This window comes from Numenius arquata, chromosome W, assembly GCF_964106895.1.
Source record: "Numenius arquata chromosome W, bNumArq3.hap1.1, whole genome shotgun sequence".
In the NCBI taxonomy this organism is placed as follows: Eukaryota; Metazoa; Chordata; class Aves; order Charadriiformes; family Scolopacidae; genus Numenius; species Numenius arquata.
Genome location: NC_133615.1, coordinates 34,723,499 through 34,867,677, shown reverse-complemented (window position 1 = coordinate 34,867,677; position 144,179 = coordinate 34,723,499). Strand labels below are relative to the sequence as shown.

Sequence of the window (144,179 nt, the reverse complement as noted above, 5' to 3'; positions counted from 1 at the left end):
GAAGATCAGCTTGAGGATTTGGGAATGCCCCCCCCTCCATTGCCAGATCCGCTTTCTCCACCCCAGTCGCCATTCCCTGAGACAGAGGGTGGCGGTAGCGGTGAGGAAGAAGGGGAAGCGGCAACTGCCTTTACTCCAGTTACTGCAAGAACCAGGAGTAAAACTCAGAGAGCTCCACAACTCCTAGCCCCGTTACGGGAAGTAATGGGATCTAGTGGACCAGCTAGAGTGAAAATTCCGTTTTCCACCACTGATTTAAATGACTGGAAGGAGTTAGCTAGAGGGTATCGAGATGATCCCTCTAAGGTGGCAAAACGATTTGAATTGATAGTTAGAAATCAAGAATTAATGCCTGTAAGCAAGGATTTTGTAAATGTAATAGGAGCCACTGGCCAGCAGAGAAAGGCGTTCTTTTCGGAACCCCTTAGATTTAAATTAGGAAAACAGATCGGAATACATCGATTTTTATACTTGCCACATTCCCCCAAATCACTGTTAGGGCGAGATTTATTAGAGCAATTAGGAGCAGTGATAGTTTTTAATCAAGGAGCCATGGAATTAAAAGTGAAAGAAGATCAGTTGATTGAAATTTTGAACCTAGCCCTAATGCACTCTGAAAAGCCCACTGTGTCATCACCCGAACTTGAAGAAATCATTAATCAGGTATATCCAGGGGTTTGGGCTACAGGGACTCCAGGAAGGGCGAAACACGCTACCCCCATAGTAATACAACTTAAGGAGGGAGCAAGCCCAATACGTCAAAAACAATACCCCCTGAGATTAGAAGATCGCAGAGGGATAGAAGGTCCAATTAAGAACTTTTTACAACATGGACTACTAGTGGAATGTGAATCAGAATATAACACCCCCATACTGCCGGTAAAGAAACCAAATGGAACTTATCGGGTAGTTCAGGACCTAAGAGAAATAAACAAAATTGTTAAAGATTTACACCCTGTAGTTGCCAATCCCTATACATTACTTACCAAATTGAAAAACAGTCAGGTATGGTTTACAGTATTAGACCTAAAAGATGCATTCTTTTGTCTGCCTTTGGCTAAAGAAAGTCAGAAGTTGTTTGCTTTTGAATGGGAAAGCCCTGCCACTGGTAGGAAAACCCAGCTTACTTGGACAGTGTTACCCCAAGGTTTCAAAAACAGTCCAACAATTTTCGGAAATCAATTAGCACGTGAGCTTGAGGGATGGAAGCCTCCTTCCAAAAATGGAACCCTTTTACAATACGTGGATGACCTGTTAATAGCAACTGAAACCAAACCTGAGTGTATCCAATGGACTGTGAGCTTGTTAAACTTTCTTGGACTAAATGGATATCGAGTCTCTCAACAGAAAGTTCAAATGGTACAACAGCAAGTGACCTACCTGGGATATGAATTATCTGGAGGACAACGGGAGTTGGGAACTGAACGAAAAGAAGCCATCTGTAAAACCCCACTTCCTCAGACGGTAAAAGAACTCAGAACCTTCTTGGGAATGACAGGTTGGTGTCGATTATGGATTTATAACTACGGAATAATAGTGAAACCTTTATATGAACTTTTGAGAAATAATCCCATTAGATTGATATGGTCCAAAGAAGCTCAGAACGCATTTGAAATACTCAAAAAGGAACTCATGAGAGCCCCGGCCTTGGGCTTGCCTGATGTAACCAAACCTTTTTGGCTCTTTTCTCATGAGAAACAAGGAATAGCTCTAGGAGTTTTAGCTCAGCGGCTGGGACCATACAAAAGAGCTGTAGCTTATTTCTCTAAACAATTAGATGAAGTAAGTAAAGGATGGCCAGGATGTTTACGAGCGGTAGCGGCCGTAATACTAAATATTGAGGAAGCCCGGAAATTTACCTTGGGCCAGAAGATGACAGTGTTGGTTTCGCATACTGTATCCGCTGTATTAGAACAAAAAGGGAATCACTGGCTTTCCCCATCCAGGTTTCTGAAATACCAGGACTAACATTGTGAACCCAGCTTCTTTCCTTAGTGGAGCAACAACCGAACCACTAACACATGACTGTTTGGAAACAATAGAGGCTGTGTATTCTAGCAGACCAGATCTGAAAGAAGAACCCCTGCAGGATGCACAGGACTCCTGGTTTACGGATGGAAGTAGCTTTGTCCGACAAGGTATCCGTAAGGCTGGATATGCAGTGACCACAACAAATAAGGTAATTGAATCCCAACCATTGCCTACCGGGACATCAGCTCAAAAGGCTGAGATTATTGCCTTGACTAGGGCTTTGGAACTGGCGAAAGGGAAAAGGATAAATATATGGACAGACTCCAAATATGCCTTTGGAGTTGTTCATGCTCATGGAGCAGTCTGGAAGGAACGAGGATTGCTAACCGCACAAGGAAAACAAATCAAACATGCAGAAGAAATACTTCGTCTACTGGAGGCAGTACGGTTACCAGCTAGCGTCGCCATCATGCATTGTCGAGGACATCTGAGGGGTAACACTGACCAAGAAAGAGGTAACAGATTGGCTGATTATGAGGCTAAACAGGCAGCAGAAAGAATACAGAAAGAACAAATTCTAGCCTTAATTCCAGACAATAGAAATCAAGACCTGGATGACCACGAGGGCATTAAATATTCTAGATTAGATGAGGAGTTCATACGAGAATTAGGAGGACAAGTTCCTTCCCGGGGATGGGCTCATTTGAGTGATGGTAGAATGATTATACCTGCCAAACTAGTGTGGGGACTTGTTAAAGAAGAACATGATAAGACACATTGGGGAGCAGATTCGTTATATAAATTTTTAGGCCAAAGATGGATAGGGAAGAATTTATATACCACTGTTCGACAGGTGACTCAGCAGTGTGAAACATGTTTGAGAAATAACCCCAACCCAGGTAATCGAGTACAGTTAGGAACTATTGGGAAAGGAAACATACCAGGAGACCATTGGCAAATCGATTTTTCCGAACTCCCAAGAAAAGGGGGGTATAAGTACTTATTGGTGCTTACAGACACCTTTTCTGGATGGCCAGAGGCTTTTCCCTGTAGAACAAACCAGGCAAGAGAAGTGACTAAAGTGTTATTGAACGAGATAATACCTCGATTTGGGGTACCTATAGTCATCTCATCAGATAGAGGTACTCACTTTTGTGCACAAATAGTGCAGCAAGTTAGCAAACTATTGGGAATTGATTGGCAGTTACACACCCCATATAGGCCGCAGGCCAGTGGGCAAGTAGAAAAAATGAATCACATGATAAAACAGCAGATAGCCAAAATATGTCAAGAAGAGAATTTGTATTGGTATCAAGCATTACCCATAGCTCTGCTTAGACTACGTGTAAAGCCAAGAGCTAAAGAAAACCTAAGCCCTTTTGAAATATTATATGGGAGACCATACCAGACAAAATATAAAGGAGAAGATTTAAACCAGTTGGGTAATTCTTATTTACAAAAATATGTTATTTCTTTGGGAAAACAATTAGAGAAAATCAATAAGAGTGTCCTAGGAACTAGAGTTAAGGGATTGGATCACGCTATCCATCCCTTTAGTCCTGGAAATTGGGTTTATATCAAAAATTTTTCAGGCAATCCACTGGAAGAGAGGTGGACCAGACCATTTCAAGTGTTACTGACCACCTTCACTGCAATCAAGGTGAAGGAGCAGCCGTCCTGGATTCACTACTCTCGAGTGAAAAAAGCTCCAGACAAGCAGTGGACTTCTGAACCTTTAGGACCTTTAAAACTAAGATTACAAAAGACGGCTCCGAGGCATAAGGAAGATCCCCCACTTGAGCAGAAATGGACCTCCGAATGTACCGGATCAGCAAAACTGCGATTCCGGAGATCATTATTGTGATCTTCTACATCACAGCTGGATGGACAGAGAACTGCACCACCCATCAAGACCTAGATGATGTCCCCGACCCCGAAGACTGGACCAGGAATGGACATTTGGGCAATGCAGGTCTGAATATCACATATAAAAAGACTAAGGTATACACAGTTTTAAAAATTGATGGCCAGATTAAAAGAGACTGGGGAGATTCACAACAGATACCATCCTTTGAAATAAGAGAAAACAGCTTGATTGATAAAGCATGTAAATTTGATATGACACAAGTGTACTTAACCACTGTAATAACGGTTGGCATTTATGTATATAATTTAGAAGAGCCACAACAATGCATATTTTCAGCAGTATGTACACTCCACCAAGATTACTGTCGAGCAGAGGTCCAACCTAAAGTTAGTTCAATGATTAGGTGCATAGGAGTTATACATGATGCAAGGGAAATTATAAGATCATACTGACAAGCGGCCTTGATTTTAGTCCCAAAGGATATAACCGCCACACATGGTATGGATACTCTCTCTCCCCAACTTATCCCCTTTCCAGAAGTGAAACGTTCAAATACTATTCTCAATTATAATGCACCAGTAATATATAAAAATTATGTAATATATAGGGAAAATATAGCATGCAAAAAGGAGATAAAAACTTTCACTCAAACATTTACCTTTAGGAGTAGGGTTACTTGTAATGCATCTGAAAAGGCTGAAAACATCACTATAAATATAAAATACAATAGCACTGAAAAAGGGAAATTTACCATATGGGAAGTACCAACAACTGCTTTGAAGGCTACATGTCAGCAACCTCAATGTAGCCTTACTATAGTAAATAAAGGAGAAGCAGTTTATAAGATATGCGCACTATGGAGTCTAGAAAGCCGTGCAGCAACATTCCTATTCCCCTTTGTGCTCTATGTGCCTCGGAGAAATATAATTACTCCAAGTCCAACCACCATCCCTCTGTTTGAACCAGCTAAATGTGCTGTGAAATACCATAACCTTTCGTTCGCAGGCCCTTATGTAGTGAGACAATCCAATGAGCAGAAATTATTTCTGGACCCCACATATTCTTTAAAGAAGGTACGGGTAAAGGTACAAGCTGATATATCTCAGATGAAATCAGAATGCTTACCTTTTATTTCGCAAAGTCTTAAAGGATGGAAGGCATGGTTACATTCCAGAGCTCACCACTCAAGGAAACAGAGAGATTTAACAGGATGGTTTGGATCTGGACTAGGAGTTTTAAACTCGATTGATCAGGAAGTAATAATTAATAAACTGAGCACAGTCACCTCTGATTTAGGAAGGCTAGAAGTACCACTAAGGTCATCTTTAATCACTCTGGCTGAAACTCAGCAATTAACTGTTGATTTCGTTTCCCTATTATCTAACCATACTACTGAGGATTTCCAAGCAGTAGCAACTTTTGTAAAAGGACTACAAGGAAATGTCTCTATTGCCATTCAGTGTATACAAACACAACTTTGGATACAATCTGTGGTTTCTGATATAATCAGAGAAGGGATGTCAGGAAACCTACCACAGGAAATTAGAGAAATTATCGCTAAGAACGATACTACCACCCCATTCGAATTAAAACATCGGGCTTGGTGGCAATTAGTTAATTTCACCTATGATGACACAAAAGAACGAATTGAAGCCTACGTGCTGACAATTCAAAAGGCAAAGGTATGGGATATTTTCCCTATTTTAGCACTAGGGGCAATCCATCAAGATGTAGGAGTCAGACCAATAAACTATAATGTTTGGGCAAAATATAATGATGATATAAGAAAATGGCAGACCATTAGTACCGAAGCCTGCATCCCAAAGGAACAACTAGGATATGTTTGTGAGAATGCAGTAATTGAAAACGAAGATTTGTGCTTAGACACAGAGGACAGTACATGCACGTTTGAGATGCTTCCCTCAGAACATGCTCAATCACAGGTGTATTATGTAGGAAAAGGATGTGTCTGTATAAGGACTAGTTGTGTTAATGTCAGCATTGATACTTGTGAAGAAGAAACAAATGGAACTAACTTTTGTGTTTGTAATTTTACCAAGATACAAGGTTGTGATTTTAATTATTCTGCTCCAATAACCACTTCTCAGTTGATCTCTGACAGTTTCATGCTATACAATGATATACCTAAATTACAGATTGGAATGGACATTAATGTCCTGAAGAAAATGCTTTCCCACCCAGACATTAAAATGTTGCTAAAGAAGGTGAAGGAAGCTTCGAAACGAACATTATGGCAAGTCCAGCATGATACTGTAGAAATAAAGAACATCATCACAGCCATTGAGAAAACTGGTGAACATCATTGGTGGGACATTTTTCTAAATACCTCACTAAAATCTCCAACCGCTGCACAGGTTTTCAATTTCCTAGTGCATCCTGTACTAGTGCTGATTTTTGCAGCCCTACTGCTGACTATTCTCAACATTTGGCTGTGGTGGAAAGTACGAACTGTTGCTCAACAAGTACATGTATTATGGACTGTAAACAAAATTATGCAAAAGAATTTGCAATAGCATAAAGAAAAGGGGGGATTGAATTAAAGAATAAGGCTAGGTATGGCTTGAAGGTTTGCTTACCTAAGTATGAGTTAGCAAATATAACTTGGCTGACCACAAATAGGGGCCTACACCCCTGCAGAGCTACGATAAGTAACAAGACAGGAAGGTACCTATGTAGATAGCAATTGTGAGGCCAGCACAATGTTATCTTATCTCTGACAAATGGGGGGCTCCAAGAGGGAGGTAGCATATGGTAATGAGTTACTGGAAACTAATGAATATGTTAAAACTCCTTGCATGAATATGTATGTATGGTGTGCATATATGTTGTTAAACTGACTCTGTCGGGCACGCACATTTGGAGGAGCTATCCCCTGTGCGTCCAGCGCTGCAATAAAGGATACCTGCTTAATAGTCATCCCGACTATTGAGTCCTGATTTCGTCTTTCACGGCATCAGGACTGTGTGGATTCGATGGCCTGGCACATCAGAACCACAAAAGTATAGGGCCCTGGTGGACACTGGTGCACAGTGCACCGTAATGCCATCAAATCACATAGGGGAAGAATCTGTCACTATTGCTGGAGTGACAGGAGGATCTCAAGACCTGACTGTACTGGAGGCCGAAGTGAGCCTAACTGGGAATAAATGGGAAAAGTTCCCCATTGTGACTGGCCCGGACGCACCATGCATTCTTGGCATAGATTACCTCAGGAAAGGGTATTTTAAGGACCCGCGAGGCTACCGGTGGGCATTTGGTGTAGCGGCGGTGGAGACGGAGAATGTTGTGCAACTGTCTACATTGCCTGGCCTGTCAGAGGACCCTTCTATTGTAGGGCTGCTGAGAGTCGAGGAACAAAATGTGCCCATTGCTACTACAACTGTGCGTAGGCGACAATATCGCACTAACCGGGATTCTTTGCTCCCTATTCAGCAATTGATTCGTCAGTTGGAAAGCCAAGGGGTGATCAGTAAGACTCACTCACCCTTTAATAGTCCCATATGGCCAGTGCAAAAGCCTAATGGGGAATGGAGATTGACAGTAGACTATCGTGGCTTGAATGAAGTCACACCACCATTGAGTGCTGCTGTCCCAGATATGTTAGAACTTCACTATGAACTGGAGTCAAAAGAGGCTAAATGGTATGCTACAACTGACATTGCTAATGCTTTTTTTCTCTATTCCTTTAGCAGCAGAGTGCAGGCCACAGTTTGCTTTCACCTGGAGGGGCGTCCAGTATTCCTGGAATCGATTGCCCCAGGGGTGGAAACACAGTCCTACTATTTGCCATGGACTGATCCAGACTGCACTGGAGAAGGGTGGAGCTCCAGAACACCTGCAATACATTGACGACATCATTGTATGGGGTGATACAGCAGAAGAAGTTTTTGAGAAGGGAGAGAAGGTAATGCGAATCCTCCTGGAAGCCGGTTTTGCCATCAAACGAGGTAAGGTTAAGGGACCTGCACAGGAGATTCAGTTTTTAGGAATTAAGTGGCAAGATGGGCGTCGCCAAATCCCAATGGATGTGATTAACAAAATAACAGCTATGTCACCACCTACTAACAAAAAGGAAACACAAACCTTCTTAGGCATTGTGGGTTTCTGGAGAATGCATATTCCTGGTTACAGTCAGATTGTGAGCCCTCTCTATGAAGTGACTAGAAAGAAGAATGATTTTAAATGGGGCCCTGAGCAGCAGTCAGCCTTTGAGCAGATTAAACGGGAGATTGTTCATGCAGTAGCCCTTGGGCCAGTCCGAACCGGACAAGATGTAAAAAATGTGCTGTACACCGCATCAGGGGAGAATGGCCCTACCTGGAGTCTCTGGCAAAGAGCACCTGGAGAGACTCGAGGCCGACCCCTAGGGTTTTGGAGTCAAACATATAGAGGATCAGAGGCTCGCTATACTACCACTGAGAAAGAGATATTAGAAGCATATGAAGGGGTTCGAGCTGCTTCGGAGGTAATTGGTACTGAAGCACAGCTTCTCCTGGCACCTCAGTTGCCAGTGTTGAACTGGATGTTTAAAGGGAAAACTCCTTCCACACATCACGCAACTGATGCAACGTGGAGTAAGTGGGTAGCACTAATTACTCAGCGAGCTCGAATAGGGAACCCCAATCGTCCAGGAATTCTGGAGGTAATCATGGATTGGCCACAAGGCACAGATTTTGGAGGATTCCCAGAGGAGAGAGTGGTGCGGGCTGAGGAGGCACCACCATATAATCAGTTATTGGAGAACAAGAGGCGATACGCGCTGTTCACTGATGGATCTTGTCGTATTGTAGGAAACCAGCGAAGGTGGAAAGCTGCTGTGTGGAGTCGTACTCAAAGAGTCGTGGAAGCAACTGAGGGAGTGGGTGAGTTGAGTCAGTTTGCAGAAGTGAAAGCCATCCAGTTGGCTTTAGATATTGCTGAGAGAGAAAAGTGGCCAGTACTTTATCTTTATACTGACTCATGGATGGCGGCACATGCATTATGGGGGTGGTTAAAGCAGTGGAAGAAGAGCAACTGGCAGCGCAGAGGTAAACCCATCTGGGCTGCTGACTTGTGGCAACATATTGCTGTCCGATTAGAAAAGCTGTCTGTGAAGGTACGACATGTAGATGCCCATATACCCAAGAGTCGGGCCACTGAGGAACAACAAAACAATAATCAGGTGGATCAGGCTGCTAAGATTAAAGTGTCCCAAGTAGACTTGGACTGGCAATGTAAAAGTGAATTGTTTTTAGCTCGGTGGGCCCATGACATTTCAGGTCATCAAGGAAGAGATGCAACATATAGATGGGCTCGTGACCGAGGGGTGGATTTGACTATGGACACTATTGCACAGGTCATCCATCAATGTGAAACATGCTGAAATTAAGCAAGCCAAACGATCAAAGCCTTTGTGGTATGGAGAATGGTGGCTGAAATATAAATTTGGGGAGGTTTGGCAAATTGACTATATCTCCCTTCCACGATCTCGCCAGTTACTATGGTGGAAGCAACCACCGGCTGGCTGGAAACATATGCAGTGTCTCATGCCACTGCTCGTAACACTATTTTAGGCCTTGAAAGACAAGTCCTGTGGCGACATGGTACTCCAGAGAGGATTGAGTCAGACAATGGGACTCATTTCCGAAATAATCTCATAGATGCCTGGACTAAAGAGCGTGGTATCGAGTGGATATATCACATCCCCTACCACGCACCAGCTGCTGGGAAAGTAGAACGATGCAATGGACTACTGAAGAATACACTGAAAGTGATGAGTGCTGGAACATTTAAAAAGTGGGATGAACATTTAGCAAAAGCCACCTGGTTAGTCAACACCAGGGGAACTGTCAGCCGAGCTGGTCCTGCCCACTCAGAGCTTTTACCTACTGTAGAAGGGGATAAGGTCCCTGTGGTGCATGTAAAGAATATGTTGGGGAAAACAGTCTGGGTTACCCCGGCCTCAGGTAAAGGCAAACCCACCCATGGGGTTGCTTTTGCTGAAGGACCAGGGCATACTTGGTGGGTGATGCAGGAGAATGGAGAGGTTCGATGTGTATCTTTAGGAGATCTGATTTTGGGTGAGAATCCTTAATTTAAATGATACGGTGTCAATTGTTGCCTAATACTAACAGTGTTCAATAAGTGTTTTTCAGGTTAACTTAATGGTAACGGACCCAGAGTCAGTTCTGTCGAATGGTGTCCAGCAACAGGGAACATGCTGGCTGTGAGCACAACATCTTATATGGATGCGCCCAACTCTAACCATTTGTGATCCTGTATTGAGGCCTGGTCCTGATCCGACAACTGAGTGAATGCCACATCACTTGTTCCTACCCTAAAAGACTATTATGATAGATGGAACTCACAGTTTTGGACTAAAGAAATTCAATGGACCTTTTAGAGGAATAGCTCATAACTTTAGAGGATTATATATGTCTCTCTATATATATGTATATTAGAAGATAAATATAATAGTACACTGAAATGTGACATATATATGGTATGAAATAAGGGGTGGAATGTCCTGGGTTGAGAGACTTTTCTTCTAATGCTGGGGAAAATTGCACTTTTAGAAGACTCTAGTGTCTGGATTTGTGAAAATATTTACTTTATAGCCAGCCAGGCTCCATGGGATTCAAGGTTAGTGTTTTCGAGCCTTGCCAGGTGCAGGGACAAGGAGGAGCAAGGCCTGGGCATTTGACCCAGGCTGGCCAACAGGAGTATTTCATACCATGAACGTCACATCCAATATAAATTAGAGAAGTTTGCTGCGTAGCGGGCTCTCTCTCCCTGATGGCGGCGGTCCAGACAACTCCTTGCCCCGGTGCCGGAACCCTGAGGCCTTCCCTTCCTCCTGAAGCCATTGCGCTCACAGTGTCCGATACTTGCTATCCACTGCTGGGAGTGCACAGCTTCCTGCTGATATAGATGGCTGAGTATAATTCCTGTATATCTTATATCAGTATCGGGATTAATACTGGTTCTTTAGTATTATTGTTAATTATTTAGTCTTAGTCTATTAAATCTATTTATACTTCAACCCTTGTGTTTCTTTGTGTTCCCTGATTCCACCCTTTCCAGGTGAGGAGGGGTCATCGGGTGATAGAATAATTGTCTAACAACAATAGATTGTTATGGGTTCTCTCAAACCATAACAGTGGGGTATGTGTTGGTAGGTGGTGCCTTGGCCACAGTGATCATGAAACAGTTGAGTTTAAAATTTTCAGTGTAATGAGAAAAAAGGACCGCAGAGTTGCTACCCTGGACTTCAGGAGAGCAAACGTTAAGCTATTTAGGTATCTACTTAGCAGAGTCCCCTGGGAATTTTCTTCTGAGGGCTTAGGAGTTCATGAATGCTGATCAGTCTTTAAGAACCACCTTTTAGAAGCACAGGAGCAGGCAATTCCACTGTGTCGTCAAGTCAAGCAAGTGTGGCAGAAGACCAGCTTGGCTGAACAGGGGACTCCTTGTGGAGCTCAATACAAAAAATAAATTGTACAATCTCTGCAAGAGAGGTCAGGCTTTACAGGAAGATTACAGAGCCATGGTTCATATATGCAGGGAGTAGACACGAAAGGCCAAAGCTCAATTAGAGTTGAAACTGGTCAGTGTTTTGTCAGATAACAAGAAAGGATTTTTTAAGTATGTTAATAGCAAGAGGAGGTCTAAAGAAAACATTGGACCGATACTTATTGAAGATGGTCATCTGACTATTAGGGAAGAAGAAAAAGCAGAGGCATTCAATGCGATTTTTGCATCAGTCTTCAATAATACTGATAGACCTTGAGCTGCCCAGTACCCTGAGTCAAGAAGTGCGTGAGGGAAGACCCAGGGAACTACAGACCTATTAGACTAAACTTAGTTCCTGTAAAAATTGTGGAGGAGATCATACTGGGTGCTATTGATAGACATTTAAAGAATAATGCAATCATCAGGCACAGTCAACATGGGTTCACAAAGGGAAAGTCCTGTCTAACTAATTTGATATCCTTCTATGATAAGGTCACACACCTAGTGGATGAAGGGAAGGCAGTGGATGTAGTTTTTCTGGATTTTAGTAAGGCTTTTGATACTGTCCCTCACAACATCCTTCTGGACAAGTTGTCCAACTGTGGGTTGAGCAGGTTCACAGTGCGCTGGGTGAAGAAGGGTGGGGAGTCTTTATCAGGGGACTGTAGTGATAGGATGAGGGATAACGGTTTTAAACTGAAAGAGGGGAGATTTAGATTAGATATTAGGAGAAAAAAAATTCTTTCCTGTGAGGGTGGTGAGACACTGGAACATGTTGCCCAGAGAAGCTGTGGCTGCCCCATCCCTGGAGGTGTTCAAGGCCATGCTGGATGGGGCTTTGAGCAACCTGGTCTAGTGGGAGGTGTCCCTGCCCATGGCAGGGGGGGTTGGAACTTGATGATTTCAGGCAAGGGAAGCAGGATACCTGCATGTTTGAGCAGGGAGCTTCTGAAAAAGCTCAAGTGGAAGAAGGAAGTTTACAGTGCGTGGAAGAAGGGACTGACCACTTGGGAAGATTACAAGAATGCCATTAGATTATGCAGGGACGAAAAAATGAAAGCCAAGGCCTCCTTGGAATTAAAATTGGCAAGGGATGTCAAAGTCAACAAGAAAGGTTTTCTCAGGTATGTTGGAGGCAAAAGGAAAACTAGAGAAAATGTGGGCTTGCTGTTGAATGAGACAGGTGCCATGGTGACAGAGTATGCAGAGAAGGCGGAGTTGTTGAATGCTTTCTTTGCTTCAGTCTTTTCTGCTCAGGCCAGCCCTCAGGAGTCTCACTCTTTGGAAGAAACAGAGAAAGTCTGGATGAAAGAAGACTTCCCCTTGGTTGAGGAAGATCAAGTTAGAGATCAGTTAAGTAAACTGGATATCTGCAAGTCAGGATGCACCCACAAGTGCTGAGGGAGCTGGCAGAAGTCATTGCTGGGCTGCTCTCCATCATCTTTGAAAGGTCCTGGAGAACAGGCGAGGTGCCCAAGGACTGGAGGAAAGCCAATGTCACTCCAGTCTTCAAAAGGGGCAAGAAGGGGAAGGACCAGGGAAAATACAGGCCAGTCAGCCTCACCTCCATTCCTAAAAGGTGATGGAACGGCTTGTTCTGCGCATCATCTCAAAGCATATGGAGGAAAAGAAAGCTGTCAGAAGTAGTCAACACAGATTCACCAAGGGGAAATCATGTCTGACTAACCTGATAGCCTTCTATGATGACTACATGAGGGGAGTGTGGTGGATGTTTGTCTACCTTGACTTCAGCAAGGCTTTTGACACAGTCTCCCACAGCATACTCATAGGTAAGCTTAGGAAGTAAGGGTTAGATGAATGGATAGTGAGGTGGATTGAAAACTGGCTGAAAGACAGAGCTCAGAGGATTGAGATTAGTGGCACACAATCTAGTTGGAGGGCTGTAACAAGTGGTATTCCCTGGGGGTCAGTACTGGGTCCAGTCCTCTTCAATATATTCATCAATGACCTGGATGAAGAGATGGAATGTACCCTCAGCAAGTTTGCTGATGACACAAAACTGGGAGGGGTGGCTGACACACCAGAAGGCTGTGCTGCCATACAGCAAGACCTGAACAGGCTGGAGAGTTGGGCAGAGAGAAACCTGATGAAATTCAACAAGGGCAAGTGTAGGGTGCTGCACCTGGGGAGGAATAACCCCCTGCACCAGTACAGGTTGGGGGCTGACCTGCTGGAGAGCAGCTCTGAGGAAAAAGACCTGGGAGTCCTGGTGGACAGCAGGATGACCATGAGCCAACAATGTGCCCTTGTGGCCAAGAAGGCCAATGGCATCCTGGGGTGCATCAGGAAGACTGTGGCCAGCAGGTCGAGGGAGGTTATCCTCCCCCTCTACTCTGCCCTGGTGAGGCCCCATCTGGAGTACTGTGTCCAGTTCTGGGCTCCCCAGTTCAAGAAGGACAGGCAACTGCTGGAGAAGGTACAGCAGAGGGCTACAAAGATGATTAGGGGCCTGGAGCATCTCTCTGATGAGGAAAGGCTGAGGGACTTGGGTCTTTAGTCTGGAGAAGACTGAGGGGGGCATCTGATCAACAAATACTTAAAGCATTGGTGTCAAGAGGATGGGGCCAGTCTTTTTTCAGTGGTACCCAGTGACAGGACAAGAGGTAACAGGCACAAATTTGAACATAGGAAGTTCCATCTAAACATGAGGAGGAACTTCTTTCCTTTGAGTGTGGCAGAGCACTGGAATAGGCTGCCCAGAGAGGTGGTAGAGTCTCTGTCTCTGGAGACATTCAAAACCCACCTGGACATGTTCCTGTGCAACCTGCTCTAGGTGGACCTGCTTTGGCAGGGGGGATGGCCTAGATGATCTCCAGAGGTTCCTTCCAACCCCATAGCATTCTGTGATTCTGTGATCTTTAAGGTCCCTTCCAACTTTAACCATTCTATGATTCTATGATAAGAACAGGCTGAAGGGCAGAGCTCAAAGGGTTATAGTGAATGGGGCTACATCTGGCTTGTGACTGGTCACCAGTGGTGTTCCTCAGGCTTCAATTCTAGGGCCAGTTCTGTCCAATATATTTATCAATGATCTCAATGCAGGATTTGAATACACTATCAGCAAGTTTGCTGATGATACCAAACTGGGAGGTGCTTTTGACTCTCTTGAGGGACAAGAGGCCTTGTAGAGGGATCTAGATAGATTAGAGCATTGGGCTATAATTAATGGGATGAAATTTAACAAGTCCAAATGCTGTATTCTGCATCTAGAATGGAGTATAGACTGGGAGAGGAGTGGCTGGAGAGCACCCCTGCAGAAAGGGATCTGGGAGTTCTGGTTGACAGCAGGCTCAATATGAGACAGCAGTGTGCCCTGGAAGCCAGTAGGGCAAACCACATCCAGGGGTGCATCAAAAACAGCATATCCAGCCATTCAAAATCGGTGATTATCCCACTGTATTCAGCTTTGTTGCAGCCGCACCTTGAGTGCTGTGTGCAGTTCTGGGCCCCACAATTTCAGAAGGATGTTAAGGTCCTTGAATGTGCCCAGAGGAGGGCAACAAAGCTGGGGAAAGGGCTGGAAGGCATGTCCTATGAGGAGCAGCTAAGGACTTTAGGCTTGTCTAGTTTGGAGAAAAGGAGGGTGAGGCATGACCTCAGCACTTTCTACGGCTTTCTGAGGAGGGGAAGTGGAGAGAGAGGTGCTGATATCTTCTTCCTGGTATCCAGTGACAGGATGCATGGGAATGGTTCAAAGTTGTGCCAGGGGAGGTTTAGACTGGACATTAGGAAGCAATTATTTACCAAGAGGGTGGTCAAACACTGGAACAGGCTTCCTAGAGAGGTGGTTGATGTCCCATACCTGTCAGCGTTTCAGAGGCTTTTGGACAATGCCCTTAATAACATGCTTTAGCTTTTTGTCAGCCCTGAATTTGTCAGGCAGTTGGACTAGATGAACATTGTAGGTCCCTTGCAACTGAAATAGTCTAGTCTAGTCTATCTAATATATATCTAATTAGAGGGAAAGGGGGAAATTCCAGGAAAACTATTCATGAAATAATCTAGGAATGTTAGCTTCCTAACTTGATTTAAATCCATCAGGGAAATTTTTTTTGGTCACTATATCTTGAAAGTTTTTTACTCTGGAATCATCATAATCTTCTAGGAAAATAAATAGTTGCAAACTGGTGTAAACCTATCTATATATGTATCACTAAAAAACTGCACTCCACTAAGAAAACTGCAACAAAAAAAATTTAAAAAACCCACCCAAAACAAACACACACACAAACAATCAAGTGATGGTGCTGAGTACTAACTTCAAATAAAGTGCTATGGGAAAGTCATGATTCAAAGAAATAAAAGATTGAAGTAAGATTGAGTTATTAAACTTTTGCAGTTCAAGTGATTTATAGCTTTCCTCTGTGCTAGGATTTTCTTTTTCTGATTTATTGGACTGTAGATTCTCTAAAACTTAGGCTCTTCTCAAACAAGAAAGCAGATAGTTTGCTTGTTTGTATTTGTTCTTCATAGTGAAGAAGTGCTTAAGATTGAAACTTCTTAAAAATGTAAATGCCTTATCTTAATGTTGCTCTGTGAGAATATGTTTACCTAAAAAGGGAATTAAGCTAGACACATGTACTTCTTATGTGCAAGTTCAGTCTGTTAATGCTTATTCTTGTGATTGGGTCTGCCCTAGGTTTTTGTGTTGTTAGAGATGCTACAGGGAACATTAATAACACCATTATCACCATGCTGACAAATTGTACTACTGCAGCTTGCAAATTAAACTATGATTTTTCATCCTGTCAGACAGGGAGTGAGTATGGGCTTATGAACAATTTCCAGGTATGAAATTTTCTCTTAAATTAGTTTAATGGGGTTTGTGATTTTGTTGAAATGCATATTAACAACAATTAAAAAAATGTTTAAAAATGTCTATTTCCATAAATACAAGGTTAATCTGGAATAGTTCAGTGTTATACTTGAGCTAGTATGTAGAACAGCAAGGTAACTGTTTAAAAACAAAACAAAACACAAAAACATTTATATACAGATGGTATAAATATTTACTCTTCTGAGTAAGCTGCTTAGGTTAGTGGTGGTATTGCCTTTTGCTCTGTTTAGATAATTGAATGTCATCATTCACTGACATGGATAGATGTACTCAATTAGTGAGGTGTAATAATTGTAGGAGGTATATGTCAGTAACTTTTTTTTTTAACTTGAAAATTTCTTAGGAAATGTATTTTTTTTAAAATGTTGTTACATGTTGATCACAGTATCATCTTTAATGGTAAGGATTTTGTGAGATTTTATTTTTTGCTATACCTAAAAAAGATTGAAGAGTAGTAAGAAATATTTTATCACTCCTGTATACTTTGTGCTGCATTCAGTTCTTACAGCAAGGAATTGATTTGTATTTAGTGCTTAGGCAGATGTCGTTTTGAATGCATTATGGAAAGCTTAGATGATGCTAAGAACTGTGGGTGAGAGGCTTAGAATTGCACTCAGTGGGATGGTAGAAGGCTTGCATAGGAAGACCATCTTCAGTTCTTGAGTTCCTATTGGAAATGAAGTGTAGGTCCTTGCAGGTTTCAGACATTCCTCTGTTTGATGTCACAATGGCTGTGAGCTGGTAAAAGAGTAACTTCAACAAATTGTTTGGGCTCTGTAGCCTGAGCTTGTATCTAATTCTAGTTCCGACTGTTGCAACACTGGATAAAATAAATGCAGAGTTTGGTCACATAACCATTTTGACATATATAAAATGTTTTTTTATGAAACTGTCTGATTTTGGATGACAGTCAGAAGTAGTACGAAACTAAATTCCAGAAACAGTGTAAAAGTTCTACTAAAACACTACTCTTGTGAAGTAGGCTATAAAACATTGGAAAACAGTTGGGGAATGTGTGTGTTGGAATATAGTATTATCCATATTCATTATATTAAAAAAACCAAACCAACAACCAACTACAAAAAAACGCACCCTAAGATAAGAAATAAGCTACTGTTTGTTTTCATGCATGTTTTCCTTTACAATAGCTAGACTAAATAACTGACACTCTTGCTGGATATCAGCCCTTCATATTCTCTGTGCTCTTGCAAGGATGTAAAATTTCTCTGTTAGAGCAATCTGCTTAAGTAGGCTTCTAGGTTTTGTGGCTATGAGTTCTGGATTATGGTGTAAACGTTGAGTGGCTTCTTTTAACACCATGGCATACTTGTTCTACTGAACGGTTTGTGTGTGTGGGTGCCTCTGCAAAGGAGTATGGGGCTGTGTGTGTCCGCTCCCTCCTGGGCATGCCTCCCACCTTTTTCTTGGCCCCTCCCCCTGTTTTGCTGAGCATGCCCCATCTCAGTCTCCCTCTCTTTTCCTGGATGTACCTCTCATCGGCCCATAATCTTGTTTCCTAGGGTCTGGGCCTTGCCCTCCAATCCTGGGTCTTGACTGGATCCGCCTCCCTCTGGGCTTCAACCCCCCCCCAACTGGAACCTCACCCTCCCTTCTCCCCGGGCCCTGCCCTCTTCTTGCCCTTTTGGCTCCTGGACCCTTGCCTCACAACTCCCCCTCCTTGGGCCTTGTCCTCCTCTTGCCCTCACCATGTCCCTGGTGCCACAGGCCCTGCCCTCAGCTCATCCTCCTCTCCTTGTGCCTTGCCTTTGCCTTCCTCTTGCCCCTGGCTCCTCAGGCCTCTCCCTGCCCTCCTCAACTTAGACCTTGCCTGTCCTCAGGCCACACCCATCTTTCCTTGCCCACTGGCCTGGCTTGCCTGTCTCATCTCACTTTGGCCTTGCCTGTCTCACTTTGGCCTTGGGCCTTCCCCTGGGCCTCACCTCAGGCCTTGCCTTGCCTTGCCTGTCTTGCCTTCCTGCCACCTTGCCTGTCTCTCTTTGGGCCTGGCTTTGGCCATGGGACTTGCCTCACCCATCTTTCTTTGGCCTCACCCATCTCGCCCTCCTGGCCTTGGGCCTTGCCTCACCTGCCGCCTTGCAAGTTTCCCCTTTGGCCTCGGCCATATCTCTTTGGCCTCAGGCCTTGCCTCGTATCTCCTTGGGCCTTGCTGTCTAGCTTTGGCATCCAGGCCTTGACTTGGGCCTCCCTATGCCTGCCTCGCTCCTCTCCTCATGCCTGGCCTCGTCCTCCTCTGCCTGGGCCTCGCCTTGTCCTTCTCTTCTCTGGCCTTTGCCTCACCTTGGACCTGGTCTCTCCATCGCCTCGCCCTCACCATGCCCTTGCCTTGCCCTGCCCTTTCATCACTCTCACATTGCTGCTCTCACCTCGCCACCCTCGGGCTGAGGCTCACCCTCGCCTCACCACCATCACTCCAATGCATGCACTCACCTCACCCTCACCCTCGATGCCCTCAGGCAAAGGCTCGCTCTCGCCTCATTCCTCGCTTCGCCCTCCCCTCACCACCTTCTGGCTAAGACTCGCCCTCACCTTGCCGCCCTTTGGGCCGAGACTCACCCTCACCTCGGCCAAGACTCAATCTCACCTCACCACCCTTGTGCCAAAGCTCGCCTGCACCTTGACGTTGCCTCGCCCTCCCCTCACTGTCTCCTGGCAGAGGCTCACCTGTGTCGTGCCATTCTCAGGCTGAGGCTTGCCCACGCCTAGCCCTCGCCTCACACTCACATCGATGCCCTTGGGCAGAGGCTCGCCACTGCCTTGCCCTCACCTCGCCATCCTCGGGCAGACATTTGCCCTCACGTGGCCCTTGCTTTGCCTTTGCCTCGCCCTTGTATCAACTATGCCTGGCCACCCTCAGGCCAAGGCTTGCCCTTGCCTCACTGCCCTCGCCTCGCTGCCCTCAGGCCGAGGCTCACCCTCATCACCACTCTCAGGCCAAGGCTCGCCCTCACCTAGCCAGTGCCTCGCCTTTGCCTCACCCTTGCCTTCCCTCGCCTCACTACCCTCAGGCTCCCTGTGCCTCGCCCTCGTCTCACCTTCCCCTCACCGTCCTCCATCCAAGGCTCACCCTCACCTCGCCCTTGCCTCACCTCACCCTCACCTTATCCTCAGCCCTTTGGGCCTGACATCACCTCGCACTCTCCCTCCTTTCTGTGGCCCTTGCCGTGCCCCTAGCTTAGCTCATATGCCCTCACTTCACTCTATTCTTGCCCCCAGCTCCTTGGGCCATGCCTTGCTCTTTCTTTGCCCCTGTCTTTCCCCACCCCTGTGTCCTTGGCTCTCGCCTCACCTTTGCCCTTGCCTTACCCTCACCTTTTCCCCAGTTCCTTCATCATCGCCTCACAGTCTTTGGGCCCTGCCTCACCCCTGGCTTCTTTGGCTTCTCTTTCCTCGGCTCCTTGAGCCTCACCAGCATGCCCTAAGCTCCTTGGGCCTCACCTCACCCCCAGCACACCTTAAGATCCTCGGGTCTCAGCTCACCCTGCCCTGGCTCCTTGGCTCTGGCACCTTGGCTGTCACCTTGCTCTCCTCTCCTTGGGCTTCTCCTTAGCCCTCCCCTAGCCCTCAGCTCATAGGCCCTTTCCTTCACTCTTGCCTTTCCCCAGTTTCCTTTGCTTTCATTTCACCCCTCCTCTGGCTCCTTGCCTTTCTTTCACCTCACCCTCTCCCTGGCTCCTTGGCCCTCACCCCACACTCTTTGGGCCTCTCCCCCAGTGCCTTGCCCTGCTCACAGGTTCTTGGGCCTTGTTTCTACCACACCTCATCCTCCTTTCCTGGGCCCTGCCCTCCTTACCTCCTCTTCCCCGCCTTGGACTCCTTTTCTGGGTTTTGCCTCTGTCTCACCCTCTTTTCATGTGCCTTGCCCTCCTCCTTTCCTGGGCCTTGCCCCTCATTTCCTGGGCCTCTTTTCTTGGGTATGCCCCTTCTCTGCCTCCCCTTATTTTCTTGGGTACGTTCCTTGCGGTGGGTTGACCCTGGCTGGACACCAGGTGCCTACCAAAGCCGCTCTATCACTCCCCTGCCTCAATTGGACAGGGGAGAGAAAATATAACGAAAGGCTCGTGAGTTGAGAAAAGGACAGGAAGAGATCATTCAGCAATTATTGTCACAGGCAAAACAGACTCTACTTGGGGAAATTAAATTATTTCCAATCAAAATCAGAGTTGGATAATGCGAAATAAAACCAGATCTTAAAAATACCTTTCCCCCACCCCTCCCTTCTTCCAGGGCTCAACTTTACTCCTTATTTTCTCTACCTCTTCCCCCTGAGCGGTGCAGGGGGATGAGGAATGGGGGGTTAGAATCAGTTCATCACACGTTGTCTCTGCTTCTCCTTCCTCCTCAGGGGGAGGATTCCCCTGCTCCAGCATGCGGTCCCTCCCAACGTGAGTCCTTCCTACAGGCTACATTTCTTCATGAACTGCTCCAGCATGGGTCCTTTCCATAGGGTGCATTCCTTCAGGAAGGGACTGCTCCAGTGTGGGTCCCCCACAGGGTCACAAGTCCTGCCAGCAAACCTGCTCCAGTGTGGGCTCCTCTCTCCATGGGTCCACAGGTACTGCCAGGAGCCTGCTCCAGTGTGGGCTCCTCTCTCCATGGGTCCACAGGTACTGCCAGGAGCCTGCTCCAATGTGGGCTTTCCATAGGGTCACAGCCTCCTTCAGGCCCATCCACCTGCTCTGGCATGGGGTCCTTCAAGATATGGTGGAGCAGGTGGATATCTGATCCACCGTTAACCTCCATAGACTGCAGGGGGACAGCCTGCCTCACCATGGTCTTCACCACGGGCTGCATGGGAATCTCTGCTCCAGCACCTGGAGTACCTCCTCCCCCTCCTTCACTGACCATGGTGCCTGCAGAGTTGTTTCTCTCATACTCTCACTCCTCTCTTCGACTGCAGTTGCTGTTGCACAGCAACTTTTTTCCCTTTCTTAAATATGTTATCAGAGAGGCGCTACCACTGTTGCTGATTGCTGATTGGCTTGGCCTTGGCCAGCGGCAGGTCCGTCTTGGAGCCGGTTGGCATTGGCTTTCTTAGACATGGAGGAAGCTTCTAGCAGTTTCTCACAGAAGCCACCCCTCTAGCCCCCCCCCACTACCAAAACCTTGCCATGCAAATCCAAAACACCCCTTCTCTGCCTTGCCTTTTCTTCCTGGGCCTCTGTCTCCTCTGCTCCCCCTCTTTTCTAGGGTCTCCCCCTCCTCTGCCTCACCTTCTTTGCCTGGGCCCCTTCTCTATCTTGGGCCTTTTTCGTCTTGTCCTGTGCCTCATCCTCCTCTGCCTCAGTTTCCTCCTCTTCACCTTTTTCCTTTTTGTGGGGGCCGCATCTTTGTTGCCTGGGCCTTGCCCTCCTCATCTTCACCCTCTTTGCCTCAGTCTCCTCCTCTGCCTTGCCCTCTTTACCCGCGCCCGCCCCCCCCCCCACTTCCCCCCACCTCATCCCTCCTCTACCTCACCCTCTTTTCCTGGGCTTCGCCCTCATCTGTCTTGCTCTCTTTTCCTGGATGTGCCTCTTCTCTTCCTCATCCTCATTTCTTGGGTGCTTCTCTCTTTTTTTCCTAGGCCTCATCCTCATTTTCTGAGCATGCCCCTCCTCTGTCCTCTTTTCATGTGCATGTTCCTCTTCTGCCTCACCTTGCCCTCTTATCTAGGGCATGACTCTTCTCTTCCTCATTCTCATTTCCTGTGTGTGCCCCTTCCTTTACCTCACCCTCTTTTTCTAGGCTTTCCACTCCTCTGCCTCCTTCTCTTATTTTTTTGGGCTTCCTCCTCTTTTCCTCTGTCTTCTTTCCTCCCTTCCCCTCTGTTCCTGGACCTCCCCCTCCTCTGTGTCTCTCTCTGTTCTTGGGTGTGTCCCTCCCTGTTCTTCTGCCTCCTTCTCTTCTACCTCTGTCCCTGTTCCTGGGCATTCTGATCCTCTGCCTCTATCCCTGTTCCTTTGCCTCCCTGTTCCCTTGCCTCCCTGTTCCCTTCCCTTTCTGTGTTCTTGAGTTTGTTCTTGGGTGTGCCTTTCTCTGGGTGTCTCTTTGTGTGTGTCCCTCTCTCTGGGTGTCTGTGTGTAGGTGTTCTTATGTCTGTGTGTGGGTGTCCTTCTCTCTATGCGTGTGTGTGTGTGTGTGGTTGTCCCCTGTCCGTGTGTGTGTGCGCGCGCTTGTCCCTCCCTTTGGGTGTCCACGTGGGTGGGTGTCCCTCTCTCTGGGTGTTTGTATGGGTGTCCATTCATCTGTCTGTCTCCCTCTCTCTGGGTGTCTCTCTCTGGTGTTTCTCTTGCTGTCTGTGTGGGTTAGTGGCCCCTCTCTCTGGGTACCTCTCTCTCAGTGTCTCTGTTGTCCCAAAACTCATAGTATCATTTACCCGGTGTGCAAGCCAGTAACACACAGATTTGAGGTATTAGCTATTTATTAGCAGTTCTGCACAGAAAAGGGTGCTAGGAGGTATCTCCACAAAGCTAGCACACCCAGCATTGAAACAATCATTCATTATAAATTAGCATAATTAACATATTCATTGTTTATCAGCTTTTTACTGGTGCTCACAATTCCTTATCTTGAAGCTGATTGGTGTAAAATGTCCTTGTCTTCACTTAAAGGTACAGTGTCTCTTAATTTTACTGTGCAGGCTCAGTGGGTGAGGGTCTTCAAGTGGAGACAGGTATTCAAACTTCTAGAGGAGTGATTTTCATATTATAATTAGTCAAGCTCACCTTAAGGACAAATTTCATGCGGTATAGCCAAGTTTCTTGGGCAATCAGCCCACTGAAGTTTCTGCTATCTGGTTTTAGGTCCGGTTGTTCCTTCTATCCCATTGTCTTGTCAAGAATCATTTACCCAAATGATTTACAGAGTTACAATCATAGAGGTTTTGATATCAGGTCCACACCTCTCTCTCTGGGTGCCCCCTCTGTGTGTGGGTATGTCATGTCACTCTCTGCAAATGTCTCTCTGGGTGTGTTTGTATGTGTCACTGGCTCTCTAGCTGTTAGTGTCTTTGTGTGTGTGTTGGTCTCTCTCTCTGGGAGTCTATCTGTGAGGACTGTCCATCTCTCTATAATTGTGTCTCCATGTGTTTTTCTGGGTGTTCCTCTGAGTGTCTGTCAGTGTCTGTCTCTGTGGGTGTCCATGTGGGAAAAGGTGTCACTCATCGCCCCCACTCCCCAGGCTATCATGTGTCTGTCATCCCCCCCAGGTATCTGTGTGGGGGTGGGGGGTGTCCATGTGGGGGTGTTGTCATCCCTCATTGTGTCCTTCCCCTTGCCTCCCTGGAGTCTTCGTGGGGATAGAGGGGGTGTTCATTCCCCTGTCATTCCCAACCCCCACCTGGAAGGTGTCTGCATGGGGGTGGGGGTTTTATCGTCCCATCCCCCACCCCTCCTGGGATGGTGTCTGGCTGGGGGTCTTCCCCCCCACCCCCACCAGAGGGTGTTCATCTGTAGATGGGGGTGTTTCACCCACCCCAGGTGTCTGTGTGGGTGTGTATCTCTCTGGGTGGTTTTGTACGTGTATGTCATGGTTTAACTCCAGCCAGAACTAAGCACCACAGCCATTTTCTCACTCCTGGTGGGATAGGGGAGAGAATCGAAAGAGTAAAGTGAGAAAACTCATGGGTTGAGATAAAGACAGTTTAATAGGTAAAGGAAAAACTGTGGGCACAAGCAAAGCAAAACAAGGAATTCATTCACTACTTCCCATTGGTAGGCAGGTGTTCAGCCATCTCTAGGAAAGCAGGGCTCTATCATGCATAACAGTTACTTGGAGGTGCTCCAGGAAGCAGAGCAGAGATTCCCATGCAGCCCGTGGTGAAGACCATGGTGAGGCAGGCTGTCTCTCGTGAAGAGAGGAGCCCACGCTGGAGCAGGTATGCTGGCAGGACTTGTGACCCCGTGGGGGACAGGCTGGAGCAGTCTGTTCCTGAAGGACTGCACCCTGTGGAAAGTACACGTGGGAAGTACTCACGTTGGAGAAGTTCATGGAGGACTGTCTGCCGTGGGAGGGACCCCATGCTGGAGCAGGGGAACAGTGTGAGGAGGAAGGAGCAGACAAAGTGCGATGAACTGACTGCAACCCTCATTCCCAGTTCCCCTGCACTGCTCAGGGGGAAGAGGTAGAGAAGATGGGATTGAAGTTGAGCCCAAGAAGAAGGGAGGGGTGGGGGGAAGTGTGGGTTCAGTTAAAGTTCACTCACACAGCTAAGATTTACGCGCATCTGGAGCAACAGTGTGTGCCAGTAGCGACCTTGAGAGCAGGGGAGGATGAGAAACATAAGTTACACATCCTGAAGCTCATCCTGACAAAAACAGAACACAGTCTGGGAACCGAAACTTGTCCTGGTAGCAGAGTACCTGTTATTGTGATCAGCTCAGTAGAAGGTAGAAAATATTTTTGTAAGTCCATGATTGGGCATTACGAGGGGAGTGGGTTTGTGTCTTAGTGTATATAAGTTTCTCGGTGTAGCAATAAAGGTGGTCGGATTTGGATTCGCTTACTGCATGACCTACGAGTCCGTGATTTCTTCATACGCCACAAATGGCACCCGAACAAGGTTAAAGATTCAGCACGACGGTGATCAAGGACCGGTGGCGTACCCCCATGATACAGACGGAAAACGTTGATCACCAAGGAGCTCCTATATACTCATCGCTGCACGATATAAGGTTAGCACAGCGAGGGGCCGGGGAAGGTATTATTATAATGGGGCAGTCTGCGACAAAAGCGCAGCAGATACATAAAGCACTTTTAATGAAAATCGTTAAGGAACAAGGGTTAAAGTTACAGCCTCTTAAGCTTGTACAGCTTTTAGTACGGAATCGGGATCATTGTCCGTGGTATCCCCCCAACGGGTCTTATGATCCTTCTGACTGGCAGAAAGTGGGAGAATGCTTGCAAGCGCGACTAATTATTGATCATGATGTTAATCCTGATAATATCGTAACGTGGCGTGTCATATATACGGCATTAAGAACATTCCTCCCTACCGATAAAGTGTTTGCTAACTCAGATTTTCCGCCTCCGTCGGCTGATTTATTAACTTTAGAGGATACATCTCCGGCTGGTTCAGATCCTAACGCTGAGCCTGTCTGTGATTCAGCTCAGCAGCTGCAATTGCCGGTAGCTGCTACTGTAGAAGCAGCTGACGACTTAGACTCACAGATACCTGAGGATCCCTTCGATCCAGGTCCTATTGACTCTGATCAAGAGCCTGATTTGTACCCGTCTTTAACTCCCATTAAAGCTATGGTGGCTTCTGCACCAACCACGGAACAGATCTTACAAAATACTAAACGAATGACTGTTAGTCGTGCCTCCGTTACGCGTCCGCCGCCTTATGCTCCTTCTCTAGATGTGCCTCCTAATGATTCTCACAATAAGGCAAGAAGGGAGTTCGTGGAAGAGTGTAGAAAAAGGGCTTTGCAAGAGGGTGATATTGAAATGCTTCAAGCTATGCCAGTCATCTATAGACCCCAGCAGCTTCCTCGCTATGAGACATTGACATATGAAGTTATCAAAGAATTACGAAAATCCGTTAAGGAAAATGGTTTACAATCCTCCTTTACTATTAGTTTGCTGGAAGCAATATCGGAGTCGTATGTTATGGTTCCTGCAGATTGGAAAATGGTGTTAAAGTTGATGTTAACGGCAGGGCAATATTCCATCTGGTTAACAGAATATCGTGAGTTGGTTGCTGCCCAAGCATTAGAAAATTTGACAGCTGGGCATCCTATTGGGAATGATCACTTGATGGGAGAAGGGCAATACGCGACTTCAGCAGCGCAAGTTCAAATGAATAGATTAGCTTTCCAACAAGCATCTACGCTCGCCTTACGGGCTTTAAAGCAAGTTCCCGATGGTAAACGTACAGAACTGTCATTTGCGAGTATCCGACAGGGAGCACAAGAACCTTACATAGAATTCATAGACCGCTTGCAAACAGCTGTTTCTCGACAGATTGAACTTCCAGCAGCTGCTGAACTTTTATTAATGCAATTAGCAGTGGAAAATGCTAACACTGAATGCCGCAGGGCTTTAGACCCTATACGTGGCAAGGCCACCACTTTGAATGAACTTATTAAAGCATGTCAGCGTATAGGAACAGAATATCACAAAACTGAGATGTTAGCGACAGCATTGGCTCAACAACTAACCGTGGCTCGTGCTGCTATTAAATGTTTTTCGTGTGGGCAGGACGGACACATGAGAAAGGATTGCCCAAAACGAAGGGGAGAACGGGATAAGACTCCGAATGAATTATGTCCTTGGTGCCAGAAAGGATATCATTGGAGCAATCAATGTCACTCTAAATATGATAAAAATGGTAATCCCTTACCCTCTCCGCTGTTGGGAAACACCAGGAGAGGCACACGGTCCGGTGCCCCATGCAATCCCAAGAGGGCCCAAGGCAGATGCTGCAATTAGCACCACAGCAGGGGAACGAACAAGCAATGCAGGCATCATCCCCCGCCATGCCACCCCCGGAAGTGCCGGGTTGGACGTGGCAACCGTTGCCACAACAAACGTAAATGATACTTCTGTGCACCTGATATTAACAGGACTGCAAGGGCCACTGCCTTTTAACGGACGTGCTTTGTTACTGGGCCGGTCTTCTACTACAAAGATGGGTTTGTTTGTTTTACCTGGGATTATTGATAGTGACTATCGGGGAGAAATTAAAATCATGGTATGGACTCCGAATCCTCCCTGTACCATACCAGCAGGTGAACGCATTGCTCAATTAATACCTCTGCCTATTTTATCTCCTTTAACAGACAACACTGCTGCATCGGCACTGATCCGTGGAGCTGGAGGTTTCGGGAGTACAGGATCCCCACAGATTTATTGGACTCAGCAGATCACGACTCAACAACCCTTTCTTACTTGTCGACTTAATGGTAAAGATTTTTCAGGGTTGGTAGATACTGGAGCAGATATTTCTATCATCCGTAAGTCTGACTGGCCGTCTGAATGGCCTGTTGTGGACACAGCTGCTTTAATTACTGGAGTCGGAGGAACTCAGTTTCCTCAACAATCGCTACAATTCCTGCTGGTTGAAGGACCGGATGGGAAAATAGCTAAATTGAAACCATACATTCTCCCAGTACCCTGTACATTATGGGGCCGTGACTTGATTTCACAATGGGGTTTGCTTTTAACGACACATTTTTGACTGGGGTCGCCGATGTCCAGCCGCGGCTCAAACTTACGTGGTTAACCAATTCCCCTGTTTGGGTTGATCAGTGGCCCCTCAGAGGTGAGCGGTTGGAGCGAGCGCGAGAGCTGGTTGCAGAACAATTGCAGTTAGGACATATTGTCCCTTCTACAAGCCCATGGAATACTCCAATTTTTGTAATACCTAAGAAATCGGACAAATGGCGATTATTGCAAGATTTATGGGCAGTTAATGCTGTTATAGCTCCAATGGGTGCACTGCAATCGGGACTGCCGAATCCTGCAATGATACCGCAATCTTGGAATCTTCTTGTCATTGATTTAGAATCATAGAATCATAGAATCATCTGGGCCGGAAGGGACCTTCAAAGGTCATCTAGTCCTACCCCCCCGCAGTCAGCGGGGACACCCCCAACTAGACCAGGTTGCCCAGGGCCTCGTTGAGCCTTACCTTGAATGTCTCCAGGGAAGGGGCCTCAACCACCTCCCTTGGCAACCTATTCCAGTGCTCCACCACCCTCATGGTAAAGAACTTATTCCTAATGTCTAATCTAAATCTGCTTTTTTCCAGTTTAAAGCCATTACCCCTTGTTCTGTCATTGCCGGCCTTTGTAAACAGACTGTCTCCAGCCTTCCTGTAGGCCCCCTTCAGGTACTGGAAGGTTGCTATTAGGTCTCCCCGGAGCCTCCTCTTCCCCAGGCTGAACCACCCCAGCTCCCTCAGCCTGTCCTCGTAGCAGAGGTGCTCCAACCTCCTGATCATTTTTGTGGCCCTCCTCTGGACCCTCTCTATCAGGTCCATGTCCTTCTTATATTGAGGGCTCCAGACCTGCACACAGTACTCCAGGTGAAGTCTCACCAGAGCAGTGTAAAGTGGCAGAATCACTTCTCTGGATCTGCTGGCAACACATCTCTTGATGCAGCCCAGGATGCGATTGGCCTTCTGGGCTGCAAGTGCACACTGCCTGCTCATGTCCAGCTTTTCATCCATCAGCACCCCCAAGTCCCTTTCCTCAGGGCTTCTTTCTTTAAGGATTTAAAGGATTGTTTCTTTACAATTTTTCTGCATCCTGATGATTGTCCACATTTTGCCTTTTCTGTACCTTCTATTAACAATGAAGGGCCTATGGAGAGATATCATTGGGTAGTGCTTCCTCAGGGCATGAAAAATAGTCCAACTATTTGTCAATTTGTTGTTTATTCTGCTTTGAAACCAGTGAAAACACAATTTCCTACCCTGTTGTTTTATCATTACATGGATGATATTTTAATCGCTGCGCCTGATGAGTTTCAGTTACAATCTGTGTTGCTGAGGTGAAATTGGCCATGGAACGCTACGGACTTTGGATTGCACCTGAGAAGGTACAGTCTATACCACCTTGGAAATATCTGGGTTGGCAAATCTTAGATAAAACCATTATTCCACAGCCCATACGAATTGTCAATACAGTAACTACATTGAATGAGTTACAAAAATTATTGGGAACCATTAATTGGCTACGACCTTTATTGGGGATTTCTACAGAATTATTTTCTCCCCTGTTTGACCTTTTGAAAGGTGATTCTGATTTGTCATCCCCAAGATCGATTACCAGGGAAGCTTCACAAGCATTGCAGATTGTGGCAGAAAGGGTTAATACAGCCTTTGCATCCAGGTATGATTTAAATTTACCTGTTCGTCTATTTTTAATCCCTAATTCTTTCCAGCCATACGCACTTATTGGCCAATGGGATGAAAAGGAACAACAGCTATTTGTACTATAGAATGGATTTTCCTTCCTCATTCATTTTCAAAAACTCTAACTACTTTGCTTGAGATGTTTGTGACATTATTTTTACAGGTCGACTGCGATGCCAGCAACTTCGAGGAACTGATCTGGATTTCATTCATATGTATATCACGAAGGAAGATTTTACGGTAATGCTTTGTGAGAGTTTATCTCTACAGGCAGCCTTTGCGGACTACCTTGGCAAAATACTTTATACTCTGCCGAAGCACCGTCTGCTTAACTCCCTAAAAGATGTTCCTCTACAGCCTCTTCTTTTGCAGCAATCTTTGCCAACCCCTAATGCCCGAACAGCATTCATTGATGGCTCTGGAAGAACGGGCAAGGCTGCTGTTGTCTGGCAAGAGGCCACACGTGAGTGGCAACACTGTTGTTTTTCAGTCAGGTTCTACTCAATTGGTTGAGCTTGCAGCTGCCATCCATGCATTCAGTTTATTTGCTGATGAACCCCTTAATGTTGTCACTGACTCTGCCGATGTCTTTGGTATTATACGAAGATTAGAAAAATCCTTTTTAAAGGAAGTTGCAAATCAGGACTTGTTTGATCTCCTCTCCAGGTTGTATATACTGATTTCATGGAGAGCTCATTCTTATTTTGTGTCTCATTTACATTCTCACACTACGTTGCCTGGGCCTATGGTTAAAGGTAATGCTGTTGCCGATTCTTTTACTATGACTGTTGTGGTACCTAAGAGACTTCAACAGGCTCAACTCTCCCATGAATTTTATCATCAGAACGCCAAGGCACTCTCCAAGGATTTCCAGCTCACACTGCAGCAGGCACGAGAAATTGTCTCTGCCTGTCCAGATTGCCAGTGTCTCCTGCCGCTTCCTACACAGACTGGATCCAATCCTTGTGGATTGCAGCCCAGTGAACTATGACAAACTGATGTTACTCATATTTCTGCCTTTGGAGTTTTTCGCTTTGTACATGTTACTGTTGACACCTTTTCTGGGTTTATTGTTGCTTCTGCACACAAGGGCGAAAAGGCTAAAGATGTCTGTCGCCATTGGCTTCGTGCAATTGCTGTTTTAGGTATTCCACAGAAAATTAAGACTGATAACGGCCAGGCTATGTCGCCAGACAGACAAAAACCTTTTTAGCTGAGTGGGGTATCCTGCACCTTACAGGTATTCCCCATTCTCCGACTGGTCAAGCAATTATAGAGCGTTCTCATCTTACTCTGAAAAATATGCTTCATAAACAAAAAAGGGGGAATCCCCTGGGTATCACACCTCAGGAACAATTAGATAAAGCCACTGATGTTCTAAAGTTTTTGAATCTTACGCATGCTGACAATTTGACTGCTAATCGACGGTGATATGGTTTGCCGGATCAGACAAATATGAAGCCTACTGTATTTTATAAAGACTTACAATCAGGACAGTGGATGGGTCCAGTACCCTTGTTGTCATGGGGACGTGGTTATGGTTGTGTTTCTTTATCCACAGGAGCATACTGGTTACCTGCAAAAAACATCAAGCCTGCCAATACTATACAGAAAGACGCAGAATCTGTTGAAGACATTTCTCACGGCGAAGATAAAGAGGAAGATTCTAATCTTCCTCAGGTTTAATCATGTCACATGTGTCTCGCATTATCATATGTATGTTATGTAGCTCAGTAACTAGAGCTTATGTGTATTGGGCGCATGTTTTAGACCTGCCTGTGTTTAGGCCTCTCACATGGTGGGATCTAGTGTCACCTTTAAGTAATAATGACACGAGATGGATGAGAGGAGTTTGATTACCACCATATTGTGACGATCTTAACAGTTCCTTTGAGACTAGCCAGATAGATAATAGTGACTTACATGTGTGTCACATGGGCCAATGTTACTAGGCCCGAGAATCAATCTCCTTATATAAATTTTACTACTCAGTTACATCTTATTGGATTAAAACTAAATGGCAAAACTAATTACACTATGGTCACTCTGCCAAGTCCAAGCAATACTGACGAGCAAGGTATTATCCCATATTCATCCTATTTTCCAGCATGCAATCTGCAAAAATTGCAAGATCTACAACAATTGGCTCGGAGACCGTGTCTGAGGTTGTATCCTCAAAGACAAAATTTGTCATTTGGGTTTGTTATTGACTGGGGTCCGCATGACACCTTTTGGAATCAAAAATACAATTGTTTAGCATTATCTTTTAGTGAGGATAATGTGAGCCTTATTTGGCATGATGGGAATCGGCAGGACCTTTGATTCTAAGGACAATCATTCTAGCATTAAAACAGATCTATGGAGATTAGTTTTGCCAGGTTTAACATGAACTGTATATTCAGAAAAAGATTACATTAATCAACCTGATGGGTTTTGCATTGTGCTAATATAACTGTGTGTACTACTCACCCATATGTATTCGCATTAGCTTGTAATCTTAATGTAACCTTTAATGATAGTTTGTATTCATTAGAAGCACAATCCTTTTCCTTAAGAATTGTATTACACATGTTGATTTAGCATTAGGAAATTATATGACTATTGTTCTTTTAGAAGATGACCAGAAGTATGGATACCTGTTAATTTTACACATGAATGGGAAGAGCAAGATGGTATAGGTTATTTAGTTAGATTTCTTAAGGATGAAGTTGAAAATACCAAAAAGAGGGTTAAGTGCTTTCTTGAGTGATTAACTTTTGCTATAGTACATGATTACAGGCCTTTGAAGATGCTTTGCTGTTTTTGTTTAATTTTCTTTCTTTTTAGGTTCCTAGATTCAGTTGTTAATTAGACCCGTGGTGTTCAGTGCCAGGTTGTGATGACCCTCGCTTTGATTTCCATTCTAACTAATAAAGGAGGGGGAGATGTGGGTTCAGTTAAAGTTCACTCACACAGCTAAGATTTACGCGCATCTGGAGCAACAGTGTGTGCCAGTAGCGACCTTGAGAGCAGGGGAGGATGAGAAACATAAGTTACACATCCTGAAGCTCATCCTGACAAAAACAGAACACAGTCTGGGAACCGAAACTTGTCCTGGTAGCAGAGTACCTGTTATTGTGATCAGCTCAGTAGAAGGTAGAAAATATTTTTGTAAGTAAGTCCATGATTGGGCATTACGAGGGGAGTGGGTTTATGTCTTAGTGTATATAGGTTTCTCGGTGTAGCAATAAAGGTGGTCGGATTTGGATTCGCTTACTGCATGACCTACGAGTCCGTGATTTCTTCATACGTCACAGGGAAGGTGTTTTAAGATTTGGTTTTATTTCTCATTATCCTACTCTGATCTTGTTTGGCAATAAATTAAATTTATTTCATAGAATCATAGAATGGTTTGGGTTGGAAAGGACCTTAAAGATCATTGTCGTTGTTTAGGCTGGACTGGCCACTAAACGAAAGATAGATGCTCTCTTTTAACCTCTCTCCCTTCCCAGAAGAGAAGGGAAAGAGAATAAGAGAAACAGAGACTTATGGGTTGAAAAGAGAATAAAGAACTTTAATGAAACTAAAACTATTAACAGTAAAAAGAAAAGATAATATTAATAAGAAAATAATGAAATCTATACAATATATACAAAACCAATATCGAGCTCCCGTGATCACATCACCAGCAGGCACAGGGAAGTCCCAGACTGGACTTGGTGACAGACAGGAACTGGATTCTGGATATGGATTCAGGAATGGACAGAATGGGATCAAAGGCAGACAAACAGACAGAGTCCTCCTTGGACACCAGCCACTGAAGAAAAGAGTCTGCCCCTTTGATCCCTCAGCTTTTATACTGAGCATGGGGCAGATGGGATGGAATACCCTGTTGGTCACTTTTGGGTCACCTGTCCTTGTCTGCTCCTCCCCACAGGTGCAACCCCTTTACACTCTTCCGCTTCTGACCCTCCAACAGGGCACATAACTAAGTTAGCTGACCTTGGCTGTTATAGCAATAAGTCTAAGCAAGAGCCTCTCTGCATACCATTCCTTGGTATTAACTAAACATCAGGCCTTATCTGCTATAAGCAGACACTGTCTGAAAAATATGCCGTTAATTTAAGAGACTGCAGTTAGTTAGAAGAGACTTAGCTGAAAGGTAAGATTCCTGAAAAGAAAATTGGTTCTGTTCTGTCTCAGTCCAGGACAATCATCTAGATCCAAACCCTCTGCTATGGGCACGGACACCTCCCACTAGACCAGGTTGCTCAAAGCCCCGTCCAACTTGGCCTTGAACACCTCCAGGGATGGGACATTCACAGTCTTTCTAGGCAACCTGGGCCAGTGTCTTACTACCCTGACAGTAAAAAATTTCTTCCTAATGTCTACTGTAAATCTACCCTCTTTCAGGTTAAAAATGTCACCCCTCGTCCTATCACTACACTCCCTGATAAAGAGTTCCTCCCCATCTTTCCTGTAGGTACCCTTTAAGTACTGGAAGGCTGCTATAAGGTCTCCCCGGAGCCTTCTCTTCTCCAGGCTGAACAACCCCAACTCTCTCAGCCTGTCCTCATAGGAGAGGGGCTCCATCCCTCTGATCATCTTCGTGGCCCTCTGCTGGACTCGTTCCAACAGGTCCATGTCCTTCCTGTGTTGAGGACTCCAAAACTGGACACAGTACTCCAGGTGGGGTCTCATGAGAGCAGAGTAGAGGGGCAGAATCACCTCCCTCGACCTGCTGGCCACTCTTCTTTTGGTGCAGCCCAGGATGCAGTTTGCCTTCTGGGCTGTGAGCATACATTGCCAGCTCATGTTGAGCTTCTCATCAACCAACACCCCCAAGTCCTTCTCAGGGCTGCTCTCTAGCCATTCTCCGCCCAGCCTGTATTTGTGCCTGGGATTGCCATGACCTACGTGCAGGACCTTGTACTTGGCCTTGTTGAACTTCATGAAGTTTGCACGGGCCCACCTCTCAAGCCTGTCCAGGTCCCTCTGGATGGCATCCCTTCCCTCCAGCATGTCAACCACTCCACACAGCTTGGTGTTTTCAGCAAACTTGCTGAGAGCGCATTCAGTCCCACTGTCCATGTTGCTGACAAAGATGTTAAACAGTGCCGGTCCCAATACTGACCCCTGAGGAACGCCACTCATCACTGGTCGCCACTTGGACATCATCATTTACTGCAACTCTTTGAGTTAAGTCATCCAGTCAATTCCTTATCCACCGAGTGATCCATCCATCAAATCCAGGTCTCTTCAATTTAGAGAGAAGGATGTTGTACAGGACAGTGTCAAGTGCTTTTACAGTGTCAAATTTCCTCAAGTCGACTCTGTTTTGCCTGTGACGGTAATTTGTGAGTGTTCTCTCCCTGTCCTTGTCTCAACCCATGAGCCTTTCATCACATTTTTTCCTCTATCAAGTTGAGGAGGGGAATGATAGATCGGCTTGGTGGGTACCTGGCATCCAGAGAAGGTCAACCCAACATAGTGTGTGTGGGTGCCTCTCTCCCCCTGGGTGTCTGTGTGGGTAGGTGCCTCTGCCCTGGGTTCCTGGGGGTGTGGGATGTGCCTCTTTCTGTGGGTTTCTCTGTGTTTGTGTGTGGTCCCTCTCTCTGGGTGTCTGTGGGGCATGCCTCTCCCTCTGGGTGTCTCTCCCTGAGTTTCTGTGTGTGGGTGCTTCTCTGTGGGTTCCTTCGTAGGAGGATGCTTCTCTCATTCAGAAAAATAGGAAGGGAAGAAGAGGAAGTTGCATTTTATATTAAAGAAATTTGAGTGTATGGAGGTGAGCTATGGAGACCACGAATGTTCTGTTTAATGCCTTTGGATCAAAATTAGAGAGAGCGTCACCAAGGGGGCTCTTATGTTAGGTATCTGTTACTGACCTCCCAATCAGGGTGACAAGGGTGACAAAACCTTACTTTGGCTTCTCAAGGAAGTCTCGGGCCAATATTACCTGGTCCTCATGGGTGACTTCAATTACCCAGACATTTGTTGGGAAAACAACACAGCAATGCACAAGTCTTCCACCAGGTTCATAGAATGGTTAGAGTTGGAAGGGACCTTAAAGACCATCCAGTTCCAACCCCCCTGCCATGGGCAGGGACACCTCCCACTAGACCAGGTTGCTCAAAGCCCCATCCAGCCTGGCCTTGAACACCTCCAGGGATGGGGCATCCACAACTTCCCTGGGCAACCTGTTCCAGTGCTTCACTACCCTCACGGTAAAGAATTTCCTCCTAATATCTAATCTAAATCTCCCCTCTTCCAATTTAAAACCATTACCCCTTGTCCTGTCACTACATCTCCTGACAAAGAGTCCCTCTCCAGCCTCTCCTGTAGGTTCCTGGAATGCACTGAGGACTGATTAATGCTACAGACACTGGACATGCTGACTAGGAACAGCACATTGCTAGATTTACAGCTCAAAAACCAAGAAGACTTACTTGGCAACATAACTACTGATGGTAGCCTTAGATACAGCAACCACAACATTGTCGCATTTAAGATCCTGCTGTGCACACTGAAGACCAGTAGTAGGACAAAGACCCTGGATTTTAGAAGAGCCAACTTCAAGATGCTCAGATCCTAGCTGCAAGGGAACAAGAAAGGGTTCTTCAAGTACATGATCAGTAAGCACAGGGAAGATATAGGCCCAATGCTAAACAGGGCAGGGAAACTAGTTACTAATAATGCTGACAAGGCAAAGGTTCTCAATACCTTCTATGTCTCTATCTTTACCAGTGTAGCTGGACCCCAGATCACAGGATCAAGTAGATACGACAATGCATATGTCGACCCACCAGTATTGGTGGAAGGGCTGGTCTGCAGCCTCTTGCAAAGGTTCAACCCACATCAATCTGTGACTCCAGATGGAATGCACTCCAGGGTGTTAAGAGAAGTGGCTGACATTGTTGCAAGGCCACTGTCTATAAACTTTGAAAAGTCATGGAGATCAGGGAATATCCCTGATGACTGGAAGAGGGCAAATGTCATACCCATCTACAAGAAGGACCCAAAAGAGGACCCGGGGTACTACAGGCCCATTAGTCTTACTTCAGTCCCTGGGAAAGTAATGGAATGAGTCCTCCTAGAAACTGTTATAAATCAAATGAAGCCAGTGATTGGGAAAAGCCAACATGGATTTACCAAAGGCAAATCCTGCCTGATTAACCTGATCACTTTCTACAACAAAATAACATTTACTGTTGACATGGGGAGACCAGTGGATGTTGTGAGAGTGTAAGCCCAATACTCTCTGACCAGGTTCTTTTAGATATTCCATGCATGGAGGGTGTAATGTTTAATATCGAATTTATTTACTTGAAGATATCTTAAGTTACACGGGACTTCTGGTTTAGCAGAGTGATACATAATATATTGCATAACACAATACAACTGTAAGTTACACTTAGCAAAATATATAGCAATTGCACTATACAGTTCAATCACAATACCAATGTGATCCCCACTACTGATCTCTATAATCATGATGCTGGGCATCCCCAGTTGGTGGGAAGGAATGCATGAGTTGAGGCCAGCTCAAGCCTGTTGCTCTCTAAGAATTTTTTTTGTTAGTTGTTTAATTTTTATACTCTATTGTGGTAGGTTGACCCTGGCTGGACACCAGGTGGCCTCCAAACCTGCTCTATCACTCCCCTCCTCAGCTGGACAGGGAAGAAAAAACATAACAAAAGGCTCATGGATTGAGATAAGGACAGGGAGAGATCACTCACCAATTACCATCATGGGCAAAATAGACTCCACTTGGGGAAATTTAATTTATTACCAATCAAATCAGAGTAGGATAATGAGAAATAAAACCAAATCTTAAAACACCTTCCCCCCACCCCTCCCTTCTTCCTGGGCTCAACTTCACTCCTGATTTCTCTACCTCCTCCCCTCTGGCAGTGCAGGGGGAGGGGAATGAGGGTTGCAGCCAGCACATCACACATTTTCTCTGCCGCTCCTTCCTCCTCAGAGGACTCCCCGTTCTCTTCCTCTGCTCCAGCATGGGGTCCCTCCCACGGGAGACCACGAACTTTTCCAACGTAGGTCCTTCCCATGGGCTACAGTTCTTCATGAACTGCTCTAGCGTGGGTCCTTTCTACAGGGTGCAGTCCTTCCTACAGGGTGCAGTCCTTCAGGAACAGATTGCTCCAGCATGGGTCCCCTGTAGGGTCACAGGTCCTGCCATCAAACCTGCACCAGCATGGGCTCCTCTCTCGATGGGTCCACAGGTCCTGCTAGGAACCTACTGCAACCCAGGCTTCTCATGGTGTCACAGCCTCCTTTGGGCGCTGTCCTGGGTCTGGCAGGGATAGGGTTAATTCTCCCCAGGACCTATCAGGGACACAGGTATTCCATCCCATGTGAGCCATGCCCAGGGGGTAGCCGGAGCTTGCCAGGGAAGGGGAGGGACAGGAAGCCGGGGGGGGGGGGGAAGAGGAAGTCATCCCCCGGGGGAGCAGAGGGGTCGGGGGCGTCCCGGGTGCGGTCGGCAAGTGGTGGTATCGTAATGGTGGTTGTATATTCCTCTGTCAGTGTTATTGTTGTTGTTTCTTGCTCCCTTTGCTGTTCTGTTAAATTGCCTTTGTCTCAACCCACGAGTTTTTGCCTTTTTCCTCCGATTCTCCCCTCACAGCCGCGCTGGCGGTGGAGGCCCGATCTGAGCGAGCGGCTGCCACGTGGTTCTTTGTTGCCGTCTGAGGCTAAAACATGACAGGAGCATCTACCTGCTCCGGTGTGGGGTCCTCCAAAATTATATTCTCTCACATATTCTCATTCCTCTCCTGCTGCAGTTGCTGTTGCACAGCAACTTTTTTCCCCTTCTTAAATTTGTTATCAGAGAGGTGTTTGTTGCTGATTGTCTCAGCCTTGGCCAGTGGCTGATCCTTCTTGGAGCCGGCTGGCATTGGCTCTTTTGAACATGGTGGAAGCTTCTAGCAGCTTTTCACAGAAGCCACCCCTGTAGCCACCTGCTACCAAACCCCAATACATCTATGTTGGACTGAGCCACTTATTCACTCCCCCCATGCTGATCTGGCTCTGGCTAACTCAGGGAGACATTCACACTCTTTGAGTGAACTCATTCACATTTACACCATTTGAATGAACTCAGAAATATTTACAGCATCAGTTGATCCATTCAGGTGTTGATAGCTGTTTATCTAAAAAAAGGCCACTCTCCAGTCCCTTTTTTGTTGATATAAAGCCAGCTTTCTTTGCAAAAACTGTGGTCAGTCACACCCTATATTATTCCCTGAGCTTCACTGGCACATCACTCTTTTCCATCTCCTTTGAGCCTTCTGTTGTAGTGGTTTTTTGGTTAGTCACAACCTGGACTTCAGCAAAGCATTGGACAGTGTTTCCAAACAATCAATTACTGGAAAAACCTCCCCTGGGACGTGGTAAAGTCCCCATCACTGGAGGTTTTCAAAATGTGATTGGACAGGGTGCTAGATAATCTCATTTAGGCTCCCTTTTCCATGAAAGGTTAGACTAGATGATCTTTCAAGGTCCCTTCCCACCTGAGCTGTTCTATGATTCTTTCTGTGGGTGTCTGCCCCTCTCTTTGGGTGTCTCTGTGGAAGCACCTTGCTCTCAGTTGGTGTGTTTGTTGGTGTCTCTCTCTGCCTGTGTGTGTGTCTCCATGTATGTGTGTGTCTCCAGGTGTGGCACTCTGGTGGTCATGGTCTGGTGCTGTGTGTCTCTCTTGTGGTGCCTCTATCTCTGACTCTGCGTGGGTGGTTGTTGGGTCTGTGTGTGCTTGTGTGTGCGTGTACCTTTCTGGCAGTGCCTCTCTCTGGCTGTGTGTCTATCTCTGATGATGTTTCTCTCTGTCCCTCTGTGTGTGTGTGTGTGTTGGTTTGTCTCTGTGTGTTTTTGTGTCTCTGTGTATGTGCGTCACTGTCTTTCTCTGTGGGTGTCAATCTGTCTCTGGGTGTGTCTCTGGGTGTGGCTGTCAGTGTCTCTGTCACTGTTGGTTTCTCTGTGTGAGTTTCTCTGGCGTTGTTTCTGTGTGTGTTTGCAGGTGGGTGGGTGTCTGTGTGTGGATGTCCCTGTCTGGGTTACTCTCTCTGGGTGTCTTTCTCTTTCTGGGTGTCTATGTGGTCAGGTGTCATTGAGGTGAGTCTGTCTGTCTGTCTTCCTGCCTCTGTCAGCCTCCATCTCTGCCTGCCTCTCTGCTTGTTTCTACCTTAGTCACCCTCTCTGCTTGTGTGTCGTGTCTGTGCGTTTCTCAGTCTCTGGCTTACTGTGCCTCCCCTCCCCCTCCCTCACCTTTGGAAGAAGGTTCATGGAAGTCACGGAATTGTCGGAGTTGGAAGGGACCTCTAGAGATCATCTAGTCCAACTCCCCTGCTAAAGCAGGATTGCCTAGAGCACATCACTCAGGACTGCATCCAGGTGGGTCTTGAAAATCTCCAGAGAAGGGGACTCCACGACCTCCCTGGGCAGCCTGTTCCAGGGCTCTGTCACCCTCACCGTAAAGAAGTTTTTCCTCATATTTGAATGGAACTTCCTGTGTTCCAGCTTGTGCCCGTTGCCCCTCATCCTATCGCTGGAAACCACTGAAAAGAGTCTGGCTCCCTCCTCCTTCAACCCACCCTTTAGATGCTTGTAAGCATTAATAAGGTCTCCCCTCAGCCTTCTCTTCTCCAGGCTAAAGTCCCAGCTCTCTCAGCCTTTCCTCATAAGGGAGATGCTCCAATCCCTTAATCATCTTAGTTGCCCTACGTTGGACTCTCTCCAGTAGTTCCCTGTCTCTCTTGAACTGGGGAGCCCAGAACTGGATGCAGTATTCCAGTTGTGGCCTCACCAGTGCAGAGTAGAGGGGGAGAATGACCTCCCTCGACCTACTGGCCACACTCTTCCCTATGCAGCCCAGGATCCCATTGGCCCTCTTGGCCACAAGGGCACATTGCTGGCTCATTAATAATTTACTATCTACCAGGATCCCCAGATCCTTCTCCTCAAAACTGCTTTCCAGAATATCCATCCCTAACCTATATTGGTGCCTGGGGTTCTTCCTCCCCAGGTGCAGGACCCTACACTTGCCCTTGTTGAACCTCATTAGGTTCTTCTCTGCCCAGCTCTCCAGCCTGTCCAGGTCATGCTGGATGGCAGCACAGCCCTCTGGAGTGTCAGCCACCCCTCCCAGTTTGGTATCATCAGCGAACTTGCTGAGGATACACTCTGTCCCCTCGTCCAGGTTGCTGATGAATATGTTGAACAAGACTGGACCGAGTATTGACCCCTGGGGGACACCACTGGTTACAGGCCAACTCGACCCTGCTCCATTAATCGCAACCCTCTGAGTTCTGTCACACAGCCAGCTCTCAATCCACCTCACTGCCCCCTCATCTAGCCCACACTTCCTCAGTTTCCTAATGAGGATGTTATGGGAGACAGTGTCAAAGCCTTGCTGAAGTCAAGGTAGATGACATCTGCTGCTCTCCCCTCATCCAGCCATCCAGTTATAACATCATAGAAGGCTATCAGATTGGTCAAGCATGATTTACCCTTGGTAAATCCATGTTGACTACTCCAAATAACTTCCTGTTCTTCAACGTGTTTGGAGATGACATCCAGAACGAGTTGCTCCATTACCTTCCTAGGGACGAAGGTGAGACTAACCGGCCTGTAGTTCCCAGGGTCCTCCTTCTTGCCCTTTTTGTAGACTGGAGTGATACTGGCCCTCCTCCAGTCCTCAGGCACCTCTCCTGTTCTCCATGACCTTTCAAAGATGATAGAGAGTGGCCCAGCAATGACATCTGCCAGCTCTCTCAGCACTCATGGGTGCATCCCACTTATGGATGTCCAGTTTGGCCAAGTGGTCTCTAACCTGTTCCTCCTCTACTGAGGGAAAATCTTCCTCTCTCCAGACCTTCCCCCTTGTCTCCAGGGTCTGGGATTCATGAGGGACAGCCTTAGCAGTGAAGACAGAAGCAAAGAAGGCATTCAGTAACTCCGCCTTCTCTGTGTCTTCCACCACTAGGGCACCCACCTCATTCATCAGTGGGCCTACATTTTCCCTAGTCTTTCTTTTTCTATTGATATACTGAAAGAACCTCTTCTTGTTATCTTTAACCATAGTGGCCAAGTTGAGTTCTGCTTGAGCTTTGGCCCTTCTAATTTTCCCCCTGCATAGCTTCACTACATCTTGGTATTCCTTATAAGTTGCCAACCCCCTTTTCCAAAGACCGTAAGCTTTCCTTTTGTTCCTGAGGTCCAGCCAAAGCTCTCTGTTTAGCCAGGCTGGTCTTCTTCCCCGTTGGCTCCTTTTTCGGGACCTGGGGATGGCCTTCTCCTGTGCTTTTAAGAGTTCCTCCTTGAAGTATGACCAGTCTTCCTGGGCACCTTTGCCCTTCAGGATTGTCTCCCAAGGGACACTCTCAACCATGCTCCTAAACAGGCCAAAGTCTGCCCTTCGGAAGTCCAAGGTGGCAGTTCTGCTGGCTCCCTGTCTTGCTTCTCCAAGAATTGAAAACTATCATTTCATGATCACTCTGCCCAAGACAACCTCCAACCTTTACATCCCCCACAAGACCTTCTCTGTTAACAAGCAGCAGGTCCAGGAGGGCACTTTCCCTGGTTGGCTCGCTCACCAGCTGTGTTAGGAAGTTGTCTTCCACACGCTCCAGGAACCTCCAGGACTGTTCCCTCTCTGCTGTGTTATCTTTCCAGCAGACATCTGGGAAGTTGAAGTCTCCCACGAGAACAAGGGCGAGTGATCGCAAGACCTCTGCCAGTTGCTTATAGACTATTTCATCAACCTCTATATCCTGGTTGGGGGGGGGTCTATAACAAACTCCTACCGGTTCCGAATTAGGTTCCTAATGTCTTTTACAGTGGTAACTTGAGTTGTAACTTATTAGCTTATATAATGAACAAATGCTGTCTGCATACATCTTAGATTTTTCTCAAATTTATAAAACCAGATTTAATTCTAAAAAATGGATAGTATAAGTAAATGGAACAATGAACAGAACCTGGAAAGGGAATGTAACATCTGAGTAGAACTAAATTGAAAGGAGTCAATGCAAATGTAGTATAGTATGGGCCTTGAAATATCAGTGTTTTAAATTGGATGGAAAGAAAAATGAGGGAATAGATTTCTGAACAGATTCTGTCCATAAGAAGTCCTTCTTCATCAAGCCATTTTCACAGGAAACAAATTTTTCATACTGTTTCCACTAAGGTTGTTCTATGTTTGTTTATTATGTTCTCTGAAACATTGGTCGGTAGAGCATTTATACCCTTAATTTCTCTTCCAGAAATATATAAAATTGAGTCTGGCGTTTGCAGCTGTAATACTTTCTGTGGAGTGTAAATCTACCTTAATCCTGGACATAGAAGGAATAGCTTAATCTTGTGTAACCAAGTATGAAAGTATTCAAAGCACTGAGATAATAAGAGGGGAAAGGTTAATGAAGTGTTAGTAGTATGATGTCATGGTTTGGGCCAGATTGGCCACTGAGACGAACAACAGATGCTCTCCCCCACCTCTCTCCAAGGAGAGGGTGGAGAGAGAGAAAGAGACTTATGAGTTCAGAAGAAATTAAAACTATTTTAATGAAAATATTAATAAAGTAATAAAAAGAAAATAAGGAAATATATACAAGATATACAAAACCGTATCAAGCTCCCAGGATGACAGTCATGTCACCGGCAGGCACTGGGAAAGTCCCAGACTGGACTCAGTGATGGACAGGAACTGAATTCCAGATCTGGATTCAGGAATGTGTGGATTGGGATCAAAGGCAGACGAACAGAGTCCTCCTCGGACGCTGGCTTTTGAAGAAAAAGAGCTGACCCTTTAATCCCTCAGCTTTTATACTGAGCATGAGGCAGATGGGATGGAATACCCTGTTGGTCAATTTTGGGACACCTGTCCTGTCCGCTCCTCCCCACAGGTGGGACCCCTCTACGCTTTTCTGCTTCCGACCCTCCAACTGGGCAAATAACAAATTTACCTGACCTTGGTTGTTATAGCAATAAGTATAAGCAAGAGCCTCTCTGCATACCATTCCTTGGCATAAATTACAACTAGTCAGGATTTATCACTCTGAGAACGAACAGTGTCTTCACAATATGCTGTTAATTTCAGAGAGTTTCAGAGAGTTCAGTTTTACCTCAAACCAGGCATATGAAAACATTCATAGTATCTTTAACTAATGAGTATGTCTGAGTCGTATGAATAAATGCCTGTCCTACCATAACCTTTTTTGGTGAAATTCAAATATACTCCAGGAAATCCCATACTTAATTTCTTAAGCTACTAACTATAACAGCTACTTCATCACTCTCATCTTATGCATCCACAGATCTTTCATTTTTTTTTAGCCAAGGAATGCTTTGAATTGACCAGTGAAACATAATGTATCCCAGAGATTCAGTTTCCTATCTGAGAGGCCCAGCAGTCTTTAACTGTCTGACCTGGAGAAAAATGCCAAATTTTGTCATTAGTTTAGCCCTAGGAATATGAATAGAATTTCCTCAGCCATCTGTATATTGTTTCTGGGAGCATGCCCTACTTAATAAGATTGCTTGGAACAGCTGGATTTTGCAATTTCAAGTGGCAGTATCTTAAAAACTAGACGCTTCTGCATTCTTCCTCTCCCTTCCCTTCAGTCCTCATTCTGCTATTCTAGAATAAGTTGCTAGGATGAAAGGGGTATATATTCAGCGCAAAAGATGCAGAACCTCATTCTGATACTTATATTCTGCTTGAAAGGCAGGCATCATGCTGGGCTTTGTCCATTAACTAAAAACATCAGCTTTTTAAGTTGTTGGCAAATTATTTAACACTGGCTGTCTTCAAACAGCTAGGCTTTTTTTTTTTCCCTAAAGAAAATTAATCTAAGTATTGAACTGTGACTGTTCTTAAATACATAGTTCTATATCTTAATTCACTTAACACATGCAAAGCTGGATGCAGCTATGGTAAGGGAGCAGAGCAGTATAATGGTAGAATAAGGTCTTCAGACAGAAGCTACTTGGGTTTTTTTATTTTGGAGGTTTTGTCTTGTTAATATTGTTCCTTTACACTAAGCCTACTGAGCATTTGTCACTTTGTTAGTCATCTGGTCTACCAAAAGTTGCATATTATATTTTACTCACTGGAGTTACAAAGACATTTTAGGATGTGACCTTGGGGGCATAGGAAGCAAACTTATCCTGTCCTTGTGATTTTGAATGGGAAACAAATTTAATTCCCAGTGACAGAGATGTTGAGAAACAGATCCACAGACAAGACAAACTTTTCCAAGATGTTCCCTGTCTTCAGCATTTTTGTCACTTGGGTTTCCTGAGACCAAGTTATTCAGTGGTAGGTTAGTCAAAATATGTAACAGCTTACAATGCATTTTTCTTCATAACTTCTTTTCCAATCCTTTTATGAACCTATGGAGACTAATGCCATAGATTCACATGACCAGAGAATTACATGATTGGTCTATGTATTGTGTGAAAAGCCACCTTATCTTTTTCTGAAACTAGGATCTGATTGTCTCACCTGATTTGTCCCTTTGTTCTTGAATTCGAAGAGGCATTGATAAGAATACATGATATTAAAACAGCTTTTAATTGGAGGGTACACAGTATATTATTTTTCTGTTTGTGTAATTAATGTTGACATCCATCTATATAGTATACTTTGTCATGTGCTTTTAAAAAAATTATGTCTCACTTTCAGGTGATGAGCATAGTATCAGGATTTGCACCATTGATTTCTGCAGGTATTTTTTCAGCCACCCTTTCTTCTGCATTAGCATCTCTTGTGAGTGCACCTAAGATTTTCCAAGTAAGTATGTAAGCAAAATCATAATATTTTAAAGAATAATTCTAATCAAGTTTTGAATCAGAATTTTGGAAGAGAACTCTGGTATATATCTCATTAGTGTTCTTAAATATAGCTAGAATATAGATCATCCCAAACCTTGCATTTTCAGTTAGTTTTTTAGAGATAAGTTGTGGCATAACTAATGTTACAGGAGTCTACAAACTCCTTTAGATGGCTTTTGTTAGAACAGAGACCAAGGATCAAATTAGCTGAAATAGTGGTTACTTTTGTCCTATTGGCCATATGTCCTTGGACATTTCTATGTAGTAGTCCATCTCTGCTGCTCTCCTTGTTTCTACTCTGAAGAGCAAGGAATACATAGTCTCTAAATATTCAGATAATTGTTTTCTCTCAGCACTAAGAAATGTTTACATTTAGTGTAAATGGAACACAAATGGAAGACATACAAAGATTACTTATCTAATTAGTTCCTTTCTAGAAGTAATCATAGAAGGAAACAGCATTAAGTAAAATTTGTAGCTGTTGAATCTTAATCCTCAGATAGAACGTTATGAAAATAACTCAATATAACTGTGTTCCAGTTCTTGTATAAGTCACTTTACATCGATTTTGCTGGTGTTCCTGAAATTAGTTTGGTTTACCTTCTTTTTAACCCTTTAATTTAATTGTGTTTTTTGAGTCTTTCATTCAGTAAAACCTTAGTATCCTCTAACAATCTTATTCCCTAAAAGTTCAGTAAGGAATCAAACATGGAAGAGGTTTTGTTGCAGAATATAAATGCAAGTGTTGAAGCAGAGAATTAATTTTACATTGGGCAAACTTTCCAATTTTTGATGAAACACTGTTTTGTCTCTAAAGAAAGATTCTTTGTTATTGTAAGATTCCGGTAAAGTATAAGAGTCAACCACTTGCAAAAAAAGTGAAGCTTGCTCTTATAGGTAGAAATGACTGAAGGATAGAATGTAAGAAATGCAAAATGCAAAGACAATTGCTAATAGAACATGTTGAGTATAAACCTTCTTCTTTTTGGAAGATTATGTATGTAGTGAAAGACCACATTAGTAAGCATTAATAAGGATACATTTTTGAACAAGATGCATATTAACTTCTGGATCTTTTTTTTTTCTTAGGCTTTGTGCAAGGACAACATTTATCCAGGATTTCGGATGTTTGCTAAAGGCTATGGGAAGAACAATGAACCGCTGAGAGGATATCTTCTAACATTCTTAATTGCTCTTGGATTCATATTAATTGGTTAGGTTTAGTTTATAATAAATTTCAATATCCTTTTGTCCTTATGAAGCATACTATTCCATCTCATGAGTTGATAATAATGTCCTTGAGGTTTAATGCTCAGTTTGATTTTAAGCCTGCATTCTAAATCTGTTTAGTTTGAGGACTCTTTTCTCCTTTCTTCTAGATATAACTCTATCTAGAATTAGAATAAATCTGAACTGTAGCAATACTGCATTTTACTTAATCATCTCAGATATCTGGTCTTGGATACTCTCAATCAATGAAAATATAACTTTAGCTTGAGGTAGAGAGATGTTATACAACATAAATGTGAAAGTTTATTTCAGATTTTTAATAATTATAAACATAACTTTGGTAAATGGTGAACAGGACTTTTTAAAGTATGGTGTTCTGTTGAGCTATGAACAATAGAGATGACAGCTGATGTCGCTGTTGCCAAAGGCTAGTCCAGATAGGAATACAGGTCTTTTGGTGGCAAACTAATTGTGCTGCGGTCACCCATGTGTCCTTATGCTAGTGCTATTAAACTTCTTTTCCTTATTTTCTCATTCATCATTCCTCTATCTCTATTTAAGGTAGGTATAGCCATGCTGTCTCTACTGCAACATGCTGATTGGTAGCTTGATTATAAGAAATAGAAATTTGTAGACTAACATGGCACATTCTGCAATTTGATCACCGTTTTTTGTGATGGTGGAAGTACAAAACCAAGTATTTTGTACCATACTGTCTCAAGGAAAAGAGAGCATGAAGCTCTTTCATCTCTCACTAAAGAGGGAGTAGTCATCACTGTTGCCATAGAGTAGTGGTCTATAACAGTACACTAACATTAGTACTGTTGATTCAACTGTTCATTTAAAATAAAAATGGATGAAGGTGTTAGTCAAATTGCTCACACTAATTTTGTCTGCTGTTACCATTCTCCATACTTGAGTGTCTCTTAATCTAATTAGTCTCTTATTTGGTGTTGTTTGAGAATTGAGACTTTAGTTAGAGACATACTGTGTATATATTAATGCTGTCCACTGCTTCCGAGGTTCTTCAGAACTCAGTACATTGCTGCACTGTTTGATCAAGCCACAGAGAGAAAGAAATCTCCTGAATGAATTATTTTGAGAAAGTATCTAACACTTCATAGAATCATAGAATGGGTTGGGTTGGAAGGGTCCTTAAAGATCATCTTGTACCAACCCCCCTGCCATGGGCAGGGACACCTCCCACTAGACCAGGTTGCTCAAAGCCCCATCCAGCCTGGTCTTGAACACCTCCAGGGAAGGGGCATCCACAACTTTTCTGGGTAACCTGGGCGAGTGTCTCACCACCCTCAGAGTAAAGAATTTCTCCCTAATATCTCATCTAAATCTCCCCTCTTTCAGTTTAAAACCATTCCCCCTCGTTCTATTGCGCCACTCCCTGATCAAGAGTCCCTACCCATCTCTCCTGTAGGCCCCCTTTAGGTAATGAAAGGCCATTATAAGGTTTCCCCAGACCCTCCTCTTCTCCAGGCTGAACAGCCCCAACTGTCTCAACCTTTCTTCACAGGAGAGGTGCTCCAGCCCTCAGATCATCTTCGTGGCCCTCCTCTGGACCCAAATCTGGACACAGTACTCCAGGTGGGATCTCACAAGAGCAGAGTAGAGGGGTAGAATCACCTCCCTGGACCTGCTGGCCACATTTCTTTTGATGCAGCCCAGGATGCATCAAAACAGTTGATAGCATGGAAAAACTTTTGTTTTAAAAAGGAAAAGTTACATTTCCTGTCTATTAGAAGATAACTTACAGTCAGTAAATAAGAGGCTATTAAGTTAATAGCTCTGTTGAACAGAAAGGATAAATAATATTTTTTCAGTGCCATGCTTATTGATGTGATTTGCAGCCAGTTTTGAGCATTTGCCCAAGGTGAACAGCAGCACTGAAAAACTCTGACTACTTTGCCCTTCCTATATATGTGTCTCAAGGACTTCTGTGGTTACATTCCCAGGACTCTTTGCAATGCAATAATCGGGGGTTCTCAGTTATTCTTTATCAGTAGGATGGGGGAAAAACTTGTTTAACTTCTGGGTATGCTGAGGCAATTAGGAAAAGACCTGGAGGACTAGCAGCCTGCAGATAGCTCAGGCTGCACTCTTCCTGCACAGTGGGTAAGCCAGGGTGCATGCAGTGCTCAGACTCTGGCCATCCTCAGGCAGGCTGGTTGGGTTTGAAGCATTGTCACCCACAGGCAAGAGGGTTTTGTGTTGGACAGGAAGGACTTTTAGGGATAAATAGTAGCCATGAGCTATTCATGCAGTGAAGGTATAGCCTTTTCAGTGCAAAAGGGATAATAAGTGAAGGGGGAAGAAATAAACAAGAACATGTAGAGACACAAACCTGGGAGACGAGATAACAGAGAATGCCAAAGACCAAAAGTCTCCAGTTAGTAATCGATGGGACATTAAGAAACTCCAGGCACAGCTTTGGAGAGGGCCAACCGGGACTTTGTAACTGATAAGAAGGGGGAAACAAGAGGCCCATGAGGATTTGGCATATTCAAAGGGGTCATGTGGGACTATGCAAAACTTTGGAAGGAATGCTTAGGGGAAGAGAATTGGGGAGGAACAAACAGATCATGTGTAAAAAGGACTATCTGACCAAGCCCTGCACCTGATCACCGCAGTCTGTCATATCTTCTTATTAAATCTTTTCTTAACTATCTGTCTGCGTATTCTCACTCTCCATCCTCTGTGTGTGTGCTGCAAGGACTAAGTGCCAGCTACTGGTGAGATCTGTGCATGAGTGAAATTTGATGCCAGCTACTAGAGTCAGATTGGGGGTGTGGGCACCCCTGGGCCTGTGGTGTCCACACAGGCCATGTATGGACACGGAGCATGTGGGAGGTCTTGGCTCCCAGCCACTGGGACAGGAATGGTGCATGTCCCAAAAACCAGCTATTGGGGGCATCGAGGTGAGTAAAGTGAGCGAGGGGCTCAGCGCCAGCAGCTGGAGTGGGACCACGGGTCACAGCCTGTGTGCCTGGTGTCAGCTGCTGGTGAGGGGGCTGAGTGTCTGTATCTTCCCCAAACCTGGTGTGCGTGTGTATTCACTAGTTTGCTAGTTCAAACCGGACTAACCAGCGAGTAGGAGGCCCCAGGCCCAGGGAGGGGTATCAGGTGGGCAGAGGGTCCATGCTGGTATTTGGGGGGGACACAGAAGTGTGGGGTGCCTGTGAGATGAATGTGTAAGCATGTGCATCTGATTGCTAGTGAGCATCAAGCTGGACTAGACAGCGAGTAGGAGACGTGGAACAGGTAAGATGGTCTGGGATCCGGGCAGGGGTATCAGAATGACAGGGGGGTCTGTGCTGGTACTTGGGGGATGCATGAATGTGCATGTGCTTGTGAACCTAGAGACTGTCTTGTATGTGCTTTCACTCATGACCTTCTATCTATACCAGTCAAAGAGGAGGAGGGGACTTGGCTGTCTATGTTTATTCTTTATGTGCATTCTGTTGAAGGCAGTACCTTGTCTGTGGCAGTCTATGTAGCCAGCTCTGTCAGTGTCCTCTGTGTATGTGTGTACGTGTGTCTCTGGGATACACACTCAGTCTCACTACTGGTTGAACCTGCAAATGGGAAAGCAGCGATGACATCCATTGGCCTGGGACAGAGACTCCCAGGTTCCTGCATGCACCGGGCTGGGCTCCAGCAGCTGGGCAGGAGGAATCCCCTTGGATTTGGATCAGCCTGGCCTTGAACGCTTCCAGGGATGGGCATCCACAACTTCCCTGGGCAACCTGTTCCAGTGTCTCACCACCCTCACAGTAAAGAATGTCTTCCTAGTATCTAATCTAAATCTCCCCTCTTTCAATTTAAAACCATTACCCCTTGTCCTGTCACAACACTTCCTTACAAAGAGTCCCTCTCCAGCTCTCCTGTAGGCTCCCTTCAGATACTGAAGGCTGCTATAAGGTCTCCCCTCAGCCTTCTCTTCTCCAGGCTGAAGAGTCCCAGCTCTCTCAGCCTTTCCTCATAAGGGAGATGCTGCAATCCCTCAATCACCTTTGTTGCCCTACGCTGGACTCTTTCCAGTAGTTTCCTGTCTCTCTTGAACTGGGGAGCCCAGAACTGGATGCAGTATTCCAGTTGTGGCCTCACCAGTGCAGAGTAGAGGGGGAGAATGACCTCCCTCGACCTACTGGCCACACTCTTCCCTATGCAGCCCAGGATCCCATTGGCTCTCTCAGCAACAAGGGCACATTGCTGGCTCATGGATAGTTTACTATCCACCAGAACCCCCAGATCCTTCTCCTCAGAACTGCTTTCCAGCAGGTCCATCCCTAACCTATATTGGTATGTGGTATTCTTCCTCCCCACAACCTTTTGAGTGCGGCCATCCAGCCAGTTCATTATCCACCGAGTGGTCCATCCATCAAATCCATGAGTTTCCAATTTTGAGACCAGGATGTCATGCGGGACAGTGTCAAACGCTTTGCATAAGTCCAGGTAGATGACGTCTGTTGCCCTGCCCTTGTCCACCAAGTCTGTGGCAGTATTGTAAAAGGCCACCAAATTTGTCAGGCACGATTTGCCCTTGGTGAAGCCATGCTGGCTGTCTCCAATCACCTCCTTATTTTCCATGTGCCTTAGCAGAGATTCCAGGAGGATCTGCTCCATGATCTTGCCAGGCACAGAGGTGAGACTGACTGGCCTATAGTTCCCTGGGTCTTCTTTTTTTCCTTTTTTGAATATCGGGGTTATGTTCCCCTTTTTCCAGTCAGCGGGAACTTCGCCAGATTGCCACGATTTCTCAAATATGATGGAAAGCGGCTTAGCAACTTCGTCCGCCAGCTCCCTTGGGGCCCGTGGGTGGATTTCGTCAGGTCCCATGGACTTATGCACCTTCAGGTTCCTTAAGAGGTCTCGAACCTGATCTTCTCCTACTGTGGGCAGTTCTTCATTCGCAGAGCCCCTGTTTTTGCCTTCTGTGACTTGGGCAGTGTGGTTAGAGCCCTTGCCGGTGAAGACTGAGGCAAAAAAGTCATTCAGTAGCTCAGCCTTATCCATATCCTGGGTGGCCAGGTCTCCCGTTTCCTTCCGGAGAGGGCCCACAACTTCCCTAGTCTTGCCTTTATCCCTGACATATCTATAGAAGTTTTTCTTATTGTCTTTGATGTCCCTGGCTAGATTTAGTTCTGCCTGGGCTTTCACTTGCCTGATCTGGTTCCTGGCCACTCAGACAGTTTCTCTATATTCTGCCCAGTCTACCCGTCCTTGTTCCCACCCTCTATAGGCCTCCTTTTTGGTCCTGAGCTTGTCCAGCAGTTCCTTGTTCATCCACGCAGGCCTGCTGGCTATTTTGCCTGACTTCTTTTTTGGGATGCACCTCTCCTGAGCTTGGAGGAGGCGGTCCTTGAATGCCAACCAGCTTTCTTGGGCCCCTCTCCCCTCCAGTTCTTTTTCCCACGCTACCCTGACAATCAGATCTCTCAGGAGACCAAAGTCTGCTCTTCTGAAGTTCAGGGTAGCGAGCTTACTGCACACCCTCCTCGCTGCCCTATGAATCTTGAATTCTACCATTTTGTGGTCGCTGCAGCCGAGGCTACCCTTGAACTTGACATTCCCCACCAGCCCCTCCTTGTTGGTAAGGACGAGGTCCAGCACGGCTCCTTTCCTCGTTGGCTCCTCGATCATTTGAAGAAGAAAGTTATCATCAACGCATTCCAAGAACTTCCTGGATTTCTTGTGCCCTGCTGTGTTGTCCTTCCAACAGATATCGGGGTAGTTGAAGTTCCCCATGAGGACCAGGGTGTGCGAGCATGATGCTGCTCCTATCTGTCTATAGAGGGCCTCATCCTCCCTGTCACTCTGATCTGGTGGTCTGTAGCAGACCCCTACTGTAACATCACCTGACCCTGTGCTCCCTTTAATCCTGACCCATAAGCTCTCTGTCAGGTATTCATCCATCCCCAGGTGGAGCTCCACACACTCCAGCTGGTCATTGACATAGAGGGCAACACCCCCTCCCCATCTGCCCAGCCTGTCCTTCCTGAAGAGTCTGTAACCCTCCATTCCAACACTCCAGTCATAAGAGCCATCCCACCACGTCTCGGTAATGCCAATAAGATCATAGCCCTGGAGGCGTGCATACGTCTCTAACTCCTCTTGCTTGTTCTCCATGCTGCGTGCATTTGTGTAAAGGCACTTCAGCTGGGCGCCCAATGGGGCTGACTTATTAGCTGGAATGGCTCCATTTCCTTCATGTTGCTCTTCAGGTGGCCTTCCTTTGCGGTGCTTTATCTGTGTTTCCCAGATTCCTTTTGCCTCGGGAGCCTCAAAGACAGGCCTGATGTTATCAGCCCCCTCCCCCTTCACATCTAGTTTAAAGACCTGTCAATCAACCCTGCAATCTCTTGGGCCAGAACAGTCTTCCCCCTTTGAGAGAGGCATCTTCCATTTCCTGTCAACAAGCCCGGTGCTGTATAGGCCAACCCACTATCAAAGTACCCAAAGTTATGGTGGTGACACCAGCCACGGAGCCATGTATTGACTGATTTGATCCATCTGCTCCTCCCAGCATCATTGCCTGCCACTGGAGGGAGTGATGAAAAAATCACCTGCACCCCGGATTCCTTTACTAAGCCTCCCAACTCCCTGAAGTCTCTCTTTATAGCTCTTGAGCTTCGAGTCACTGTCTCCTCTGCACCTACATGGAATATCAGTAGTGGATAATAATCTGAGGACTGTACTAAACCAGGAAGTTTCCTGGTGACATCCTTCACCCAGGCTCCAGGAAGAGAGCAGACTTCCCTCTGAGGAGGGTCCACCCGGCATATTGGGCCCTCTGTCCCTCTCAGGAAGGAGTCCCCAACAACTATAACCCTTCGTTTTTTCTTAGAGGGTGTGGTGGTGATGCGGGGTATATGCTTTTTTGGCTTAGGAGGCATCTGTGTTATAGGGTGCTCCTTATCTACTTCCTCACTCGACAGGCCATTCTCAAGCAGAACCTCATATCTGTTCCTCAGAGGTACTTCACAGGACGAGGTGGGTAAGGTGGGAGATCGTCTGGTGTCCCGACCACAAACCTGCTTCCACTTGCTCTTTTCATTTACGCTTTTGCCTTCAGCCTGACCAGGGGTGCCTACAGGGGCTCCTAGACCCTTGCTGCTTTTTACCCTATTATTCCTCAACCTTTCAACTTCTTCTTTCAGCTCTGCCACCAGGCTGAGCAGATCATTGATCTGTTCACATCTTATACAGCACGTCTCACCACTATCATGTTACCAGTAAAAGGTCCTGGCATTCCCTGCAGCGTGTGACCTGGACAGCCGCATGCTTCTGTGGGAGCTCTGTCTGGGTTTCCACATCCATTCTGTTTAGGGTCAAGTGCATGACCTTCCTCCAGGTGGAGACCATGGCTAAACTCCTACCAAGGGGGGTGATGATCACCAGGAGGACTCACCTGTCAAGCTGACAGAGCTTCGGGTTCCTCCCTGCGTGCCCTTTGCCACTCCCCGGGCCTTGTGTGCTGTCTCAGGTCGCTGTGCTCCTGAGAGGCCTCTTTTAGCCGGGGGAGGGGGGGAGTGGTTCCGTCCATGCCGCCTCCGCAGCCCACCCACAAGCTGCCGGGTTCCGGCACAGACCAGTCACTTTTACCGGCTTCAAAAGCCATCAAAAAGAGCTCCTTGCCAAACCTTTTACGGTTTTTTTGCCTTCTTGATATGTTCTTCTTGAGCAGACATTGCCAGCTACCTGCTACCCGTGGCCCGTTTGATGGGAGGAAGGACAGCGCCTCTGCTGTTCCTGAGGCTGGATGCATGCTGTGGGAAGGGAGGCTGGTGAGTGGCCACGTTGGACCACTCCCGCCCCTCACTGGCAGGCCCCTCACAGCCACCCCCACTGGGCCTTTCACCACCGCCCTCCTCACTGTTGCCACCCCAGGGCCACCTGCATGCAGGCCACCTGCACAGGGACAGCTGTTTGCTGAGGGAACTGGCCACAGCCCATGAGAAGCCACAAGAGTAGCAAAGCCCTTCAGCCAAGCCCCTGGGCTCGGGTGCCATGGTATGCACTGAAGGCCTGGCCCTGTGGAACTCTGCCAGTCACTGGCAGGGACAGTCATGAAGTAGTCCACAAGGAATGAGGACAAGTGGGGAGCCAGTGTGATTGCCCTGGTATGCTTGGTTAGCACAGAAAGTTCCTGGGGAGGCAGAGGGTAAAACCTCATACATGTTTCTCTCCCTCCATCTGTGAGCAGCTGGAAAGCAGTAGCGTCACCCCACAAACACCTACGTCACTGACCCTGTCATGCCTCTGTTCTGGCCCTGCCAAAAATCTCTATTTCAGGCAGCCACCCATGGCTGGGGGAAGAAGTCAACTAAGTTGGCATTTCTGGAACCTGCAGGCCTCTTCTCTCAGGGAGCCACCACTAGCTGCAGGAGGCAGCTGCTGCCCCACTTACCCTGTACAAGGCCCGCTGCGGGGGGGTGTGTGGGGTGGCAGAGCGCCTTCCCACGAAGGTGGTGGGCACCCAGGTCCCACTGCACACCACAGGCACATGGTTGAGGGGCAGCACCATCCTGCAGACATGGCCCAGAGAGGTCATCTGCAGCTGGCAGTGCAGGTTTTGCCTCTGTCCCTTCCGTTTTGACATATGCGTGTCCCTCCTGCTTATTTTAGCGCACTCCTCCAGCTTGCCTGCCCCCCCCGGGGAATTACCACCCATCTTAGGAGCCAAGTACACTTGACGTCAGGATGTCTTTCACAGTTTTGACGTGCAAACACTCATTTTCATTCTGGCTCCAAAGTGGGTAATGTGCAGCCCCAGGCAGCTGCACCAAGCTGACACATGGCCTCCCACCACAGGGCCACTGCTTCCCCTGTGCTCACCTAGCAACGTGGGTGCTGGGCAGGGGGCAAACTGCTCTGGGTCCGTGGAGGCTTGTTTCCCTCTCTCCCTTCTCTCCTCAGGGCTGCTGTTAAATTTGCGTCTAGCTGCTGCTTGCAGAGCTATGCCAGCTCCTGGGAGTTTGACTCACTTTCTCCTCCCGCTGCCCCCAGCCCACGTCTCTTTCCAATATGGCAGCATTGGGGGCACCACATGGTGAGGCGCCCTGCACTCTCAGGGCTGGCTCTTGTTGAGGGGAGCTGGGCAGGATGAGGAACATGGGCAGCTCTTGCCTTCCGCCCCACCTGCCACAGCCGCTCCCCACCACAGAGGGGTGCTGTGGGGAGGTGAACCGTCCCAGCCTGGCCTGCTGCTTCAGGGCCTGTCCTGCTGCCTGGGCACCTCCGCTAGCTAGTCCACCCCCCAGAGTTGCCATTGCGGGTTTCTTTACAACAGGCCTTTTCTCTTTTTTTTGGGATGCCATGATGTCAATGTTGTTGCATAATAACTTAATTCTACCTCCAGCCAAGGGTCCTGTGCCAGGCAATGCATTTGGCAGTGCTGGGGACCAAATTCCTCTGCAAGGTCTAGAGCATCGGCACAGCTGTTTCCCACCCATGCTGTGCATGGCACTTATGAAGCCCAGAAGGCTGAGCCTAGGATAGAAATCACCTCTCCTTAGATGGGCTCCAGGTGCTATACAGGCAGCCTCTGTGTCCAAATCAAAACTTAAGATATGCAGCATTTCAAAGGTTTGGAATTTCAGATATCAATGTGTCACTGATGAAAATATGAATGAGGAACCACAGGGCTCAATTCAAAGTAAAAATCCATAGATTCAAGTGAGATTAATCAGACCATGTCTGTGCAATTGCTATGGAAATTAGATTTGATTTATAGTGATTGAGGAAAAAGAATTGAGATTTTTCTGGATTCAATTCTATGATGTCATGGTTTCAGCTGGGATGGAGTTAACTTTCTTGCTAGCAGCTGGTGTAGTGCTATGTTTTGGATTTGGTATCACAAATGGTGTTGATAGCACACTGGTGGTTTTGGTTGTTGCTAAGCGATCAAGGCCTTTTCTGCTCCTCATACTGCCCTGCCAGCAAGTATGCTGGGAGGGCACAAGAAGTTGGGAGGGGATACAGCCGGGACAGCTGATTCCAACCGACCAAAGGGCTATTCCATACCATGTGATGTCATGCTCAGTATATAAAGCTGAGGGAAGAAGAAGGAAGGGAGGATGTTTGGAGTTATGGTGTTTGTCTTCCCAAGTAACTGTTATGCATGATGGAGCCCTGCTTTCCTGGAGATAGATGAACACCTGCCTGCTGATGGGAAGCAGTGAATGAATTCCTTATTTTGCTTTGCTTGCGTGCGTGGCTTTTGCTCTACCTGTTAAACTGTCTTTATCTCAACCCACAAGTTTTTTCTCACTTTTACTCTTCTGATTCTCTCCCCCTTCCAAACTTGGAGGGTGAGCAAGCAGCTGCAGGGTCCTAGTTGTTGGCTGGGGTTAAACCACATGTGACAAACTAAAACCCTTTCTCAAATAGGATCCATCATGTTATAGTTGAATTTTAAGACAAATCGAGTCCGAAATAGATTTATTAAATATTTATTAAGGTAGGAAAGCAAAAGCAGCGCTGGGCGGCCAGGGAGTCGCAGCTCCACCAAAGACTCGCAAATTCAGGCAAGCTAAACGACTCCTTTTATCTTCACAGAGGTCGATTGCAACATCTTCGGTACGCCCCTCGGCTTCTTCCGAGGGGCTTCTTGCTTGGGGCAATTTTGATAAGATATCGTCACAGAATCAGCTTATACAATCTATTCTTTTCAGGGTTGATTGGTACAATGGCACACGTTAGCAAGACATTAACGGTTTAACATTCGCTCAAGGTAACACATTCTGATGACATTGTGGTTAAGCCTTTTTTGTCAAACAGGGTGTTCCCATGTTTGGTGTTGCCAGATAACATTGTGGACGTGTATCTTCTGGTTAAATAGGAAGTTCTCAAGACTGCTACAATGGGTTCGTTCCTCTTGCTTAACCTGTTTGATCAGCAAATTACCCTTAGTTACTTATTACAATCACAAGGTCTAGACTTGTAGTCTTTTGGTACTCTAGGATTCTACTGAAACTGTACTGTACTGAACTGGGGGGTTGGACTAGATGATCTCTAGAGGTCCCTTCCAACCCCATATCATTCTGTGATTCTGTAACTGTAGAGTAGTTAAGACTGCCAAGACTTATATGATCTTAGGTACAATCCATTGGTAAAGCAGACTCCCTGTTTATTTAACATTATTTAAGAGATAAGTATGTCTGTCTGTAAACATACTGGGGAAGCAAGGTTGGGTAGCAAATTCAAGGAACAGAGCAGAATCCTGTCAGCCCCTAAAAACAATTTCTGTCAAATTTCAGAACAATGAAATTTGAATTTCAAATTAGCATTATTGCAGTGATCAAAGTCAAAATATGAGTGGTCCAAAACATTAAGCAATCTAGTTGTGAAAAATATCATTTTAGCATTTAAGGACAAATCACTTGAGAGCAAGTGATTAGTTATTCAAGTAAAGTTTTGGGATGCAAATGTCAGTTAGAAGGAAACATTCTATGTGTAGTTAGAAGAAGAAAGGGAGCGGGACAGACAGGAAATGCTTTGTTTTGCCTATTCTGTTTCAAAACTGTACATTCCCATCTATTTAATTGTAAACTTTGGTTTAACAGTTAAAGTCTCCTAGGTGAAATCATTCTATATTGGGGTTGTTCAAAGCCACAGTTTTACTGTAGACAATTACAAATAAAGGTTGCATGTTCTAATCTATATGCAGACCTATGTTCATATTTTCAATGCTGTCATAATATAATGTTCAGAAACATAGTCTTGGTTGCAATTCCTCCCTTTTTTGGGCTGACCTTTACTCCAAAGAGCTACACATGTTCAGCAACAGCCAATTTCAAAAGACTTAAATTCATTCTTTTAACAAGGGGGAAAGAAGAGAATCTTGCTTTTGTTTGTATAGTTCCTTCATGAATTATACGTTATATTAACTGTGAAAGCCAAGGGAAAACTTGGCTCTAATATGAATATTTATCTGCTTCCTATAGACATCCCAGTGTTTGCTGTAAAATGGATAATGGTTGTGAATGTTTTGAAAGGATATGATTATCTGGTTTCCTAACTTCCAATATTTGTACAAGTTTTCAAATGTACTTTCTTGCAAGGAACTTGAACCAGAATAGTTTTCACTACTTGATATATCAGTGACTGAAGATAGGGCATAGGGCCTTCAGCTTTTGTAATAGATGGTAGTTCAAACCTAGCCCAGCTGCTGAGTGACAAACATTTGGCTTGTCTGACATATCTGCTTTGTACTTTCAGCTCATTTTCCACAGAGCAGCTGTCCACATCACAAAAATAACAAGCATGGTAGATATCAGTTGTTAATTACCATTAGGTGATGAAGAGGTCAAGCTTTGCTGTGGGCAGGGAAGAGAGGGAAAAATAATTGCTCTAACCTGTGCACAAGTATATATAGCCTTGGATAGTGATTGGGCAGTTTAAAATACTTATACTTGCATAAGTATGTTCATCTTCTGTGAGTAACTAATTTGTAGAGTTTTTAGCACTAAGTATATAGCAAAGTGAGTGTTATTTGAAAGCTTTCAAACTACACGTGTGGAATAGCTTCCATTTTTAAGGGTTTATGTTCTTGTAGTGACTTTCCATTAGGCTGTCATTAGGAAAACGTATTTTAATCAAATGTGTACATTTCTTTATTATAATAATTTCCGAGTCACTCATATCATATATGGTGATAGATGTAGGAATAATAAAGCCATTGAATGACAGTAGAGAAAAATACTGAAATCTATTCAGAGGTTTAAAGCAAAAGGTTACATCCAAAGGCATCCTCCACCTGAGGCTTATGGTGGGAATTTTTCAATTTACCGAACATGAGTTTTGTTTGTCTGTTGAGAAATTGGGATGAAAAGTACCAACCTGGTCTGTGTCAAAGTGAACATCCAGGTACTATCAGTGGTTTATTCCCATTTCCAAAAGGAGCAGACAGCACAGAAAGGAGTATCAGTATGTTGATTTGATTTGAATTGGATTTAGTAATGCATTCAAGGGAGCAAAGCTGGAAACATTTTCAAAATGCAACCTAGTAACTTAGAGATCACCGTGTTCATGCATAAACGCTATGCAATTCTGTGCATAGACACATTAGCAAAACACACTGGTTCATTTTAGCTTCCAATTTCTTTAAATGGAATTATGCCAGTGATTAAGTTAGTCCAATATTCATAGTTTTCTACTTGATCACACTGCAAAACACTGCTGGGAAAGGAGACTTGAAGGTCCAGCTGGACTGTGAGTAACAGCATCAATATTACTGCCAGATGAATCTTTCTTCTTCTCTGTAAATTCACAATATGCACATAGACATCAAAATGTAGGTAGGGAAAAGAAACAAACTGGTTTTGCTTGTTTGAATAACCATCACAGCTTAGATAACCTTCTAACCGTGCTACGCATTCAACATAAAAGCCTGCATTGTGTTGCATTCACAGGAGTTCCACTGTTAACTTGTAATTAATGATTTTATATGAATTGATTTTATAGTATTGTGATTTCTTTCCTCTTCCATAAAGTACACTGTACTACAGTATAAATAGTCCTCCTTTCTGCATCAAATGTTCCATGTTTTCCTTTAGGTATCAAAATTTTGCTGTGCAAGGAAACTCCTCAACCTCTAGATTAAGAAACTCAGCAAATTACCCTTAGTTACTTATTACAATCCCCCCTTCTTTTATTTATAAGTGATTTGCTGATCAAACCTAGACAATACCTCACAAGCGGCATCTAATTCAGGATTTTCGTTCGGTATAATTTTCATTTCCAGTTCTGATTGCTTCATCACCATTAGCTGCACTTTTTCTAACCTGCCTTTAAAAAAGGTTACAAGTTTATTAATGACACAGGGTCCAAAAGTCAGAGCCAATAGTAACATTATGAGGGGTCCCGCCAAAGTAGAAATTAAGGTAGTCAGCCATGGTGACGGATTAAACCAAGATTCATACCAGGAGGACTGAGCCTCTCGTTCCCGTTTTCTTTTCTCTAACCCTTCTCTCAGCTTAGCTAACGAATCTCTTACTACCCCTGTATGGTCAGCATAAAAGCAACATTCTTCACCTAGGGCAGCGCATAATCCTCCGTTTTGCATGAACAAAAGGTCCAATCCTCTTCGATTCTGTAAAACTACTTCTGACAATGAGGTCAATGATTTCTCTAAATAGGAAACAGATTTTTCTATTCGGGCCAAATCTTCGTCTACTGCAGCTCTTAGAGATGTTAGACTCTGTTGTTGTTGTACCAAGGAGGTTATGCCAGTGGCGGTCCCGGCGACCCCTAAACCAAGTAGAGTAGCTATAGTAATTGCAGATATTGGCTCTCTTTTGTTGATTTTATGTCCTGAATTGCTCCAATGTAAATACATAGTTTCTTCCCCATGTAAGAGGATTCTAGGTACCACAGTAACTTGTACACAAAATTCTGAGACATTTTTCTTGAGAACAGCAGTGGACAAACAAGGTGTTAATCCGGTTATGGAACAAACCCACCATGCCCCAGGACTAGGCAGAATCCATTTAATATCAGATGTAAAGTTTTGAGTTTGGTTAGTACATAGAGCTCTTTCCCCATTCGTCACCTTTCCTATACACCAACCGCTCCCTCTGACCTGTTGGAGAGTAATCCCTGCTTTCCGTTCTTTCCAATTACATCTGGAGGGATTCTCCTCGGCAGAGGTATTAAAGGGAGATGGCACAGCTATCCCTTCATAAAAAGGGGGTTTTACATCATAACATAACCAACAGGAAGTGGTAAAATTTGGATTTGTTGCATTTAGAGCTTGATAGGCTGCCTTCATTACAGCCCATAAGGGTTCATCATCTTTGGGTATTTTCTCCACTTTATTTGTAGAGGTTAGGTATGTCCCTGGGGTGACTGAGGCTGTGGAGTTTCCTCCCTTTGGTTTTGTGATGACTCGATTGGGCCCTACTGCTTGTGGTATTTTAACTTCCCGTTTTTGAATGAATATTAGTCCTCCTCTATCAGTTCCAGATTCCCAATATCGCATTCCCCAGGTTCGTCCAAATAACCATCCATGGTCATTAGGCTGCAGGATTTCTAATATAACATGCTTACAGTTGCCAAGATGGGAGCCCTCTATGTGTCCATCCCAGCTAGAAGCTGGCGGGTTGCATCCTCTGGGCCCCCATATTATATTTAAAAATCTATCTTTACTGGCTACATCCCAGTTTGAAGCTATGGTTTCACATCCCCAATATGCACAGTAATAGTGATTAGGGAAATTGCAGTAGCTTTTCCCTGGATTCGAACTGGGGCAGAGATAAAAAGGTTTTATTGCTCTTTCTTGTCGACCGGGTGGGTCTAGTTCATAAAAGACTAATTCTTCCAATTTAACTTGGAATTCTGGGGGTCCGGCTGTCACATTATACCGAACTTCTATTGAATCTTCCCATCGACCTAAGGTCCAATTGAAGGGTTGATGTTCATTTTCTAAAGTCGTGGTAATTAATACCATTAATAGGATACCAGCTTTCATTTCCCCCACTGTTCAGTACCTCTCTGCCTTCCTCGTCTACTCTTTTGCGGAGAGCAACGTGATATTAATATCTTCTCGGCAGCAGCAGGTAGTCTTCAGGGGGATTTTGCTGTTATCCTGTCAATAATTTCCAAGGTCTAAAGAGTTAGTTACCTCTCAAATATATTTCCACCTGTTTGGTTGTTGTGCCCGTTTCCAGGCAAATCTTATAACACACTGTCTTAAAACTCTATACCAGTCTGTTTCATATATTTCCCAAAGCTCGGGTATTGACAATTCCCACCCACAAAATAATTTACGAATCTCTGCTTGAGCCCGTTGTTCCCTGGTATGTGTCAAATTATTGCGACATTTCATACAATAAGGTTGTCTCTTAAATGAAACACAGGACCATTCTTTATCGCAATTTAAACATCGGCAAACAACCCAACATAAATGTCCGGAAGTGGGGTGTTTCACGCAGGGTATTCCACGGAGATCTCCTATACTGGGCGATTCAGGTATTTCTGTCTCCGTCTCACAGCAAAAAGGAAAAACCTGAGGAGTTCCTGTCAGTTTGTATAATCCAGCCCCCCCCCCGCCGTTTGGTCAGGTATTCTCTCCTCACTCCAAGGTGCAAAATATACTTTTCGTAGGGTATTTGCAGGTGGTATTTGGAACCATTGATGTAAACTATTTCTTGCTTCCCTTCTGGAGTGGTTCATTTACCGGTCTCGTTTTTCCTTATCTTCATTCGGAGGTCTCCTGGTTCTGACGTTACGGTCCACCTTTCTGGGAAGATAGGTCCCTTAATTCTGCTGGCATGAGTCCATCCTTTTTCTGCTGTCCGTACAGCCGTATCTGTGGTAAGTAAAACAACAAAGGGTCCTTCCCAACGGGGTGTTAGGGAGGTTTCTTTCCAGGTTTTGATTAATACCTGGTCTCCAGGCTGGATTTGGTGTATGGAAATGTCCAAGGGAGGTCTTTGTACTACCAAACCCTTCTTTCTTAGTTCCTGTCTCCTTCTTGTAAGTTCTAAAATATATTCTGTTAAAATTTTATCCTCGACCTTTGGGTGCTCTACTAATAATCCAAAGTCATAAGGCATCCCATACAACATTTCAAAGGGGGATATACCAGTATCTGTCCTAGGTTGAGTTCTAATGTAAAGCAAGGCCAGCGGTAGACATTTAGTCCAATTCATTTTTGTCTCCACCATAAGTTTGGTTAGGTGTTTCTTTATTTCCCCATTCATTCTTTCTACTTTCCCGGAACTTTGTGGGTGCCAGGGAGTATGGTATTCCCATTTTGTACCGAACAATTCAGTTGTTTCTTTAATTATTTTGGATGTAAAATGTGGGCCTCGGTCTGAGTCAATTACCGCAATAGTGCCATACCTCGGAATAATTTCTTCCAAGAGGATTTTAATAACTGTCTTTGCAGTAGCCCTTATCACTGGGAAGGCTTCTACAAAGTGCGTAAGGTGATCAACCAAGACTAATAAATACTGATATCTCCCAACCTTCGGTAATTCAGTAAAATCCACTTGTATTTTCTCAAAGGGCCTTTTAGCCAGTTCACGACCCCCTTGAACCTTCTCCCTAAGTTGTCGTTTATTCACTTTGTGACAGGTTAAACATCCCTCTAAGATCCTTTTGGCTAATCCGTATATTCCGATGCAGGCATATTTTGTTTCAAACTGATCCACTAAAGCCTGAATTCCCCAATGGGTTTTATGGTGTAATTTATTTAGTATTCCTCTGGCTAATCCCTTTGGAAGAATTTCCCTACCATCTGGTAGCAGCCATTTATCACCATCTCTTTTTGCTCCAATTTGTTTTAGCTTATCCAATTCTTGGAGAGTGAAAGTCTTCTCTATTTTTAGCCTTTCAGGTTCCTTTCCCAAGGTCTGAACCATTAACAAGGCAGCCCGTTTTGCCTCTGCGTCGGCTAGATTGTTTCCTCTTACTGTATGGGTTAGTCCCTTCTGATGTCCTTTTACGTGGACTATGGCTATCTTTAGTGGACCTCTTAAGGCCTTTAAAACTTCTTGGATTAGTTTTTCATGGACTAATCCCTTTCCCTGGGTGTTAATTAAGCCCCTGTCTTCCCAAATTTTTCCAAAGGTATGCACCACCCCAAAGGCATACTTTGAATCTGTATAAATGGTTCCAATTTTATTTTCTAAAAGTTTTAATGCTCTCATCATAGCATATAACTCACATGCTTGTGCGGACCAAGCTTTATTTAATGGTCCTGACTCTTTTATCTGAAAGGTATACCCGTCCACAATAGCATATCCCGATTTCCGTTGTCCTTCAACCACTCGTGAGGAACCATCCACAAATAATTTCTCCCCTTCGCCTAATTCATCTTCCTCTAAATCCTCCCTTATCTTAGTTTGCAAATTTATTAGTTGGAGACAGTCATGTGTCAAATCTTCCCTAGGTTCCCCATATAAAAATTGGGCAGGATTCTGAACAGAGGTGGTTTCCATTTCTAACCTAGGGGAGTTAATCAAAATTCCCTCATATTTTAGTAATCGACTGTCTGTAAGCCACTTATCAGCTCGTTGTTGCAATACTCCTCGAATGTTATGGGGGGTGTATACCTTTAGTTCACCTCCTAAGGTGACCTTTCCAACTTCTTCTACCAATAATGCAGTGGCCACTATTGCTTGTAAACAAGTGGGCCACCCGCGGCTTACAGGATCTAGTATTTTAGAATAATATCCTACAGGCTTTCTCTGCCCTGCCCACCCTTGGGTCAGAACCCCATAAGCTGTCCCGTTATCCACATTGATAAAAAGTTGAAAGGGTTTACGGATATCGGGTAAACTGAGGACAGGTGCTTCCACCAGGTTTCTTTTCACGTTCTCCCAGCGCTTCTCATCTTCAGGGGTCCATTTTACTAACCCATTTTTAGTTAGTTTTTCGTACAAGAATTTTACTTTACTGCTGTAATTTTCTATCCACTGTCGACAATACCCTAACAATCCCAACAGCTGCCTTATCTGTCTTTTATTAGTGGGCGCTGTTAGGGATAAAATTCCTTTCACTCTTTCGGGATCTAATTTCGTGTGTCCCTTTGTGAGCCAATGTCCCAAATATTTTACCTCTTCTTCAGTGAACTGCAATTTGGACTTAGAAACCTTTAACCCCTTGAGGCCCAAAAAGTTTAATAATTTGATGCTCTCATTTCTGACTTCTTCTTGAGTTTACGTATTGTATCAGGATTAATCCCTGACTTAATTCGTAGGATTCCAATAATTGTTCCAGAGCTTGTCCAAACAAATTTGGGGATTCTCTGAATCCCTGGGGCAAAACAGTCCACCGTAATTGTTGTTTTCTATGGGTTTTGGGGTCCTCCCACTCAAAAGCAAAATAGTCTCTACATTCTTCTAAGGGACAGGCCCAAAAAGCATCTTTTAAATCTATAACACTATACCATTTATATTCTGGACTTAACCGATTAAGTATAGTGTGTGGGTTAGCCACCACAGGGAACCGGGTAATGGTTCATTCGTTTATGGCTCTCAGATCTTGTACTAAGCGATAGGACCCATCCAGCTTCTTTACGGGCAATATGGGAGTGTTGTGAGGAGACATACAGGGTTCTAAAAGTCCTTGGACCAAAAGTCTCTCAATTACTGGCTGCAACCCTTCTCTCCCTTCTCTGGAGATGGGATACTGTTTTATCCTAATTGGCTGGTCTGGGTCTTTTATAGAGACTGTGATCGGTTTGATATTTAATTTTCCCACCGATCCAGGGCTATACCAAGTTTCTGGATTTATCTTGGCTTCATCTTCAGCGGTTAATAAGCATAACTTTACTTTTAACATCTCTTGGTCTACTTCCAAATTAATTCCTAATTCCACCATCAGGTCTCATCCCAAAAGGTTATATTCAGCTTCTGGGACCAATAAAAATGTTCCCACCCCATCTTTATTTGGGGCTTCTATTGCTACATTCCTTATCAGGGGCACCTTGAAAGGTTCCCCTTTTGCACCAATTACTTGGAGTTTATCTTTTGATTCAACACATCCAGATGGTAACTTTTGGACGGTTGATCTTTCGGCACCCGAGTCCACGAGGAACTCGAACACTTCATGCTGAGGACCCAATTTCAACTTTATCAAGGGCTCAGTAACCTTAGGGGTCCCCAGCAAATAGAGCCCCTGACCCCCCTAATCTTCCTTAAAAATCTCCTCATCCTGCATTCTTTTCCGACAATTTCTCTGCAGATGTCCCTTCCTGCGACAATAAAAACATTCTATGTCCTGCGAACCAAATCTCCTTCTTCTCGGTTCTACTGGGCCCTTCCAGGGACTTTCTCTTCTCTTTCCCTGATTTTGCCCTTCCCTTACAGCAGCCATCAGGATTCTGGCTTGTTTCTTCTGACCTTCTTCTTCCCTTCTCACATACATCTTCTGAGCTTCTCGTAGTAACTCATCTAACCCCCTCTCCTGCCAGTCTTCTACTTTCTCTAACTTTCTTCTTATATCTGTCCAAGATTTAGCTACAAATTGAGTTTTCAGCAGGGCTTGACCCACTTGGCTATCGGGGTCTAACCCAGAATATAGCTGTAAACTCTTTCTCAATCTTTCCAGCCATTCGGTGGGGGTTTCATCTTTCTTCTGTTGTTCATTAAAGGCCTTATTGATATTTTGCCCTCTAGGTACAGAATCCCTAATCCCCTGAATTATCATATCACGGAGATCAACCATGTTATTTCTATGTGCGGGGTCTTGATTGTCCCAATTGGGCCTCTGTAAGGGCCATTTTACATCCCCGGCGGGACCATGCTGATGCCTCTGATCCCAGTGTCTCATGCCTGCCATTCTGATCATTCCTCGTTCTTCGTTTGTGAACAAGATCTTTAAAATAGACTCCATCTCGTCCCAAGTATAAATGTTAGGCCCGAGGAATTGATCAAAACGTTCTGCTACCCCTAATGGGTCCTCTAACAAGTGTCCCATTTCTTTCTTAAACTCCCTCACATCCCCGGAGCTGAGGGGTACAGATACAAATCCAACTCCGGGTTGTGGTCCCCCCATAGCAGTCTCCCTTAAGGGATACAATAAATTTTCCTCCCTTCTTTCTCTGATTTGACTTCTAGTTATTCTTCGATTAGAAGGAGGAGTCTCTTCCTCAGGTTCTGTAGGTGCTGTTGGAGGGAGATCTTGCTCAGGACCTTGTGGTGGCAGAGGAGGGGGGACATAGGGTGGGGGGGACACTGGAGGTTCGTCTATGTCCCACCTTTTCTTTTTATCATTTTTCTTTTCCTTTAATGGAAACAAATTAGCGGCCTGAGCCGTGCTCAGGATCCATAAAAAGGCATATTCACTCTCCTCCTTACTAAATGGTCGTTTGTTGTTAACGTATGTGTTTAATTGTTGGCATATCCAATCCTCTAAGGATCCAAGAATTGGCCAATATAAGTCTTTTCTTATCTGTTTTCCTCCCCATATTTCCATACAATAATAGACCAATTTCTCCTTGGATTTCCCTTTTAGGGAATCCCAATATCGAATCATTAGGCCTAATGGGCTATCTTGGGGTATATCAGGGAGCCCACCCCCACCCCGTATCTTCTGTATGGAACCAGAAGTCGTACTTTTCTTCTGTCCCATCTTCCGGGAGTGCCTTCTCTCACTCAAGTTTCACTCGCTTCCTTCCGTTCGTGGCCCACGCCCTCGCGGACAATGGGAACCGCACTATTAGGAGGTCCACACTCACTTCGTCCGGTGGGCTACTAAGCCCAGTGGACGTCTCAGTCACTCGCACCCCGGGCACCCAATCCCCGACCGAACGGAACCGCGATATACTTACTCACTCCCGAGTCTTCGTCCGGCTCTTTGTGCACAAAAATTACAGGGAACTGCAGTTTCTCCTTTCTCTTTCTTTTTGCTTTCCTATCTCAGTTTGGAAAATCCAGATGAGCTAAGTCAGAATCTCCTCCAGGACCATCCGAAGATGGGGGCGCCCTCCCAGAGTTGAATTCTGAGTTGGCTGTCTGGATCCGAGTCACGGCACCAAATTTGTTATAGTTGAATTTTAAGACAAATCGAGTCCGAAATAGATTTATTAAATATTTATTAAGGTAGGAAAGCAAAAGCAGCGCTGGGCGGCCAGGGAGTCGCAGCTCCACCAAAGACTCGCAAATTCAGGCAAGCTAAACGACTCCTTTTATCTTCACAGAGGTCGATTGCAACATCTTCGGTACGCCCCTCGGCTTCTTCCGAGGGGCTTCTTGCTTGGGGCAATTTTGATAAGATATCGTCACAGAATCAGCTTATACAATCTATTCTTTTCAGGGTTGATTGGTACAATGGCACACGTTAGCAAGACATTAACGGTTTAACATTCGCTCAAGGTAACACATTCTGATGACATTGTGGTTAAGCCTTTTTTGTCAAACAGGGTGTTCCCATGTTTGGTGTTGCCAGATAACATTGTGGACGTGTATCTTCTGGTTAAATAGGAAGTTCTCAAGACTGCTACAATGGGTTCGTTCCTCTTGCTTAACCTGTTTGATCAGCAAATTACCCTTAGTTACTTATTACAATCACAAGGTCTAGACTTGTAGTCTTTTGGTACTCTAGGATTCTACTGAAACTGTACTGTACTGAACTGGGGGGTTGGACTAGATGATCTCTAGAGGTCCCTTCCAACCCCATATCATTCTGTGATTCTGTAACTGTAGAGTAGTTAAGACTGCCAAGACTTATATGATCTTAGGTACAATCCATTGGTAAAGCAGACTCCCTGTTTATTTAACATTATTTAAGAGATAAGTATGTCTGTCTGTAAACATACTGGGGAAGCAAGGTTGGGTAGCAAATTCAAGGAACAGAGCAGAATCCTGTCAGCCCCTAAAAACAATTTCTGTCAAATTTCAGAACAATGAAATTTGAATTTCAAATTAGCATTATTGCAGTGATCAAAGTCAAAATATGAGTGGTCCAAAACATTAAGCAATCTAGTTGTGAAAAATATCATTTATGATTTCAATGACAATAATCACGATCCCTTTCCTAGATATGACACAAAAACTGAAAACAAGTGAGTAACCTCCCAGTTGTGTAAAGAGAACAAATCTGTACACTATTACTTTGTGTCTTAGGACACATTATGCAAATGTAGATATATCTATATCTCATATGAAAGTTATATATGAAAGGAAAAATCCTTATAACATTTTGCACAAACACTGGAAATTAAGGAAATTAAATTCCCAGATGAAGAGCTTTTTAATTTTAATCTTCCTTTAATGCCCTGAAATTCACCATGTCTGTTTGTAGAATATCTACCTAAGCAGACTTTACCTTCAGTTTGCTGACTTGCAATAAGAATGTTAAGAAAATACATATCTCCTGTGAAGTGCTCTGGAGGAGATTGTTTCTCAGAGAAAGCTATCAACCTACCAAAACCTCCATCCCTTCAGCTCACCTCTTGTAGCTAAGGATGCTGTTTTCTAGTATTGGAAGTACCTTTTGGACAGGTAGAATAGCTTCTAGCTCTGTGCATACATGCACAGGTGAAGTCATACTTCTGACTTCTTCCTCTCATATGGGTGTGACTCATGGTCAGATGCTGAAAGAGGTTACATGCACTTCCTGGACAATCTTTCTGTCTCTTCTGAAGAAAAAGGCAGATAGAAGTCTTCTGTAGTCCAGATTTGGCCTAAATGTCCCCAGGGAGACAGTAATAACTTAGGAAGTTTCAGAAGGCTTGAACACAGACAAACAGCCAGTTCACTTAGTGGAATTGTGCGGCTTGGAAGGAATGAGGAGTTTTCTCCCATTCCCTTTCTGGTACCTCTTCTACCACCAGTACTAATTAATTCTGGGTGAACAGGATTGTGGAAGAAGCAAGGCTAGAGAAAGGAACAAAAGCAGCAGGAACACTGGCAGGGGACGACCCACAAACAGCGCCTAACTACCCACAAACAGCGCCTAACGACCCTGCTGATGGAAGGGAATTCACACCCATCTGGCAGTTGGGAGTCACAGGGGCGTGTTTTTTGGGAAAGAAGATATTTGGTACTATATAAGCTGTGTGTTTGTTGTAATAAACTGATTCTGGTTGCACCGCCGACCAGGGTCCGTGCCTTCATACGCTTAAAAATGGCGCCCAACGTGGGGCATGAATCAAGAGACTAAAGACGTCCGTACCGGTAGCGTAGCCCAATTGAACAAGGAGATTGCCTCGAGGAACTGACTTCACTGACTTCACTGCCGGCTCATCACCTTCTGCAGGACAGAGGTGAGTGATCGGGAACCATGGGGAACACACTGCTGAAAGAGCAGCAAATGAATCTCGAAATACTACACTATATTTTAAAAGTTCAGAATCGACCTGTACCTACCCTGTCTTTGGTAACCCTCTTAGACTGGGTACGAGAAAATGTCCTGGACTTTTCTAAGACCGGCACCTTTGACAAAGACATGTGGGACCAAATTGGCACAAAGCTTTGGGACGCTGCTGCAGGGACAGATAAGGTTGTAGCCAAGCATTTACCAGTTTGGCGGCAGATATCTGAAGCCCTAGTAGAGCTCCGCAAAGGGACACAAAAAAACTCTGAGAGCCTAACGCGTCCTTCCGCTCCGCCGCTGCCACCCGCGGACAATAGCTATGTTGCAGAAGAGAGTCTCTCGGGAGACTCCTTCGATCCTGGGCCAACCGACCCAGACCAAGAACCTAATCTATTTCTTTGTGATGATAAATTGAAAGAGGTAGCGGGGAACGACCGAACCACCTCGAGTGATTGTCGTAGTGTGTGGGACAAATGTCAAAAAGAAGCCTTAGCTAAAGGTGACGTAGACATTTTGCAGGCGTTCCCTGTTATTTATCGCAGAAATCGACCCGGAGCATGGGAGGCTTTGAGTTATGATCATGTTAAAGAACTGAGGAAATCAGTAAAAGATTATGGTCTCCAGTCAGCATACACCATGAACTTACTAACAGCTGTTGGGGATGGATATGTTATGACTCCTCATGATTGGAAACTGTTGTTGCGTATGATTTTGTCGGCTATGCAATATGCTGTATTCATGACTGAGTATCGTGATCTCGCGACTGCCAAGGCAATGGATAACTTAACTGGCAATTTAAATCATATTGGTGTGAATGAGCTCGTCGGTGAGGGGCTTCGGGCTACTCCCGATGTGCAAGCCCAAATGGACAGACAGTGTTTTGAGCAAGTAAAAGAAATTGTACTGTGCGCGATAAGATGGGTACCTGATACAGCCACTCCAGAAGCTTCCTTTCCTGCTATCACACAAGCGCCTGGAGAACCCTATATAAAATTCCTTGTTCGGCTCCAAAATGCAGTAGAGAGACAAGTAGATAACCGAGCAGCTCATGATATTCTTATGAAACAATTAGCATTCGAAAATGCTGATGCTGATTGTCGTAAAGTATTGCGAACAATTAAGAATGCTAATCCTTCTATCACTGATATGATAAAAGCGTGCCAAGATATCAGCACAGAATCTCATAAAAGGAGTCTCTTAGCTGATGCCTTATCAACACACCTCACTGTGCGGGCTGCTCAAAAGGCAGACTGCTATAATTGTGGAAAGCCTGGGCATCTTAAAAAAGATTGTCCCTGTGCCCTGTACGTTATGGGGCTGAGACTTCTTAAGCCAGTGGGGAATCCTCCCGAAAACAAATTTTTAATAGGGGCTATTGACAAGCAGCAGGCCCTTTCATTGACATGGAAATCAGAAAAACCTGTTTGGGTAGATCAATGGCCCCTGAAAAAGGACAAACTGCTGCATTTGCATGACTTAGTACAAGAACAACTGGCTGCTGGTCACATTGTACCCACCACCAGCCCGTGGAACACTCCTGTATTTGTAATACCAAAGAAAAGCGGCAAGTGGTGATTGTTACAAGACCTTCGAGCTATAAATGCAGTCATTGAGCCCATGGGTGCACTACAGCCTGGTCTTCCTTCACCTTCTATGCTGCCTCAAAATTGGCCAATAGCTATAATTGATCTCAAGGACTGTTTTTTTGCTATTCCTCTACACCCAAGGGATGCACCCTGGTTTGCGTTCTCTGTACCATCTATCAATCAGCAACAGCCCACACAACGATATCATTGGACTGTGTTGCCACAAGGTATGCTAAATTGCCCGACTATCTGCCAACTAACTGTAGCAAATGCTTTGCAACCTGTCCAAAATGCAAACCCTCATGTTATAATTTATCATTACATGGATGACATACTTTTAGCTGCCGAAAAAGACAAAGACCTGCAGACAGTCATCTGCCAAGTCCGCCTTGCTTTCAAAAGAGCAGGCCTGCAGATAGCCGAGGAAAAGGTCCAACGTGAACCACCCTGGAAATATCTAGGATGGAAAATTACAACTCACACCATCCAGCCACAAGCACTGAAGCTGGCATTACAAATAAAGACTCTGAATGATCTGCAAAAATTGTTAGGAACCATCAACTGGCTCAGACCTTTTCTAGGTATCACTACACAAGATCTACACCCCCTGTTTCAATTATTAAAGGGTGACCCTGACCTAAACTCTAAAAGACAGCTGACACCTACTGGACTGCAATGTCTACAGCAAGTAATGGAGGCTTTACAGATGTGTCAAAGTCACCGTCTTTGTTTAACGCTTCCAGTGTACTTAGTCATCATTCAAAATACCTTTCAGCCATATGCCCTTCTAAGCCAATGGGATTCAACAAAAAAAGACCCACTTGTGATATTAGAGTGGCTCTTTTTGCCTCATGCATTCACAAAGACTGTAACTTCACGATTAGAAATGTTTGCCAACTTGATTCAGAAAGGTCGTCACCGACTTCAGACTCTAAAAGCTAGTGATCCAGAATTCATTTATATTCCCACCAACAAAAAAGACTTGGACTGGATCTTAGCAGAATCTCTCAGTGTGCAGACTGCACTTGCAGACTACACTGGTCAAATTTTGATCCATTTACCTAAACATTGTCTGTTAAATTCCTTAGAAGAATTACCACTGACTAACCGAACCTTACTTTCTTACAGCCCACTTCCTAATGCAGTTACAGCATTCACAGACGGTTTTGGGAAAACACACAGAGCTGTAGTCCTTTGGCGACCCACCGACAATCTCTGGAACCAAGATATAAAATGTGTCGATGGATCTCCCCAAGTTGTTGAGCTTGCAGCTGTTGCGCGTGCTTTTCAGCTTTTTTCTGATGTAAATCTCAATATCATAACTGATTCTTTATATGTTACAGGAATTGTTCAGCATATAGAAGGCGCTTTCCTAAAGGAAGTCAACAACCCAGTGTTATTCGCACAACTTAAAAAATTATGGCATTATGTTTCCTATCGTAAATTACCCTATTATATCACACATATTCCGTCACACACCTCTCTGCCAGGACCCCTAGCCGAGGGCAATCGTGCTGCTGATAAAGCCACAGTCGCTCTCGCCACACCACAGTTATTTCAACAAGCACAGCTCTCACATAGTTTTTTTCACCAAAACAGGAAGGCACTGCAAAAGCAATTTCAGCTAACCACTGACCAAGCACGTAATATTATCTTGACATGCCCTGAATGCCAATCTATAGCTCCGTTGCCACAATTGGGAGTTAACCCACGTGGCACCTCACCACTGCAAATTTGGCAAACAGATGTTACACATTTTGGAGAATTTGGCCGCCTAAAGTATGTACATGTCACTGTTGATACTTTTTCTAATTATATCTTTGCCACTGCACATACAGGAGAAAAGAGTCGAGATGTCCAACAACACTGGCTAGCAGCTATCGCTGCTATGGGTATACCAGAAACCATCAAGACAGACAATGGCCCTGCGTATGTATCTAAAACCACACAACTTTTCTTACAGGAATGGGGCATTCACCACATCACTGGAATTCCACACTCCCCTACAGGGCAGGTGATTGTTGAGCGTGCCCATCAAACGCTAAAGCAATTGCTAATTAAACAAAAAAGGGGGAATCTGGGAGATCCACCACAGGAACGACTATGGAAAGCCACTTTTGTTTTAAATTTTCTAAACAGAGACAACAGTGATATGACACGAGTAAGTCAACACTTTGGAGCTTCCCCAATGTTCAAAACACGGCCAATGGTCCATATCCGTGATATGGCCACTGGACAATGGGAAGGCCCCATGCCATTGATAACCTGGGGGCGAGGATACGCTTGTGTTTCCACAGGAAATGGTCCCAAGTGGATCCCAGCACAATACGTTCGACCGTATCTAGAAGCCGAGCATCACAAACAACCATCAGAAATGACAGAGCAATGAATCTTTTCTGTTTACATAAGTATTGTTGGTTTTGATGTTAACTGGCCTGGTAGTTCTGTTGATAATTGTTATGTTTGCCATGTTTGTTTTTCTGTGCTATAAAAGCATAAATCAAGTCATGTATGCTCAAATGCACACTGTACTTGCCTCGCAAAGCATGATGTTAGAAAAAGAAGTGGATGTAGAATCCAGCCATAGCATAGAATTTGTGTGGAAGTAAGCTAATCACATTATAGGAGAGAGTTATAGAAATTAATAAGTTTAACAGTATAGTTAATAGTAGTTTTATAGTTTATAGCAGTTTTGGTAGTATAGGGTCAATGTAATCATTAGGATGTAATATATGTGTAATCATTATCTGATATATTAACACAAGCATTATTCTGTATATTAAACAAAAAAGGGGGAGATGTGGAACAGGATTGTGGAAGAAGCAAGGCCAGAGAAAGGAACAAAAGCAGCAGGAACACTGGCAGGGGACGACCCACAAACAGCGCCTAACTACCCACAAACAGTGCCTAACGACCCTGCTGATGGAAGGGAATTCACACCCATCTGGCAGTTGGGGGTTGCAGGGGCGTGTTTTTTGGGAAAGAAGATATTTGGTACTATATAAGCTGTGTGTTTGTTGTAATAAACTGATTCTGGTTGCACCGCCGACCGGGGTCCGTGCCTTCATACGCTACAATTAATGGTACTTCTTCTGGTATCCTTTCTACCACCTCTCTGGTACTCAGTGGAACATCATGATGGGTCTGTCACACCTAGACTTATCCATGGTAGTTCAGGGAAGAATTTTGTCCATCACAAAGAGAAGAGAGCAGACCTCTTTAAAAGCTGGTGTATGGAATAAGTAATTTTTCTAAACTAATTAGAATATCATTACTCAATAAAGTTACAGTAAGAAACTGATGTTCTGGTTCCCTATTGTCTGTCAGTCAATATGATAGTATCTATAACATACATCAGTAAGCGCATAGAAAAAAAACCCAATCAATGAAAGAATAAACGTCCCATGAATGACATTTAAAAAATGACATTTCTACTTTGTTATAGCATTTAAAAGTGGGAGGACATTATCCTCTGGTTCCAATGACATTATCTCTTAAATCTACCTCTATTATCTCTAATTTTTACTAGTAAGTAGGTGGAATTCAGCCCAGAAGCATTCAAACACATTGAATAACAATCTCTAGTGTTAAATAATGCAGCTCTTTTGCAATTACATTTATTTGAAGGTTTTATGTATTGAGCAGTAATAACCACCTATGGCAAAAAATGCATAGAAAATACTTGGTTACAAGAAAAATTTAGCAAATGTGAAGATACTTTAAAGGCTAACTTTCTGAAATCCTAAATAAATGCAGTCATTAAAAATGAATATCAAAATGTGTTCTTAGAAGTGACTTGTTCACATTTCTTTCTGAAGGAGTTTAGCAGATTCTTAGCCCCTTAATTTCACCTTACTCTCGCAGTCTGCTAAAATACTGGTAGCTCATAAGTTTATCGATCTCAGTGTGGTTTAGATTAGTTATTTATTGTCTCATCATGATGATACTTTGATCATTAAATGGGTTGTTGATTAAACAAAGTTATGCTGATTGAAGCCTAAGGAAATCAAGTATTTTTGTATCAAGCAGACATAATTCAAAAGCTATTCAATAGCTGCATTACATTCAGGTAAAAGAAGACTTGACCAAATCAAGATCATTACCGGTGAGTCTATGTATATTACAAAGAAGTGTATGGGTTATGAGATGTTGTTTATTCTTACTATATTTATTCAGACATGGGACACGGTGTGCAGGAGAAATTGCCATGCAAGCCAACAACAGAAAATGTGGAGTTGGAGTAGCCTACAATTCCAGAGTTGGAGGTAAGAAAACAAAAATAGCTAGATGTCTGATGTGAATGGAAATGAGACAGATCCTGGAAGTGCCGAGTATTCTGAGTTACCATTAATCTGAAATACAGATGAGGTCTGAAATACATCACTCTTGCAATATTAGGCTATGAAATCCTGTCTGGCCATAGTGCAAAGTACTACATCTATATGACACCATTTCTTAAGTGCCAACATTCTCTGGAATATGGTTTATATCTTGACTACAGATAATAACAATAGCAATAAGTAGATTGCACCCAGAGATAAGACTGTATCTTTTAAGGTGTGATGGGTCTACTTCTTATAACTGCTTTTCCTGTAAGGAGATGGCATGGGGGAGAAGGGACTGAGTAGAGTAAAATTAAGAATATCCTAATTTATAGCCACCCTTGTTTGCAGCATATTGTTTCCATCTACACAATTACATTTGAAAGGCCATCTCAGTCAAGATATTTCTACTGCTGTGGCTTTTGTTTCAACAGTTTACTTCATGCTATAATCATAAGTTAATTTTGAAAATAGGTAAAGTCTTGCTTACTCTTCAGTCAATATCGCCATTTTTTAAAGAGGTGACTAAAAGTTTAATCTGTTCCAGGTTCATTAAACAGACATGATCAAAGTATCAGTTGCAAATGGATATTTAGTTCAGAGGAAGATACTTGTAAAATCCTAGTTTTTCCATTACTCCCTTTTTAACTTTTAAAGAAAGGGAAAATGAGTGGCGATTGACAACCATAATTGCTGTTCCCACCATTTCAGTCTTATGTTTGTAGGTTCCCATTTACTCTATTAAACTGTCATAGATGTCAGCTTTGCGGTCTGCCTTTGCCATAATACATTACACTGTCATACTCTGTTTAAATAAGATATCTCACTCATAAGATGAAGATGCCAAATTTTCAAAGCAAGGCAAAATGGATGAAGCTGCAAAGATGTTTAAACTTCTGCTGTGCCCATATTTTAAGGTACTTGCATCTACAGAGAAGAACCTTTCACAGTTGTTTGTTTGTACTCTTGTCTTTATAAAAGGAAAATAACAGGATGAAAAGCAATCCAGCAATCCAAATTACCAAGAAAGCTGCTTATATCTGAGTGGGGGAGGAGACTGAATGAAAAAGTTGAAAGAAATTGTAAACTGGCATATATGACCAGCCTGATAGAGACAGGGATGTAACAAAAACATTTGAAGAACAATGTGAAGAACAGTAGGAGAAGTTTTCAAAAGATTCATATAAATTTGAACTGGCTTGGAAATTGGAAGACTTTTTTGATGTTCCAAGCCATACAAGATTTGTTTCTTCACAGGCATTTTTAAAAATCTATTAAAGGATGCATTATGCAGTTCTATTTGACATTCATTCAGGATGACTACTTGAATTGGTTGTTTGCTTGTAGCAATTGCCATACTGGAAAAATCCAGTGGTCCACAGGCAACGCCTTCTCTGACAGTCAGCAGTAGCTGCTTTAGAGAAAGAAACCCTGACATTCAGAATAGCCTGTTCTCTAAACTTCAACATTAGAGGTTGGTTTAACTTTGCCTTGAGGGATAAAACAAAACATTCAATTAATTTTTTTTCATTTTCCTTAAAAACACTAACTCTAATAAACCTGGATGTGCTCATTAGTCAAATGAATATCTGGCTCTATTCTGAAATCTTTTACTTGATAATGCTCTTCAATACCTTATAGCTGTGAATCCCACAGGCTTTTCTGTGCACTGTGTGAACAAAATACTTCTTAATGTCTGTTTTAAAAGCGATACAGAATCACAGAATGATATGGGGTTGGAAGGGACCTCTGGAGATCATCTAGTCCAACCCCCCTGCCAAAGCAGGTCCACCTAGAGCAGGTTGCACAGGAACATGTCCAGGTGGGTTTTGAATGTCTCCAGAGACAGAGACTCCACCACCTCTCTGGGCAGCCTGTTCCAGGGCTCTGCCACCCTCACAGGAAAGAAGTTCCTCCTCATGCTTAGATGGAACTTCTTATGTTCAAGTTTCATTCATACCTTTCAGTTTCATTTCACATTCACTTGTTGTTTTATACAGAGCTAAGGAATGTGTGCTTTGGAGTAAAGCAGAGTATTTATATTCACACACATCTAATCATTGCACCATACTACAATATTTGTCTACTACTGCCATGGAAATCAAATGATTAAGATGCTCCATTTTACAAAGTTCCAACACAGTGACATGTTGATAAAAATAGCCTTCTGCCAAGCAGATACATGTATCTGAACTTATCTTGGGCTTTGTCTGGTTTTGAATTTGTGGGACTGATAAAGGAAATAAGCATGCGGAAGAACAGGCAACAGTTTATGCAAGAGCAAATAATTGGAATCTTCTTAAGGGAATATCACTGCAGTCATCAAATCCCTGAGTTTACTTAAACAAGCAGTATTTCTGGAGATTATAAAGCTAAGACAGCAGGTTTTTTGTGAACAGTTTTCATCAGTGTGTTGTCAGTGTTCTTGTTTTCTTCCTTATTACATTATTTATCTGCAGAGTTGGCTTTGTCTCCTTGCTTGAGAAATGTATTAGTACACTTTGAGAAGTGTACTAGTCTCTGTGTTCCCAGTATCTCATTATATGTTACAATCTAGCATCTGGAGCTTCCAGTCATTTCCACATAGACAGATCTTTACTCACAGTACACTGGTATGAGAGAATCTCATGATTTTGATCCAACTGAAAAATTATTATTCAGTAGCTTACAAGTTTAAGCCTACCCATGACAAGTGGTGTTTCTTAGTTCCTGAAACACAGTATATGCATATATTCTTTTTCCAGCTTTGTCAGTGATAGTGGGGTAGGAGTGCCACTAATTAATATGAAATAATAAAACCTAGATTTCTCTCAGAATAATTAGGAGTCTTAGAGGCCATCCATTTGGGAAAAGAATTATGTTTACAGTCTCTTTTCCCTGCTTAGTAGTATTTTTTAAAAAGCATGAGAAACTGAGGTGCAAGAGCAAGGGTTGTTTTGCTCATCTGTTTTGGTTTTGTTTAGGTTTTTTATTCATATAGAATACTCACATTTTGCCTGTCTTGCTTTGGAAATAATCCCCATTTTGTGGAAAATACTAGAAAATGAGTACTCATAATTCTCCAACTGTCAGCAATGGCGCAGCTGCTGCAGTACTAATTTACCAAGTTCAAGAGAACACAGATATTTTTATTATTTGAAAACATGGGATGAATCCTGACTACACTGATTTAGATTATTGCTGTTGCTGGGAGAGCAAAATTTCAGTTCTGGAAGTTTTGTTGGACTTACGCTATTTCTTTCCCCATCCAGCAGTGAGCAGTAGTAGCAATCCTACTGCAGAGCTAGCAATCCAGTGAAGATGAACCACTGTCTCCCACTGAATCTTAAGTACCACTGAGATCAGGTTTACTCTGAAGAAGATAAGATAATGCAGTTCCTAATAAAATGCTAATGACTACATATCACTGGCATCTCTGGATTGCTCCCAGTGGAAAAAAAAAGTAGTAGTAAAATAACAGTGAGAATTTTTTGTGGTGAAGATTGATGAGCTAGTGAAATAATAGCATCACAAAGACAGCAAAATCTTAATGACTGTGAGGACAAAGTGTTTTAGTCAGAACATTCAGAAGTACTTCTTTGACCTACATCGCTTAGAACTCTTAAAGATAAAAGAAATGTTGCTAAAACCTATTTAATTTCAGTGACTTACTAGCTATTTCGGAAAATAAATCTTAGTTCTAGATCTAACAGAGACGAAGAAAGAGAAGTCAAGTAAGAACTCAATGCAATGAGAAAAAGCAGGAATAGTAAATAACACATAACTTTTTTTGCTCTTTGCAAAATGAGAAAGAAGTGCAACCAAGATTTTACAAGTTTTTTTTTAATATTTGTAAAGAGCACTGAGCTCGGTAAATAAGTGGTAGGTACACTTTTACCCTGACATTATGACTGTTCTTAGCATTATTTAAATGAAAAGCAGTAGGACATAGTGTAATAATTATGTATTAATTTTGCTGGAAATTTTACAGTTAACAAAGACAAAAGAGAGGGAACAAAATAAATGCAGTCTTTTTTTTTTTCTGTTAAGGTATCTGTATGCTGGATGTAATAGTCACTGATGCCACTGAAGCCAGTTAAATTGGTTTTGATCCAGAACACATGGATATTTACAGTGAAAGTTGGGGCCCTAAGGATCATGGTAAAACTGTAGAAGGACCCAGCAGACTGGCACAGAAGGCTTTTGAGTATGGGATAAAACAGGTACGATACTTAAGAGAAAGGTATGCTGAAATACAGCAGGGAATAGAATTTGGTGAATGAGGAATTAGTTAGCTGGTCACATCCAGAGGGCTCAATGGGTCAACGACTCGCTCGATGTCCAGATGGAGATCAGTGACAAGTGATGTCCATCAGGGGTTCATACTGGGACCAGTACGAGACAATATCTTCATCAATGTCATAGACAGTGGGATCATAGAATCATAGAACGGTAAGAGTTGGAAGGGACCTTAAAGATCATCTAGTTCCAACCCCCCCTGCCATGGGCAGGGACACCTCCCACTAGACCAGGTTGCTTAAAGCCCCATCCAACCTGGCCTTGAACACTATCAAAGATGGGGCATCCACAACTTCTCTGGGCAATCTGTTCCAGTATCTCACCACCCTCACAGGAAAGAATTTCTTCCTAATATCTAGTCTAAAGCTACCCTCTTTCAGTTTACAAACATTGCCCCTTGTCCGATCACTACACGCCCTGATAGTGTGTCCCCATCTCTCCTGTAGGCCCCCTTTAGGTACTGGAAGGCTGCTATAAGGTCACCCCGGAGCCTTCTCTTTTCCAGGCTGAACAGTCCCAACTCTCTCAGCCTGTCCTCATAGGAGAGGTGCTCCTATGAGGACAGGTGCTCCAGCCCTCTGATCATCTTTGTGGCCCTCCAATGGACCTGTTCCAACAGGTCCATGTCCTTCTTATGTTGTGGACTCCAGAGCTGGACGCAGTACTTCAGGTGGGGTCTTACGAGAGCAGAGTAGAGCTCGACCTGCTGGTCATCCTTCTTTGTATGCAGCCCAGGATGCGGTTGGCTCTGTGGGTAGCGAGCACATGCTGACGGCTCATGTCCCTCTTTTCATCCACGAGCACCCCCAAGTCCTCTTCAGGGCTGCTCTCCAGCCATTCTCTGCCCAACCTGTATTTGTGCTTGGGCTTGCCGTGACCCAGGTGCAGGACCTTGCATTTCATGAGGTTCACACAGGTCCACCTCTCAAACCTGTCCAGGTCCCTCTGGATGGCATCCCTTCCCTCCAGCATCATTGACTGCACCACACAGCTTGTTGTTGTCAGCAAACTTGCTGAGGGTGCACTCAATCCCACTGTCCATGTCTCCAACAAAGATGTTAAAAAGCACCAGTCTCAATACTGACCCCTGAGGAATGCTAGTTGTCACTGGTTTCCACTTGGACATCAAGCTATTGACCACAACCCTCTGAGTGTGGCCATCTAGCCAGTTCCTTTTTCACCGAGTGGTCTGTCAAATCCGTGTTTCTCCAATTTAGAGACCAGGATGTCATGTGGGACAGTGTCAAACACTTTGCACACGTCCAGTTAGATCATAGAATCATAGAATCATTCAGGTTGGAAAAGACCCTTGGGATCATCGAGTCCAACCATCTACCCTACTCTACAAAGTTTTTCCCTACACTATATCCCCCAACACCACATCTAAACGACTCTTAAACACATTCAGGGATGGTGACTCAACCACCTCCCTGGGCAGCCCGTTCCAGTGTCTGATCACTCTCACTGTGAAGAATTGCTTCCTAATGTCCAGTCTAAACCTACCCTGTTGCAGCTTGAAGCCATTCCCTCTTGTTCTATCGCTATTTGCTTGTGAGAAGAGACCAGCACCAACCTCTCTACAATGTCCTTTCAAGTAGTTATAGAGAGTGATGAGGTCACCCCTCAGTCTCCTCTTCCTCAAACTAAACAGTCCCAGCTCTCTCAATCGTTCTTCGTACGATTTATGCTCCAGGCCCTTCACCAGCTTCATTGCCCTCCTCTGTACCCGCTCCAGCACCTCAATATCTCTCTTGTATTGAGGTGCCCAAAACTGGACACAATACTCGAGGTGTGGCCTCACCAGCACTGAGTACAGGGGGACAATCACCTCCCTACTTCTGCTGGTCACGCTATTTCTAATACAAGCCAGGATGCCTTTGGCTTTCTTGGCCACCTGGGCACACTGCTGGCTCATATTCAGCCGCTTGTCAATTAGAACCCCCAAGTCCTTTTCCGCTAGGCAGCTTTCCAGCCACACTTCCCCAAGCCTGTACCGATGCATGGGGTTGTTGTGGCCCAAGTGCAGGACCTGGCACTTGGTCTCGTTGAAGCTCATACCATTAATGTTGGCCCATCGATCCAACCTAAGTCTCTCTGTAGAGCCTCCCTGTCCACATGCAGATCAACACTCCTGCTTAACTTGGTGTCATCTGCGAACTTACAGATGATACACTCTATGTCATTATCAAGATCATCAATAAAGATGTTAAACAGAAATGGCCCCAACACTGAGCCCTGGGGAACACCACTTGTGACCGGCCGCCAGCTGGATTTAACTCCATTGAGCACCACTCTTTGGGACCGTCCAGACAGCCAGTGCTTGATCCAGCAGATCGTATGCTCGCCCAGGCCATGTGCAGCTATTTTTTCCACTAGAATTCTATGGGGAACAGTGTCGAATGCTTTTTGAAAGTCCAGGTAGATAATATCCACAGCCTTTCCTTCATCCAATAATCGGGTTATCTTGTCATAGAAGGAGATCAGGTTCGTCTGGCAGGACCTGCCTTTCATAAACCCATGCTGACTAGGCCTGATCCCCTGGTTGCCCATTATATGGTTTGTGATGGCACTCAAGATGACCTGCTCCATGACCTTCCCTGGCATCGAGGTCAGGCTGACAGGTCTATAGTTTCCTGGATCCTCCTTTTTGCCTGTCCTGTAGATGGGTGTTACATTTGCCACCCTCCAGTCCATTGGGACCTCCCCAGTTAGCCATGACTTCATGTAAATAATGGAAAGCGGTTTGGCGAGCACGTCTGCCAACTCTTTCAGCACTCTTGGGTGTAGCCCATCCGGTCCCATAGACTTGTGTGCATCCAAACAGCGTAGCAGGTCATTGATCTCTTCCTCTTTAATTGTGATGCCCTCGTTCTGCTTCCCCTCCCTGTCTCCTAGCTCATGAGGTTGGGTGTCCAGGGAACAGCTAGTTCCACTGCTAAAGACTGAGGCAAAGTAGGCGTTGAGCACCTCAGCCTTTTCCTCGTCCTTGGTGACTATGTTTCCCTCTGCATCCGATAAAGGAGGGAGATTTTCCCTTATCCTCCTTTTGTTGTTAATGAATTTATAGAAACACTTTTTATTATCCTTAACAGCTGTAGCTAGGTTGAGCTCTAGCTGCGCTTTGGCTCTCCTAATTTTCTCCCTGCATAGCGTCACTACCTCTTTATAGTGTTCATGAGAGGCCTGCCCCCTCTTCCAAAGGTTGTAGACTCTCCTTTTGTTTCTGAGATCCAGCAAAAGGTCCCTATTTAGCCAGGCTGGTCTCCTTCCTCGCCTACTTGTTTTTTGGCACACGGGGACAGCCTGCTCCTGTGCCTTTAAGACTTCTTTCTTGAAGTATGTCCATCCTTCCTGGACTCCTATATCCTTCAGGGCAGCCTCCCAAGGGACTTTGTCTAGCAGTCTTCTGAATAGGTCAAAGTTTGCCCTCCGGAAGTCTAAGGTGGCAGTTTTAGTAACCCCTCTCCTTGTTTCTCCAAGGATCGAGAACTTAATCATCTCATGATCGCTGTGCCCTAGATGGCCTCCAACCTTTACTTCCCCCACAAGTTCTTCCCTGTTCACAAGGAGCAGGTCCAGGAGGGCACTTCCCCTGGTCGGCCCACTTACCAGTTGCGTGAGGAAGTTATCCTCCACACACTCTAGGAACCTCCTGGATTGTTCCCTCTCTGCCGTGTTGTATTCCCAGGAGATATCTGGGAAGTTGAAGTCCCCCACGAGAGCAAGGGTGGGTGATTGCGAGAGCTCTGCCAGTTGCTGATAGAATATTTCATCGATTTCTACATCCTGGTTTGGGGGTCTGTAATAAACTCCCATCATTATGTCTGCCTTGTTGGCCTTCCTCTTGATTCTAACCCATAAACACTCTACACTGTCATTCACGTTATTAAGTTCCAGGCATTCAAAGCTATCTCTAACATAGAGGGCCACCCCGCCGCCTCTCCTTCCTTGTCTATCCCTTCTGAAGAGTTGGTAGCCATCGATTGCAGTGCTCCAGTTGTGTAAGTCTTCCCACCACGTTTCTGTGACGGCAACTATATCATAGTTTTCCTGGTGTACAATGGCCTCCAGCTCCTCCTGTTTTTTGCCCATACTGCGTGCATTTGTGTAGATGCACTTTAGCTGGGCTAATTTTCCTGCCACTTTTATGGGGGGCCGAGCCCCAACACCCCCCTGACCATGCCCAGACCCTTCTGTGGTTGCCAGCCTATCACTATCCTTGATGTCATCACCACATGGGTTACCATCCCCCACCTCTACTGAGACAACAGGCCACAAGACCTTGCTAGCGCTTTTACCCATCAGCACTGGTAATTTGCTCCCAGGCTCCTCTTTAGTAATCCTGGTTTCATCCCCATCCCCCTTCAAACCTAGTTTAAAGCCCTTTCAATGAGCCCTGCTAATTCTTGCCCCAGTATTCTTCTTCCCCTTTGGGTAAGGCTTGCCCCACCTGTTGCCAGCAGGCCTGGTGTCCTGTAGATCATCCCATGATCAAGGAAACCAAAGTTCTGCCTGTTACACCAGCCTCGGAGCCAGGAGTTAATCTGCTGGCTCTTCCTGTTTAGCCCCTCATCAATTCCTGCAAGTTGTGGGATAGAGGAGAACACAACTTGTGCTCCTGATCCCTTAACCAGCTGTCCAAGGGCCCTAAAGTCTCTCTTCAGTGCCATCTGATGACGTCTGTTGCTCTCTCCTTATCCACCAATGCTGCAACTCTGTCATAGAAGGTCATCAAATTTGTCAGGTATGACTTGCCCTTGGTGAAGCCATGTTGGCTGTCACCAATCTTCTCCTTATTTTCCACATGCCTTAGCAGAGATTCCAGAAGGATCTGCTCCATGATCTTGCTGGGCACAGAGGTGAGACCAACTGGCCTGTAGTTCCCTGGGTCTTCCTTTTTTCCCTTTTTGAAGATGGGGGTTATGTTTCCCCTTTTCCAGTCAGTGGGAACTTCACCAGACTGCCATGACTTCTCAAATATGATAGAAAGTGGCTTAGCAACTCCATCCGCCAGCTCCCTCAGGACCTGCGGATGTATCTCATCAGGTCTCATGGACTTATGTACCTTCAGGTTCCTTAGATGGTCTCGTACCTGGCCAAAAAGTCATTTTTACCTTAGCCTTTTCCATATCCCAGGTGACCAGGTCTCCTGTTTCCTTCCGATGAGGACCAACATTTTCCCTAGTCTTCCTTTTGTCACTGACATACCTATAGAAGGCTTTCTTGTTGCCCTTGACGTCCCTGGCCAGATTTAACTCTGGGCTTTAGCTTTTCTAACCTGATCCCTAACCTCTCGGACAATTTCACTGTATTCCTCCTAGGCTACCTGCCCTTGCTTCCAGCCTCTGTAGGCTTCCTTTTTGAGTTTGAGCTTATCCAGGAGCTCCTTGTTCATCCATACAGGCCTCCTGGTGTTTTTGCCTGACTTCCTCTTTGTTGGGATGCATCACTCCTGAGCTTCGAGGAGGTGATACTTGAATACTAACCAGCTTTCTTGGGCCCCTCTTCCCTCCAGGGTTTTATCCCACGGTACCCTACCAAGCAGATCTCTCAAGAGGCCAAAGTCTGCTCTCCTGAAGTCCAGGGTAGTGAGCTTCCTGTGCGCCCTCCTTGCCACCCTAATGATCATGAACTCCACCAATTCATGGTCACTGCAGCCAAAGCTGCCCTTAAGCTTCACCTTCCCCAGCAGCCCCTCCTTGTTGGTGAAAACAAGGTCCAGCATGGCACCTCTCCTCATTGACTCCTCTATCACTTGGAGAAGGAAGTTATCATCAACACATTCCAGGAACATCCTGGATTTCTTATGCCCCGTTGTGTTGTCCCTCCAATAGATATTGGGGTGGTTGAAGTCCCCCATGAGGACTAGGGCTTTCAAACTCTAGGATCGCTTGTGCACTCTAGGATTGAGTGCACCCTCAGAAAGTTTGCAGGTGACACCAAGCTGAGTGGTGGGGTTGACGCCTGAGGGATGGGATGCCCTCCAGAGGGACCTGGACCAGCTTGAGAAGTGGGCCTGTTTGAATCTCATGAGGTTCAACAAGGCCAAGCACAACGTTCTGCACCTGGGTAGGGGCAACCCACAGTATCAATACAGGCTGAGGGATGAAGGGATTGAGAGTAGACCTTTGGAGAAGGACTTGGGAGTACTGGTGGATGAAAAGAGGGACATGAGCCAGCAATGTGCGCTCGCAGCCCAGAGAGCCAACCACATCCTAGGCTGCATACAAGGAAGCATGGCCAGCAGGTTGAGGGAGGTGATTCTACTCCTCTGCTCTGCTCTGGTGAGACCCTACCTGGAGCACTGCGTCCAGCTCTGGAGCCCTCAGCACAGGAAAGACATGGACCTGTTGGAGCGGGTCCAGAGGAGGCCCTTGAAAAACGATCAGAGGGCTGGAGCACCTATGCTATGAGGACAGGCCGAGAGAGTTTGGACTGTTCAGCCTGGAGAAGAGAAGGCTCTGGGAAGACCTTATTGCAGTCTTCCAGTACCTGAAGGGGGCTTATAAGAAAGATGGGGACAAACTTTTTAGCAGGGCCTGTTGCAATAGGACAAGGGGTCATGGTTTTAAACTAAAAGAGGGTAGCTTTAGACTAGATATAAGGAAGAAATTTTTTAGGGTGATGGTGGTGAAACACTTGAACAGGTTGCCCAGAGAGGCGGTAGATGCCCCATCCCTGGAAACATTCAAGGTCAGGTTGGATGGGGCTCTGAGCAACCAGGTCTAGTTGAAGATGTCCCTGCTCATTGCAGGGGGGGTTGGACTAGATGACCTTGGAAGGTCCCTTCCAACTCAAACTATTCTATAATTCTATGAAAACAGCTGCTCACATATACCATTGCTTTAGTGGTCTGCAGCCTTTATTCTGAGAAGAAGATATCCCTTTTAATGTCACTGACATGGCTTGTCCTTCCCATTTTAGCAATTCTGTTACAGAGTATATCTTATTTTTGTATTTTTGTTTCTTTATTTTTAATGTTTTAAGTGCTACAAATGTCTCTTATACCTTACACGAATAACTTCAACTCTCATCTGAGAAGGGATGATAAAAATCTCTATCTCCAACTGCTGTTTGCAGTGAATATACATATATTAATACCAAATGAATATAAAAATATAATTTTTTTTCTTTTTGCATGAAATAGATTCTTTCCTCTGAAGAACTAGCACAGTTTAAGACAGAATAGCTGATTGTTTCCTCTGTGATAGCTGTGGTGATTTACATGCTGCTGCAGCAATCCACTGTCAGCATCAATTATCAGCTGCTGCTACCTCAGTATACACTGGAGAACAGAGCAGGGAATGAAAGTGTTTGTGTCCTGAGACTGATGCTGCTGGCCCACAGATTTGTAAGAGAAGGAAGCCTTTCCAATCAGATGTGCTTACTGGTTCACTGTTTTTCAGCAAGTGAATGCCAAACAGTGAAAGGCTTCATTACAGAAAGGAATTGTGTGGAAAACTCATATCATACATTGTTCATACCGCTTACCCATATCTCTGTGATTACAAGAAATGCAAGTGAAACAACTCCTGAGGAACTTGCCATTTCTTTAAAAAAATAGAGATTTTCCCTAGAAATGCTCAGGACCATGCAGCAGCATATGGAAAAATGTACCTGTTTATTACAACCCCTTCTTTTAACTCTAAAATATATTTTGAGGAAAGTTGCTTTACCTGGGTCACTAAATCAAGACTAGACAAAATAAAAGATGTGGATAAACTATAAAATGTACTGTAGAGTGTGAAGTAGGATATATCACCTGCTGGTTTCTTCTCTCTCTGACTTCTGTGGTGCATATGGAAAATTGTCTTTTCCATATGAAAATGTTTGGGATATTATGCTGTCATTTTGGAAAGGAAGTTGTTAAGAATATATTGCAGAGACTGAAAACTCTCTTTTCTCTTTGATAATAATTCCTTTCATTTCTCCTAGGGCTGAAATGGAAAAGCCTCCATTTTTGTATGGGCTTCTGGGAATGGAGGTCGTCAGAGCGACAATTTTGACTGTGATGGTTACACTGATAGTATCTACACTATCTCCATTAGCAGTGTTTCTCAGCAAGGCTTTTCTCCCTGGTGTGCAGAAAAGTGCTCTTCAACTCTGGCCACAGCATACAGCAGCGGGGATTATACTGACCCAAGAACTGTAGGTTGTTTTTACCAGATTCAGAACAAACATAGAAATGTATAATATATGAAAATAACAAGAGCTTTTAAATGCCTCTTTTCAAGTGCCTTCTTTACTTATGTTTTGCATGCTTAATACTTTCATCTTCAAACACTGAGGGGTTAGTAATCTGAGAAGTTATTTTATTCCCAGAACATCCTCTACTGTAAATCAATGGCTAAACAATATCACTGTATCAAGACAGTTATATGAGCATGCAGAAATGTTCTGGTGCTTGTGTATGACAGAGGTCTCTACATGAAGTTTGATATGGACCCATTCTTCAAAAAGGGCAGATCTCATCTGTTGGGTTAGGATCCGATACAGAATTAACGGGATTGTAACAATAAAAAAGCAAGAGAGATTTAGAATATAAAGAAAAGGAACTTATGGAGTTAGTGTACCCATATGAGTCAGTACCTCTGGTATATGTTGCCATTCTACCACTTCTGTAAGGTTCTCAGCCCCTCCATTACCACTGATGACAGCAAAAATGGTGCTTCCAAGCTTGTGCAAGGTACTCAGCAAGCACACAAATCATTCTCTGTGCCATCAACTGTGTAAGAAATAATTTGTCCTAAATAAATTTGCTGTGATAAAATATCCAAGGACCTATAATACTTGTTCTTATCTGGTTGATGCTTATTTTATGATAAACTACATGGATGAGGATTAAAATAATGTCAATGCATGTTAGTCAAGAGATCAGTCCTTCCTAAGTGGCTTCACTTCATAGCTGAGATGTAAGGGTCTCAGCGTACCCCCTTTCCATATCTTTAGATACTTGGGCAGATGAGTTTGGTATTTAATTTCCAAATAAGGCACATGTTTCATTGAAAATTATAGTTCTTCTGCTGAAGAGGGAGTAGAACAGCAATACTAATCTTATGAGTAATATTCAAGCAGGCAGTAATTTTAAATGTTCTAGACCCAACACAGTGATCTGTTTTTATGATTCATCACTAAGCCTGAAACAGTTATTGTGAAACCTTAGAATAAAGTAAGATATTCAATGATGTAGGAGTATTTTGTTCTAACACAAAGCATTTTGATACAAAAATTATAGTTGAAGTAAAAAGAGTGGATTGATATATGAATGGATTTAAACATCCATCACTGTCTGCTGGTGAAGGATGTATTAATAAAGGATACATGGTTATGTTTGTGAGTGTGGATATGACTGTATTTACAACTGTTTTTTCATGCAATTTGGTTTTTGTTGGTTTTATATCAGACAAGTTCTGATCTTCACAATGAATGTACAGATACTCACACTGGGACCTCTGCATCTGCACCACTTGCAGCAGGAATTTTTCCTCTAGCTCTGGAAGCAAAAAGTAAGATGTCCTAAAATTACCATTGAAACTCCTCACTCTCAGCCACCCCACCATCTTCCCTCAAACATTGTCTATTTAAAAGTGGTACCATTTCATGCCGCAGTTCTGCTTTTTGTCAGTCAAACTTCCTCAGTTTGATCACAAAAATGAGCAGCTACTTGCATCACCACCTACCTAGAAAAGCAGAGGCAACATAAATCAGATGACAACCAAGGAATTTTAGACCTTTTTGTGCATTGGCAACAATTGTTTACTGAGTTTCAGTCAATTGCACTTAAAGGCAGTGAGGCTGCACATGTATCAGGATAATGTAATTTGAAGACAGTAAGTTGCAGAAGTTCAAGGGAAGTCTTTATTCAGTTTGCAGAACCTTTGCTGCTGGTGATGAGAGACATAAAATGCAAAATATCCATACTTGAATGTCAGAGCAATCAGGTGCAAATCCTGTAGGACTGGTAGTCAGAATATTTGACTTGGAGGGGAAAAGAGGAGAGGAGAGGACAGGTGTGGGACGAGGCCTGAAGAGCAGAACCCCCGAGTACTGCTCAATTAACAAGCGGGGACATGTTGGAACTTGTAGGCCATAAACCATGGGAAACCGAGGGTGGTCCTGACCATAGAAGGGTTAGACAAGGACCTGAAAACAGGTACTTGACAAATGTTGCAGCACTGAGATAAGCAACATTGAGATAAGCAAGTTCCTGGCGCCCTGTCTAAAAAGGCCTTAAGAACTGAGTCTTCAAGATAAGATAACTGTGTCCTCAAGATAAGATATGGTTGATGGTGTGATAGTATATCACTGACCAATCAGATGCAGCCGCGCGAGCAGTGTATGTTCAAAAGGACCAATCAATTTAAAACACGCAGCCAATGTAAGCATATATAAAGGAATGATGGTATACAATAAATGAACATTCTGCTTGCATCAAGCTGTGTCCCGTCTCTCAATCGCCACAGACAGGATAAGTCTTTTCACAGAAAACGCTTCAGGCATTAGAGCTTAGGCATATTATTTGTAAGATGTAGGTTCAGCTCCCTATTTTATCGCATACTATTTGATTACATAAGCCAAGATACTTAGGGCCATATTGTAAAGAGTATAGTTAACCACAGATATAATCAAATGCCCAGAGAATTTACAAAATCTGGGTTCCAAAAAGACTGGTAAGAGATGTCAATTTTGCTGGATATCTTTAAATGCCTAAATAATTTTGAACAATTGAGCTCTAATCTTGCTAGGTATCAGTTCTTCATTTACACAGAGGTTTTGTCTACCTGCAGAAGTATTGTGAAGATAAGGATGTGATATGCTCTGCGTTTTAAAACAATGGGGTGTCATATACATTCTTAATTGTGTTCCGTTGCACACTAATAATTGAGAGAAAATTGATAGATAGTCCTGAAACAATTAACCAGGAACATTTTCTCAACAGCCCAAATCTAACCTGGAGGGATATGCAGCACTTGGTAGTCTGGACCTCAGAATATGATCCGCCGGCTGGCAATCCAGGATAGAAAAGGAATGGAGCAAGACTGATGGTAAACAGCCAATCTGGATTTGTATTATTCAATGCCAACGCACTGGTGGATTTAGCTGATCCTGAAAGATAGAAAGGAGTACTAGAAAAGAAAGAGTGCACTGTCAAAGACAGAAGCTTTGAACCAAAGTAAGAATTTGCATTAGCAGTAGCTAAGCTTATGTCAGATTGCATCTATCTCAGTAAAGCCTGAAGGACAGTATTTTGCACAGATTGCTCCAAGACAGAATAAGACTAAGAGATTTCTTTTTTATTCTTTTGGTTTTGCTTTACTGTATTCCTCAGGGGCAAGCAAGCAGCATTTTTCTTCTTGTTTTTTACCACTGAGTATAAGACTGATGGAAATTACTACCATGAAAGCCTTAACAAAGAATAAGATTATTATGCTTGCTTGTGCAGCCAATGTATGGATGGATAATGCTGTGAGATTGAACCTGATCAGATAAGATACAAAAGTTTATATTGCTATCAGCAGATGAAGAAAAAGATACCAGTGTCATGACCTAAAGGGTTACCTGGCCTGCAGGTGTGTAGAGATTGTGACCGTGGGTTCTTTATTACGTTACAACAAATACCACACAAATCACCACTAGCAAGTATAACTATGATTAATAAAGCAAATATATATATCTCAAGCTATTACAAAATACTTACAGCAATCAATAATATAGCATCAATCAATAGTATAGAAACAATCGTATAGCAATAACAGCAACAACCAAGTAGGTATATACTATTACAGGTTACTACAAACTTATCATTAGTGAAGCAACTTATCAACAATATAGCAGCAGATATACTTATAATAGATTACTTATCCATGTTTACAATTACCTAAAGGGTGGGTTGAAGGATGATGGAGCTGGACTCTTTTCAGTGGTTTCCAGCAATAGGACGAGGGACAACGGGCACAAGCTGGAACATAGGAAGTTCCATTTAAATACGAGGCGAAACTTCTTTACGGTGAGGGTGACAGAGCACTGGAACAGGCTGCCCAGGGAGGTCTTGGAGTCCCCTTCTCTGGAGATTTTCAAGACCCACCTGGATGCAGTCCTGAGTAATGTGCTCTAGGCAATCCAGCTTTAGCAGGGGAGTTGGACTAGATGATTTCTAGAGGTCCCTTCCAACTCCAACAATTCTGTGATATATAATACCAGTATCAAGTAAATTAAATTTCAGAAGGGGCCAGATCATCCCAAAGGGGAAGACAAACTGATCCCAGAGGAGGACCCAGCCATCACAGATGTGGGAGGACACACCAAACCAACCCCAAAACTGGGCCCAAAGGAGGACCAATAAGACAATAGACAGAGTCTCACTTCAAAGATGATCCGCATCACAGAGTCTGGAGTCAGCCAGGCATCCCCAGTGAGAGTCCAAGATCTCGTAGAAAGTTCATATAGAGAATTCAACCCGTTAAGGAAAGGAAAAGTATATGCAGCACGGGTAGTTCTCAGAGAGAGAGGCTCCATTTTGGATTAAAATTAAGTCCCTTTTTTATATCATAGAGACAAAGTGGGCATAGGAGATCATCACTTCAAGCAGCCAACAGATAATGTTAGTTTCTATTTTTCACCTGGAACAGCCAATAGATGATGATGTTTTCTGTTCTTTCAGAGCATTTTTTAATTTTCCCAGACTGTTTCCACTTTTTCAGATGATAAATTGCTGTTACAGTTTCATATTTTTGCACTTATCAATGGTATCTCAGGATGTACCCAGCTATATTTCAAAGAGGCCAGCTGCACTTTTCAAGGATGCTTATGGTTCACAGGTCTAGTTCCCAGGATCGCAGCTCCCAGGCTGGCAGGCAATTTCTCTGGCACTATTTTCCAGCAGGCATTTTCTTTTGTTTGGTAATTTTCCCCTTTCTAACCAGGCCATCTTTATGGCTGCTCACATCACAGTCTCCCGCATATTTTTAAAAAAATCATCTGTAGCTTCTCTCAGCAATTCTTTTCCTGTGACATGTTGAAATCAGGTAATATATTGGGCTTTAGTCATATTCATAGCACTGCTCTTGTGAAACTCAAGTGTCTCAAAGGCTTACTGAGAACACCTACCAGCCACACTGTCATGGTTTGGGCTGGGCTGGCCACTAAAACAAATGACAGATGCTCTCTTTAACTTCTCTCCCAAGGGAGAGAAGAATGAGAGAAAGAGAGAGACTTATGGATTGAAAAAGAAATTAAAGTAATGAAATATTAACAATAAAATAATAAGAAGAAAATGTAGCAATATTAATAAGAAAATAATAAAATATATACAAAATCGTATCGAGCTCCCAGGATGACAATCACATCACTGGCAGGCACTGGGAAAGTCCCAGACTGGACTCAGCGACAGACAGGAACTGGATTCTAGATCTGGATTCAGGAATGCACAGATCGGGATCAAAGGCAGATGAACAGACAGAGTCCTCCTCAGATGCCAGCCATTGAAGAAAGAGGTCTGACCCTTTGATACCTCAGCTTTTATACTGAGCAAGGGGCAGATGGGATGGAATACCCCAGTTGGTCAGGTTTGGGTCACCTGTCCTGTCCGCTCCGCCCTGCAGGTGCAACCCCTCTATGCTTTTCTGCTCCCAACCCTCCAACAGGGCAAATAACAATTAGCTGACCTTGGTTGTTATAGCATTAAGTATAAGCAGGAGCCTCTCTGCATACCATTCTTGGTATTAACTATAAACATCAGATGTTATCTGCTAGAAGCAGACACTGTCTGAAAAATATGCTGTTAATTTCAGAGAGTTAGAAGAGGCTTATCTAAAAGTAAAATTACTGAACAGAAAATTAGTTCGGTTTTACCTCAAACCAGGAAATTCACTCACAAGTCCTCTCAGCATAGTGTGCCTTAACTGTATTCAAAATAAAGGTAAGTTATAATTAATCATTAACCTGGTTAATCAATAAGGATATTCAGACCTTTTATGTCTCCACTTGTTCACTAATGTATTTCTTCTCTAGAATAAATAGCTATATCAAAGCTACAAATTATACTGTGCAAATGCACCAAAAATCTGTTTGTAGAAAGATATTGCAGTGTTGTGGAGTGTCACTGCTTGGTAACATTATTATTTATACTATTTTATTATTAATCTGTTTTTATGCTCCTTCTCCTTTCAACAATGTTTTGGTACAGTAGTGATGTATATATTTTTTTTAATGTATTATTATTGTAATCCTCTGTGTTACATTATAAAAACAATTGTTCCAGGATCCTGAGTTTTGAATTATTTATGTGAATTAATGTGGAAGTGTAGATAGTGAATTCTTATCAAAAATTAATGGAAATTTTGCAGAGCTATGCACAGTGCTCTAAGAATGTACAGAAGATGTGAACTTTTTTGACTACGTTGATTACCTTGGCTACATTGGCATTGACTACAAAGGATTAAAAGGGTATGCCTGCTGCAGCATTTTAACTCCATGATAACAGCTCTTCTGGTGATTTCATTGAGGCAACTAAAGTATAAATCTGATATGGTTGTGTGATGCAGATGACTGCAAAGACTGTTTTTTATAGTCTGTGGGACAAGGATGTATTCACAGAAACCCTCAACTATCAAACTTGCTGCTTCCAGGGTGTGTTACACAAATGTAGCTTATGTAGCACCTATAAATTGCTCCACTTCAATATTATTTGTGGGTTTTGTGTTTTTACTGGGGCATTGTCGTGGTTTAGCCTCAGACGGCAACAAAGAACAGCAGCCACTTGGTCAGATCGGGCCACCACGGCCATGAGGGGAGAATCGGAAGAAAAACGGCAAAAACTCGTGGGTTGAGACAAAGGCAATTTAACAGAACAGCAAAGGGAGCAAGAAACAACAACAATAACACTGACAGAGGAATATACAACCATGATTACAATACCACCACTTGCCGACCGCACCCAGGACGCCCCCGACCCCTCTGCTCCCCCGGGGGATGACTTCCTCTTCCCCCCCCCCGACTTCCTGTCCCTCCCCTTCCCCGGCCAGCTCCTGCTACCCCCTGGGCATGGCTCACATGGGATGGAATACCTGTGTCCCTGCTAGATCCTGGGGAGAATTAACCCTATCCCCGCCAGACCCAGGACAGGCATTAAAAATGAAAAAATTGTCCTTACTTCTTCCTTTCTCTTCATTTTGATATGGGTTTCAAATATGTCAGATGCATTTCACATAATGATACAGAATCAAACAGTTTCTGTAAGTAATCAAAGAACTCCTGTAATCTTGCCAGATTATTAAAAGCAAATGATGAGGTCATCACTGAAATTCCCACAAAAGCCTGCAAAGGTCAAAAAAACTCCTTTGCGTCTCTGGAGCATGTGCAACTTGAGGCAACAATTGAATATTCCTGTAGAGGTGATATTTATGTCCCCCTGTTATCTCCATCAGGCACAGGAGGCAAAGAAATGTTTTATTTCTGTTGTTTTAGCATGTAATATTTATTTCATTAAACAGTACCTGTATGCTCTTCACCTGATAAAAAATAAATATATTGTTAGATAAATCTAGTCACGTCTAACAGGTGAGTGTGAGGACAAAGCATCCAGGGAACTAGAGAACTGATTCTCTGAATCGCTTGCTCTGCCTTCATGTGTTCCGGGTTATTTTTGTAAGCAGAGATTTGAAAATCATACTTCAAAAATGAGGGCATCATTTCTAGAGACAGGACCCAAACACTGCAAAAACAGAATTCCTGGCAGACAACAAATCATAGTTTAATAGTGCTTATCAGACTTACTGTGATTTAATGAACTAATGGAAAATTGAAGAAATCTGACTCCCTAGATTTCATGTAACTGTATCCCCTTGTAATAAGTAACTAAGGGTAATTTGCTGATCAAACAGGTTAAGCAAGAGGAACGAACCCATTGTAGCAGTCTTGAGAACTTCCTATTTAACCAGAAGATACACGTCCACAATGTTATCTGGCAACACCAAACATGGGAACACCCTGTTTGACAAAAAAGGCTTAACCACAATGTCATCAGAATGTGTTACCTTGAGCGAATGTTAAACCGTTAATGTCTTGCTAACGTGTGCCATTGTACCAATCAACCCTGAAAAGAATAGATTGTATAAGCTGATTCTGTGACGATATCTTATCGAAATTGCCCCGAGCAAGAAGCCCCTCGGAAGAAGCCGAGGGGCGTACCGAAGATGTTGCAATCGACCTCTGTGAAGATAAAAGGAGTCGTTTAGCTTGCCTGAATTTGCGAGTCTTTGGTGGAGCTGCGACTCCCCGGCCGCCCAGCGCTGCTTTTGCTTTCCTACCTTAATAAATATTTAATAAATCTATTTCGGACTCGATTTGTCTTAAAATTCAACTATAACACCCTGTGGTGTATTTAAAAACACAGTGTCTCTTAGGCACCTTAGTACCACTATGTGGAGGAATGGCTGAGTGAAAAGGGGCACGACTTGATTGCAATGAGCAACCCAGTCTTTGATAGGGATGAAATCCCGGAGGAGGCTGTGAACTCTCCTTGAGAAACAGAAGTATGAAGAAGTAGCTACATGATAAGTAAGAGATAAGCGGTACTGCCTCCGGGAGATAGAGAAACATCTGCTGCGCGTGGACAAGAGGTCTGCACTAATTGTGTGAGCGCTCTAGGCGCGTGAACAGAGACTGTAAGCCAATCGCATAGCTGTCGCTAGGGCATGCTCTGCTTGCCTGTCTTTATATACTCTGTGTGAACTTGAATAAAGGGAGAACGACCATACTCATATTGAGACTCGTTACTCCGGGTCCGTCTCCCACTCCGACACCACTATACTAAATGTGATATAATATGGTGAGTTATGTTGACAGTGTCCTGAAATAACACCATGTGGAGAAGAAAAAGAGTATAAACAACTTTGCAGAGAGTAATATTTTCTATCAGATCAACGGATATTATTAGAAATAAAAATTCAAGATTTCAGATATGAATTTAAACATGAATCAAATCTACTAATATTAAAGGCTAATCTAGTAATTCACAGATAATAAACTGCTAAAGCCTTTTTCATATCATTATTGCAGGACTTCAATAGAGAGCAGAGTTAAGGTGCTGTACATAAGGTATATTTCTATACTCTGCCATGGCTGGGATTCCTTCCAAGCCTAAGCCTAACTTTAATACTTTCTTTTTTAAGTTTACCTTTTTTGTTATGTGAGATGACTGTAGTGTTGCTGTGATGTGTTTTACCCTTAACTATTGGTGTGTATTTTCAAAATTATTTCAATCTTCGATAAATTTTAGCTTGGGAGTAAATAGATGGACTGTCTTCAGGCATGTCATGGAGATAATCCTAGAATCCTAGAATAGTTTGTGTTGGAAGTGACCTTTAAAGGCCATCTAGTCCAACCCTCCCTGCAATGAGCAGGGACATCTTCAACTAGACCTGGTTGCTCAGAGCCCCATCCAACCTGACCTTGAATGTTTCCAGGGATGGGGCATCTAATGGGAACAGTAGCTCTCATTCCACTTATATAGAGGTATTTCCATCTCAAGACACTGTTCTGCTGCTAATGGCTAGGAAGCATGGCTTCATTTCAGCAAGACATCCCTGTTTGAAAGACTGATGACAGTAATTTTTTCTTCTTCATCTCCATATCTATTTCTGTGAGTTTAGTTGAGGTAGTAATAGTGTTACTGCCTCCACTATGTTCCTATAATGGTGTAAGGTCCCACTCCGATTGATCCGGGAGGGGTTCGCAACGATTCCATGGGCATGATTAAGACACAAATGAGGTCAGATGGTGTTTGCTGTAGCTTTACTACTGTTACCTTAAAATAATGCTAAATGGCAATAGAGAAAAGGCAGAGGTGTAGGAAAGAAGGAAAAGAGAAGCAGTATTACAGAGCAAAGCAAGAAAGATCACTACCAACAAGATGTTAGGTCTGCTTCGATCTGCTTAGGTCCATGCCGCGCGATGACCTGAAGGTCCTCCGGAGCCAACAGCATCCCATTGATCCATGATTCTCAGGTTTCTTGAGTGGTAATGATGACGAGGGTTGACAGTGGTGAGGGTCCCATTTGCAGCAGGGATGTAATGGTAATTTATAGTCCCTGTTGACTCATAGTTTAACCAATGAATGTGGCAGTTACCTGTGCTAGTCCAATTATTGTCCAACACGGTTGCTGTGCGAGCCCTCCTTGCCTCTGCCCCCTGGGCAGTGCTGGGGCCTACACGGCAGATGAGTTGTAGACGAGTTTCTTGGGGCAAACAAGATATAGTTGTTTTGAGAACCAAGGACTTTGGTCCTCCTTTGATGTTATGTCATGTACACAGGTGGTAGATATCTTGCAGCAAGTGAGCTTTGAGACATCCTGTTTTCTGTCAGTTCTCGTGTCCAGTTTCTCACATCCACCCCATGGCTCAAAGGTCATTTATGAGTTCTTCAGGACCCGTGGTTGGTGAGGAGTGGATAGTAAAAGACAGAAAGTTAGGCAAGAAATTACACAATATCCACAGGCACAGAAACAGGTTCTTGGACAGCCCGTACATACTTCATGCCATTAGAGGAGATGGTAGATACAAATTGCATATTTTGTACTACACTTTGAATCAATTGTATTAAACATGGAATTATACACAGTAAGAACAAAAGCATTGCAATTCCACACAGCAAGTCAAACAAAACTCATTTGACCCATGGACCTCCTGGAAGCCAGGAAAAGGGATCAATTTCCCAGTCTTTCCAGGTCTGAACAGGGACGTGGGCTAACTTTCTTATTCCAGAGGTTATTTGTTTGACAACTTGGCCATTATCATCAATTTTTAAGCAGAAATTTGAGTTATTCAATTTACGACAAACACCTCCTTCTTCAGCCAGCAGGTAGTCGAGAACCATGCAGTGTTGCAAAATTGCGGTTTGCATTTTTGTGGCCCAGTCTACCAATAGATCTAGGGCGCGAGCAATTTCATTAGTAACAATTTCTACAACAGCTTGAAGGCAAATTATGCGATTTAGATTGTAAATGGGTTCTCGAGCACCACTAATTAACTCATTAGGGTTCCAGGTGGTTGGCCCGTAATGTTTGATGATTCGTTGGGGAGACCAGTCATCTTTTCCCCATTTTTGAGCACTTCCAGATGTCAGACTAGTGTCAATAGATTGCTTGTTCTGTGTGAGGTCATCATACAGCTTAACATTTAGATCTTTACCACCATTTTTGGGAAGGAGGAAAAACAAAAGGTGGATTGCTCCAACATAACATGTTCCTGTCCAATTTTCTGGTAATATTTTGTATGCATGGTGTCCACAGATCCAATGGTGGCCTTTTAGTGCTCTGGTGCCATTTTTGAATAAACCAGTGGGAGTGTAGGGCACCTGAAAATAGGTTGAATTGCTCATCCCTAAAGGGGTGAGGAGTGTCAAATTCTGCCATGGACTGGAACGATTTGGTCTATGTATAGCATGGCAATACCAAGTACCTGTGTCATTCCTCAAATCACAAACCATTTTTTTGAATATCATAAAAAGACCATTAGGAGGAGGCATGTGGTTCCCATATGTGAAGGTCCAATTACAAGTGCTAATCCCTACAAAAGTACCACCTGGTTGAGTGCGTTTCAGACGGTATTGGCCTCGAGCTGGATATTGTACTAGCCAAGGAGATGGTGAACTCTTTTTCCCAATAGATGTCCTTTTTGACTTTGTTTTAATTGCTCACTAGCCATTTAGGGGAAACAGGGACTGAGGTCCATGGCCAGCTCTCCAGGCCAAGTGGTCCTCCACACACCCAACAATTGGTGAGGTTGAATGCGCGGGCTACAGAATTCCCTAAAGTCACAAGTTCATTTTTCCATCCGTTAACATTTGTGAGATTACAGCTGCCCCAAGAATTAGGGATGAAGATTAAGGTTGCCCAAAACAGTTTCTGTGGTGATATACAATACATCCTAGAAACATAAGGAAAGCAAAGTAATTATTACCAATATGATACAAAGGATTGAAGCCTTGAGGCCTACATGTATCTTCAGTACAGCTTGTAGTGGAGTCTTCGGTTTTCGGTGGACTGTTCCTGGAAAGACAAAAAGAGGAAAAAACATCCTCGGTCCAAAACAAGAACTAGGGTTCTTTGCCTAGGGCATCCTTTGCAATCTGGGTATCTTTGTTAAAAGATGTACTCAGTACTAAAGGAACTGCTCCTATAGTAGGTAGTTCCACTAGTACTGGTTGTCCAGGGTAATATGAAGGTTTACTGTAGGGGCTTGTGGGCTAAAGGCTGTAATTTTTGGGCACCCATTCACCCCCCACCGGCTGTTAACATGTGCAACAGCTTCTGAAAGGCATTTGTCCCACTCTGATTCATGGGGTTTAAGGAATTGTTTGAGAAGGCCATTAGTACGTTCCACTATTCTGTTTGCCTGAGGATAGTATGGAGTGTGAAACACCCATTGAATACCTTTCTTTTTGGCCCAGTCCTGGACAACTTTAGCAGTAAAATGAGAGCCATTGTCTGACTGAATTGACTGTGGCTTAGGAAGGGTACTGAACCATAATTGTAAAGCTTTAATAGTGTTTTCTCCTGTGGCACGGGGAAAAGCCTCAGCCTGCACTAGGCCTGATATTGCTTCTACACCTACATAATATTTCCCATTAGATCTTCAGAATGGACCAATGTAATCTATTTGCCAGGCATCCCACAGTCCTTTACCTGTTCGAATATGTAGTAGGTCATCCTTAAGATGATGTTTTTCTAATTGCGTGCGGCATTGGCCAAAAGCTGAAATGCAAGTTTAAGAATTTCCTCGGGTGACTGGCCAACCTCTTGCTTGGACTTCTCGATACAGATCTTTAGCCCCCGTGTGTCCCCTTTTCACATGTAACCACTCTAAGAGTCGTTCCCAATTTTCCTCCACTAGTTTGTTTTGTATGGGGGCAAGTCGGGTCAGCTTGTCAGCTTTATCGTTCCATTGGCTAGCTGGAGTTTTGTTGGCCTCATGGGAGGCAACCCATGCCACTGCAAAGTTCCCTTGTTTAGCAATAGCTAGAATATCTTGCCACTTTTCCTTTTACCATGCAGGTATTCTATTAACTTCCCACCTATTCTGTTCCCAAAATGGGAGCCACTCAGTACACCCTTTAAAGACAGCAAAAGAATCAGCGTAGATATAGACAGGAGAGGTAGATTGAGCCTCATGCTGAAAAACACTCCACACAGCCACTAATTCTCCTACTTGAGCACTGCCTTCTCCTTCAGTGACTATTTTGAGATTGTTTTTTATCTGTAATGCAACTGCACGGTATTTCCAAATCTTGCCTTCTCACTTAGCAGAGGCGTCTGTAAACCAGACATTTTGCAGCTGGGTCCAGTCCCAGGACACACCTTTTCTCAGTAAATCATACAAAGGTCTGGCAATGATAGAAAAGTCTGGGATATGTTTTCTCCAAAACACAAGCAATCCTAACACATGCTGTAACTCTTTCTTTGATTTGGGCATTTTTACCTGGTCTAGTGTAGTAAGAGTATCTTTAGGAATGCATGTCATCCCTCCTTTCCACCAAATTCCCAAGAATTTAACCTCATTAGAGGGGGTCTGAACCTTTTCAGGTGGAATCTTTAATCCCAAAGTCTCCAGATGGAGGATAATGTCATTTTGTGTTTTTTGAACCTTTTCTATCCGATTTCTTCCTATTAGCACATCATCTATGTATTGGTAAATTCTGACTCCTTCTTCTGGTGGGATTAGTTCTAGTTTTTTTGCTAAAGCATGGTGAGCCAATGTGGGAGAATGCTTGTACCCTTGAAGGAGCCGTGTGAAAGTAAATTGCTGCCCTTCCCAGGTAAAAGCAAAACGATCCTGGTCCTCAGGTTACATAGGGACCATAAAAAACATATCCTTGACATCAATAGTTGCCATAACAGGGTGAGCTTGTTCCTGGATAGTAGCTATGAGATCAGCTATGTTTGGCACCGCAGCTGTTAACAGACCAGTATTTGCATTTAATCTTTGATAATCTGCAGTCAATCTCCATTTGCCATTCAGCTTTTGGACAGGCCATACCGGGGAATTAAAAGCAGAGTGGGTAGGAACTACAACTCCCTGTTCCTTTAAGTCTTATAACACTGGGGCTATTCCCTCCCATGCCCCAAAAGGTAAAGAGTAGGGTTTGATATTTGTTATTTTCAAAGGGGGAAGTAGTGGCGCAGTTTGTAAAAGTCACACCTCCGGCAATTTCAAGACATCCAGCCCTAAGAGATTAAGTGGGAACAGCCCGACAACCATTGATGTTAGAATGGTTGTTTCCTCTCCCAGCAGCCGCAAGTTAACTGTGGCTAACGATCATGCTTGTACACTGCCGAATGTATCAGTTGCAAATAACCATCATTTTGACACCGAAATGCCACTACGGGATGCATCCTCAGTTTTTAAGGCTGAAATATGAGCTCCAGTATCTACCAAAAACATTATTGGGATTTTCTTAGGTCCTACAAAGCAAGTAATCATAAGATCCCCTCGCTGATTCATAGTGAGCTGTCTAACATGGACCCATTCTCTTCCTCCCCCCTGCTCACGGTTGGGAAGCGGAGCAGTTAGTTTCCCATCGGTATTGGCAGATTCGCCTCAGAGAGATCTAAAAGGGGAGGCAGCGGAGCAGTCAGGGTAGAATCACTTGTCCAGCCTGAAATTATGGGTTTCTCGGACCACCCCTTAACAAGTTTTTCTAACATTTCAGTCGGTAATCCATCCATCAGATCCCAGGGAATACCTTTCCACCATCCCATAGTCCACAACACATTTTGCCTACTTGATATGTCCCTCCCTCCCGGTGGGATTTAAGACATCCTGTTTTCTGTCAGTTCTCACGTCCATTTTCTCACAAATGGTTACAAACCACCCACTGTAGGAGAAGGTCTGGTTCCAGACATCTAAGGAACCTGAAGGTGCATAAGTCCATGGGACCTGACGAAATCCATCCACAGGTACTGAGGGAGCTGGCGGATGAAGTTGCTAAGCCACTTTCCATCATATTTGAGAAGTCGTGGCAGTCTGGTGAAGTTCCCGCTGACTGGAAAAGGGGAAACATAGCCCCCATCTTCAAAAAGGGAAAAAAGGAAGACCCAGGGAACAACAGCCCAGTCAGTCTCACCTCTGTGCCCGGCAAGATCATGGAGCAGATCCTCCTGGAATCTCTGCTAAGGCACGTGGAAAATATGGAGGTGATTGGTGCAGCCAACATGGCTTCAACAAGGGCAAGTCATGCCTGAAAAAACTGGTGGCCTTTTATGATATTGCTACAGCATTGGTAGACAAGGGGAAAGCAACAGACATCATCTACCTGGACTTATGCAAAGCGTTTGACACTGTTCCACATGACATCCTGGTCTCTAAATTGGAAAGGTGTGGATTTGATGGATAGACCATTCGGTGGATAAGGAACTGGCTAGATGGCCACACTCAGAGGGTTGTGGTCAAAGGCTCAATGTCCAGGTGGAAGCCAGTGACAAGTGGTGTTCCTCAGGGGTCAGTACTGGGACTAGTGCTGTTCAACATCTTTGTTGGAGACATGGACAGTGGGACTGAGTACACCCTCAGCAAGTTTTCAGACAACACCAAGATGTGTGGCACGGTCAACACACTGGAGGCAACGGATGCCATCCAGAGGGACCTGGACAGGCTTGAGAGGTGGACCCATGGGAACCTCATGAAGTTCAACCAGACCAAGTGCAAGGTCCTGCACGTGGGTCAGGGAAATCCCAGGCACAAATACAGGTTGGGCGGAGAATGGATTGAGAGCAGCCCTGAGGAGAAAGACTTGGGAGTGTTGGTGGACAAGAAGCTAGACATGAGCCGGCAATGTGTGCTTGAAGCCCAGAAAGCCAACCGCATCCTGGGCTGCATCAAAAGAAGTGTGGCCAGCAGTTCAAGGGAGGTGATTCTACCCCTCTACTCCACTCTGGTGAGACCCCACCTGGAGTATTGTGTCCATCTCTGGAGTCCACAACATAAGAAGGACATGGACCTGTTGGAATGCATCCAGCCGAGGGCCACAAAAATTATCAGAGGGCTGGAGCACCTCTCCTATGAAGACAGGCTGAGAGAATTGGGACTGTTCAGCCTGGAGAGGAGAAGGCTCCGGGGACACCTTATAGCAGCCTTCCAGTACCTGAAGGGGGGCTACAGGAAAGATGGGGAGGGACTCTTGATCAGGGAGTGGAGCCATAGGATGAGGGGTAACAGTTTTAAACTGGTAGATTTAGATTAGATATTAGAAAGACATTCTTTCCTGTGAGGGTGGTGAGGCACTGGAACAGGTTGCCCAGGGAAGTTGTGGATGCTCCATCCCTGGAAGTGTTCAAGGCCAGGCTGGATGGGGCTTTGAGCAACCTGGTCTAGTGGGAGGTGTCCCTGCCCATGGCAGGGGGGGGTAGAAGTAGATGATCTTAATGGTCCCTTCCAATCCAAACCATTCTATGATTCTGTGATTCTATGGTTAAACTGTTCTTTCCCTTGGTTCTTTCTTTTTTTCCACTTTTCTTTAAAACTTTTCTACCAAATGTATGCTGTTCCTTTTTTATATTTATGGTGTTACCTTTGAATGTATTTATGGCTTGTGATCAATCTCCCTGGGGCTTTTCTGCTCTATATTGTGTAAATATAGCTCCCTCGTTCTCTCCTTATATGCAAACAAAAACAAGAAGTTTTTTACTGTGCACCAGAATCTCTTCTGTTGCAGAAATATTTTCTGAACAGCGGTATTTTTGTGGTAATAATAATAAGCATCATCATCATAATGTGAATGCTTTTCACCCTGTTTGAGTTCTAGGCTGCAACAATTTACATTCACTCACACGCACACAAAAAACCCCAACAAAACCCCCAAAACCCAATGATGAATTCTTTATAAGGTTGCAGTTTCACATTACTGTGTGAGCTGGTTTGGTTTAGAAGCTTCCAGCGCAGAATTTCCCTGAACTGTTCATTGCTGTAAAAGACTGACTGTATCTGATCTCTGTTTCTTAAGCTTCTTTATGAGCATCCGCTACTGGCTCCTGTTAGAAATTGAATACAAAGCAAGATGTGCCTTTGTAATGTGACCTAATATGACAGTCTAAATGCTCTTAAATGCTGCTATGAAAATAATTAAAGTAACCACTGATCATAAATAGCATTTTCCCCCTTCCACAAGCCACTGTTAAATAGCGTATATTCCAGGTTACCTATGTGTGCACTAGATAGCCTGCAAGTTATCTGAAAAGTAAAAGCAAACGTGGATGAACAATCACTACTGTTGGTCTATTGTACTAACACAGGGATCAGCACTGTCTTACTGGCTGAGAGAGTGAGAGGTAAGTCTCCCAATGGCTTTAAGAACTGGGACTTCGTGTCTGTTCACACATGGGGAGACAATCCAAGAGGCACCTGGGTTTTAAGAACTACTGTGTATATCTGTATGTTAAATAGCTAATTTTGAAATCTACCATAAAATAAATTGTCACTAACCACTATCAAGCATGTTGAAGAGTGAGTTTTCTCATTAAGCAAATTATAACAAGAGTTTATTTAAACTAAACATCCATCTAGATTAAAGATTAAAGACTAACTCATCTAAAGGACAAAAAATGATAGGTCAGAGTTTCTTGTTCTTTACATAAATGCAAAACCAGCCTCATTTCACTGATCTGTACTTAGCATCAGAATTTCAAGCCTCTGTATTTCTCACATTATATGTCACTGAAAGAAATCACTTAATATATTTTTCTGTGATTTATGGAGTGGAATATGTAATGGAATTTACATATGATTAATTGCAAATATTTTTTTTCTGCAGAAAAGAGCATAGGATAGATCTAGTCTCTTGGTAGATGTGCATAATATTCATTAACTCAGAACCTTTTGAATTAATGAATTTCTGATGATGACAGAGAGCTATTCTGATGTGTGTCTATCTTCTTTCTCAGAGTAATTACTGTTGAACAACCTTAAAGGATTAAAGCCAAAGCCAAGAAATCTACAGATATAAAATTAATATGCTTAGTAAAACCACCTGCACATATGGATTACAGAAGTGAGAAACCAGAATAAAGTTCTGATATACCTAAGAAATATATATTGGAACATATTTAAGAAAAACATATTTTGTAGTTATCTCTCATTTTCCTTTTTCATTTCCTGAAATCTGCAATAAACCAAATTTTTCCTCCTCAAGAGATAATGCACTGTTTCCTCAGTTTGTAAGGTTCTGTGATTCCAGAAATAAATTTTCACATGAATGACCCTAACTGAAATCATAGATCTCCATGCAGAGTTACTGATAATTTAGTTGTCAAAAGTTGCACACTTAAACTTCAATGGAAAGTTTTATTAGAAAAGAAGAGCATCAATAGCTATCTTCAGTCACTAAATAACTGAGCAGAAATTCTGAAAAGAAGCTTTGGTAAAATCAAATTTCAACATTTTCCATACTTGCTTCTCCCAATCTCTAGCATTTAAATACTGTCACCAAAACTAATGGACAAAGTATTTGTTGCTCACTTCCACAAGCTGTGTTTCAGATTATTACTGTGCTACAGAATATTATTCCAAATGACTATTTCAATGGCAGCTTTTGTGGGGAAATTGCCATGGACTGGTTTGGTGAACAAATATTAATAACACAAAATACTAGTTCAGTAATTTTTGGAGTGTCATGGTGAAATTCCACTGATACTCACATGATTACTTAATAATTGTTGCATTAAAATATGAATATTTGGAGTAGTCTATTCATTGTATTAAATCCCATCTTCTGATATATTCTGTCTCTAATGTATCAGTCTTGGTGCCATTGTCTAAATTTAGATATTGAAAGGCTTATAATATGTTTTGGGAATTTCTGCCTAGTTTATGATCAAGTGTCCTCTGTTTCTTCTTACATCCTGAGAACCTATCCTAATGCCATGTGTCGTGGTTTAGCCTCAGATGGCAACAAAGAACCATGCGGCAGCCGCTCGCTCAGATCGGGCCCCCACCGCCAGCGTGGCCGGGAGGGGAGAATCAGAAGAAAAAGGCAAAAACTCGTGGGTTGAGACAAAGGCAATTTAACAGAACAGCAAAGGGAACAAGAAACAACAACAACAATAACACACACGATTACAATACCACCACTTGCTGACTGCACCCAGGATGCCCCCGACCCCTCTGCTCCCCTGGGGGATGACTTCCTCTCCACCCCCCCACCCCCCCCCCCCCCGACTTCCTGTCCCTCCCCTTCCCCGGCCAGCTCCTGCTACCCCCTGGGCATGGCTCACATGGGATGGAATACCTGTGTCCCTGCTAGATCCTGGGGAGAATTAACCCTATCCCCGCCAGACCCAGGACATCATCCACCCCTTATTCCATACCATTTCATGCCATGCCCAGATCCTACAGTTTCCAATTAAATACTATCAGTTTCCCCTGACATATATATATTTGTACATATATATATCCATGCAGGTATAATGTCCTTAGTCTGTGGGCCATCACTCTAAAATGTCCGTTGAGTTCATTTAATCCATGACTTTGAGCTTCATCTGTTAGAACAGTCTCTCAGGGCATGCAAGATGGTGTGTGTGGGGCTGGACTGTCGCATGCTGTATTTCTGGGGCTTGTGGCTGATGTATCCGGTGCAGCTCATGTCCATGGGTTGAAGATGTCGATCTCAATGAAGTTGCTGGGTGCCAGCTGCTGAGGTCAGTTCTGATCCCTTCGCTGCTGCACTTTACTTGGTTTTCATCAGAGTCCATTTGTCATTAGTTTGGGTGATTCTTACTATAGTACAACCAATAGCAGTTACAGAAATGAGATGTACAGTGGCAGGGTCATTTAGCAATTAACATCATAGTTTCATTCACTGGCTATTCTCGCCCAAAATCAGGTCCCCGTGTGGTACACATCGAACTTCCCCATCCTTCTGCATCACCCACCAAGTGCACCCAGGTCCTTGAGCAAAGGCAATCCCATGGACGGGTTTGCCTTTCCCTGAGGCAGGACTAACCCAGACTGTCTTCCCTAACATATTCTTCATGTGCACTACGGGGACTTTATCTCCCTCCACAGTACGTGGAGGTTTTGATTGGGCAGGGCCAGCTCGGTTGGTAGATCCCACGGTGTTAACTAGCCAGGTAGCCTTTGCCAAATGTGTATCCCAATGTTTTAAAGTTCCACCACCCATTGCTCTCAGTGCAGTTTTTAACAGTCCATTGTACCGTTCTATCTTCCCAGAGGCTGGTGCATGATAAGGGATGTGATAGACCCATTCAATACCATGCTCTTTGGCCCAGGTGTCAATGAGGCTATTTCGGAAATGAGTCCCGTTGTCCGACTCAATTCTCTCTGGGGTGCCATGTCGCCACAGGACTTGTTTTTCAAGGCCCAGGATGGTGTTCCGGGCGGTGGCATGGGGCACAGGATATGTTTCCAGCCATCCAGTGGTTGCTTCCACCATTGTGAGCACATGGCGCTTGCCTTGACGGGTTTGTGGGAGTGTGATATAATCGATCTGCCAGGCCTCCCCATATTTGTATTTCAGCCATCGTCCTCCATACCAAAGAGGCTTTAATCGCTTGGCTTGCTTGATTGCAGCACATGTCTCACATCCCTGGATGATCTGTGCAATAGTGTCCATGGTCATATCCACCCCTCGGTCACGAGCCCATCTATATGTGGCGTCTCTTCCTTGATGGCCTGAGGAGTCATGGGCCCACTGTGCTATGAACAATTCACCCTTATGTTGCCAGTCCAGATCCACCTCAGCCACTTCAATCTTAGCAGCCTGATCCACTTGCTGGTTGTTCTGATGTTCCTCAGTGGCCCGGCTCTTGGGTACATGGGCATCTACGTGACGTACTTTCACAACCAGATTCTCTACCCGAGCAGCAATATCCTGCCACAATTCAGCAGCCCAGATAGGTTTGCCTCTGTGCTGCCAGTTGCTCTGCTTCCACTGCCGTAACCACCCCCACAAGGCATTTGCCACCATCCATGAATCAGTGTAGAGGTAAAGTACTGGCCATTTTTCCTGCTCGGCAATGTCCAAAGCCAGCTGAATTGCTTTCACCTCTGCAAACTGGCTTGATTCACCTTGTCCTTCAGTGGCTTCTGCAACTTGTCTTGTAGGACTCCACACGGCAGCCTTCCACTTTCTATGCTTTCCCACAATCTGGCAGGACCCATCAGTGAACAGGGCATCTCTCTTCTCATTTTCTGGTAGTTCATTATATGGTGGAGCCTCTTCTGCACGCATCACCTCCTCCTCCGGTGACATTCCAAAATCCTTGCCTTCTGGCCAGTTCATAATCACCTCTAGAATTCCTGGGCGACTGGGGTTTCCCATTCGAGTTCGCTGCGTGATCAATGCAATCCACTTACTCCATGTAGCATTCGTTGCATGATGTGTGGCAGGGACCCTTTCTTTGAACATCCAACCCAGCACCGGCAGCCGAGGTGCCAAGAGGAGCTGTGCTTCCGTACCAACCACTTCCGAAGCAGCTCGAACCCCTTCATATGCTGCCAGTATCTCCTTTTCTGTTGGAGTATAGCGGGCTTCAGATCCTCTGTATCCCCAACTCCAAAACCCTAGGGGTCGACTGCGTGTCTCCCCTGGCGCTTTCTGCCAGAGGCTCCAGGTAGGGCTGTTCTCCCCAGCTGCGGTGTAGAGCACGTTTTTAACATCTTGTCCTGCCCAGACTGGCCCCAGAGCTACTGCATGGACTATTTCCTGTTTAATTTGTTCAAAAGCTTGTCGCTGCTCAGGACCCCATTTAAAATCGTTCTTCTTCCGGGTTACTTGATACAGAGGGCTCACAATCAGACTGTAATCTGGGATATGCATCCTCCAAAAGCCCACAATGCCCAGGAAAGCTTGTGCTTCCTTTTTACTAGTTGGTGGAGACATAGCTGCTATTTTATTGATCACATCCTTTGGGATCTGACGGCGTCCATCTTGCCATTTTACTCCTAAAAACTGGATCTCCTGTGCAGGTCCCTTGACCTTACTTCGTCTTATGGCAAAACCAGCTTTCAGAAGGATTTGAATTATTTTATTCCCCTTCTCAAAAACTTCTTCTGCTGTGTTGCCCCATACGATGATGTCGTCAATGTACTGCAGATGTTCCAGAGCTTCACCCTGTTCCAGTGCAGTCTGGATCAGTCCATGGCAAATGGTGGGGCTATGTTTCCACCCCTGGGGCAGCCGGTTCCAGGTGTACTGGACACCTCTCCAAGTGAAAGCAAACTGTGATCTGCACTCTGCTGCCAGAGGGATTGAGAAAAATGCATTAGCGATATCAATTGTGGCATACCACTTGGCTGCCTTGGACTCCAGTTCGTATTGAAGTTCTAACATGTCCGGCACGGCAGCACTCAGCGGTGGAGTGACTTCATTAAGGCCATGATAGTCCACAGTTAGCCTCCACTCTCCATTAGATTTCTGCACCGGCCATATGGGACTGTTAAAGGGCGAGCGAGTCTTGCTGATCACTCCTTGAATCTCTAGTTGACGAATCAGCTTATGGATGGGGATCAGAGAATCTCGGTTAGTTCGATACTGCCGCCGATGAACTGTCGTGGTAGCGATTGGCACTTGTTTTTCTTCGACCCTCAACAACCCCACAACAGAAGGATCCTCCGAGAGACCAGGCAAGGTAGACAACTGTTTAACTTCTTCCGCCTCCAAGGCAGCTATGCCAAAAGCCCACCGGTACCCTTTTGGGTCCTTCAAATACCCTCTCCTGAGATAATCAATGCCAAGGATGCATGGAGCATCTGGACCAGTCACAATGGGATGCTTTTGCCACTCATTCCCAGTTAGGTTCACTTCAGCTTCCAGTACAGTCAACTCTTGGGATCCCCCTGTCACTCCAGAAATACAAATGGGTTCTGTCCCTCTATAGCTTGATGGTATGAGGGTACACTGTGCACCTGTGTCCACTAAAGCTCTATACTCCTGTGGCTCTGATGTGCCAGGCCATCGAATCCACACTGTCCAATAAACTCGGTTGTCCCTTTCACCCACCTGGCTGGAGGCAGGGCCCCTCTAATACTGGTCATAGTATCCGTTACTCACTTCTTGCAGAAATGATTTGGAAGTTCCTCCAAGGGGATCAGAAATAGGCTCAGGCCTTCTATTCTGTCTGGGGAACTGCATATTTGAAACTGGGGTGGCACTTTTCCTGGGGAGATCCACTTTTGTGGTTGTTCTTCCTTGCAATTCCTGTACCCGTGCCCGTAGGATTGAAGTAGGTTGTCCATCCCACTTCCTCATGTCCTCTCCGTGGTCACACAGGCAGAACCACAGGGCGCTTCGTGGTGTGTACCCCCTGTATTCTCTATCTGGAGTGGAGAAATGTCTGCTCCTAACAGCTGAGATACTGGCTCATACAGGTGGGGAGGACATATTCTCTTCAAGTTGCTGGACCTTCCGGGACAGTTTCTCCACAGCTGAGACAAGGGGAGAAGAGAGATTTTCTTCATATTGCCCAAGTCGGGCAGCCACCTCATCTACCGTTGGTCCCTCTTCACCTTTCCATTCCATCACTGCTAATGAGTTGGCATATGATGATGGGGAGCTCTGTACAAACTTCCGCCACATGGACCTTGTGCATTGGATCTCATCAGGATCTGTGGGTAACTGTGCATTGTCCAGGTCATAATAAATCATCTCCCGCATGGCTAATTCTCTCAGGTACTGGATACCTCTTTCCATGGTGGTCCACTTGCTCGGATGACATACAACATCTTCACTGAAGGGGTACCTTTCCCTCACGCCTGACAGGAGTTGCTTCCAGAGGCTGAGGGCTTGTGTCTTTTTCCCAATTGCCTTGTCAAGGCCCCCCTCTCTAGACAGAGATCCCAGCTGCCTGGCTTCCCTACCCTCCAATTCCAAGCTACTGGCTCCGCTATCCCAGCACCGGAGCAGCCAGGTGACAATGTGCTCACCTGGAAGTCGGCTGAAATCTTTTCGCATGTCCCGCAGCTCGCTCAGGGACAGGAATTGAGTGATTATCTCTGGTTCTGCCTCTTCCTCTTGTTCTCGTGATGACCCTGGATCATCATCATCCTTCGCTGAGCGAACTGATTTCTTGGTGCATTTCTTCTTCTGGATAGGGGCAACTGATACGGGCACAGGTTGGTTTTCTGGTTCAGTTGCAGTGCCTGCCACTGGGGTTGGAGTAGCCGCAGTGCCTGCTGCAGGGGTTGGAGTAGCCACAGCGCCTGCTGCAGGGGTTGGAGTAGCCACAGTGTCTGTCGCAGGGGTGGCAGTAGCCACACTGCCTGTCAGCCTGGTTTCCATCTCTTCCTCCTGAGGATGCTGCGCAACATTGAGCAATGCTTGGTAGATACTGGCCAGGGCCCAGCACAATGCAGTGAGTTGCGCCTCTCTGGAATAGCCACAGCATTTTCCTTTCAAGTATTCTATCACTTTATCAGGGTTCTGTAATTGTTCGGTGGTGAAATCCCAGACCATTGGAGGTGAAAAACTCTCTAGATACCTGCCCATGTTCTCCCACATGCCATGCCATCCATGACTCTCCAGCCTTGGGGCAGATCTCGGGGTGGTAGTCTTAAATAGTTGCTTAACCCTAAACAAAAACTGAAAAACATTCAGGAGACCTAGCAATAGGACCAAGCTGGTCTGCGTGTCCCAAGAGTATTCAAAATTCTCAAAAACTGGCATATCCAGCACGAAAGAGAAAAGGGAGGTGAAAGAGCTGGGAAAAGCATCCCCCCCTGCTTCCCCCATAGACTCAGTGTGTTTATTAATAAATTCCCTGAGATATGGGCAGGAAAGCAGTGCCAAATAAACAACCCAACATAACCATCTGAACAGTGATGCTATCATATCATAAGTTGATATCGCACAGGACAGCAAAATTATAATCCTGATCCCTCTCCTAGAGGTGATAAACATCATCATGGGGAGTACATAGAGCATGTAAGAGTTTACATAACACAGCCATGAGAACAAACGAAGCAACATTGTGCCCAGCAACTAATACAGTAAATACCGATAACAAATTCCTTTTAGCACGCTCTGGTCAGATCTGTCATTATCTCAACCCTCCGAGTGCCCCACGTTGGGCGCCAAAAAAGGACTGTCGTGGTTTAGCCTCAGACGGCAACAAAGAACCACGTGTCAGCCGCTCGCTCAGATCGGGCCCCCCCCGCCACCACGGCCGTGAGGGGAGAATTGGAAGAAAAACGGCAAAAACTCGTGGGTTGAGACAAAGGCAATTTAACAGAACAGCAAAGGGAGCAAGAAACAACAACAACAACAATAACACTGACAGGGGAATATACAACCATGATTACAATACCACCACTTGCCGACTGCACCCAGGACGCCCCTGACCCCTCTGCTCCCCTGGGGGATGACTTCCTCTTCCCCCCCCCCCGACTTCCTGTCCCTCCCCTTCCCCGGCCAGCTCCTGCTACCCCCTGGGCATAGCTCACATAGGATGGAATACCTGTGTCCCTGCTAGGTCCTGGGGAGAATTAACCCTATCCCCGCCAGACCCAGGACACCATGCTTGTCCTTTAGTCCAGAAGAATACAAAATGAGGGGAAGATTGTAAACTGGAGTGTGGTGAGTGCTGCGGCTTTAAAATTGATTTAGATCGAGACGGAGAGGGGGCTTCCCAGAGACGGAGAAGCCGAGGGAGAGCGGAGAGACCCGAAATGAGTCGGGAATCTCTCGAGGGAGCCGAGAGGCTGACATGGCTGGGGGCGGGCCGGGCGAGCCGCGGCAAATTTAAAAGCGGCTCCAGCCGCAGCAGGTTCAGAGCGCGTGCTGGGCGCGCGTGAGCGCAAGGGCGAGTACATTAGCGCGCAGGCGCAGAGCGTGTGGGGCTCGTGCACAGGACAAAGAGGGAGAGTCTGAGGGCAAATGGTCCATTCAGGCTCAGGAGAGGAAATGGCAATGAAACGCCCTAAAGCCCCTGTGAAGAAGAATGTGGGAACTCAGACCGAGCTCCCGTGCCAAGACGCGGCCGTACAGGGCCCCGGCTGCACCAAATGCCTGAGCCTGGCTGTGGTACCACAGGGACCCAGAGACACCCATTGTGTGCGATGCGAGCAGATAAACGACCTGCTCAGGCAGGTGGTGGAACTGAGAGAAGAGGTGGAAAGGTTAAGAAGCATTAGAGAATGCGAAAGTGAAATAGACTGGTGGAGCCGTACCCTGAGGCAAAGGCAGCAAGAAGAGGCTCTAATAAAAGTAGATGATCCCCTCCCACCCTGTCACCAGGCAGAGAGAGGGGACTTAATAGAAAGGGGGGAATGGAGGCTAGTCCTTCCTCAGAGAGGCAAGCGGAACCCCCAACAGCCTCCCTCACCTCCCCAGTTACATCTGCATAATAGGTTCAGAGTTCTGGATTTTGGGGACGAGGTAAATGAGAACGAAGAGGACGATCTACCCAGTGAGGCACCCAGGACTAGTCACCCACCCCCATGCCTCAGGACCTCATCAACCAAGAAAAAAAGAAAGGTGATTGTAATAGGTGATTCCCTTCTGAGTGGAACAGAGGGCCCAATCTGTAGACCAGACCCGTCCCACAGGGAAGTCACCTGCCTCCCTGGGGCCAGGATTAAGGATATACAGAGGGAAATTCACTCCCTGGTTCAGCCCTCAGATTATTACCCACTACTGATATTTCAAGTAGGCAACGATGAGGTAGCCACCACAAGCCTAAAGGCAATGAAAAGGGACTTCAGAGTGCTGGGACGACTGGTCAAGGGATCAGGAGCACAAGTGGTGTTCTCTTCTATCCCTCCAGTCACAGGGATGGATGGGGGGATAAATAGGAAGAATCAAAAGATCAACTCATGGCTGAAAGACTGGTGTAAACGGCAGGACATTGGATTCTTTGATCACGGGCAGATCTACAGGTCACCAGGCATGCTGGCAGCAGATGGGGGAAGCCTAACCCAAAGGGGAAAAAGGATATTGGGACAAGAATTAGCAGGGCTCATTGAGAGAGCTTTAAACTAGATTTGAAGGGGGACGGGGTTGGAACCAGGGTTACTAAAGTGGTGCCCGGGAATAGCGTGCCAGTGCTAGTAGGTAAAGGTGCCAGCAAGGCCTTGCAGCCTGTTGCGGCAGTTGATGAGGGAGAGAAGGACACACGTGGCAGTGAAGACATGAGTAGTGATAAGATGGTAACTGCAGAAATGTCTGCACATGAACAGGTGGGAATTAGTGCTTGCCCTCCCAGAAAAATAGTGGGACGATTAGCCCAGCTGAAGTGTATCTACATGAATGCACGCAGCATGGGCAACAAACAGGAGGAGCTGGAGGCCATCGTACAGCAAGAAAACTATGATGTAGTTGCCATCACAGAAACGTGGTGGGAGGACTCGCATAACTGGAGTGCTGTGATTGATGGTTACCAACTTTTCAGAAGGGACAGGCAAGGAAAGAGAGGTGGTGGGGTGGCCCTTTATGTTAAGAGCAGTATTGTATGCCTCGAACTTAGCAATATGCACGATGACAGCGTTGAGTGTCTATGGATAAGAATTAAGGGGAAGACCAATAAGGCAGACATCGTGGTGGGAATTTGTTATAGACCCCCAAACCAGGATATAAAGGCAGATGAAATATTCTATAAGCAGCTGGCAGAGGCCTCACGATCACTCCCCCTTGTACTCATGGGGGACTTCAACTTCCCAGATATCTGCTGGAAATATAACACAGCAGAGAGGCAACAGTCCTGGAGATTCTTGGAGTGCATGGAAGACAACTTCCTAACGCAGCTGGTGAGAGAACCGACTAGGGAAAGTGCCCTACTGGACCTGCTGATAGTTAACTCAGAAGGTCTTGTGGGGGATGTAAACGTTGGAGGTCGTCTTGGACAGAGTGATCATGAAATGATACAATTTTCAATTCTTGCTGAAGCAAGGCGGGGGGCCAGCAAAACTGCCACCTTGGACTTCCGAAGGGCAGACTTTGGCCTCTTCAGGAGCATGGTTGAAAGCGTCCCTTGGGAGACAGTCCTGAAGGGCAAAGGTGCCCAGGAAGGCTGGTCGTACTTCAAGGAGGCACTCTTAAAAGCCCAGGAAAGAGCCATACCCAAGTCCCAAAAATCAAGCAGGAAGGGAAGAAGACCAGCCTGGCTAAATAGAGAGCTTTGGCTGGAGCTCAGGAACAAAAAGAAGGTTTATGATCTTTGGAAAAGGGGCCTGGCAGGCAAGGAGAAATACCAGGAAGCGGTGAAGATATGCAGGGGGAAAATTAGAAGGGCCAAGGCTCAAGCCGAGCTCATCTTGGCCACTACAGTTAAGAATAACAAAAAGGGGTTTTTTTGGTATGTAAACAGTAAAAGGAAGATTAGGGATAATGTGGGCCCACTGAGGAATGAGATGGGCACCCTAGTGGTGGAAGACACGGAGAAAGCAGAGTTGCTGAATGCCTTCTTTTCTTCAGTCTTCACTGCTAAGGCTGTCCCCCATGAATCTCTGGCCTTGGAGGCAAGGGGGAGGGTATGGAGAGAGGAAGTTTTTCCTCCAGTAGAGGAGGACCAGGTTCGGGACCACTTGGCCAAACTGGACATTCATAAGTCCATGGGCCCTGATGGGATGCACCCACGAGTGCTGAGAGAGCTGGCAGATGTCATTGCTGGGCCACTCTCTATCATCTTTGAAAGGTCATGGAGAACAGGAGAGGTGCCTGAAGACTGGAGGAAGGCCAACATCACTCCAGTCTTCAAAAAGGGCAAGAAGGAGGACCCAGGGAACTACAGACCAGTTAGTCTCACCTCCATCCCTGGGAAGGTAATGGAGAGACTCATTCTAGATGTCATCTCCAAACAAGTTGAAGAGCGGGGGGTTATTGGAAGTGGGCAACATGGGTTTACCAAGGGTAAATCATGTTTGACCAATCTGATAGCTTTCTACGATGCTATAACTGGTTGGTTGGATGAGGGGAGGGCAGCAGATGTCATCTACCTTGACTTCAGCAAGGCTTTTGACACTGTCTCCCATAACATCCTCATTGGGAAACTGAGGAAGTGTGGGCTGGATGAAGGGACAGTGAGGTGGATTGAGAACTGGCTGTGTGACAGGACCCAAAGGGTAATGATTAATGGAGCAGGTTCAAGCTGGAGGCCTGTAACCAGTGGTGTCCCCCAGGGGTCAATACTTGGTCCAGTCTTGTTCAACATATTCATCAGTGACCTGGACGAGGGGACAGAGTGTATCCTCAGCAAGTTCGCTGATGATACCAAACTGGGAGGGGTGGCTGACACTCCAGAGGGCTGTGCTGCCATCCAGGGAGACCTGGACAGGCTGGAGAGCTGGGCAAGGAAGAACCTCATGAGGTTCAACAGGGAAAAGTGTAGGGTCCTGCACCTGGGGAAGAAGAATGTCAGGCACCAATACAGGTTAGGTGTGGACCTGCTGGAGTCAAGTTCTGAAGAGAAAGATCTGGGGGTCCTGGTAGACAGCAAAATGACAATGAGCAAGCAGTGTGCTCTTGTGGCCAGGAAGGCCAATGGAATCCTGGGCTGCGTAGGGAAGAGTGTGGCTAGTAGGTCGAGGGAAGTCATTCTCCCCCTCTACTCTGCACTGGTGAGGCCACAACTGGAATATTGTGTCCAGTTCTGGGCTCCCCAGTTCAAGAGAGACAGGGAACTACTGGAAAGAGTCCAGCGAAGGGCAACGAGGATGATTCAAGGATTGGAGCATCTCCCTTATGAAGAAAGGCTGAGAGAGCTGGGACTCTTTAGCCTGGAGAAGAGAAGGCTGAGGGGAGACCTTATCATAGAATCATAGAATCATAGAATCATAGAATGGCTAGAGTTGGAAAGGACCTTAAAGATCATCTAGTTCCAACCCCCCTGCCATGGGCAGGGACACCTCTCACTAGAGCAGGTTGCTTAAAGCCCCATCCAGCCTGGCCTTGAACACTTCCAGGGATGGGGCATCCACAACTTCCCTGGGCAACCTGTTCCAGTGCCTCACCACCCTCACTGTAAAGAATTTCTTCCTTATATCTAATCTAAATCTCTTCTCTTCCAATTTAAAACCATTGCCCCTTGTCCTGTCACCACTCTTCCTGACAAAGAGTCCCTCTTCAGCTCTTCTGTAGGCTCCCTTCAGGTATTGATAGGCTGTTATAAGGTCTCCCCGGAGCCTTCTCTTCTCCAGGCTGAACAACCCCAGCTCTCTCAGTCTGTCTTCATAGGAGAGGTGCTCCATCCCTCTGATCATCCTCGTGGCCCTCCGCTGGACCCGTTCCAACAGGTCCATGTCCTTTCTGTGTTGAGGACTCCAAAGCTGGACACAGTACTCCAGGAGGGGTCTCACGAGCGCAGAGTAGAGGGGCAGAATCACCTCGCGAGACCTGCTGGCCACACTTCTCCTGATGCAGCCCAGGACACGGTTGGCTCTCTGGGCTGCCAGTGCACACTGCCTGCTCATGTTGAGCTTCTCATCCATAAGCACTCCCAAGTCCTTCTCCTCGGGGCTGCTCTCCAGCCATTCTCCACCCAACTTGTATTTGTGCCTGGGGTTGCCACGTCCCAGGTGCAGGACCCTGCACTTGGCTTGGTTGAACTTCATGCAATTTGCACGAGCCCACCTCTCCAGCCTGTCTAGGTCCCTCTGGATGGCATCCCTTCCCTCCAGCATGTCAACTGCGCCACCGAGCTTGGTGTCATCAGCAAACTTGCTGAGGGTGCACTCTATCCCACTGTCCATGTCACCGACAAAGATGTTAAACAGTACTGGTCCCAGTACCGACCCCTGCGGAACACCACTCGTTACTGGCCGCCACCTGGACATTGAGCCATTGATTGTAACCCTTTGGATGCGGCCATCCAGCCAGTTCCCTATCCACCGAGTGGTCCATCCATCGAATCCATGAGTTTCCAATTTTGAGACCAGGATGTCGTGCGGGACAGTGTCAAATGCTTTGCATAAGTCCAGGTAAATGACGTCAGTCGCTCTGCCCTTGTCTACCAAGTCTGTGGCAGTATTGTAAAAGGCCACCAAATTTGTCAGGCACGATTTGCCCTTGGTGAAGCCATGTTGGCTGTTTCCAATCACTTCTTTATTCTCCATGTGCCTTAGCAAGGATTTCAGGAGGATCTGCTCCATGATCTTGCCAGGCACAGAGGTGAGACTGACCGGCCTGTAGTTTCCCGGGTCTTCTTTGTTTCCTTTTTTGAATATTGGAGTTATGTTCCCTTTTTTCCAGTCAGTGGGAACTTCACCAGACTGCCACGATTTCTCAAATATGATGGAGAGGGGCTTAGCAACTTCGTCCGCCAGTTCTCTCAGGACCCGTGGATGGATTTCATCAGGTCCCATGGACTTATGCACCTTCAGGTTCTTTAAGAGGTCTCGAACCTCGTCTTCTTGTACTGTGGGTGCTTCTTCATTCCCAGAGCCCCTGTTCTTGCCCTCCGTGACTTGGGCAGTGTGGTTAGGGCCCTTGCCAGTGAAGACTGAGGCAAAGAAGTCATTCAGTAGCTCAGCCTTGTCCACATCCTGGGTGACCAGGTCTCCCGTTTCCTTCCGGAGGGGACCCACAGCTTCCCTCGTCTTATTTTTATCCCTGATATATCTATAGAAGTTCTTCTTGTTATTTTTCACATCCCTGGCTAGATTTAGTTCTGCCTGGGCTTTCGCTTGCCTGATCAGGTTTCTGGTGACTCGGACAGCTTCTCTGTATTCTTCCCAGTCTACCTTTCCCTGCTTCCACCCTCTATAGGCCTCCTTTTTGGTCCTGAGTTTGTCCAGCAGTTCCTTGTTCATCCACGCCGGCCTACTGGCTATTTTGCCCGATTTCTTCTTTTTTGGGATGCACCTCTCCTGAGCTTGGAGGAGGCAATCCTTAAATAACACCCAGCTTTTTTGGGCCCCTCTCCCTTCCAGTTCTTTTTCCCACGCTACCTTACCAATCAGATCTCTCAGGAGATCAAAGTCTGCTCTTTTGAAGTCCAGGGTAGCCAGCTTGCTGCGCACCCTCCTTGCTGCCTTATGAATCTTGAATTCTATCATCTCATGGTCACTGCAGCCGAGGCTACCCTTGAACTTGACATTCCCGACCAGCCCCTCCTTGTTGGTGAGGACAAGGTCCAGCACTGCTCCTTTCCTCGTTGGTTCCTCTATTATTTGCAGAAGAAAGTTGTCGTCGACACATTCTAAGAACTTCCTGGATTTCCTGTGCTCTGCTGTGTTGTCCTTCCAACAGATGTCGGGGTGGTTGAAGTCCCCCATGAGGACCAGAGCGTGTGAGCGCGATGCTGCCCCTATCTGTTTGTAGAGGGCCACATCCTCGCTGTCACTTTGATCTGGTGGCCTGTAGCAGACTCCTACTGTAACATCACCTGCCCCCGTGCTCCCTTTAATCCTGACCCATAAGCTCTCTGTCTTGTCTTCACCCATCCCCAGGTGAAGCTCCATACAATCCAGCTGGTCCTTGACATAGAGGGCAACACCCCCTCCCCTTCTGCCCAGCCTGTCCTTCCTGAAGAGCTTGTAACCTTCCATTCGAACACTCCAGTCGTAAGAGCCATCCCACCACGTCTCGGTGATGCCGATAATGTCGTAGCCCTGGAGGCGTGCGCACATCTCTAACTCCTCTTGTTTGTTCCCCATGCTGCGTGCATTTGTGTAAAGGCACTTCAGCTGGGTGCCTAAAGGGGCCGACTTATTAGCTGAGATGGCAGGTTGAAGGCTCTCTTTGAGTTTTTTTCTGCTCAACCTACGCTTAACCCCCTCCCCCTTCGATCCTAGTTTAAAGCCCTTTCAACAAGCCCCGCCAACTCACTTGCCAGTATCTTTCTCCCCTTCTGAGACAGGGGTACTCCATCTGTTGCTATCCGACTCGGTGCCATATAAAATTCCCTGAGTTCAGAATACCCAAAATTTCGGTGATGGCACCAGTTTCTGAGCCACTTGTTTATCGCAGTTGCCTTTTTATTTCTTTCAGGATTTCCTCCTGCAACTAAGGGTATTGCTGAAAAAATTACCTGTGCCCCTGATCCCTCAACCAGTTTTCCCAGTGTCTTAAAGTCCTTTATGATTGTTTTTAATTTCCTGGATGTATTATATACATCATCACTGCCTACCTGAAAAACTACAAGGGGGTAATAGTCAGAAGGGTTGACTAGAGCAGGAACTTTGTCCAACACGTCCCTGACCCGTGCCCCAGGGAGGCAGCAGACTTCCCTGCGAAGCGGGTCAGGACGGCATATTGGTCCCTCTGCCCCCTTCAATAGAGAGTCACCCACAACGATGACCCTTCTGCTTTTCCTTCTTGAACTAGTTGTGATGCCAGGTTTGCGGCGACGTGGTCTTTCTGGCACATCCTGCCTAGTTGTACCATCCTCCTCTCCAACAGTCAATTCCTCCTGCAGGATTCCGTACCGGTTCTGCAGGGGTAACTGGGGAGGTGGGAGAGGCAGGGAGGGGATTCGCCTGCTTCGCCGACTAGGGACCTGTTTCCATTCCCCCTCTTCTCTGAGATCCCCTTCTACTGTTGGGCGAGAGATGGGGAGAGGGTCCTCTGGCTTATGTGGGGCCTCAACATGTTCCTTTATTTTCAGGGAGTGGGCCCACCAGTCAATCTCCCTCTCACATTCTCTGATACTCCTCAACCTTTCCACTTCCTCCTTCAGCTCAACCACCAGGCCGAGGAGGTCATTCACCTGTTCACATCTGACACAGGTGTCATCACCACTACCCTCCATGGCAAGGGCCAGGCCTCGGCACTCCCTGCAGCCCGAGGCCTGGACACCCATGTGTTTGCGTGGGGCCTCTGTCTGGGTGCCCACAGCTTTCTTGGCAATAGCCTTTGACCTAGTTCTAGCCATGGCTGGATGTGTGCAAGCAAGAGGCAGTGGAAAGGTCAGTTGGAGCGAGGAATTGAACTTACCTTGCACAACGGCAGAGGCTCAGGACCCAGCTGTACAAGTTGCAGCGGCGTTAGGCACCGACCAGGACACCCACCCAGCAACTGGTTGCTGCTCGGTGGGCAGAAGCTAGCTTCTGCCCTCCCCGGGGCTTCTTATAGGATGGCGGTGTGATGGGCCGTGGGAGGCGCTGGCTCCGCCCAGGCTTAGTCAGCAGCCAGCCCACCAGCTGTCAGCCCCCACCACGCGGAGGAGGCTTTGCCCAGCGACGAAAAAGCCCCAAAAAGAGCTTTTCCTCGGCCTTTTCAGCTACAGATCGCTACTCCCAGCGCAGTCTTACCTGCCCTGGAGCTGGTCTCCGTCGCAATGACCGTTAGGTACGTTAATGGCTCGTTTAAATGTGCCGCGGGAGGCGCTGGCTCCGCCCAGGCTTAGTCAGCAGCCAGCCCACCAGCTGTCAGCCCCCACCACGCGGAGGAGGCTTTGCCCGGCGACAAAAAAGCCCCAAAAAGAGCTTTTCCTCGGCCTTTTCAGCTACAGATCGCTACTCCCAGCGCAGTCTTACCTGCCCTGGAGCTGGTCTCCGTCGCAATGACCTTAATCAATAATATATAATCAATCAATTATAATCAATGCTTATAAGTATCTAAAGGGTGGGTTGAAGGAGGAGGGAGCCAGACTCTTTTCAGTGGTTGCCAGTGAGAGGACAAGGGGCAACGGGCACAAGTTGGAACATAGGAGGTTCCACTCAAATATGAGAAAAAACTTCTTTACGGTGAGGGTGACAGAGCCCTGGAACAGGCTGCCCAGGGAGGTTGTGGAGTCCCCTTCTTTGGAGATTTTCAAGACCCACCTGGATGCAATCCTGAGTAACATGCTCTGACATGCTCTGGGCAATCCTGCTTCAGCAGGGGAGTTGGACTAGATGATCTTTATGGTCCCTTCCAACTCTAAAAATTCAGTGAAAATTGATTTTGCATGGCACTGCTACCCAACCTGAACATATGAAGCAACCACGTATATATACATCCTGAAATGCTGTGTGAAATGACAGAACAGTGGAAAAGATGACAGACATTGTAGAGGTAATGTAACATCAACTTTTTCCTCATTTATTTTTCAATTTTTAAGAAAATGGTATTTTTCCTAGTAAGGAGACATGTACTCATTCTGTATTAATTTCCTCCAGCCCATAACCACTTGTGAGTTGTGTGAATATTGTAATTTTGTCTGTGTCAACACCTGATTTTTCATTAGTCTCTGTTTTTATATGCTAACATCTAAGGGTTTTAGGATGACAAGAGGATAGTGATACTAAAGTTATGAACTCAACATCTAATGTAGTTGAGTGATATAAGGAGGGAGGAATACCCCTCTGACAGACACACTAAATTGGTAGTAATTCCAGTGAGTACAAGTGTCAGATCCCAAAGGAGCATGACCTGCTGGAGTGCTTCCAGAGAGTTTGGAATGAAGTTTGTAACAAATGCCAACACAAGAGTCAGAGACTCAGTGATTCGGGGGGGTTGATTGATTAATTGGATCTGTTGCTTCCAGCTTCTTTTTCACCACTGCTTCATCTTTGATGTAGAGTGCTTTATGGAAAACATATACATTTTAGGCTTTTGGGATTGGCAGTGGGTTTCTGGATGTACATGATGGTAATATTGTACATTTTCACAATATTCGGTTATCTGAATGTCTTAAAAAAAAATTATTAATCGCATCACATCTGTTCCTCTCCCTGTTAAGTAATTAGGCTGTCCATAAAATACAGAGGGATGTCCCATCCTCAACCAGTTTAGGAAGGAGAAGATTATGGTCTTCATATACATTAAAAGTATGTGTCCAGAAGTCTGGCAACCACATGCACAAGGATAAGACTGAATTAAACTGGATTCAGGAGGTACTGTAGAAGTTTGGTGGACATAGTAAAACAGCTCAAGATAAAATTAGTATTCAGTTAGAAAGATGATCCCAGTGTAAATGAGAAAGCTATGTGGCCACATACTAATGTATAAACATGAGAGGCATAAAATACAGTGTTGAGATGAGATCATGTCTCTCTCAGACTTCTCTGTAAATCTGTATTTGGAATTAATGTTCTGAGATATATGTCATGACCACTATGTTGTGTCAGGTAAGAACATCCTGCATTAGGAGAATATGCTGATCTCTACTGAGGAACGCTTCCTGTTCTGGCTGTCTTTCAGCACCCTATAGCATAAGAAAAGGAAAGGCCTGTGTTTGTAGGCCAGAAGCAGGCAGTGGAATGTTTGGCATACAACTCCAAGACACCATACAGCAATTGTGTAGAATTTGGGGTCTTATGTGGGCTGCTCTAACTTACACGTATGCCCAGACAAGACCAATAACTTTTTACATGAAACTCCCCCTTTTCTCACTGTTATGCTGAGAGGATATCATGTACACTGAGCTGAGATGAACAAGTCTGAGCTTTCCAAAGTTTTAACTTCTGTAGCTTGAGGATATATGAATCATTTTTATATTTAGATTTAGTTTCCTTCTCAGGTCTCAAATAACACTGCTCAATTAATGAAACTCTTTTATAAAATGCTGTCTTGATAGTTAAAGCATTTTTCTGCTTTAAATCAGATGCATTTCCATAGTAGAAATACTTTTAATAAATGCGTGTAGAAAATACATTTCTAAAGATTTCTAAAATAGTGTAAAAAAATCCAAGACTACATTCAAATAATATTAATTGACTTTCACACTAAACAATGAATTTTCTCTCAAATCACCTTGATATTTACATGTTGTATTGTGTTTGAACTTTCCAGCTTTAGCCTTTTTGAACACAGTTTCTGATCAGACATTCTATTCTATTCTAGTCTAGTCTAGTCTAGTCTAGTCTAGTCTATATCCTATTCTGTTTTTGAGCTGACATCTCAGTGGTTACTTTCTTGGCTAACTCATTTGTTAAGCAGGTTGTGTAATTTCTTTTTTTTCCATTTACCTTCCTCCTGGCTAAGCTCAGCGCATGAGTCAGTAAGCCTGGCTTAATCATCCTCATCATAAATTCTGAGTCTATTTTATTGCTGATAAAGTTCTTGCTGACCAGCTCCTACAGCTAAAATATCCAGAATTGGAAAAAAGTGGGACTTCACCTTTAGATTGTAGGTATTCTTAAAATTAACTCCTATGCTACAGCACCTTTCCAAAGAAGCAGCCAAAAGCAGCAGCAGACTGTTTTATAAATATATAAAGGATGTGGCCTTTTAAAAATACATATTTTATATATCAAACTGTGAAGACAGAGTAGAATTCAGTTATCATACACCAAGACTGTTGGAACATTTGCCTTTTTCCTAAGGAAATGACATTGCCTTGTAGCTCACCTTTTATAGTATACACTTTTCTGCCTCTGCAATTCATTATCCACTACTTGATCTCCTAAATAATCTAATGCTGATGTCCTTAGGAAATTAATTTTTAATCGTTCTTTTGATGAACATGTGCTTTGTGGTATGTGAAAATATATGTACTATTTTTCTAGTCCAGTTGCATATTTTACCTATTGAGCTGTACATTTCAGTGGCTGTGAATTCCTATGTGTTAAGATGGAAAACCAATTTAAACAGTCATTTGCCTAACAAGATATGTGTGGCAAGATGCTCCAGACCTCGGGTATGGCATGGGACAATGGAAAGTGTTTACATAACGTACTTGCACTGCTTGCACAGCTGCATGGACCAACTCACACAAAAAAAACTGTGATCAACCGTATGTAACTGTGAATCATCAACCTTTCTGAGACACATTCAGCTTTGTATGTAAAGGACATGTCTACATCAACCTGTCAATCATTCAGAGAAGGCGCAATCCCATAAATAAGGGCACCCCAATGCTAACTCAGGGTAACTCTTGTTGGCTGGTCCAGGGGTGCTTCCCAGCGAAGGAGATGTCCTTATGTTATGATGGAAAACATGAGAAGTCAACAATTTCCCCGACTGTTGCTCTTCAGTGGGTAAGATTATTCATTAACATTGTTGTACCTTGCCTGTGCAGAAAGTGAGCTTTCCCCTTTTCCCTTTCACTCATGCTTAGATTGCTTGCATTCTGCTCAGTCTTAATTATATTGATTCTCAACTTATATTATTATATAAGAACCCTTGTCGTGTGTGACATTATGATTATTTGTCGTCCTACATATCCTATGAGTACAAATTTTGATTTATAGCTTGCCCTTTGCTCTGGAGAGACCTTATTGCAACCTTTAAACATATAAAGGGGGCTTATAAGAAAGATGGAGGCAGACTTTTTACCAGGGCCTGGAGAAATAGGACAAGGGGCAATGGTTTTAACTGAAAGAGGGTAGATTTAGGCTGGACATAAGGAAGAAATTCTTTACAATGAGAGTGGTGAGACACTGGAGCAGGTTGCCCAGAGAAGTTGTGGATGCCTGTATTGGGCCTGGCTGGGATGGAGTTAACTTTCCCCATAGCAGCCTCATAGTGCTGTGCTTTTTATTTGTAGCTAGAAAGCTGTTGATAACACAGCAATGTTTTATCTAATGCTGTGCAGTGCTCCCACAGCATCAAGACTGTCTCTCCAAACCACCCCTCTCCATCCCCAAAGTTCAGTAGGCTGGGGGGTGGGCAAGAAGTTGGGAGGGGATACAGCCGGGACAGCTGCCCCAAGCTGACCAAAGATATATTTCATACCATATGATGTTGTGCTCAGCAATAAAAGCTGGGGGTGGGGGGCATTCATTATTAAGGTGTTTGTCTTCTGAAGCAACTGCTACATGTACTGAGGCCCTATTTCCCAGGAAGTGGCTGGACATTGCCTGCTGATGGGAAGTAGAGAATAATTTTTTTGTTTGTTTCCTTTGCTTCTGCATGTGGCCTTTGCTTGTCTTCATTAAACTGCCTTTATCTCGACCCACAAGGTTTTTTTCATCTTATTTTCTCCAGGGGGGGGAGTGATAATGTGGCTTGGTGGGCACCTGGTTCCTTGAGAAGCTCACTCTTCATCAGTTCAGATAGTTCCCGCTACATTATTTCCGACAACATACAAATCACATCACAGAGTATTTTCCCCCAAGGTTAAATCTCCTTGAGGCACACACCATATCTCCCCATCCTTCCACATTACCCACCAAGTTTACCTGGGTCCTTGAGCAAATGGGCTTGCCTTTTCCCAAGGGAGGAGCAACCCACACAGCCTTCCCCAGCCACTTCCCTATGTGCACTACAGGGACCTTATCTCCTCCCACAGTATGTAGGGGCTTTGTTTGGGCAGGACCAGGATGGTTAGCAGATTCTCTGGTGTTAACCAGCCAAGTGGCCTCTGCTAAATTTATATCCCAGTGCTTTCATGACCCATTGCCATAATCAAGGCCTAAGATGGTGGTTTAGGCAATGGCATGGTTTATAGTGTATGTTTCTAGCCAACTGGTAGTTGCTTCCACCATGGTGAGTATGTAGCACTTGCCTTGGCGTGGCAGTGGTCCAATATAGTCAGTTTGCCAGTCCTCACTGTATTGAAAATCCAGCCACCGCCCTCTGTTCCAGGAAGACTTTACTTGCATGGCTCGCTTAATTGTGGCATGTATTTCACATTCATGAGTGACCTGCATGATGGCCTCCATGGTCAGGTCTACCCCTTGATCACAGGCCCATCTGTATGTTGCATCTCTCCTTAGATGTCCCGATGTTTTGTGGGCCCATCGAGCAACAAATACCTCACCTTTATGCTCCCAGTCCAGGTCCACCTGAGCCACTTCAATTCCAGCAGCCTGGTCTACCTGTTCATTGTTTTGATGTTCTTCAGTGGTGCAGCTTTTAAGCATGTGAGCATCTACATGACATACCTTTAGAGTGATGTTTTCTACCTGGGCAGCAATATCTTGCTGCAATGCAGCAGCCCAGATGGGTTTAACTCTGCACTGCCAATTGGTATTCTTTCACTGCTGTATCCACCCCCACAGGGCATTTGCCACTATCCAGGAGTCAGTATAGAGTACTGTCTAGGTACTATCTAGAATAGATCGACCTTGTGTTTCTCCTGGTGTTTTCTGCCAGAGGATCCAGGTGAGGCCACACTCCCCAGCTGCAGCATAGAGCACATTTTGCAGAGCTGGTCCTGTACAGAAGGGCTACGACACAAGCTATCTCCTGTTTAATCTGCTCAAAGGCTTGCACCAATGTCTACCAAAGCCTTATACTTCTGCGGGTCCAATGTGCCAGACCATCAAATCCACACAGTCCAGTATCTCTTTCCTCCTCCTGGCCAAAGTCAGAGACCCTGTGTTCCAAGTGTGAGTATTCACTATCTGACCCTTGCAGTGCCAGACCTGAGGTCCCTTCACCAGAATCAAGGGAGGCAACCTCAGTCCTTCTTCTTTGTCTGGAGATTGCTGATAGCCTTCTTGTGTCTCTACAGCTACTAAGGTGATAGCCTTCTTGGGTGGTCCCTTCATAGCAGCCATCAGTTTGCATCACTTTGCATACACGGGCTTCCAGCTTAAAGGTGCACTCACCATCCCACTTCCTCTTGTCCTCCCCCGGTCATGCAGGAAGAACCAGAGAATGCCACGTGGCTCCCTTTCCCTCTGACCGGTGCAGGAAGGAAAATGGCTCCATGGGATGCTCCTGACAGCCAAGGTGCTGGCCTGCGGGGACGAGGAGGGACAAAGATTTTCTTCAAAAGTTTGGAGCCAGGAAGAGGCTCTCTCCACAATTGGGGCATCCGTATCTGGGCAATATATTGTTGCCAAGCTGTTAGAATACAATGCTGGGGCATTTTGGACCACTTCCTTCCACATGGCTCATATACACAGGATGTCATCCAGATCTTTGAAAACCTCATTGTTGTCTAGGTCACCATAGATGACTTCTAGCACTGCTAGTTCTCTCGGGTACTAGATGCCTTCATCAGCAGTAGTCCACTTTCCTGGGTAGTTTGCAAGATCTTCCTTGAAGTAATATCTTGCCCTCACATTTGAGAGGAGCTGTCTTCAGAGGTTGCAAATTGCTGCCTCTTTTCCAATTCCTCTGTCAATTCTCCAGTTTCTAGCAAGGGATCCCAGTTGTTGGGCTACCTTACCTTCCAATTTCTGACTGTTGGCCGCATTATGCCAGCATCAGAGGAGTCAGGCAGAAACCCGCTCAACCTGGCTGACAGCTGTAATCTTTCTGAATGTCTCGAAGTTCTGATAAGGTCAGGCACCAGGTAGTTCAAAGAATCATAGAATTGCCTAGGTTGGAAGGGACCTTTCAGATCATCTAGTCCAACCATCAACCTAACACTGACAAAAACCATCATTAAACCATATTGCCAAGCTCTATGTCTACCTGTCTTTTAAATACCTCCAGGGATGGTGACTTAACCACTTCCCTGGGCAGCCTGTTCCAATGCTTAATAACCCTTTCAGTGTAAAAATTTTTCCTAATATCCAGTCTAAACCTCTCCTGGCGCAACTTGAGGCCATTTCCTCTTGTCCTATCGCTTGTTACTTGGGAGAAGAGAACAACCCCCCCCTCTCTACACTCTCCTTTCAGGTAGTTGTAGAGAGCAAGAAGGTCTCCCCCAGCCTCCTTTTATCTAGGCTAAACAATCCCAGCTCCCTCAGATGCTCCTCATAAGGCTTCTTCTCTAGACCCCTCACCAGCTTCGTTGCCCTTCTCTGGACATGCTCCAGCACCTCAATGTCTTTCTTGTAGTAAGGGGCCCAAAACTGGACACAGTACTCGAGGTGGGGCCTCACCAGTGCTGAGTACAGGGGGACAATCACTTCCTTAGTCCTACTCACCACACTGTTCCTCATACAGGCCAGGATGCTGTTGGCCTTCTTGGCCACCTGGGCACACTGCTGGCTCTGCAATGCCTTTCTACCCTCAAGCAGGTCGACACTCCCACCCAACTTGGTGTCATCTGCAATCTTACTGAGAGTGCACTCGATCTCCTTGTCCAGATCATTGATAAAGATATTAAAGAGAACTGGCCCCAATACTGAGCCCTGGGGAACACCACTTGTGACTGGCTGCCAACTGGATTTAACTCTATTCACCACCACTGAGGGCCTGGCCCTCAGCTATATTTTTACCCAGAGAAGAGTACTCCCATCCAAGCCATGGGCAGCCAGCTTCTCCAGGAGAATGCTGTGTGAGACTGTATCAAAGACTGTATTCCAACTCTTCAAGGAGTTAGTAAATAGGACCCCATGGGAAACTGCCCTTAGGGACAAGGGAGCAGAACAAAGCTGGCAGATCTTTAAGGATGCTCTCCATAGAGCACAAAAGATCTCAATCCCAACATGTAGGAAATTGGGTAAGGAAGGCAAGAAACCACCATGGTTGAGCCGGGACCTGCTGGTCAAACTAAGGGGTAAGATGGGGCTACACAGGAAATGGAAGAAGGGACAGGCAACCTGGGAAGAGTATAGGGATGTTGCCCGGCTGTGTAGGAATGAGGTCAGGGAGGCCAAGGCACAGCTAGAATTGGACTTGGCAAGGGACATAAAGAAAAACAAGAAAGGCTTCTACAGGTACATTAACCAGAAAAGGAAGGTTAAAGAAAATGTACCCCCCCTAATGAGCAGCAATGGGGAACTTGTATCAATGGAGGAAGAGAAGGCGGAAGTTCTCAATAATTTTTTTGCCTCAGTCTTCACTGGCAACCCCTCTCCTCCTAGCTCTTGTGTTGATGGCCCACAAGTTGAGGATCCAGGTGACAAAGTCCATCCCACTATAACTGAAGGCATGGTACGTGATCACCTAAGGAATCTAAAGATATACAAGTCCATGGGACCTGATGAAATCCATCCCAGAGTCCTGAAGGAACTGGCTGATGAAGTTGCAAAACCACTTTCCATGATATTCGAAAAGTCATGGCAGTCAGGTGAAGTCCCTGCAGACTGGAAGAAAGGAAACATCACACCCATTTTTAAAAAGGGAAGAAAGGAGGACCCTGGGAACTACCGACCTGTCAGCCTCACCTCTGTGCCTGGGAAGATCATGGAACAGATCCTTCTGGATGCCATGCTTGGGCACATGGAGGACAGGGGGATGATTCAGGACAGCCAACATGGCTTTACTAGGGGCAGGTCCTGCCTGACTAACCTAGTGGCCTTCTATGATAAAGTGACTAGGTCAGTAGACAAGGGGCGACCTATGGATGTAATCTATCTGGACTTCTGTAAGGCCTTTGACACAGTTCCTCACAACATTCTACTTGCCAAATTGGGGGGATACGGATTTGATGGGTGGACGGTTCGGTGGATAAGGAATTGGCTGAATGGTCGCACCCAGAGGGTGGTACTCAATGGCTTTAAGTCCAGATGGAGAGCAGTGACTAGTGGTGTCCCTCAAGGGTCCGTTCTGGGACCAGTACTGTTTAACATTTTTATCAAAGACATAGACAGAGGGATTGAGAGCACCATCAGCAAGTTTGCAGATGACACCAAGCTGTGTGGTGTTGTCGATACACCGCAGGGACGGGATGTCATTCAGAGGGACCTGGACAGGCTGGAGAGGTGGGCCCAGATGAACCTCATGAGGTTCAACAAAAGCAAGTGCAGGATTCTGCACCTGGGAAGAAACAATCCTCAGTATAAATACAGACTGGGGGATGAGGTATTAGAAAGCAGCCCTGAGGAAAGGGACTTGGGGGTGCTGATGGACGAGAAGCTGGACATGAGCAGGCAATGTGCTCTCGCAGCCCAAAAGGCCAATCACATCCTGGGCTGCATCAAAAGAAGTGTTGCCAGCAGATCCAGAGAGGTGATTCTGCCACTTTACTCTGCTCTGGTGAGACCTCACCTGGAGTACTGTGTGCAGGTCTGGAGCCCTCAATATAGAAAGGACATGGACCTGATGGAGCGGGTCCAGAGGAGGGCCACCAAAATGATCAGGGGGCTGGAGCACCTCTCCTATGAGGACAGACTGAGGGAGCTGGGGTTGTTTAGCTTGGAGAAAAGGAGGCTCCGGGGAGACCTCATAGTGGCCTTCCAGTACCTGAGGGGGGCCTACAGGAAGGCTGGGGAGGGTCTGTTTACAAAGGCCTGCAGTGACAGGACGAGGGGCAATGGTTTTAAGCTGGAGAAGGGGAGATTTAGATTGGATATTAGGAAAAAATTCTTTACCATGAGGGTGGTGGAACACTGGAACAGGTTGCCCAGGGAGGTGGTTGAGGCCCCTTCCCTTGAGATACTCAAGGTGAAGCTCAACGAGGCCCTGGGCAACCTGGTCTAGTTGGGGGTGTCCCTGCTGACTGCGGGGAGGTCGGACTAGATGACCTTTGGAGGTCCCTTCCGGCCTGGACCAATCTATGAATCTATGAATCTATAATATCGAACTGAAGTAGAAAAGGTTGCTTGTTCAGCCAGCATTCTTTCCCTGGATCAAAAGTTAGCTTATGTTTAATTCTGTGGGCTGTTGTAAGATGATGGCTACTGCATTAGCCTACACAATTATTGTGTTACAATATCTGACAGTGTTTTGTTATGTACTTTCATACATAACTTTTTGTATAGAACATTAAATTTAATTCTGGAAAAGTGACATTGCAGACAACTGTTAGGATTCATAACTGTATTGGACTTTATGTAACCCATCGCATTTTACATGTACTTGCTGGATAAGCAGATAGAACCATTAATAATTTCAAACTTGGCTTACTTTTAAAACTTTCTAGCTTTAAGTCAGAAGGTTTGTGAAAAAACAAAGTTGTAGTAAGCCATTTCTGGCCCTGCTGGGCTTAAGGTTTTATGTGCTTTTGGTTACTGTACAATATGAGATATTTTGTAAGCCTCCTAATGGTGAAAAATAAGCATAGTCATTTTTCACATCTGTACCCTATTTTTTCATCTAGGAACGCCAACTTTCTTTGTGCTGATGCGTATGACGGTATTATTTCTGCTTGAGATATTGAGAAATAATACCTTCTGCTCTGTTCTTGGATTTTTCTAATGTCAGGTGCTGCTCAAAAGTAACACTGAACATTGGCACAATATTACCTGCTGTCAGGCTCTACTGAATGTGAGTTGTCTTTCCTCATGTAAATGATCCTTGTGGGCTGCTGTAGTTTGGGCTGGGCTGGCCATTAAAACAAATGAAAGATGCCCTCTTTAAATTCTCTCCCAAGGGAGAGAAGAATGAGAGAGAGAGACTTATGGATTGAAAAAGAAACTAAACTACTTTAATGAAATATTATTAACACAGTAATAAGAAAAGATAATAATATTAATAAGAAAATAATGAAAATAGATACAATATATAAAAAAATCATATTGAGCTCCCAGGATGATGATCCCCAGCAGGCACTGGGGAAGTCCCAGACTGGACTCAGCAACAGATAGGAACTAGATTCCAGACCTGGATTCAGGAATGCACAGATCGGGATCAAAGGCAAACGAACAGACAGAGTCCTCCTCGGACACCAGCCATTGAAGAAAAAGGCTGACCCCTTTGATCCCTCAGCTTTTATACTGATGTCATGGTTTTGGCCGGATTGACCAATCAGAATGACAGATGGCCCCCCCCTCCCCCCCTCTAAAAAAGAGAGGAGATAAAGAGATAAAGAGATTTATGAGTTTAGAAAAAAGACTGAACTACTTTAATGAAAATCTTAATAAATAATGAAATAATAAATAATAATAAGCAAAAACAAAAAGAAAAAAAAGGTATACAGTATATACAAAACCGTATCAAGCTCCCAGGGTGATGATCACATCACCAGCAGGCACAGGGAAAAGACCCAGACTGGACTCGGCAACGGACAGGAGCTAGATTCCAGACCTGGATTCAGGAACGCACGGATCGGGATCAAAGGCAGATGAACAGACAGGGTCCTCCTCAGATGTCGGCCATTGAAGAAAGAGAGTTGACACTTTGATCCCTCAGCTTTTTTTACTGAGCATGATGCGGATGGGATGGAATACCCTGTTGGTCAGTTTTGGGTTATCCTGAAAAACACTTATTGAACACTGTTAGCATTATATAATGATTAACATCATGCAGCTCAGAATAGAGTATTCTCACCAAGGATTAAATTTCCTTGAGGTACACATTGAATTTCTCCATTCTTCAGCATCACCCACCAAGTACATCCAGGTCCTTGAGCAAAAACAGTCCCACCGATCAGTTTGCCTTTGCCTGAAGTAGGAAAAATCTAAACAGTTTTCCCAGCATGTTCCTTTCATACATCACAGGGACTTTATCCCCTTCTACAACATGTAAGAGGCCTGACTGAGCAGGACCAGCTCGATTGATGGATCCCCTGGTGTTAAGTAACTAGGTAGCTTGTGCTAAATGCTTGTCCCAATTTTTAAAGGATCCACCACCGATTGCTTTCAGGGTGGCTTTTAACAGTCCGTTGTATCGTTCAATTTTCCCAGAAGCTGGTGCATGATAGGGGATATGATATACCCATTTCCACTATCTGACTCAATTTATTCTGGAGTACCATGTTGCCACAAGACTTGCTTTTCAAGGCCCAGGATGGTATTTCAGGCAGTGGCATGGGGCACGGCATAGGTTTCCAACCATCGGGTGCTTGCTTCCAATCTGTCATGGTTTAGTCCGAATCCGCCAATTACGAGATGACAGACGCTCTTCCCCCACCTCTCACTCCAAAGAGAAAAGGAGGAGAGGTAGAGAGATGTACAAGTTTAGAAGAAACTAAACTAATGATATATTAACAGTAAAATAAAAAGGAAATAATGAAAATAGATCCAGTACATACAAAACTGTATCAAGCTCCCAGGATGACGTCACCAGCAGGCACTGGGGAATTCCCAGACTGGACTCAGCAACAGACATGAAATGGATTCCAGCTCTGGAGTCAGGAACGCACAGATTGGTATCAAAGGCAGACAAACAGACAGAGTCCTCCTCGGATGTTGGCCATTGAAGAAAGAGAGTTGACAGTTTGATCCCTCAGCTTTTATACTGAGCATGGGGCAGATGGGATGGAATACCCCTGTTGGTCAGTTTTGGGTCACCTGTCCTGTTCGCTCCTCCCTGCAGGTGTGACTCCTTTATGCTTTTCCGTTTCTGACTCTCCAGTGGGGCAAATAACGAAATTAGCTGACCTTGGTTGTTATAGCAATAAGTCTAAGCAAGAGCCTCTCTGCATACCATTCCTTGGCATTAACTATAAACACAGGTCTTATCACTCTGAGAATGAACAGTTTTCTGCACAATATGCTGTTAATTTCAGAGAGTTAGAATAGGCTTAGCTAAGAAGTAAAATTACTGAACAGAAAGTTGGTTCTGTTTTACCTCAAAACAGGACAAATGCCCTCCTACAAGACCGACTCAAGAGAAACAGGACCTGCTCCGAGATTTCACGGAATCACAGAATTTTCAGAGTTGGAAGGGACCTCTAGAGATCATCTAGTCCAACTCCCCATTTCCTGTGGCTTTGCCACTGCAACTATGGAGAGGACATGAGTAAGTGGCATGAAAAACTTACCCCAGCCCTACAGGCACGGGTGCTTGAGATGCAAGGTAAAGGAGATAAAAGAAAGAATTCCTGCAAGAGAGTGGCTACTCTGTTCCACGGTAAGAGGTTCTCCGGTCCCGGTAGGAACTCTGCTGCTAATTGTAGATGCTGTCCTCAACATTGGGGGGGGTCAGCCTCCAGCCAGGAGGAGGAGAGGGACAACCGAGTTTCTTAGACTGTTTAGATTCTGTGGCCTGGCACATTAGAGCCACAGAAGCATAAAGCCCTAGTGGACACTGGTGCACAGTGTACCCTAATGCCATCGAATCATTGTGAGAGACGGCCTGTAAATTCCCTGAAGAGGGGGAGAAGACCTTCCAAGCCCTCAATGGAATGCGTCAAACACTCGCAAGGAAATAAATAATGTAGGCCTGACATTCAAAGGACTGATAAGACTCACAGGCGCCTAAAAAAAAATAAATGGGGGGACTATTTTGTGAAGACAAGATATTTCTGCCACTTGTGTGATGAGTCTGTCAGTTCTCTATTCAAGGCCACCATGTCCGAAGAGTGACCTTTGCTTCATTATGTGTGAAATGCATATGAAAGCACACACCCCTGCATATGCTAATGAAGATTATAGAGATCATGCTAAACATGTATGATTATAGTTCTCGTTTCCCCAAGCAAATCATGCTATACATCACTTGGGAGGGAGAGAAACCTGAGATCTCTCTTATGAAGAGAGATTGAAGGAGCTGGGACTGTTTAGTTTGAGGAAGAGGAGACTGAGGGGAGACTTCATCACTCTCTACAACTACTTGAAAGGACACTGTAGAGAGGTTGGTGCTGGTCTCTTCGCACAAGCAAATAGCGATAGAACAAGAGGGAATGGCTTCAAGCTGCAACAGGGTAGGTTTAGACTGGACATTAGGAAGCAATTCTTCACAGAGTGGTCAGACGCTGGAATAGGCTGCCAAGGGAGGTGGTTGAGTCACCATCCTTGGATGAGTTTAAGAGTCATTTAGATGTGGTGTTGGGGGATATGGTGTAGGGGAGAACTTTGTAGAGTGGGGTTGATGGTTGGACTCGATGATCCCAAGGGTCTTTTCCAACCTGAATGATTCTATGAGTCTATGAGATGAGGCTGTCCCATAGGGAGTGGGGTGGGCTGTGCGAGTTCAGCAAACATAAAAGGGAGGAAGAGTAGTACACAAAAAATTTACTCCTACAAGACAAACCCCCCCTCTCTCCTGGCAGTTGGCTGGCTCAACACTGGGACTGGTGAACTCTTTATCTGTCTTTTTCTCTATTTTTTCTTTTTCTATCCCTCATTTTCTATTTTCTTTTAGAGTTGATAAGTAATGGTTAAAGTTGATAAGTAATGGTTAAAGTTGTTAAGTAAAGTTAGAGTTGTTAAGCAATGACCTTAAGTACCCCTTTCCATAAGCTGTTATATACCTGCCATTAGCTAACACAATGCATAACTTACCATAATTTGTAATATGCCTAACCAATTATCGTAGATTTAGTTAAGACCTACACTAATAATTTTGGGAAACAAATAAATGTTTGTATACAGACCTCGAGATTTATCTCACCTTAGTCTGTGCCATTGGGGATTTACGAATCTGAGCCGCTTACCCCCCCTCTTTCCTGAGAGTGGGGCGTGACAATCATAAAGGGGCAGAATCTGTCACTATTTCTGGTGTGACAGGCTGGTCTCAAGAACTGACCATACTGGAGGCCGAAGTGAGCCGAACTGGGAAGGAATGGGAGAAGCACTCCATTGTGACTGGCCCAGATGCTCCGTGCATCCTTGACATAGACTACCTCAAGAGAGGGTATTTCAAAGACTTAAAAGGGTATCGGTGGGCTTTTGGTATAGCAGCTGTAGAGACTGAGGACATTACACAGCTGTCTACCTTACCTGGCCTTTCAGATGACCCTCCTGTGGTGGGATTGCGGAAGGTTAAAGAACAGCAGGTACCACTTGCTACTTCCACGGTGCATCGACGACAGTATTGCACTAACCGAGACTCCCTAATTCCCGTTCAGAACCTGATTCATCGGCTGGAGACCCAAGGAGTGATCAGCAAGACTTGCTCACCCTTTAACAGCCCGATATGGCCAGTGTGAAAGTCTGATGGCGACTGGCGTCTAACAGTAGACTATCGTGGCCTGAATGAAGTCACACCCCCACTGAGTGCTTCTGTGCCAGACATGCTAGAACTGCAATATGAACTAGAGTCGAAGGCAGCCAAGTGGTATGCTACAACTGACATTGCTAATGCCTTTTTCTCTATTCCTTTAGTAGCAGAGTGCAGGCCACAGTTTGCTTTCACCTGGAGGGGTGTCCAGTATACCTGGAATCGACTGCCCCAGGGGTAGAAACACAGCCCTACTATTTGCCATCGACTGATGAGCCAGACTGCACTGGAGAAGGGTGGAGCTCCAGAACACCTGCAATACATTGATGACATCACTGTGTGGGGTAATACAGCAAAAGAATGTTTCAAGAAAGGTAAGAAAGTAATAGACATTCTTCTGAAAGCAGGTTTTGCTGTAAAAAGAGGTAAGGTCAAGGGACCTGCACGAGACATCCAGTTCTTGGGAACTAAATGGCAAGATGGTCGTTGCCAGATCCCAATGGATGTGATTAACAAAATAACATCTATGTCACCACCTACAAACAAAAAGGAAACACAAGACTTTTTAGGTGGTGTGGGTTTCTGGAGAGCGCATATTCCAGGTTGTGAAACCTCTCTATGAAGTAACTCGAAAGAAGAATGACTTTATGTGGAGTACTGAGCAATGACAACCTTTGAGCAAATATAAACAATAGATTGTGCATGCAGTAGCCCTTGGACAAGTCCAAACAGGATGGGACATAAAAAATGTGCTCTATACTGCAGCTGGGGACAATGGCCCTACCTGGAGCCTATGGCAGAACAACTGTATTCCAGTTGGCAATTTTCTACATCAGGGCTTACTTTCTGACATCTTTCACAGTGAATTATTCATAGCAAGGGAGCCAAAACTAAAATGACTGATGTATGGAAATACATGGAATGACACATTAGGCTAGAAACCTGCCTAAAACACCCTGCTGTGAGATTCTGCACTCTTTCATCCTGACTAGCAAGAAGAACTTTTTCTAGTTTCCAGTTTCCCTTCTGACAATCAGACTGACATTATTTCTATATTGGGAGCTGACTCCCTTGTTTGGAGAAAACGAGTAGGTTCTCTGTATCCTGTCGCAGGTACTTAGCCTCCATCCAGCTGACCAGACATTAAAAAAAGCAACCAACACAGAGAACCCTACATCCCAGACACATGATTTTTTGGGCTATTCCACATTTTGGCTAGAACAGGTTAGCTGTTCTGCTACACTGGTAACACAAGTACTATTTCTTGCATTTAGAAAGAAGTGATAGAAAATTTGGAAGGGGCAGAGAGATTCTGGGGAGAGTGAGGGGATTAAGGTTGAGAGGTAGAGTCTGGGGGAGATAGAGTCGGGGGTAGAGTGAGATTGGGATGGGAGGGACAGTGTTGTGGGGCGAAAGAGTGAGAGTCAAGGGGAAATAGAGAAGTTAACAGAGAGAAAGGGAGTTGGAGAGAAAGAGGGAGAAATTTGGGGGATAAGAGAATCAGAGATAAAGGGTTGGGAGAATAGAGAGTCAGGGGAGAGAGAGACTGGGGGACGGAGTTATGCAGACAAAGTGAGAGAAAGAGTTGTGGGGATGAAGAAAGAGTTGGGGAGGGGGAGAGTGTCAGGATGAGACAGAGTGAGAAAGTCACAGGGTGAGTGAGAGAGTCAGGAGGAAAGAGATAGAAAGTTGCAGGGAAGGGGGAGAAAGAGTCAGGGAGGGGGAGAGTTGGGGTTAGAGGGGGGAAGAGAGAGTCAAGAGGGGGAGACGTTTGGGGGTGAAAGAGGTACAGTTGGAGTAGAAAGTCTGGGAGGAGGTATAGAGTTGGGGGGAAGAGAGAGATTGGGGGGATAAAGTTTCAAGGGTAGAAAGCGTTTGGGGAAAGGTGGGGGAGTGAGCGAGTAGGGAGGGAGTAGCAGGGTAAATAAGAGGGAAAGTCGGGGAGAGACATTTGGGGATGAGAGAGGTAGAATTGGGGCAGAGATACTTGGGGGGACAGAGGAAAATTTGGGGAGAAGGACAAAGTCAGGGAGGAGTCGGGTGGGGGAGAGACCATTATGTGGAAAGAGGGAGAGAAACTGTGGGAGAGGGAGAGAGGTTTGGGGGGAGACAGAGATAAAGTTATGTATAACATACACTAAATTAAAAGCAATTCTATAAAGATTTCTAAGTTTCTCAGGGAAAAAGTCTGAATTCTTACGTAAAGGTATCCTAATTGGGGGGAAGAGAGGCTCAGCCTATTGGCTAATCCCAGAATTTGGAGGAAATTTATGATGGTATCTTTCCTGGCTTGTTTATGATGATATCTTCCCTAACATTCCCCCTTTATTGAGCCATTTTTATATCATTTTTTAGCTTCAAGGTGGAGCTTGAGTGACTTTAGTCATAAATACCTTTATTATGATTGGTGCAAAATTCTCTCACCTCGCATTTAAAGGTATAGTTTACGAAAAATTCAGGGCACAGACTCAGGGAGGAGTGATTGCACCTTGGAGGTGGGTAGCCTTTGGGCTGGAGGTGTGTTTTGGTATTATAATGACATTATAATGAGCAAAGTTCGCACAAAGGACAGCATTTTGTCAAAATCTGACAGACTCCTGGCCCAGGGTGGTAATTGTGCAGCTTATCAGCTCCATAGCGCCATCCAGCTCCCATCTTCTGCAATGACATCACAAAGGCTGGCCAGGGAGTCTTCTCTCCATTCCACCCTCCGTGCGGCTTCACACTGTGGAATGGCCTTGTATACCAGCTGCAGCTGTACTCCATCCTGGAAGCTCCTTTGATGCTATACTGTTCCTTAATGTCTCAATAATGCTAAAGTTTAAATTTTAAGTCACCCCTGGTCATTATGCCACACAGGGGGAGAGAGAATTGGGGGAATATAGAGGGACAATCGTGGGGAGAGAAAGACAGAGTCTCGGGGGGAGAGGGGGGACAGTGCAATTTTGAGACAGACAGAGGGAGAGAGTTGGCAGGGAGGAGAGATTTAGGTGTGAGAGAGGTAGAGTTACTGAAGAGAAAATAGCTGTTTTCAGTTGATGTTCATTTTAGGTTTACAGAGATGAAAAGATTGCTTGAGGATCTTAACTGGTATGTAGTTAGTCTATCATTTGAGAAAATTTATATTGAGTTTGGGTCTCAAGTACTACACACATCTTCTGATGTGACAAAATATTGACCAAATTTGACAGTTGACTGGCAGAGAAAACTGCATTATTGTTGGTTAGATAGTAGTCTTTAAAGTGACAAAATGTATTGGGCCTGACTGGGATGGAGTTAACTTTCCTCATAGCAACCCTCATAGTGCTGTGCTTTGTATTTGTAGCTAGAACAATGCGTATAACACAGTTTTGGCTACTGCTGAGCAAATGCTCCCAGGGCATCAAGGCTGTCTCTCCACTACCCTGACCCCAAAGGCCAGTAGGCTGGGGGTGGGCAAGAGGTTCGGAGAGAACATAGCCAGGACAGCTGACTCAAGCTGACCAAAGGGATATTCCATACCATATGACATCATCCTCAGCAATAAAAGTTAAGAGAAATGAGGGGTGGGGGGTGGCAGGCATTCGTTATTAAGGCATTTGTCTTCCAAAGCAACCGCTATGCATACTGAGGAAGTGGCTGGCCATTGCCTGCTGGTGGGAAGTAGAGAGTAAATCTTTTTGGTTTTCTTTGCTTCCGTGTGTGGCTTTTGCTTTTCTTTATTGAACTGCCTTTATCTCGACGCATGAGTTTTTCATCTTATTTTCTCCCCACTGTCCCGCTGAGGAGCAGAACGATAGAGCAGCTTGGTGGGCACCTGGCGTCCAGCCAAGGTCAACCCACCACAGTATATCTATCTATCTGCGCACACATACAACCACACTGAGAAATACTTCAAAAGATGCACACAAAAATACTCTTTCATCATAGCAGTTTGGATCAGGTAACGTCTGTGCTGAAAATTCGGCATAACCATTGACAAAAATGAAGGGTTAAGCATCAAACAACAAACTATAACTGCTAACTCGACGACAAAGAGAGGTATGCTGGGAGACAGAGCAGCAGACACTGGCTATCTGGGCCCTTGCTGCTACTGTGCAAACTGTCTACAAAACAGCTAGCGGCTATGAGGGATAAAATGAAGGAACTTGAGCAGAATGTGAGGGCTCAGACTGCATTCACTACTGCTCCCTGGGAGTGACTGGATGAAATGTCATGAACACAAGCTTAAGCTCCTGCCTGACAACCAGTAGAGATAAATCTCATGTCTTTAACACACATCAGTCACTGGCTAAACCACGCTCACTTGCAAAGAGTATCAAATTGATATGCAGGGTTCATTACCTGCAGTCACTGCTACAATCACTACTGTTCCTCCCCAAAGCCGAGAGCAAACATTGGAATTCTTTCTCCCACACTCCAGGTTAGCATACAGTTCGTCTAGCAAAGCATATGGGATATATCCTCCCAGTTAATCCCCAAAGGATTACCATTACTGCTTACTGATTACCATTAGGTGAGAGAAGCCTACTACAGAGATTTGAAGATACGTTGTTCAGACCGTCACAAGAGCACAGACTGAAGTCCTTTGAGCTGGCAAATGATGGAATTTTATTTTCTAATGTTCTTTTATATTGGTTATTTAATTTACAGTATGAGAAAGTGCACCTTAAAGCAGGTTTTATAATTTATATATACTTTGCCATTTATATGACAGCATCTAAGTAGTAAGGTACAGGTGTTTCATATTTTGGTCACTTAACCACAGCATTATATTTTCAACAGTACACAATTGCTTTGGAATTTGTTCTCAGAGTTTAAGATGCTGCTGTTCTACAATAATTTGTTATCACACATCTGCTGAACCCTACACTCCTCAGATAGAAACAGGGAAAGGAATCACATGCTTATTCAGTCTGTATTATCCAGATTAACATAAAATACATTCTGAGTCAGTTTAAATTAAGCTTTGTGCTGAACAAAGGGAGCCTCTCACACTTTGTTGTGCTGGCTGAACTGACTCTAATTTCTAGCTGGTAGGTGACAAAGATGATCTCTAGGTGGTAATTTCTTCACATGTACAGCTAGATTGAGAAGAAATTCTCCGTGTATGCTCTTTGTGTGACACTGAAGGTTGTGACATACACAGTCCACAAAGAAGAAGATGAAAGGCATTTGGGGCAATTTTAGGATTTCTTTCTCTGAAAAGTCTACTAAACAGAATGTGCTTAGCACTGATCTTGAAAATGTGCTTATTGTTACACCATTTTAGGCTAATTAATCATACAATTGTCTTAATTATTTTAATGTAGAGCTTCTGGTAGGGACTATTGCTTCCACTAGAGCCTTTACAATTTTGAATTTTCAAAAAGTGGATATATTTCATTTATATTTCCAGGGAATATCAAAGAAGTCAAGATCATGTGGCCAATATAATGTATAATCAGGACTTTAAATGATAAGCACCGTTGTAAGAGACAGCCTGTAAATTCTCTGACGAGGGGGAGAAGGCCATCCAAGCCTTCAATGGAATGTCTCAAACACTCGAAAGGAAATAAATAATGCAGGCCTGACATTCAAAGAATTGACTCACAAGGCTCCTAAAAAAGACTCACAGGCTCCTAAAAGTAGTGCGAGGACTATTTTGTGAAGACAAGATATTTCTGCCACTTGTGTGATGAGTCTGTCAGTTCTCTATTCAAGGCCATTGTGTCCAATAAGTGACCTTTGCTTCATTATCTGTGAAATGCATATGAAAGCACACACCCCTGCATATGCTAATGAAGATTATAGAGATCATGCTAAACATATATGACTATGGCACTCATCTCTCCACCTAAACCATACTACACTCACCTGAGAGAAGGGAGAAACCTGAGACGAGGCTGTCCTTGGCAAGGGGGGTGGACCGTGCTAATTCAGCAAACATAAAAGGGGGAAATAAGTGCCCCTAGAGAGGGAGAACAAAGAAGAAGATTGTACCTGGGAAGATCTTTCCCAAGAAATAAGATTGTGCCTGGGAAGATTTTTCCAAGAAAGAAGATTATGCCTGGGAAGATTCCCTGAAAAAGGCACTGTAACCAAGACCAGTGATCTCTTTATCTCTGTCTTTTCCTCTCTCTATCCCTCGGCTTCTCTTTTCTCTTAGAGTTGTGAAGTAATGGTTAGAGTTGTTAAGTAACGACCTTAAGTACCGCTTGCCATAAGTTGTTGTATAAGTAACATGCTAAGTAACACAATCCATACCTCACTGCTTGCCATAATTTGTTATATACCTAACCAATTATCATGGACTTATTAAGACCTATATACCTATATATACCTATATACCCTATCTTTTGGGAAACTAATAAATGTTTGTATATGGACCTTGAGATTTATCTCACCTTAGTCTGCACTGTTGGGGATTTACAAATCTGAGTCACTTACCCCCCCCCTTCCTGAGACTGGGAGTGACAACTGTATGCAGTTCAATAGAGGATTTTTTCAAATGGCAGATTAATCATTTCTTGTGTTGCCTCTTTTCAGATATGCAAAGCCAAATTACACTTTTAAAATATGGATAGATGACCGTGTTATTCATCTGAAATTAATTTATAACATTCAGGAATGCTTATCACAACTTTTGATATGAAACCGCCCATTCCTCTACTAGAATACACTTTAATGTATGCCAGGCAAGTCAATTACCTAGTGCCCTCT

The 144,179-nt window shown here is 44.8% G+C and overlaps 1 pseudogene; it reads left to right on the top strand.

Annotated features, from left to right (window-relative positions):
* Positions 1–35,701: 35,701 nt before the first annotated feature.
* On the top strand, positions 35,702–127,218 carry LOC141476598 (neuroendocrine convertase 1-like; annotated as a pseudogene).
* Positions 127,219–144,179: the final 16,961 nt, after the last annotated feature.